This window comes from Amia ocellicauda, chromosome 3 (assembly GCF_036373705.1).
Source record: "Amia ocellicauda isolate fAmiCal2 chromosome 3, fAmiCal2.hap1, whole genome shotgun sequence".
In the NCBI taxonomy this organism is placed as follows: domain Eukaryota; kingdom Metazoa; phylum Chordata; class Actinopteri; order Amiiformes; family Amiidae; genus Amia; species Amia ocellicauda.
The window spans coordinates 1,812,083-1,951,998 of NC_089852.1; the positions used below are offsets into that span (position 1 = coordinate 1,812,083).

Here is a 139,916-nt window from a genome sequence, read left to right on the forward strand (position 1 = left end):
CATATGGTTTTATAGGATTATTTTTCGGAACCCTTCTCTGTTGGTTTCCAATTAGTGTTAATTGAGTAATTGTTATAGTGTAGCTGTTCATTTGTCACCTCTGTCTCTGGTTATTTCACTTTAAGTTAATTAATTAAGTTATTTAAGCTGGATTAATTATCCCCCCATAAATTGTTCTCAGTACTGTGTCTAGTACCATGAAAAGAATAAGGCTTTTTATATCCACACATATATATATATATATATAGAGAGAGAGAGAGATGGATATTTAGATAGAGAGATAGAGAGATGGAGAGAGCGAGAAACTGAATAGAAAGCCTAGTGACACTGGATGCTGTGCAATATTTCAGATTTTTTTTTAAATTATTAATTATTCCTAGCAAAAGTAGTTTTGCATTGATGTGTTTATCTTGTTAGTGAGATAGATAGTAAGTTAGCATTTTATATATTTGACCTTTTTTTGTAATGTTGTGTATATTCAGGGGGATAAAGGAGAATAATAATGACTGAATAATAATAATATTGTTAATAATGATGATGATGATATAATATAACTTAGCAGAAAGAGTCCAGAGGAAGAAAAAACTGATGTGAGTTTTAACTGATCCAGTCCAGTCTGAACAGATGTCAGCCGGGGATGTTCCCTCAGTGTGTAAGAGTGCGTCGCATCTCTCAGGCTGTGGACCGAGTGCCTGTCTGTCCGTGTGACGGGACATGTTACGATTAGTTTTACATACGTTGGAAGCGTGTGACACGGCTGCCGCAGTGATCTGTGCGCTGCAGTCAGCGGCGGGAGGGTCAGCGCCGGACGGCACAGCTGTCACTGGCAGGACAGCAGAGTGACGCCTCAGGACACAGGGATCACTGGAGACAGGTCCTGTAGCTCCGGTCTGAATGTACACTCTTTCTCCTTCTATCTCCCTCTCTCCATCTCCCCCTCTTACTCCCTCTCTTCCCTGTCTCCTTCTCCCCCTTTCCCTTTCTCTCCCTCTCCCCCTCTCCCGTCCCCCCATCCACCTCTCCCCCACCCCTTCACTTCTCTCTCTCCCTCCCATGTACCCCTTTCTTCCTACCCCTGCCCCTATCTTTCCTCATACCTCTATCCCCTGCCCACCCACACCCCCCAGGCATCCCTCCCCCCCCCTCAGAGACCATGCTCTGCAGGCGGCTGACTGTGTTCCTGTCGCTGCTGCTGCTGACCTGGACCTGCGCCCGGGTTCGAGCCGGGGAGCTGGGGGGGCTCAGCGCTCTGCGGGAACAGCTGGGACGGGCTGAGGAGGAGGCGGCAGTGGTGGGAGGTGGCCCACAACCACTCCAGACCCCTGGGGGTGAGGGGTACGGGTTCGGGTACGAGTACGAGTTTGGCTACGAGGAGAGGGAGAGAGAGAAGGAGAGAGAGAAGGACCTGCTGACTTCGTTCAGTGTCCTTCGTTCCCGCGGCCATGCCCCTCCCAGTGCCCCGCTGCCTCCCCAGGTTCCGCGGCCCCCCCGCAAAAGGATGCAGCAGCGCCCCCCCCTGGCCAACGCTGGCCCCAAGAGGAGCCCCCAGGGGTCACGGTTCGCCCTGTCGCTGGACGTGCCCACCAGCATCCTTAGTATCCTGCTGGACCTCGCCAAGGCCAGGGACCTGCGTGCCAAGGCGGCCGCCAATGCTGAGGTCATGGCACGCATCGGGCGCCGGAAATAAGGAGGAGAGGGAGCAGGGAAGGGAGGGAGGGAGAGGGGGACCAAGGGAGTGGTGAGGGGAGAGAAGGATGGAGGGTGTGGATTGAAACGGGAGAGTGGAAAAAGGAGAGGTGAAATAAAGGGAGATGTGGAAACAGGGAGAGGGGGAGAGGGAGAAGAGGAGGGAGGACGAGAGGTGTGAGGGGTGGTTGGGGGAGGAGGAGGAGAAGGACGAAGGAGAGAGGGGAGGTGCGGGAGTTGGAAGGATGGAGAACGAGAGGGGAAGAGGGGGAGAGAGGGAGAGAACGTGTATCAGTTCAGACTGCGGGAACTGTGGGGAGGATGCTGTGTGTGGGGGTGGGGTGGGGTGGGGTGGGGTGGGGTGGGGGGTCAAGGCTGTATACTTTGTAAATAAACCTCTGACTGCGTCGCTCAGCGCACTCTGGACAGAGACTGTACAATAAAACATGAACGCTGCTCTGTGTTTCTGCCTCTTTCTGCCTCTGTCTGTGCCGGGCTCATTAACCAACTAAGCCCTTGTTAAACAATTAGGAGGTCCAGGGCTGACGGACACAGTGCAGGTCCAGGGCTGGGGGGACACAGGGACACAGTCCAGGTCTGGGGGAGTGCAATGTACTGCAATATTCTGTGCTATACTGTATGGTACTGTACTATACTATACCATGTGGTCTAGGGTTGTGTATATGTGTGTCTGCGTGAGAAATGGGAACTGGGCCGATGCTCTTGATACTAAAGGCGTTTGTATCGCAAATGATTTGTCGTGTGACAGTACCCCTCCAGGCGCGACAGTCCTGTATCTGTTTCCCGGTTGGTCTGTTTTCACATCAAAGCAGGCGAGGGTATAAAAATAAGCCGCACACGCAGTCTACGTGTGTGTCGTCCGGCCGCGTATTTTTATCCCTGGCTGCGAGACACGGCAGCAAAAATATGAATGGAGGCCGAGGTGAGTCACGGCACTGCGGGCGGCGGGCGGCGGGCGGCGGGGTGGCAGCTCGTTAGTGCCGCTCCGGTGCGGCGAGCGGCTCCCAATTACCGCCGCGTCCTGCGCGCAGCCCCGCCATCGGGTCCTGCTGTCTGTGTTCATTCAGGTCTCCTTCACCTGAGTAAAGAGAGAGAGGGCGCACCTGCAGAGCTGTCTGTCTGTCTGTCTGTCTGTCTGTCTCTCTCTCACATGTTGTATCTGACTGCGACAGCCGCTGCTCAGCGATGCGCTCCTCTGCCCTTCATCCGGTCTGAGCTCGGGATTAATTCACCGGATCAATTATTGCTTTTAATTAGTACAAGTGCCCATGTCTTACGGGGCTCCGCTCGAATGCTATTTAAAGCTTGCTGTTATACATACATCGAGTCCGTGTCTATATGTGTGTGTCTGTTTAGATCACACACACACAAATAAATACATACATACATACATACAGCCGGCGGCCGGTTAGGGGTAAAATCCAGCACAGGTTGTAATAGCCAGGCCTGTCTGAGGGTCACTGCACAGAGCACAGCACAACGTGTGTGACACACTCACTCACACGACTTCGCAGCTGTGTGCGCAGCCTGTCCAGATGTGCAGCCCGCATCCAGAAAGTCTCATTTAAAAGCAATGCCCAGAGTGGCCACGCGGTGTCAGTGTTGGCGCGATCGTGGTTGTAATTATGCTTCACAGCGCAGTGCAACCAATACAACTCGACAATAAGCAAATGTCCCGGTTAATTGCGCTGACAAGTGCAGCCATGATACAGGTACGTTGTAAAGGGGAGGAGGGGGGGCACAGGAGAAGTCACCGTAAAACAGCGCTCTCCTTGACCTATCCCACCCGTTCGGCTCATATCATGTGACTAGGGTCAGTTAAGGTCAGTTCCCAGACCCCTTCCTTCCCTTACCGACTTCTTACGTCACGACCGATAATTGATAGCAGGTGAGGGACCAAAACACGCCGATCAGCGAGAGAGAGACGCGGAGGCTTATCGATAGTCAATCAATCGGCCATCAGAAGAGACGCTTCTGTGCAGTGAGTAACACTAACGCCACTGAGAGAGAGAGAGAGAGAGAGAGAGAGAGAGAGAGAGAGGATGAATGGATGGATGGATGGATGGGTGGATGGAGATGTATTTAATCATCAACATACTACAGCCGGTTTGTTGCCAATGCGCCTGCGCCGTACACTCTTAGACTTAATGTTAACACATTCTGTGTTTGTTCAAGGACAACACAGTTCATTTTCAAATTACGTCATAACAATGTATTTTACAGAACTGTGTTAAAATGACGTGTTGTGCTTTGAATTGTGTCCTGTCGATTAAACACAGAATGAGTTCAATTTAACACATTAGTTTTAAGAGTGTAGAATAAAACCCGCCTTGACGCAAAATACACGAATATCCGTTGGTGATTTTAGCACCACACGTAGTACAGTGACGTTGCTATGTTAACTCATCATCCAAAATGGACTGCAGTGATTTTACTGCCATTGACCACAATGGTGGGGTGTTGATTAAACGCCAGACTCTCCCGAGCATGTCTCCCAACCTGCGCCCACGGGCTCTGCGGTGACGGGACCGTGCTGGCCCCTGGCCCCTTGGGGACACTTTTCCAGCACATGTGATACTGTTTGGTCCCACATGACATTTTCTGTCCCAGGTTAATATGTTCCGTGTCCTGTGCCTCTGTTCCTTATCGTATTTGCATATTAAAGGGGTTATGATGTAAAAACTGCTTAATTAGTCTTTGGGGAGTGGTATGTCCACGCAGGCTGTGATGATCGCTATAGGACAATAATAATATGAGTAATAGTGCGCACTGCGCAGCGCTCGGTCTGTGTCGCTCCGGCTCCGCTCTTATTTACCCCCATGTTGCTGAATCAGCATCTCTCTATCTTCCATTTGGACTTATTACAGGATTCTTCTGGTTTTGGTTTTCTTTATCTGTTTTAGAGATGCAAAGTGTGTGTGTGTGTGTGTGTCTCTCGGGTCACTGTGGGGCAGGACGCTGCTGTGCCCCCCCTTGGCTGCCCTGCCTGTAGGGGTCACAGACTGCGCTGTGGAAATCTAGGGCCCGCTGAAGAAACAGGCCCATGCAGAGACCTTTACTTGTTATTCTTTCTGTTTGTGTCTGTTGGTGTGGGAGCTGAGCGGGTCGGTCTGTCGGTCTGTCTGTCTGTCTGTGTGGGGGTGACGCCACAGCGCTGAGCCTCCAGACTGGGCTGCTGGCTTACGGCTCGCTCGTGTTGCAGGTGTAGAGTTCAGTCCTGTGGAGGGCTTCTCTCTCTCGCCCCGAGGGTGAGAGCAGGCCCTGGGACAGGATGGGACGATTAAAACTCACTAAATTATCCTTTCATTCAGACTCTCCTTTATTCTTTCATCCCTTTTCTCCTATTCTCTCTTTTAAAAACAATCTCCACCACCTCCGCCCCCCTGACTGTTGAGTGTGTGTTAGACCGCGGCGCTGTGACTGAATCACAGATAAACACACACTCGGCCCCCCTGTGCTCGGCTCGGCTCGGCTCGGGATAGCAGCCCTGTCTGGAGATTGGCCCAGGACTGTGTCTGACTCTGGAGTGGAGATTGTTGGATTGGATTACAGTGGTGTGTCAGAGTGTGTGTGTGTGTGTCAGAGGGCAGGGCTCCAGTGTGTTTCGACACGCCACGCTCACAGCACTGGGGATTGAGGGCAGAGGTCGTGGTGTAGCAGTCAGGTGTCATGTGACTGTGGAGTGACTGCTCTGGCACGGCCGCCGCTGAGCGCAGCTCTTACACAACCTGAGAGAGGGGGGGATGAGGGGAGAGGAGAGATCCTGGCCAAGTAAAGGGAGAGGGAAAGAGCTCATAGTTTCTCTCCCTCCCTCTCATCTATTACTCTATCAGAAGACAAATGTAGAAAGGCAGACATAGAAGAGAGAAGGAATGAGGGATCATAGGAGAGCATGAACATAGAACATTTACTGCATGTATGTGTTTGAGCTCCACTGTGTAGATCTGTTCAGAGTCTGGAGTTTGGGTGTTTTTTTCATATTATAAGAAGAACTCAGTGGTGCAGGATAAATTCATAAGCAAAACATACATTTTTTTACTTAAATGGACCATCTGGAAGACCAGTCTGACTCTTCCACGCTTTCTATTGTCTGTCCCTCGTTAGGAACAAGCGGCTGTGATTTCCCATGAAGGGAGAGTTTTGTCTTGCTCTGTGCTGAAGCCCGTTATTCCAGTGCGCTGCTGCTGTGGAAATCATTGTGGTGGTTAATCATAATGGGAAAGCACATTGGAGGGGTGGGGGTTATCGAAGACTGGATGGAGGGACAGGTAGGCTGGCTGATATCTGTGTGAAAAGAGGGAATGAGAGAGAGAGGCAGGGAGGGAGAGAGAAGGGCGGTTCAGCACACGGGGGTGGGGTCAGACAGTCACTCAATAAAGCCGGACTCTGATCCTGGCGGACAGGACCGAGAGACGCACAGACCAGAGAGCAGCTCCAGTGACGGACCGGCGCCGCGGACGGGTCTCAGCGGGTCACTGTCGGAGGTCAGGTGTGGAGCAGCGCCGGGTCGGTCTGAAACACTGGCAGCGAAACCCGGATCAGAATCGGGTCCGGATCGCTGTCAGGGTGGGATTGGGAAAGAGCCTCGGGGCTACAAGTGGGTTATTATTGAATTTCTCCACTTTTCTGCCGATGTATGGTCTGTGGGTGCGGTGTGCTTCTCCGCCGCCTCTCCGCGCTGCTTTACACTCGCCGGTCAGTTAATCCGGTGATTGATTTTTGATCGAGATACCGAGAGCTCGGCGGTGACGTCAGACGCCCAGGAACAGTCAGCCGCACTGATGTAATCGGGGTGTGGGGGGGTCTGTGTACAAAGGTCAGCTGTCAACACATTGTCTCACGTGTGTGTTTGTGTATAAAGTGTGTGTGTGATATTTTTTATTAAAGGCAACATTTGTTCCCGTTTTGTGCTCTGGGTGAAAGTCGGGTATTAAACTGCGCCGTTCACTGCATTTGAATTAGAATCACTGAGTTTATTTACTTGTTTTATTTTTTATTTGGGTTTCATTTTCCCTGATTCTTTGGAATTTCCGAATTTATTTTAATTCGATTTCAAATGAGAAATTCCGAATTTTGTGGGTTTAGGGAGAATTGTAATCCAAGGTCGCCCTCTAGTGGTAGTTCATTGCTTTGGCACGTATTTTATGTTTTAGAGTTCGACTATTGCAATTTATTTTGGGCTTTTGATCACATAACTTTCATTCCCATTTGTGGAACCGACCGACACTATTCCTTAACCAATGAGTGTCTCCAGCGAGACACTGATTGGATCTCGCCAGCATATGACGTAATTCTGACTCCATTTAAGTAAAGCCATCGTGTTCATCGCCCAAAGCTTCCCGGTTCCCATTTGAACGGCTGCGGTATCGTTCTCACCTCCTGCATCTCCATTGCATCAGTCCCTCCCTCTTATACTCTTGAATTTGACGGCTTTTGCATTTTCTCATAATTATGCAAATCTGTACGTTTTAACGACAGATTATTTAATATTCTTGTTGAAAAAAGTGAAAAAAGAGAGAAACTGCAGGTCTGACACGGCGACTGTGTTCTTGTGTTCCTCACTCACAGGTGTGTCTGGCGGTTCAGCTGACCATGGAGTACGCCATGAAGTCCCTTAGCCGCTTCACCCCCACTACGCTCTCCAAGTAAGACCCCGATTTCCCTGTGGCGTCCCAGGGCCTGGCTCCCGGTATCTCTGCCTGCTACTGTTGTTGTGTTGGGCAGCCTCTCTGTACTGTGTGTGTGGGGAGCTGGAAGTTGACCTTGTTAAATAGCTCCTGTGTTGACCATTGTGGTTGTTCTGTGTCGTGTACTATGACAGCCCTGGAACCTTACCTGCTCTCCTTCCCCCTCCGCATCTGCTTCTTCCTTTCTTCTCTTGTTTATGTTCTGCCTCTCCTGCCCTCCCTCTTGTTTTGTTCTTCCTCATGCTCCTCCTCTCCCTCTTCCCTCTTCCCTCTCCTAGGTGTGTCTCAGCCAGCGCCTCCATGACCCAGCAGCTGCTGACTGGCCCCCCCCCCCGACCCAAGCCCTTCCGGGTCGCCAGCGCTGACCGCAGCGTGAAGAAAGGCATCATGGCAGACGGACTGAGGGACCTGCTGGACAAGGTGAGGACCAGTCCATCTCCTCTGACTCATAAACTCCCTCCATCTTCTCCCACCGTTCTTCCCCCTTTTTGGCCCGTCTGTCCTGACCGCTCGGTGTCCCCAGGTGAGCGAGGCCCTGCACAAGGACGGCACGTCCACACTGGTGCTGGACGAGGATGGCACGGTGGTGGACACGGAGGACTTCTTCCAGACACTGGAGGACAACACTGTCTTCATGGCCCTGGACAAGGGGGAGAAGTGGACGCCTCCCAAGGTGAGGGCTCTCTCTCCATTCAACTCAGAATAGCTTTATTGGCACGACTGCATTAGTGTTGCCAAAGCATTGACATCACAGGTGTGGGTTTAGGCGGGGTGAGAACGTTTAATAGTCCCCCCCAACAATGTGTGTCTGGCTCCATAGACACAGTGGATGCGTTTCCCCCCAATTCTGAAACCAGACCTACGCCACTGATTGATATACACCTGTTTTTGTTCTACCACTCCTTTCCACCCTCTCATTCTCTCACCCTCTATCCTCCTCCCTCCATATTTGTCTCCTCTCCCTCACCTTCTTATACTCCCTTTATCCTACCTATCCTCTCTTTCTCAATGCTGTTTTGAACTAATCCGTATTGACATGACAAAGTTACATCAGTGTTGCCACAGCACTGACTCTTTCTCTCTCTCTCTCTCTCTCTCTCTCTCAGAACGGTCACTACCGGCTGCACCTGAGCGACCGCCCCCTGCGCAGGAAGGACGTGGCGCGGCTGACCTTTGACCTGTACAAGTCGAGCCCGCAGGAGTTCATCGGCTGTCTGAACGTCAAGGCGACACTGTACGGCATGTACTCCATCTCCTACGACCTGCGCTGTTACGGAGCCAAGAAGATGCTGAAGTGAGAGGGGGGGGATCTGATTAGTTAAAGGAGGGCTGGAGAGATTTAAACCCGTTGAATAACCTGCTGTGTGTTTGTCTGCAGGGAGGCGCTGAGGTGGACCCTGTTCACCATGCAGGCCACGGGTCACATCCTGCTGGGCACTTCCTGCTACGTGCAGCAGCTATTGGAAGAGGAGGCGAAGGTGGTGGGCCAAAAGGCGGCCGTGGCCCCGCCCACACAAGTACCAACCATCCAATGGGGGAAGGCGGGTGTGTGACTTCAGGTGAAAGGGACAGGCGACGCAAGGCAAGGGATTGGACTGCAGAGGCTGGGGGGGCACCCTCGATGGATTCTGTTAACATGGCCAACTTTGGAGGCATGATGTCACACTGGACACTGTTCTGGATTCACGCACGCGCTCACGCACACACCTAACGCAATCTGCCGAGACCGAACCTGTGTGTTTTTGTTAATTACTGTTGATTATGTTCAGAGGTGTGTTTTGAGGGGTACAGGGGTTGGGTTGGGGTTTGTTCTACTTGTTTAGCGCTGCAAAGAACTGTCCTGTCAGCCGCGTTCGTTGGCCTGTGTTCAGTCTTCCGACGTTCGTATTGATTTCTGTTACTTCTCATCGGGGTGTTATGCTGCTTGTATCTGTCGGCCTGTTGCTGCCCTCTGTGGGGGGTGTGAGGGAGCGTGGACGAGTCTGGGATCACAGTCCATTCCCCACGTGCTGCGTTGTCTCTAACCGCCACGCTGAACTCGTCTCTCCACATGGCTTCTACACGCCTGGTTTGACGTGTTGCCACATGAGTTTATTTACAATGTCGGGCTGCGCCGCGCGCTCCACCCCGCGCTCTGAGAGACGTGTCTCCGGCTACGGCCTCGCAGCTCTGCTCTGGTTGTGCTGGGGGGTCACTGGGGTAAGGGGGTAGAGGACAGTTTGCAGTTCTGAAGAGAGAGGGGGTGTGAGAGTGGGGTGGCAACTTAGTGTGTCTGTTATTATTATTTATTTAATCTCTGTTCAAACAAGCACAAAACTGAACGCACACAAGCCAAACAACCCCAATCCCACCCCACTTTACAGGGGAGTTATCTGGGATTATGGGGGGAGAGGTGGAGGAGGAGCGGTGTGTGTGGAGGGTGGGGGGGGAAATCTAATTACCCCATCCTTACCCTTCCCCCCACTCTGAGTCTGTGCCCTCTGACCCTGTTACAGCTCTATATCAGGTCTCACAGCCGTGCCGATGTACTTTGCCATGTTTTATCGTATTTAAAGATGTATATTTATATATTTTTTTTGTTACCTGACCTTGTCTTGTTGACCAGTGTTGTGTTGTGTGTGTGCCTGCTCTATGCTCTTAGCCGTGTGGGGATGAATGGTATTTTATGGTACAGTAGCAAACTAACCAAAACGATAAATGAATGAATTGATGCCACAAGAACGTTAATGATGTGACCAGAGTGAGTCGACTGCTTGTGTGTTGAGGGAGATTTAACCCCAGACGAATGTGCGGGCGGGCCCCTCTCTCCCTCTCCAGCGACTGCACTCACGAGACGTTACGGAAGGGCGGAGCGCACGAACTCGAGCTGTGCTTCCTACCTGTTTTTAAAATAAAGTAAAATAAAAAAAAAATATTAAAAGCACTCCTTGACTGATGATAGTTTGGCTGTTGTTGCGCAGCCTGTAGGTCTGCTCGAATCAAACGCTTGTGCGCTGCAGGCTGCTCTTCCTCCGAGTGCCCGTAGGGCTGTGGCGGCACCCAGACTGTCACTCGGACGGGTACAACGTGGCCCTTGAGAGAGACGGGCACTGACATTGAGGGTGTCAGTGACTTCAGTACGTTACTGTGTTCAACAAGCTCTTGATGCCATCTTGTTGACATTGGTCTTAATGAACGTTTTGTTGCGTTTGGCCTGTTTTGACCCCGGAGAGGCCGCAGTAACCCCCACAGTGGGCGGAATAGTTTTTTCGTGAGTAGGTCTTGATCTTACTGTTGCATTATCTATCTGTATTATGTAGGACTGTAAACCCGAAGTCAAATGATGTACTACTGTCGTGTAAAACTTTGTATCGCAATAAAAATACACAAACTCAACCAGACCCGGCACTCCATGTGTTCATTTTTCATCATTCTCTTCTATGATTTGTTATGTTGGAAAGCAATTGGGTCTCACTCCACCAGAGCGCCTGGTTCCCCGAGGCCAGTCAGTCGATCCCCCCGCTTGAGACGGGCGCTGGAGCCAGTTATCTGACGTGCAAGTGGGGTCCCTTCCACCCGCTGTGTTGAGAGCAAGCTTTCTGCGGTGTAGTGCGTCTGTGAGTGTGTCTGAGTATCTATGCAAGAGTGTCTGTGCGGGAGCAGTATGTGTGTGTGTCGGTTTGTTTTTGGCCTGTTTTGTTTCATTGGTATGTGTTGCTGTTTCCTGTGGAAATGATAGCCCTCCACTGGCCTCCCCAGGGGCTGATTAACAAGCTAGAGAGGGAGAAGAGGCAGAGAAGGAGAGAGAGAGTGAGGGGGTAATCTTCATTCTTTAATATCTTTTTGTGAAAGGGGATAAAGACTGGGTGTTAGCAGAACTGATTAGACCGGTGCGACCGGCCCCTAGGCTCGCGGCCCCCTGTCATTGCGCTTGGGGGGGAAATGAGAGGCTTGCGGTTGCGCTGGGGGGGGCTACAGCAGCAGCAGCTGCCTGTCTCCCAGCCCACATCCTGAGTTGAGCAGATCCCTGACGCACGGCCGCTCTGAGCCAAGTCTCTGCCTCAGGTGTGTGTGTGTGTGTGTTTCTGATGCTCATAACCCAGATGGAAGCTGTTAGGCTGCGAAGAAGGGAGGGGAGGCGGGTAGCAGCTTTTGGGATGTTTGTGAATGGCGTGTCTTTGTGTGTCTGTGTGTGTGTGCGCGCGGGTTACACAGCTGACAGGAAAAACTTAATTAGTGGGCAATTGAGAGGGTAGAGCAGAGGAGATGAGAGGCGGGGTGGCGAGGAAGGATTTTTGAAGAGGTCGTCTAATGACAGAGATGCGGCCCAGCTGCCTCCCACCGGCGCCATTTTACTCCCCAGTTCAACTGGAGCCCTGGCCGGTTGGTCGGTTGGTTACTTAGTTTAAAAATATTGAATTACGACTTGTGATCGGACCACATAGGCGCGGCCTGTGCCTGTCACAGTGGGGGTTCCCGAGTTGTGTGCGTACTGCCTACACTGCGCCCCCCTCAGAAGACTCTTTAACGGGACCCTCGTTCCCATGACCATATGGCTGTGTTTGCATGTTTGCGGAGTGTGGGGAGGAAGAGGGTTGCGTGTTGAGGATGCAAGTTTAATTGTGCATGTGTGTTGCGATTGTGGTGGAGGTGTGTGTGTGGGGGGATGTTGCCAGTGTGTTGTTTGTGTGTGTGTGTGTGTGTGTGTGTGTGTGTTTGTGCGTGCGTGCGTGCGTGCCCCAGCGCTCGCTGTAGGTGTGACAGCTCCACAGCGTCCCAGGCTCGCTGACTCATGCCTGCAGAGGAGCTCATCCATAGTCATGGACTGATGAGTCATTCCTTTGAAAGATAGAAGAGTGGAGCTTGTTGGGCTCGGCCCCGGCGATGATGCGGTGGAATTCCCTTATGATGTCACCAGAGGAAGAGAGATGGAGACAGGGAAGGACAGACAGGGACAGAAAGAAGGACAGACAGGGACAGGAAGAGAGAGAGAGAGGGAAGGACAGGCAGGGACAGAGGAAGAGAGAGACAGAAAGAGGGAAGGACAGGCAGGGGCAGGGCAGTTGCTATACTCTTCCCTCATCAATACATGCTCCTCAGTGCTGGACCCGTTTGTAAAAGCTTTGGCAGACCCCGGTGTGACCTTGTCCTCTCAATGACAGGGAAGCTGGCAGCGATGGACCTTTTCTTGCCGAGTCTGCAGGTCTATCGAGTGTGTCTGACCCGCCCCTAACGAGGATGTCCTTAACGAGCTGCCGTGTGTTCGGGGCCTCTGCGCATCTGCCGGCCGACGTGGGACACGGGAGCCGCTGGTTGCGGGGTCGTCGCCGTGGCAGCCTGTCAGCTGGCGTCTGTCTGGAGCCGTGGGGGGGCGGGCGCGCGACCGCTGTCACCTCAGACTCACACGTGTGACGCACAGCACAGCGGGAGAGCGGGAGGGGGACCAGACGATATTAATGAAATAATCACTCAGCGCAGCAATAAGTGCATTACAGTATTGTTTATTTATTTATTATTTACCCCTCCCAGCTCTCAGGATTAACCCAATCTCTGTCTGTCCCGCCCTGGGGCAGCCAGCTGGGGGGGGGCAGAGGCAGAAGAGAGGAAAGGAAAAGATTAAAGAGAGAAGAAACACTTTCCTGAGTCTTATCTCTCCATCGCCCCCCCATCGCAACTCGGCTCTGCCAGGAAGGAGCTGATTCTAGTATTCAGCTGATGCTGCAGATAGTGTCTGTGCCACCGGGGCCGAGCTGCACCCTCTACACACTGCAGGAGGGCACTGTATACTGCACTGTGGTGGGTAGCTTCTGAGTAACCATACTGTTGTGGTGTGTCTCTCCATTGTGCTGCAGATGCGCTGTTGTGTTGTGTGTCTGAGTTGTGTTGCTTCTCTCTGTGTTCAGGGTACTGCACCCTGCAGCACCATACAGACACACCAGTGCAGCTCCAGTTTTGTGTAGCAGTGCGCTGTCGCTAAACACAGTGTGTTGCTCTTGCAGGTGTGTGAGTGTGGCAATGGAGACCCTGTGTGCAGTTTGTGTGTAATTTACAGGTTGTGTCTCTGGGTGCAGTTTGTGTGTAATTTACAGGTTGTATCTCTGTCATTCTGCTAAGACCCATCCCCCCTGCAGAGACAGCAAATTGAGCTGAGCTGAGATGAGCAGAGGGAGGGATGGAGGGAGAGCAAGAGGAGAGAGAGGGGGAGAGACTCTTAAATGTATATATTTCGAGCATGTATCATTTTCTTCATCGCACTTGTTCCTCAACACTGGGCTTGTGGGCAAATGTTTGCCAATATTGGTTTCACCTTGTCATGTCAACAACACGAAAGCTTTTTTGTGAGTGTGAGAGTCTGGGTCTGTGTGTTTCATTAGATATGTTTTTTGTTATTTTAAAGAGAGGGAGACACGCTTGTGTTCCTCTACAAGTGGCAGATTTCCTTTGATGTGACAAAGCTTTCCTCTCACTCCTGCGCACCGAGCGGCCGCACCATTCAGAGTGTTGTCTGTGTGAGAACCGGCCGCTCGTCCCTCAGCGCAGACGCTGTGTTGGGTTGCCTGCTGACACGCAGCCCAGCGTTCACTGAGAGAGGAGAGGATCGCCAGTGGGACTCGAAAAGAGTGATGTTAAATATAGCCTTTCCTCTTTCTCTCCTTCTCACCTCCCCATCCCTCTCCTTTCTTACCTTCTCTCCTTCAGCAGAGGGATAACCAGGTACACCTTCTGAGCTGAGAGAGAGACAGAGTGAGAAGGAGGGAACGAGAGAGAGAGAGAGAGAGATATATAGAAAGAGAGGAAACACTCTTGTTTTGAAAGTCTAAAATGGTCTTGTTGTGTCTCAGAGCAGATGGGTTCTGTTCTGTTGAGACCAAACACCCTGTCTATAGATACGGCGCCCAGTGGGAGAGAGGGGAAGTGTGAGAGTATTGTGTGTGTGTGTGTGTGTGTGTGTGTCAGGATGTGTCGAGGTGTGTGACAGTGTGTGACACTCTGTGCATATCTGTGTCACTCACATACATACAAGTATTTTAGAATTATTGTAATTTATGCTCCCAGGTACAAAATAACTTGTCAGACTGTTTTTAAAACACTATAGATTTAAAATGTAAACAACAGTGTGTGTGTATGGGGGGGGGGAGTGTGTGCAAGAGAGAGAGAGTGCACTTTATTCCCTGACCAAAACCCAAGTCCTTGTTTAATTGAATTTCTAATGAGGGAAATCTCTGAGACGGAGAGGGGGAGGGAGGGGAGGAAGTGAACGGTAGAAAGGAAAGCGATTCGGTCGTGTTGTATTAATACATATGGACTGACTGGGCAAGTAGAGGAATGTGTGTATTGGGGGAGGGAAGGGGCACCTGTTATCTTTCTCTCTCCTCTCCTCCTCCCGCTCTACCCCCCCCTCTCTCATAATCTCTCCTTCCCTCTGCCTCTGCATTTTCTATGCCCTCTTTGATGTCCCTCTCTCCTTCTCCCTCTCCTAATCCATCCCTCCAGCCCCAGTGCTCGGACAGTATTCCTGCAGCGTGTTGTCCTGGGCTCTCCTGTGGCCGTGCTGCGCTCCATTGTTATTCTGGGATTGTCCTGCAGCCGCTCCGGCGATCCTGCCCGGAATGCTAAGTGTGTCGGAATCACCTGGGCAGGGAAACTCGGCCCCCGCCCCCTCTCTCCCTCTCTCTCTCTCCCACTCCCCCACCGTTCTCTCTCTCTCTACCTCCTTCTGTTTTATTCTTCTACATCACTTTTGTCTTTCCTCAGGAGGACCTCTCTTCCCTCCCCCTCTCTCTTTCTCAGTTTCTACTCCCTCCCCTTCTCCATATACCTCCCCTCGCTTCTCTTTCCTTCGCTCTCCTTCTTTCTCTCATTGCCTCCCTTCCTCCCTCTCTCTCTCTGCATGCACAGTCGTCTCTGCCTACCAATCATACTCTGTCACTGCAGTCCTCCCCCTCTCCCTCTCTCTCTCTCTCTGCGTTCCAGAAGATTATCAAGAACAGGCAAGAATATACCAAGCTTCCCTCTCTTTCTCTCTCATTCTCTGTCTCTTTCTCTCAGTTAATCTTTTCCATCTAAATTCAATTCCCTATAATCGTGTCTCACTCCCCTCCCTACCCATCAGTATGGGCCCTGCATCCTGCATCTCTTCTCTGTCTTCTTCTCACCCTCTGTACCTTCACACTCGTTGTAATTTTCCTCAACCTCTCCAATTTAAATAGGAAAATAAATAAGAACCCCCCCCCCACACTCTGGCTGCAGCGTTCACTGAACAGCTGTGAATGGATAATGCATAAACTGGTACAATAACACATGCCATATGAAATTGCATTTACTGACTAACACAACACTGTTCTCTCTCTCTCTCTCTCTCTCTCTCTCTCCCTTCTTCTTTTTAAAAAGCAAAGACATGGTGTGTTTACAGAGCTGTATATCGCTGATACGCATGGGAGCCACAGTGTAGTGTAGTTCAGAATAGGACACAACAACACAGTGTAGTGTAGTTCACAATAATGCTTTCTCAGGCCACAGTCACACCCGCTTTGTGTAACTGTGTGGCACTCCAGCCCCTCCCACCACATTGTAAACATTTGGATTTTCATGTTTTTAGAAGAATTAAACAAACTAAATAACAAAAATATAAACACAACTTGTAAAGCATTGGTTCTGTGTTTCATGAGCTGAAATAAAACCTCCCATTTTCCATTTGCACAAAAAACGTATTTCGCTCATATTTTGTGCACGAATTTGTTGACATCCCTGTTAGCATTTCTCCTTTGCCAAGATAATCCCCGACAGGTGTAGCAGATCAAGAAGCCGATTAAACGGCACGATCGTGACACAGGTGGCCCTTGTGCTGGGACAATAAGAGGCCACTCTAAAATGTGCAGTTTTGTTGCACAACACATGTATGTGTATGATTGGCTGCTGACTGCAGGAATGGCCACAAGAGCTGTTCCAAGATAATTGAATGTTCATTTCTTTAACATAAGCCTTCAAAGAATTTGGCAGGACGTCCAACCCGCCTCACGACCGCAGACCACATGTCACCAGGCCAGCCCAGGGCCTCCAAATCTGGCTTCTTCACCTGCGTGATCATCTGAGAGCAGCCGCCCGGACAGCTGACGACACTGTGGGTTACGCAACCCCAGCATTTCTGCACAAACCGACTTCAGTGGGAAATGCTCACCTCGATGTCCGCCGGCGCTGGAGAAGTTAGCTCCTCACGGATCCATCCCTGCTTTCCTTATATGAACGGAAACTTGATAAAACCTCTGAAATCGTTGCGTTTATATTTTTGTTGAATCTCTGAATCTCTGAATCTCTTCCCAAGTTCATCTCATATTGTGGAGGGACGGCGGTGGGAATTCTCTAACGTCAGGTATTGGCTTCAGCCATTTAGCTAAAGCACACATTCCAATTCAACTCAGCGATCAGACATGGGTCACTGTTTGGCCCGGGCTAAAGTTAGGGTTTGAGCCCACAGTGAAGTGAGGTGTTCATTCATGTGGGGGCTGCGGTGACTGAACCGTGGGCAGGTCTGTAGGGCCGGGCTTGACACAGTGCTGTTGGCTGGGGTCGGGGTTCAGGCAGCTGACAAATCACAATCAAACTGTATAAAAACCTGAAATTTGAATGTTTGAAGTTTGAATTAGGGTTTTAAATGAGTTCCTTCGAACCCAGCTCCCCCTCCCCTCTCAATTACCTAATTAACCTGGTCACTTTATCAGTAAGTCCTAATGAACCCATGCTGAGATGGTCTGCAGCAGCTTGTGGGTTGAGAGGTTCATCTGATTGGAGGCGCCACTAAGCATGGTGAGCCGGCTGTTAGTTCAATTTAGCCAATTATTCACTTAATTGGCCCAATTAGGTGAGGGGGAGTCAGGAGGCACGGAGGGCTACATTACAGACCCTGGGCAGTAAGGGCAGGTTAATTACTCAGCTGAAATGACCACGGGATGAGAAGTCCTGATTGGTCCTGCAGTCTGTCTCTCTCCCAGATCTGCCTCTGAGACTGAGAAGGGTTCGAATGTAGACGGAACGCTGGAGCGGGAAAGAGGAGAGGGATCGGGAGAAGGGAACGGAGGAAAAAAGAAGAATGGAGAGCGAGAGAGGGAGCAAAGGGGAGAGCTGGGGCAGGTTAATTAGCGGATTAAGTAGTAAGCGACGGGGTGAGACTGCGATGTTTTCCGGGAGGTGTAATTTAAACGCAGCTTGTCTGCTCCTGGGGGGAGAAGCTTGTTAGGAGATCAGCATAGAGAGAGGAGCAACAGACAGACACACACACACTCACAGCACGGCAGCACAGTATCATGCAGAGGACACCCCGTCCCCCCATGCCTCTGCCTGCTGAAACGCATAACTGACAACTTTAGGGTCTGGGGGCGGTGCAGAAAGTACAAACATACCTTAATTTCTTCAATGATCTGTTTTATATGGTATCGTGTTTCTGCTGGGGCTCTGCTTGTGCAAACCAGGGTGCAAAGCAGCGGCAGCAGTGAGTGCCGGCCTGGCGTGGGCCCGTGACTTTAGCGGTTGGAGGGACGGTGACTCTGAGTGACTGAGGAGAGGAGCGCAGCTGTGTGGTGTGGCGGGGGGGCGGTGCGGGAAAAGCGGCAGTTTGCGTGTTTGAACGAAGGAGTCGTTTGAAGGTCATTCTGACAGAGGTGCACATCCCCAGAGCCACCCCCCCTCTCTCTCTGTCTCTCCCTCTCTACTCTTTGTCTCTCCCTGTCTCATCTCCTCTGTCTGTCTCTTCCTCTCATCTCTTCTCTCCTCACTGTCTCCCCTCTCCCTCTCTCCCTCTTTCTGTCTCTCCCTCTCTCATCTCCTCTGTGTGTCTTTCCTCTCTGTCTCTGTCACCCTCTCCTCTCTCTGGGGTGGGGGTTGTAGTGTGTGTGTTTGCACTGTGTGAAGTGTGTAGTTTGTGTCAGTGTGAGTGTGTTACTGTGTGTATGTTTTGTCAGTCAGTGCTGTGTGAGTAAGTGTATGCATCATTGCAGTGCAGTCTGTGTGTGTGTATTAGTACTGTGGACAGTGTGTGTGTGTTAGTACTGTTCAGTGTTAGTACTGTGTACAGTGTGCAGTGTGTTAGTACAGTGTACAGTGTGCAGTGTGATAGTGCAGTGTGTTAGTATAGTGTACAGTGTGTTAGTATAGTGTACAGTGTGTTAGTGCATTGTGTTAGTACAGTGTACAGTGTGCAGTGTGTTAGTACAGTGTACAGTGTGCAGTGTGATAGTGCAGTGTGTTAGTATAGTGTACAGTGTTAGTATAGTGTACAGTGTGTTAGTACAGTGTGCAGTGTGTTAGTACAGTGTACAGTGTGCATTGTGTTAGTACAGTGTGTTAGTACAGTGTGCAGTGTGTTAGTACAGTGTGCAGTGTGTGTTTATTATGACAGGGTGATGGATGCATCGAGGGCAGCGCGCAATGGAGGGAAACCAGGGGGTCGATAGAGCCGCGCGCTCACAAACATTAAATACACACATCAACACGGACATCAATAACGCAAGAAACCCCTCTCGTCTCACCCTTGAAGTGACTTGATCGTCCTTGTATCGCACCCCCCTTTCCCCGCCCCGCTCTGCCTGTTTCATGCCTCCTCCCACTCACTCCCTCCCTCCCTCCCTCCCTCCAGCTCTCCATCTCTCTATCTCTCTCTCAGTGCCGTACCGGACGAGTGAGTGAGCCGGTGGCTGTTGTGCTGGTGCTGGTGTCGGGCTGCCTGTTCGCTCGTCTTGGCTGACTGGAGGAGTGGAAGTGCGGTGCGGTGCGGTGCGGTGCGGTGCGTGGAGCGGCGCTGGGGCTGCGGGGAATGCACGCCTGGAGCAGCCAGAGCGCAGACCTGCTACCGGATTCCGTTTTTATCTTTTTTTAATCTTTGCACATATTTTCTTCCCACCTTCGCAAATATCCACACAACTCTCTCTCTCCTTCCCACACACCCCCTGTGCATTGAATTGTGTTTTTTACAGTCTAGTTCTTCTTGGTTGTGTTTTTGCTGTTGGACTATATTATTGATGTATTTTGCGCAAAGAGATCAACTCTCCACACGCACGGGAAGAAGCTGCATCGCGGCGGCGTGGCTTTTGTCCCCGGAGCGGCTCGGTCACCTGCTGCAGCATGTAGAGGGACTGCCCGGGACCGGCGGGGAGGCGAGGTAAAGGGCTCGGGCTGGACCACGAGGGAGGAGAGTGGGCTGCGCTGGGCTGGGGGCTGGGGGCTGGGGGCTGGGGCGGGCAGACTGTGTGTGCATGGCAATAAAAACATGCAAAGTTACAATAATATACATTCAAATGTCCAAGTGCTGCTGAAATAGAATGATTGTTTCGCGTTGACTAGGTGTAACGTTGGGGTTGTGCACGGACAGCACACGTCCTACAGTACGGCGATGTGTATATTGAGTGTGTGTGTGTGTGTGTGTGTGTGTGTGTGTGTGTGTACAGTACACACACACACACACACACACACACACACACCATTACATACCGACAATGTAGTGTTGATAGATAGATGTACATTAAGGCAAGACAGAAAGATCAATAGACAGATGTGTTCTGCACAATTTAGGGGATTTATTGTGTACGTCAAGACCGACAGTGAGTGAGACCCACGGATAGACCGTGTTTCTACACAGACTGCATCTGGATTCGTGGCTCAACACTCCTAAAACAGTCCCACGCAGGGGAGGCGCCAATAATAGACACGTTTTTGCAGACGATGTACACACGGTGTGGTTTGTCGCCTGTCACACCAATGTTATTTACGAGTTGTTGTGAACACATTTATTGCGAGTGGAGGTGGTGTGTGTTTTGAGCTATAAACCCACACACACTGGCTGGGAGGTGCAGTGCGCGGCGGGGCTGCTGCAGTCGCCGTGGACTGTAGTGAAGTGTGGACAGGGTGGACAGTGTGGGTCCGCATTAGTGGCCGGGGCTGCGTGGGGTCACTGCGGTTGACCTGTATGAGTGTGTGCCCATCGATTCTGTGCTGTACGGACCCCCGGACAGAGACGCGGTGGGGCGCAGGGCCGCAGGGGGCAGCGGCGGGGGCTGCGTGAGCTGGCAGGGACTCGGCAGCGCGCAAAGCTCGCCGATATGCGGACCGTTGGACGTTATGCTCCCCTGTAGCGTCGGCGCTGTTTTACGCAGATGCAGAGATGGATCCCACAGGTTCCAAACAACGAACTGCGTGTATTTGTGTTGTGATGTTAGCGCACTGGGTTGTGTTTAGGCTGGGGTGGGGGGTGCAAGGCAAACATATTCTTGTCACGGAATCACCGCCAGCTTTGGTATGCGGTGGTGGTTGTGGTTGTGGTTGTTGCTGGTGCTGCTGCTGTCGCGGCTCAGAAGTTGTGCAGATGTTGCGATGCGCAATTAGCTCTCTCTCCCGTGTATGAGACCCCGTGACCCGGGGCACAGTACAGAACTCTACGGTGCAGTATACGTCAGTACAGTATGCAATACAGTACAGTATTTTACAGTGCATTGCAGTATACTACAGTCCAATACATTATACTACAGTACCGTGCAGTAAACTACAGTTCAATACATTACAGTACACTTCATTACAGTGCAGTCAGGGGTGTGCGATCGTTAGGTGGTTTCTTAGGGTGCCTAAAATGTGGGGGTGCAAAAAATCTGTCACAGGAAGTTAGGAGCAGCCACAGGGTGGGAAAGACTGGACTGGCGCAGAGGCCCCAAGCCTGCTGCTGTTACCTGGGCTCTGCTGTGCCAGGTGTGCAGGGCGGGGGGCGGTGTCCGCTGTCTGTGGCAACAGCAGGAGCCCTGGGAGAGACGCTCGCATGCTGCTTCACCCCCCAGTGCTGCTGCTCTCCCTCTAGCTTTCTTTTTTCTCTCTCTCTCTCTCAAAGGAAGGAGTTTTATTGGCAGGATTAAGTTTCCACAACTCTGCCGCTCAGGTCGAGTGCTGGAAAACAGGGTGATGGGGAGCAAGGCAACATCAACATCATTTCACAGACTTTCACAGGCATATTTACACAAACTATATTTGGATAATAGTCCTGTATGCGCACTGTGTTGTGGGCCAGAATGCTCAGGATCCCTCTCTCTCTCTCTCTCGCTCTCCCTCTGCCTCGTTTCTCTTGGCAGCACAACCCCACCCCCCACCACCCGAGACTCTCCAGCGTTGCCCCACTTTATTTATTTATTTATATTTATTTTTAAGCTCCATTTGTATCAGTGGATTGAGAGCCCTGCCCCTGGGCCCAGCAGAGCACAGCCACAGAAAAACACACACAGTTTACAGTTATATATCAGCTGTCTGTGTATACTTCGGGGTGTGTGTGCGGAGGGTGCTGTGTGCAGTATGTTTGTGTGCAGTGCTGTGTGTGTGAGAGTGTGTGTTTGTGATTGTGACTGCAGTTAGTCAGTGTGTGTGCAGTGAGTGCTGTGTGTGTGTCAGTGTGTGTTAGGGTGTTGTGTGTGAGAGTGCTGTGTGTGTGTGTGAGAGTGTTGTGCGCTAGCCGCCAGTGGATCATGCTAGTGACTAAGTGTGTTGTGTTTAATTGGGCTCTTTACACTCATCTGCGCAGCCCGGCCAGCAGCCAAGAGGATCTCTGTTCGACCAATGAAGTCTCTCCTGCTCCCGGCCTGTGATATTACCAGCCTTTTTTCATTCTCTCCCTCTCTCTTACTTCTCTCATATTATCTCTCTCTCTCCGTTGAGTTGCGCTGTGTTGCCATCGACCCTGGCTGCTGTATAATGATGTAACAAATCGATGCCGAGCCGTTAATAATAATTGCCACAGAAGAATCAACTGGGACAGAGACAGCAGCCCGGGGGGAGGGGGTCACAGCTCAGTGTGCGATTGCACGGGCATATTGCTGCGCTGTGAGTGTGTGTAGCGAGACACTGCGAGCCAGATCACCACTAACAAAAGGAGGGATGGGGGCGGAGGAGTGCACGGATGGAGGGGATGGGTGGAGAGTCCCTGTAAATGGCTTCAGGGGATGAAAGTGTAATTTTCCTCCCTATCTCTCACTCTCCATATTTCCTCCTTCCTTTCTCACACCTTTTTTGTCCTCTCTCTCTCTCTCCCTCCCTCCAGGACCTCTCCTGCTCCCTCTTTGCCGAACCCATCTCTCTTGCTCCCTCCAACTCCTCCTGTCCATCTGCCACAGCTCCCTCTCTCCTTTTCCTCTCACACCTTTCTTAAGGAGATCTGTAGTCTCTCCTTCCCTCCCTCCCTCTTTGCCTTCTCTCTCTCTCTCTCTCTTCCTCCCTGTCCCCTCTCCCCTCTCTCCTCTCACCCACTCCTAGGAAGACCTGCAGTTTCTCACCCCCTCTCCATCCCCCTCTCTCTCCATCCCTCAGTGCCAGAGCTTGGCAGGGCCAGCGGAGCCCTGGCTCAGAGCGCTGTGTGGCAGAGTGCCAGGCTGTCTGTGGGCAGTGGAGCTGGACGACACTGCCTGGTCGTCTCTGATAAATTTCACCGTTGCACCGTGCAGCAGGCAGGAACAGGCAAACCGCAACTGACCAAAGATACACTTCTGCGTGGAGACTTCAGTCATGGCATGCACTGGAGTGATTGACAGACAGACAGACAGATTGATGAGATAGGCAGGGGACTCTCCAATAAACTTAAACAAATCAATTCAGTTTTTATTTTATATTTTATTTGTGTGTATCTGATTGTAACCCAATATGGTTTTCCCTAATACCTGGCTGGTGATTCATTGGCCGGGGGGTGGGCTGGCGGTTTGTCGACCAGGGAATAGCGGACAAACAACAGAATCCATTATAGGCATTATAGGAAGGTATACACAAAATCTTAACAAAAGTTACGTGGGCGTACGTAAAGTTCCCTTCTCATTACGTGGGCAGATGTCTGTGTATGCCCTCGACTACACCACTGCTTATCAATTTATCTATGTCGATGTTTCTGTCTATTTGTTGTTTTGCCCAAAGTACCTGGATAAACAAACACACAACAAACACGCACGCACAATAGCAACACACACAAAAGATACACACGCCGCGACACAACCTCTCCCTCTGAGTCGGAGAGGTCCGCGCAGTGGAGATCCGACAGTGCGATTAATTAAAAGTTTAATTTCTTAGACTAGCTTAAAAAGGATTATTTGGCACAGCTGGAAAACTGCACAGCTGTAGGATTGATACAGTGGAGTCGAGAGGAGAGGAGAGGAGAAACTGAACCATTGCAGTGTATGTTTGTGTTTTTATTTTATTAGTGTAGTTCGTTGCAGTGTGTGTACGTGTGTTTGTATGTGTCTCTCTCCTCCCCCCGCCTCCTGCTCAGCCAGCTTCACTCCATTCATAATGCACCGGGTTACACAGGTGTGCAGTGAACAGGTGTGCGCCAGCCTAATTAATATAGACTGCAGACCTTGTGCTGTCTTCTGTTCTCTCTCAATCTCCCGGAATAGCAGACTGTCTTCAGACTTAAGTCTTCACCAGGTGTCATATTCTCTCCCCCTCTCCCTCTCTCTCTCTCACTCTCTTATTGTTCATTCTGACTATCACCAACACACTCATCTCTCTTTCTCAATTCAGTCCAATTCAAAATGCTTCAATTCAAAGCTTTTTTGTCACCGGTGTTGCCACAGCGTTGACAGACAGGGCCAGTGCTCAGGAACAGGGCGATGGGGACGGGAAATACATCTCCCTCACCCTCTCCCTCCCCTCTCCTCTCCTCTCCGCTCCCTCTCCCTCGGGGTCTGTAGTCATGAATCAGATTGCTGAGTGGTCTGGCCTACATTGGGTTTTCATCAGACCAGACCCCTGGAGAGATCGCTACCTCACCTCACTACCCGGCCTGCCACCTCTCCTCCCAGAGGGATGTGAAGCCTAGATACCTACCCCCCCACTGCCTCGCTGTGCTGTGAGTGAGTGTAGCTCTGGGTTTGTCAGTCTTGGTGCAGGTGGGCCCCAGGCAGGACTAGTCAGTGATGTTACTGCGGTTGGCGTTTTTGTTGGTGATGCTGTTGGGATATTGAGTGACAATATCTTTACTTTTTTGCTGTAGTGTGTTGTGGTGTGCTGTTGTGTGCAATGGTGTGTTATGGTGTGGTGTGCTATGGTGTGTTGTGGTGTACAGTGGTGTGATGTGTTGTGTTGTGTGCTGTGGTGTATAGTAGTATGTTGTGGTGTGTTGTCATGTGCTATGGAGTGCTGTGGTGTACAGTGGTGTGTTGTGGTGTTTTGTTATGTGCTGTGGTGTTAGGGTGTGTTGTGCTGTATAGTAGTGTGTTGAGGTATGTTATCATGTGCTGTGGTGTTTTTTTTAATGGTGTGTTTTTTTGTGTTGTGGTGTGTTGTGCGCTGTGGTGTGTTGTGTACAGTGGTGTGCTGTGGTGTGTTATGTGATGGTGCTGTGGTGTGTTTTTGTGTGGTGTGGTGTATTTTGGTGTGCTGCTGTGTGCTATGGTTTGTTGTGGTGTGCTGTCATGCATTGTTGTGTGTTATGTTGTGTTATGGTGTGCTATGCGCTGTGGTGTAATGTGGTGTATTGTGGTGTGTAGTGGTGTGCTGTGGTGCGTCTCAGTGTTGCAACAGAGATCCAGAGCTCCTGAAACAGGACCATCGTCACAATCTGGGACACAGGGCAGTGAGGGACTGCAGCTTTATATACTGATTCATTTGATCTATGTATCTGTCTGCGTAGTGGAATAACTGCATCTGGCACTTACATATTCTTTATTATTCCTGTGACAGGGAGAGCGGGGCGAAAGACAGGAAGAAAAGAGTGAGTGAGTGAAGGAGAGGAGGAGAGAAACGAGGGATAAGAGTTAGCGCAAGAGTGCACAATTTTATCTCAGCCCTCCCTCCCTCTCTCCCTGTGGTCGTCAGCAGTGATTGAGATAGACATATGGATATTTTCGGGGGTCAGCTGGCATCTTAATGAGTTGCTTCACTTTAATGAGGGAGCTAATTAAGAGGAGAGGGGGAGGAGTGGAGGGGCCACGGCAGCTAGTTGGGACTGAACTGAGAATTGAACTCACACAGGACTGCGCTGCCAGGACAGAGTGTGGAGAAGCACTGGACAGAGGAACAGGAAGTGACCCGTGACCCACAGCAGCGCACAGTCATGCAGGACGGACATTAAAAGACAGTGATCTGAATTCTGGGATAGTTAGCAAACTTGTCAAATTTGCAGATGATACTAAAATAGGCGGCTCAGCAGATACAATCTCGGCAGCACAGGCTATTCAAAGGGATTCAGATAATATTCAGTTGTGGGCGACACCTGGCAGATGAAATTCAATGTGGACAAGTGCAAGGTATTACATGTAGGTAACAGAAATGTCCACTATAAGGACACTATGGGAGGAATAGGACTAGATGAAGTAACGCATGAGAAAGACCTAGGAGTCTATGTGGACTCCTCACTTTCTCCATCCAAGCAATGTGGGGAAGCAATAAAAAAGGCAAACACAATGCTAGGGTATATTGTCAAAAGTGTAGAATTGAGAACAAGGGCAGTGATGTTCAGACTGTACAATGCACTAGTTAGAGCTCATCTGGATACTGTGGACAGTTCTGGGCTCCACACTTCAAGAAAGATATCGCTGCTCTAGAGGCAGTTCAGAGGAGAGCAACCAGACTTATTCCAGGTCTGAAGGGAAAGTCCTACTGAGAGACTGAGGAACTGAACCTTTTCACCCTGGAACAGAGGAGACTACGTGGGGACTTGATCCAAGTCTTCAAAATCATGAAAGGCATCGACCACATCAAACCAGAGGAGCTTTTCCAGATCAGCAGGGACACTCGCACCCGGGGACACAAATGGAAATTGGGCTTCAAGGCATTCAAGACAGAAAACAGGAGACACTTCTTCACACAGAGAGTCACAATCTGAACAAACTCCCCAGCGATGTGGCTGAAGAGACAATTTGGGAACATTCAAAAACAGACTGGATAGGATCCTTGGATCACTTAGTTATTCATGGACACCAAACGAGCACGATGGGGCGAATGGGCTCCTCTCGAGATTAACTTTTTTATGTTCTTAAGTTCTTAAGTCTTCACTCTCTAAGTCTGAAAAGAGCACACCCATTCTCCCTCCCCCATCTCTCTCGCTATCTCCGTCTTGCCTTCCATCTCTCCCTCTCTCATTTTTCCTCCTTTTTCCCCTCTCCCTATCCCCCGTCTCTCACTCCAATTCTCCTTCTTTTTGTTTCATTCGTTCCCCTTAACTCTCCCTACCTAGCCACCTTTATCCCTCTCTCTCTCTCTCTCTCTCTCTCTGCCCCCAGGGGGGTCTCAGTAAGAGGACACTGATCTAACGGAACTTCAAGTAACCGCTTCAAAGCATCCTCACCCAGGGTTCTGGTAACCATGGCGATCAGAACATTGACTCCCTGTCAATCACCTTCTTCAAAAGGTGTCTGTGGTCAACAGCTGCCACAGAGAACCGGAGAGAGAGAGAGAGAGAGACAGACAGACAGACAGATGCAGCCAGTCCCCCCTTTCCAATTGCTCTCCCTCTTACTCTGTAATGTGACAAACACACACTCACACCAACACACACAAGTCTAGGCCTGCCTCCACACACACACACACATGCACATAGCATGAGATGCACAATATGCACATGTTCTGATTGTGTAAAATCTGTAGCTGTGTGCTGTGCAGTAGGGGTTGTATCTAAGTAGTACCTTCTGTCGTCTGTACTCAGGGTGTAGTGTCTGACGAGCTGCTTTGCTCCTGTGTGTAAGTCTGTACTCTGGGTGCAGGTCAGGGAAAGAGTGACAGAGAGAAAAGTAGCCTTGGAAGAAGAGAGGAGAAAAGCTTGGGGAATGGAGAGAGAGAAGGAGGGACAGCCGTGCTGTGGGGGGGTTAGAACACGAATGTTTGTGGTGCGATCCAGAGCAGGGAAGCGATACAATTAAGTAATTAAAGGGTCAATTAAGCATTTTACATTGGCCCAGTGCAGTGGGGGGGGGGTGTGGGGCTGTAGAGTGCAGTGCGTCTCAGTCCTGCCTCCCCCCCCAGCTGAGCGCTCAAACACGCAACCTGCAGCTCTTCAATTGGACCAATTGCTTTGCCTAATTGGACGTTTTAATAGTGCTGAAGAAGTGTCAGTGGCTCCTGGTGAGCTGAGGATTTTCAGCGCTTTGAAATCTGCAGCAGGTTCTCAAATGATGATAAAAACAGTCTGTGTGGGGGGGGGAAGACCAAGATAGAAACAATCAGTGGAATTAATGGATCAATCGGGAGATCTGCCGGAACGCAACCCCTGGGGAGGACGAGCCCTATGAGGAGCCGGAGCGCGGGGTGGCAGCGTGGCGGTGGAGTGGTGCTCTGGGGCAGCACTGGTGTGGTCTGTGCACTGGTGTATGCGTGCGAGTGTGTGTGTGTCAGAGGCTGGTCAGTGTTATTGTTTTGCCAGCCAACACTACACACAGCCCTCCACAGCGGACACACTTCACTGAAGGTCAGACTCCTCTCTCTCTCTCTGACACTCTGTGCTCATTCATATTTAAAATGAAAGAAAAGTGGAAAAGCGCCTCGGAGAGTAAAGGAAAGGAGGAGAGAGAGAGAGGTAAAACTGTCATCAGCAGTGGAAGTGGCATCAGTAGCAGGAACTGCTGCAGTAGTTACAGTAATTGCTCATTCTCAGCACAGTCAAGTCTTCAACAGAGGCCGATCGAGACCAGCTGCACACGTTTCATCCTGATCTCTATGCACGCATGTATGTATTTATTATTGTGTTGTGTCATACTGTGATGTGTGTCGTATGGGACGCAGTGGCACTGCAGTCCTGTGGGGTGGTGTTGTGTTGTGCTGTGCAGTTTTGAGGAGTTCTGTGCTGTGTTGGGCTTCTCTAAAGACAGGGTGGGGTTGAATTGATCTCATTGATCCCCCCCCGACACACACACACACACACACACACACACACACACACACACACACCAGTGTCCCCCCCCCTCAGGCTCTCAGTGTCCTGGCAGCCCAGTGGAGCTGTGCTAAAACAGGAACTATCGACCCCCCCATTGCAGCACAGAGAGCTGTCACCGGCTGAACACACAGCCCTGGGGTTAGAGCTGCGGATGGTATGGAGAGATGGAACGGGAGATATATTTACGTTTATGTTTGTGTATGTAAGTGTATTTATTTGTTTGCACCCCAAAGACATTCTTATGCAAACGCCAGGCAGAGCCACAGACAGCTCTGACCAGAGGAGCAAAAGACAGGTCACAAATGGGAGGCGTCTCTTGGACTGTCCCATTTGGTTGCATTGCTACTGTTGAGCCTGATGTCCAGCTGTGACCCGGGGGACACGAGGGTGTCCGTCTGTCCGTCTCTCTGCCTCAGCAACAGGGCTGTCAAACTTGATCCACACTCCCACAACCCTGTGTTCAAGAGTATCAACTGTGTGTGTGTGTGAGAAAGCACATGAGTGCCACTGTATGTGTTCACCTGGACCTGTGTGAATGCGTGTTTGTGTGTCCATGGGATGGCTTGTGTGTGACACTTGTGCTTGTGTGTGTGTGTGTGTGTGTGTGTGTGTGTGTGTGTGTGTGTGTGTGTGTGTGTGTGTGTGTGTGTGGAAGGACACTGCAGAGGTGTGGAGCAGCTCAGAGTCCTCTCTCTCTCTCCCTGCTCCCTCCCTCCTCTCTGGATGGAGTGATTAATGCGCAGCGCAGGAGGAGAGATGCTGATGAACAGCCGCCTGTCTCTCCCTGGCACTCTGCGCTTTCTCATCTTCCGCATCCCACCATCCTTCCATCCCTCCATCCGTGTCAGGTAGCTTTCAGGCTCTCACTCTCCGTCTGTCTCTCTCTCCCAGTCTTCTTTCTTCTCTTTCTCTCTCTCTTTCTGAATTTTGTTCAGTTTGACTGTTCTGACCCGACCTCTCAGATGATCTAAGTATCGATGCAACATATAGATGTTTCAACACTTACATAAAATCCAGTTCTTCACACAACTAAACCAGGTTAAGATAATTAGATCAGGAACAATAATAACAGGCAACAGTTCATAATCTCTTTAATCATAATACAATGATAATATAACCTGAAAATCTGAATCATAATCTCCCTAAAACAAACGCACACACTTTCACAGTCGCACACACACACACACACACACACACACACACACACACACTGCACACAGGCTGATAGAAAATGTAAAAAATAAATCCTTTTTTAAAATAAATATTTAAAAAGCAGCCGAAAAACTGTGATTGGCTGGGCGCGCAGTGGGAGTGGGAGGGGGGCACGGGGGGCAGAGTTACAGCGCAGAGTGACTGGTGAGTTCGACTGCTGAGGAGTCAGGAGAGAGTTGCATAACATGAGAGAGAGAGAGAGAGAGAGAGAGGAGGAGGGAGAGAGTCGGAGAAGAAGAGATGGAGAGAAGGAGTGGGAGTGGGAGTGGGTGGCTGGGCTATGTGTGTGTCTGTCTGTGTGTGTGCGTCTGAGAGAGAATGTGTTAATGTCTGTGTGTGAGTGTGAGAGAGAGAGTGAGAGACTGTGTGTGATCTGCGCTGTGCTGTTGCTGTGACACTTTTTTCTGCACTTTACTGCACTATAATGTGTTGTAGTGCCCCTCACTGTATTGTGCATGCATGTACAGCACTGTAGCACAATGTACAGGTATTGTCCTGCACTGCACAGCACTGTTATGTGCTGTACCACACTTTACTGCACTGTATATGAACTGTAATGCACTCTGCTCCCGGAGTACCTGTCTGTGTTGACTTTGACTCTGCAGTAGTTTTGCAGCCCAGTCTGCAAACACAAGTAGTCCTGTGAGCACAGGCCCCTGCACAGGTATGGCGCAGTACAACAGAGTACTGTGCAGCATGACACTGTCACTAGAAGGAAAAACTCAGCTGGTGGGGTGCAGTATGTGTCTGGTTGGGTGCAGTGTGTGTCTGTGGGGTGCAGTGTGTGTCTGTGGGGTGCAGTGTGTATCTGTGGGGTGCAGTGTGTCTGTGTGTCTGTGGGGTGCATTGTGTCTGTGGGGTGCATTGTGTCTGTGGGGTGCAGTGTGTCTGTGGGGTGCAGTGTGTCTGGTGGGTGCAGTGTGTATCTGTGGGGTGCAGTGTGTCTGTGTGTCTGTAGGGTGCATTGTGTCTGTGGGGTGCAGTGTGTGTCTGTGGGGTGCAGTGTGTGTCTGTGGGGTGCAGTGTGTCTGTGTGTCTGTAGGGTGCATTGTGTCTGTGGGGTGCAGTGTGTCTGGTGGGTGCAGTGTGTCTGTGTGTCTGTAGGGTGCATTGTGTCTGTGGGGTGCAGTGTGTCTGTGTGTCTGGTGGGTGCAGGTGTGTCTGTGGGGTGCAGGTGTGTCTGTGGGGTGCAGTGTGTATCTGTGGGGTGCAGTGTGTCTGTGTGTCTGTAGGGTGCATTGTGTCTGTGGGGTGCAGTGTGTATCTGTGGGGTGCAGTGTGTCTGTGTGTCTGTGGGGTGCATTGTGTCTGTGGGGTGCAGTGTGTCTGTGTGTCTGGTGGGTGCAGTGTGTGTCTGTGGGGTGCAGTGTGCGTCTGTGGGGTATAGTGTGTCTGTATCTGTGGGTTATAGTGTGTCTGTCTGGTGGGTGCAGATGCCTCACAGTGGCAGCTCAGCTGGGTTTGGTACCACTCTGTCTCCCTGGGGGCAGATCTGAGCCGGGCAGATGGCAGCCGCACCAGCCCCCTGCAGCAGCCTGGTTACCACGCCTCTGGGACACGGGACAGCCGTGCTCCGGTGTTTACTTATGTGTTATTCCTGTTCACAGATGTGCGTCTCACTGGGTTTAAGATTCATTTCCTCTTCTCTTTTTCCCGGCGGTGTGGAACAGCTGCAGTGTTGTGCTGTAACAAGCCTCAGTCACGACTGTGAGAGAGTTTGTTCTCCTGATGTTTCCTGGCTCTTGGTGTTGAGTTGTATGAACTCGGCACAGAGGGAGGGATAGAGAGACACGCTTTGCTCTTGCTCTGCTGGGGGTTTGATGTGAGTGTATTGTGACCCTGGTTACTTCACGCCTGGACTGGGCTCGGGAGAAAACAGTGAGCATTTGAATATCAATTTATTGCACAATCTCATCTGCATATTACTCTGTTGTTATAGCATTGTTATCTTTGTGCTCCGGCTCGTTGGCACAGGGTTCAGGACATGTTGTTGTTTTGAACGGTTTTTGTCTTTGTTTTCCCTGCGGCTTCTCCTGCTAATATTTCTGCCTGTTTGGCTTCTGTCTTTGTCCTTATTTATAATTTCTATCTGTGTGGTTTTCTGTTTTTACTCCACCTGGCGCCCAATTATTGTGGAGACATGACAGTGTCCCTGTGTGTGTGTGTATGTGTATTTTTGTGAGGCGGAGAGAGGCTGTGTGTGTGTTTGTACGAGATAAAGGAGAGAGCATGTTTGTGACCCATTTGTGAGTAATGGGGCCCATCAGCTTAATTAGTTAATTGGCTGGGGGTGTGCTCACCCTGCAGTGTAGCCCTGTACTGGTGCTACAGTATTTATTCCCTGGGTGGTGGGGCAGGCTGCTCTGGGAATGCTGGCTCTTTGGTGCCACATGAGCCCATAATTACTTAATTAAACCCGTAAAATAAAGACAAATATTCTGTTTAATTAAACTCCTGCGCGAGTTCTCGGGTCAGAGGATGTTGCAGATCTGAAGTGATCTATGAGACACTGCAGTTCATTCAGTCTCCCACTGAGTCGGAGCTGGAGACCATTAACCAAAAAAACAATGTCTAATTAGCAAATATTTAGATCAATTAATAAAGACCTCAGCTGAAGGGGGGGTGGGCAGAAGAGTGTCGGGTTGAGATACAAAGTAGCTGACCTCTCTCCCCCTCTCCCTTTCTCTCTCTCTCTTCCCCCCACCCCCACCCCCTGTATTTTTCCTACAGGAGAAATAACTGAGAGACAAAAGGAGACACAGCCAGCCAGCCAGACAGACAGACAGGCAGGCAGACAGACAGACAGACAGACGCGTGACGCATCGCTGACACACAGGAAGAGGGATTTTTGGGGGCGGGGGGGTGTCGGGGTCATCTCCACGGCACCAACAGCGACGGAGGAGGTGTTGGGGGGGGAGCGCAGCGGTGAGAGGGACCGAGAGGTGGGGGGGTGGGGGGGTGCTGGGTGGGAGCGTAGTTACTGTTGCTATGCGTGAGGGGACGGGGGTCAGCCAGCCATGGAGACCGACGGCTACAGCGAGCTCCTGGAGACGACGGACGGCGCCGGGGGCGGGTGGGGTGGGGGCCTGGGCGGTGGCGGGGACGGGTCCGAGCCGGGCTGGTACCTCCCGTACCCGGTCAGCTTCCAGGTGTCGCTCACCAGCTTCCTCATGCTGGAGCTGGTGCTGGGCTTCAGCAGCAACCTCACCGTGCTGGTGCTGTACTGCGCCCAGTCCAACTTGGTGGACTCAGTCAGCAACATGGTGACGGTCAACCTGCATGTGCTGGACATCATCGTGTGCGTGCTGTGTGTCCCGCTCACCATCGTCATCATCCTGCTGCCCCTGGAGCGCGACATCGCCCTGGTGTGCTGCTTCCACGAGGCCTGCGTCACCTTCACCAGCATTGCCACGGCCGTCAACGTCCTGGTCATCAGCATGGACCGCTACGACATCTCGGTGCGGCCAGCCAACCGCGTGCTGACCCCGCGTCGCGCCGGGGCCCTACTGGCCGCTGTGTGGGGCGTGTCCCTGGCCGTCTTCTTCATCCCCTTCCTGGAGGTGGAGCTGTTTGGCGGGGCCGGGGCAGAGGACGCCGAGGACGGGGGGTGGGATGGCGCACTGGCCGAGGACAGGTTGTCCGGCCCCGAGCGGGCGGAGCCAGAGCCAGGAAGCGACGCGGACTCCGCCCCCGCGCCCGCCCCCTCTCCCGGCAGTGTGGCCTGGCGCAACCGGACGCTGCTCTGTGTGGGGGGGCAGGGCTACCACACCGGGCTGGGCATGTACTACCACCTACTCATCCAGGTGCCCATCTTCTTCCTGGCCGTGGTGGTCATGCTAGTCACCTACTCGCGCATCCTGCAGGCGCTCAACATTCGCATCGGCTCGCACTTCAAGAGGAGCCAGCGGCGCCGGGGCTCGGGTTGCGGGGGCAAGAAGCGACGCAAGAAGAAGAAGGGGGCCGGTGGGGGAGGCGTGGTGCTGGGGGGCGGGGGCGGGGGCTCCTCCAGCGACACCAAGCGGCTCTCCCAGCCCCCGCTCATCCCCACGCCATCCCCTACCCCCACCTCGCCACTGCCCCCGCCCCTCCCGGCCAGCGCCACGACCCCGCCGCACCCCGCCCCGCCACCCACGCCCCTGTCGCCCCAGGTCCCGGCGGTGTCGGGGGGGGGCGGGGCGCTGGGGGCCGGGCTGGGCGAGGGCGGGGTGGCGGCAGCGGCGGCGGCGGCCATGGGGGTGCAGGCCTCGGTGTCGGCCATCATCGCCCTGCGCCGGGCCGTGCGGCGGCACCGCGACCGACGGGAGCGCCAGCGCCGGGTCTTCAAGATGTCCCTGGTCATCATCTCCACCTTCCTGGGCTGCTGGGCGCCCATCTCTGTGGTCAATGTGCTCATCCTGTGCCTGGGCCCCAGTGACCAGCTGGTCAAGCTGCGCATCTGCTTCCTGGCCATGGCCTATGGCACGACCATCTTCCACCCGCTGCTCTACGCCTTCACCCGGCAGAAGCTGCGCAAGGTGCTGAAGACCAAGGTGAAGAAGAGGGTGGTGTCCCTGCTGCAGGTGGACCCCGCGCCCAGCGGCACCGTCATCCACAACTCCTGGGTGGAACCGCGCAAGGGCCGCAAGGTCCGTCTGGAGTGCAGCGACGCCACGGACCGCTGCCTGACCGAGGCAGTTCGGGAGTGAGGCGGGGGCAGAGAGAGAGGAGATGAGAGGGAGGGAGCCCTGGTCCTGGAGGGACCACTACAGTCCAGTACAATCCAGTCCTGTCCAGTCTGGTGTCTGCGTCTCTCAGGTTCATGTTATTAATATGTTCAAAATAAATGGTGAGGTTAATATCTACCATCTATTTTCAACATATAGAAGAATATGTGGTTTACAGACTGAAATATATTTCATATATCCCCTGCATTTTATGTATGCAAAAATAGACAGAAATGCTATATATCTCATACATCTACCACACATGGAAAGCATATGTTAGTTCCATAAGGGTCTTTCTTTCTGTCCGTCCGTCTGTCCCCTGTGGTGGCAAACCCGGCCCAGTCAAATTTGTCTCATACTGTTGAAATCAATTTCCATTAAACCAGCCCTCCATCCCTCTCCCTCTCCATTCATCTCTCTCTCTCCCCCTACACCTCTGTCTCCTTTATCTCCTGGATCTGGGAGAGTCTTAAAAGCACACAGCTCCTCTCCTGTCTGGTTCTCTCCGGTTCCCCCTTAAATCCTGCACCATCTTTTCATTAATTAACAAAAACATTTTAGTCATGGTTGAATCACAGCACAGAGTAGAGACACAGTCCAGTCGAGCAGGGTCTCAGCCCTGGTCCTGAAAGATACAGTCCAGTCCAGCAGGGTCTCCAGCACATGATGCATTTAAGGAAACTCAGCATTAACCTCGTTCCAGTTCCCAGAAATGTTGTTTGTGAACGTGTCGCCTTGGACACAGGAGATTAATAATAAAAAACCTCCGCTCTGCTCCCATCCCCACGGTGCGAGGTGCTTGTCAGTGTCAGGACAGGTGTGTTAATTAGCACTCGTTAGCGAGTGGCGCAGTCCCCGTGCAGTGCAGGTGCAGGAGTGCCGGTGGCAGCCTGGCAACACTGTGCCTCAGGACCCAATTAGAGAGAGAGTGGAACAACTCTCTGGGCAGATCTACACACACACACACACACACACACACACACACTCTCTCTCACACTCACACACTGAAGACACAAAGATGACCTGATGGACTCTCAGGGGCCAGGGCTGGGTTCCTCTGCTCTAGGATGTGTGAGAGAGAGAGTGTATGAGTGAGTGTGTGTGTGAGTGTCTGTGAATATCCAGAATGTCACTGCCCTTCCTCAGTGCAGAGAGGAAGAGGAAAAGAAAGAGACAGAAAGGTGGAGGATGAAGCAGGAGGGAGAGGAAGACAAGGACAAGAGGGGATCCTTACTGACTGAACTTTCCATCGCGGTCAGTGTGGCCCCCCGCCACCTCTGAGACTTACAACCAGCTTTTCCCACAGGAAGTAAAAAGACACTAATGGACTTTCAAGTGGACCTGGAGAGACCGGACAAGACGGGCCGGGTCAGGAGGGGACCGAGGGGACCACTCCTCTGCTGGGACAACCAGAGATGGTAGCAATACAATACAGGTGTGCAAATGAAAACAGCAAAAAGAAATATCAACAATAATAAAGAATAAACAATAATAATAATGTGAGAAATATTTCAGGTTCCTTTTATATAGTGTGGTTCATTTCTCTCCCGAGATGAAAGATGTACAAAGACGACATCCCCTCTTTTTATAATTTTAATTGTAGTTATTTATTCTTAATTTATGGTGATGGTGGGTAGGGGTGAGGGGGTCTGTGAGCTGGAGAGGGTCATTGATCGGACTCTCTGAATGCCCTCTGACCTTCACTTTCCCCAGCTGACCCCAAGCCCCACCCCTCCCACCCAGACAGACGCACACTGGGCACCCAACACTTTGCAGGTCGTGTATTTTATCCGCTCCACACAAAAACAAACACATGCACACACACACAAACACCAAGTGGTGCCCAGCCTGGTCCCTGGTGCCTGGGTTGTTCATGTTCCAGCTGCGCTCCCAATTAATTAATTAAAACCCTCACTGAACTCCTGACTTGCTTAAACTGACTCCTATACTTGTTTAACTCACGCAGAGTTGGAGAACTCAGGTGCTTTATATCATTTTATATTTAACTTGCAATCTCCAGCTGTTTAAAATACTTTTCTGAGCCCTGATTGATCGGTTCTGTTAAGTCACTGAGAGCTCGACTGGACGCACGTGGGGATCCGGGTTGGGAGCCCTGGAAACACACATCCAGGGCTGAATCACAGCTCTGAGCTTCCCACAAATCTCCCAGCACAGATCTGTAGATCTGTAGTGTTTATTGATTGTTGGAAGCCACTTCATACTCTTTATACATCACAACGTGAGAGGGAACAACTCGGTCAATTGCAATTTGCGGGGAGGTCAAAGCTTTGATTTTGTGCAGCCCTAAGTCTCCACACACACACACTCTGACACACACACACACACTCTGACACACACTCACAGACACTCACACTTGCACACAGCCACTGTCTACACAGGACCGGCACAACTCTCGTGCCACACACCCCTGGCACTGCCGCTCTCCACACCAGGTGGCTGCCCGGGCAAAACCAGGAGTGTTCTCGCCTCGGACAGAAACATGTTGATTTATTTGATTGATTGATTGATTTCTTCCTTCCTTTCTTTATTGACTTTTTCCTAAGGGGTTGATATCTCCTAGCTGTGAGTAGCGCGAAGCCGTAGAGCCGTGTATAGTGTGTACTGTGCTGCACTACCGTGTCTGTGAAGTGGACATAAGTGTACATACATATTGATTATATATATAAATATATATGTATATATGTGTGTATATGTGCATACATATATATATATATATATACTGTATATATGTATGTATATTTATTAATGTATATGATGTATATTGTGTTATTTATTTTATTGTATTTCTTTATAGAGAAGATCAACTATTGAAGTCTTGATTAAAAATTGAATATTTCACTTGGGCTCTGCTGTACGACTCCTGTCTGTGTGTACTGGGGTGGGGTCACTCGAGGGTTGAATCTTTAGGGGTCAGGGGTCAGAAGAGGTCACTGGGGAACTTTTGGGAGTGGCTGGCCAGTTCTATATAACACACAAACACACACACACACTCTCTATCTCTCTCACACACACACACACTCTCACTCTCACTCTCTCTCTCTCAGACACACACTGCCCAGGGTAACATGAAACAGCCTGGGTGACATGTCAGGGCCCCAAAAAATGTAATAATTTTCCCAGAGCTGGCACTGAGCGGCCAGTTTTCATGGTTCATCACGGTTCGTCACTGCAGAGGCTGTGCAGAGCCGTGCAGTGTGTGTGGCACAGCGGGGCCTGGCCTCCTGACCTCCATACATCTTTTATAATTGCCCTCCAGTACATCCACATTCATCTTCAATCATTTCCACTTACACACACATATATTTATAAATACACAGTGCCTATTGGAAGTCTACAACCCCCTGAACTTTTTTCACATTTTGTTGTCTCAGAGATTATTGCATTTCAATTCTATATTTTTTTCCACTGAGGTCTACACATTGAACTGCACATTGTTGGAAGTGGAAAAATGTCTTTATTGTGAAAAAATATATTACAACTGAAACATCATAATTGTACGTCTCCACCCCGAGTTAATACGTGTTGGAAGCAGCTTCGGCAGCAATAACAGCTGGGAGTGTCAATATCTGACCATTCTCCTTTACAGACATTCTCCTTCACCTGTCCCAACTCCGTCCGGTTCCTCGGGCAGCGTGGATGGACACCGAACTTCAAGTCCTGCCACACATTCTCAATTGGATTGAGGCCGGGGCTCTGACTGGGCCACTCAGGGACCTTTATCTATTGTTCCTCAGCTGGGAGCTGGGTGTGTGCTTCAGTTTCAGCTTTCTTTCACAGGGCAGCAGATTTCCCTAAAGGACTTCTCTGTACTTCGCTCCATTCATCTCTCCTTCTATCCTGAGAAGAGCCCCAGTCCCTGCCGCATCGCTGGGTTTATTCCAAATCTTATGCCAAAATGTTTCATTTTTGTTTAGTCAGACCACAAAACCTTTTGCCACATGGCTACAGAATCTCCTGAGTGTTTCAAGTGGTCTTTCTTTTCGTTTAAACATACACGTTCAGTTTGTCGTCATATTTATGTATATATACAAACAAACTATATTTATAAATACATACATATAAAAACAAATACATAATTTACCTTAAATATACAACATATTTATATAGACAAATATGTAATCACTTCCTTGCATTAAAACATATATTCATATTTAAATATATATACAAATACCTAACAGATATGTACACATGCAAAATTATTATGTGCATAAACACATTTGACTGCACACAATACTACTTATATATTTGTAAATCACCATCCTTTATTGACTCTTTATTGACATTTCTACTTGTTTCGATGGGCAGCATGTTGTTTCCAGACCCCCCATATACATATAAATAATAAGCCTCCGGATTCTGCGCCCCAGACTTCAGCATATATATATATTTATTTTTTGAATATGAAAAAAATATCTTCATATGAATATATACTGTTCATGTCTGTTACATGTATGCATATATACATATTGATGTGTTTGCATGTGTATAGGGATGTATATTAAATATTCTGGACATATACATAATTGTAATACATAAATATGCATACATCCAATCATATAAATATGCATGTATGCATTAGTTATATATATACATATTTGTTTATGTATTTCTATAAATACACGCGTATATATGTGAACAGTTAATGTTAATGCATCAATACATATGTAAATCATATTTATATGCTATGTATCACTGACATTAATATGCATGTGTTTACAGATATGTATGTGTAAAGAATATATTTGTGTGTGTGTACAAGCATACCTACTTACCTCTCTCTCTCTCTCTCACTCATATATATATATATATATATATATATATATATATATATATATATATATATAAACACACACACAGAGACAGAAGGAGCTCATAAATAAGGCAGAGGAGCAGGTGTCACACAGGTATCTTCACAGGCAAGAGGCGCTCCTCTCGTCCGCTCTGTCGGCTCCCGTTTATAAACTGACAATCGACAACATCACAGTGGAGTCAGAACTAACAGAGCCGCGGCGGGGAAGGAGTGGAGGCAGGGGAGAGGGGGTGAGAGAGAGAGGGAAGAAGGGAGAGGGGAAAAGAAGGTGGGGAAGGAGAGATGAGGAGGTAGAGAGAGAGAGAGGGAGGCGGAAATTGGGGAGAGAGGGAGAGAAGCAGGGTGCGTCGGGCTGGTTGGCCAGTCTGTGTCTCTCTGCTGTTCCCACACTAAGACAGAAAATATACATGTACAAATATAGTATACACTGATCAGGCATAACATTATGACCACTGACAGGTGAAGTGAGTAACACTGATAATCTTGTTATCATGGCACCTGTCAGTGGGTGGGATATATTAGGCAGCAAGTGAACATTTTGTCCTCAAAGTTGATGTGTTAGAAGCAGGAAAAATGGGCAGCGTGAGGATCTGAGCGACTTTGACAAGGGCCAAATTGTGATGCTAGACGACTGGGTCAGAGCATTTCCAAAACTGCAGCTCTTGTGGGGTGTTCCCGGTCTGCAGTGGTCAGTACCTATCAAAAGTGTCCAAGGAAGGAAAAGCGGTGAACCGGCGACAGGGTCATGGTTGGCCAAGGCTCACTGATGCACGTGGGGAGCGAAGGCTGGCCCGTGTGGTCCGATCCAACAGACGAGCTACTGTAGCTCAAATTGCTGAAAAAGTGAATGCTGGTTCTGATAGAAAGGAGTCAGAACACACAGTGCATCACAGTTTGTTGCGTATGGGGCTGCGTAGCCGCAGACCAGTCAGGGTGCCCATGCTGACCCCTGTCCACTGCCGAAAGCGCCTACAATGGGTACGTGAGCATCAGAACTGGACCATGGAGCAATGGAAGAAGGTGGCCTGGTCTGATGAATCACGAGTTCAGGGTGTTGACTTGGCCTCCAAATTCCACAGATCTCAATCCAATCGAGCATCTGTGGGATGTGCTGGACAAACAAGTCCGATCCATGGAGGCCCCACCTCACAACTTACAGGACTTAAAGGATCTGCTGCTAACGTCTTGGTGCCAGATACCACAGCACACCTTCAGAGGTCTAGTGGAGTCCATGCCCTCGACGGGTCAGGGCTGTTTTGGGACCTACACAACATTAGGCAGGTGGTCATAATGTTATGGCTGATCAGTGTATGTATGTATGCATTGTGTATTGAAGTTTGTACGTGTGCGTGTGCTTGTGTAGTGTGCAGGTAGTTCAGTGTTAATGAGATGCAGGGGTTGTGAGAGTCAGGTGTGTAGGCTGTACTGCCGGGGGGGGAGCAGGACTGAGAGAGAGAGAAAGATAGAGAGGGAGAGGGGGGAGGGAGAGAGAGAGAAGTAGATAATGTAAAATTCACACACCCACACACATTTACAAATAGAACACACTGAACACAGCAGCAAAAGCACACACACACACACACACACACACACACACACACACACAGCAAGACACCAGTACACACACACAAAATACAACACCATACAATGCAGTGCAGTGGTACATATTGCACAATGTGTGTCTGACAGGAGCTCTGTACATGCAAACAGCACCAAGATAGCGTGAGTGTGCGTGTGTCTTTGTGTGTGTGTGTGTGTGTGCATACCTGTGAGTCTGTGTGTGTTGTGTGTGTGTGTGTGTGTGTGTGTGTGTGTGTGCGTACCTGTGTTGCACCTTCATGTCTCAATCAATCAATCCATCAGTCTTTATTTACTATAGCGCCTTTATGTAACACATCACTGCATAGCGTACAACACTGCGGCTAAAAACAGACCTGAAAGAGCAGTGCCAGGGGAGCAGAAAAACATGAATAAAAGAAATTAAGAAATTAAGGAATGAACACCCCGGCAACAAGGGAGAAAGAGAAAGAGACAAAAACAGAGTAACACTGCAGGATGATATAAAAGCAAGCAGACAACACACATATAAGCTGGTACAAATTCCCACACACAACCACATGCACATACACCAACATGCACACACTCTATTACACACACCTGCACACACGCATGTGCATACAATCTGTAATTTCTTAATTTGAGCGTTTTAATTATTTTAAACAGTAGGGGTTTAAAGTTAAGTATAGCATTGTATAAATAACTTATTAAAGAACCAACTATTTGATTACACAATTTAAAAAGTGAAATCTAATCAGATTGGTACTTCAATTAAGGGTCAATTAAGGAACTGAGAGCTCAGTTGGAAGGGTAGAGGCTCCTCCAGGGCCAGGGCTGAGGACCACTGAGTGAGGATAACATGAGCTACTGTAAACTGAATATGTAGCTAGCTAGACAACATGACATTTAGCCTAAGAGTAGGACTCACTGCACTGCTGATATGATGATATCATCTCGATAGCATTACTAGCGTTATCTGGTATAGGGGACTAGGTGTATAGGTTGCGCTGATGTTACTCTCATCACAGCGCATATGATGGCGCTCACTGTGCCAGGCTCAGCACACGGGTTAAATAATGGAGACCAGCAGCAGCCAATGAGAGTCGAGCAAACTGACGAGAAAAACCAAAACAAAAAAGTATTTGATTATGATTTTAATAAGAATTTAATCAAATTCTTCAAATAACAACAGCGGTTTTGGGGCATCACGATGCAAAGACACAGATTCGCTGAAAGCCGGTCATTCAGGGTGAGCACCGCCGTCTCAGCACCAGTCCAGGTTTTCGCGACACTCAGGACACTTTGCTGGGACGTTACACAATATGGAAAATGGATGTATATTTCCTCTGCGCCATTGTGCTCATCTGGTTAAGATATAAACCTTTTACTGTCGCTGTGAGACACAGTGCCGCCGAGACGCGTGTCAAGCATGTGATTGGACGAATCCGTCTTTCAAGGATGGAATACAGACATTCGATTGGTTCCGTCCATCTTTGAAAGATGGATTGCGGAAAAGCGATTGGCACACATGGAATCACGTGTGTTAAGGTCGTGGAATGCCAGCGGAAATTGCAGTATCGGACAGACAGACACAGAGACAACACCCCTGTGTCCCTTCTCTCAGGCCGGTATGCAGGTTGTGTCAGTTAGCAGCTAAACTTTACAAAACCAAAGTCCTTCAGGTTACTGTGGAGACTCCTGACCCCCCCACCCATCCCCATCAGCCCAGTCCAGCCCAGTCACCCACAGCTTAAACACTGTGGTGGGGGGGCCCCCACAGGTTACAGATTGATTAATGAAGACAAGTCCATTAGAGTAAATTGTTCAATTAAAGGAAAGTGTGCTCCTGGGGAGGGGAGATCTGGATACAAATACAAATGACCTACATATAGCAAAACTGTAGCTGCTTAACGGAGCTGAATTACATACAATGTTACGGATCATTCTAGAACAGGTGAGAGGGACTAGAACATAGAGACAGAGGGAGGGAGGGAGAGAGAGTGGAGGTCAGAGTGAGAAAGAGACAGAAACAGAGAAACGCGGGGGGATATAAAAGCAAGCAGACAATACACGTAAGCTGGGACAAACTCCCATGCACAGCCACATGCACACACTCTATTACACACACACCTGCACGGCACAATGTGCAGATAACCGCATCTCCGTGCTCAGGGCCTACAGTACGCAGCTCTTTCAGAGGAGGAGGATGGTGGGGGGGTTTAGGAAAGTTCTGAGTGCCTAATATATCCCAGCGCACCAGACACGGTGCGACCGCAGGCCCGTAACACAATAACATCCTGGCGAGATCATCCGTCTCCGTTAAGCCGCTCAGTTCGCGCGGGGAAGCAGCAGGTTTGAGGCGCAGAGGAGCGGCGGCTCAGACTCAGACTCGCGTCTTTAAAAAGATCTCGTCAGACGCGTCAGCTGATTGAGAAGCACTGAGTCAGTGATCTGAGGGATATTTTTGTTTGTTTCTTCATTTTTTTTTTCTACCAGGAAGACAAACCCTGGTGCTGCTGCCGGCACGACGAGGTCCCTGGAGCGAGATGACTGTGGCCTCGATGGAGGGAAAGAGCATTTTCAGGTGCTGAGGATTTTGCCAAATAGAGATTATTATTTTTGAATCTTACTTAGATAATGATCTTCCCCCATTGGCAGATTCTTTAAAAGCACTGAATTGCTAATTTTAGGCACATTTTTAACACTGATATTTTTACAGTGTGCATCCCTCCTCCCCCTCTTTCCCTCCCTCCTCCACCCATCCTCCTTTTCCCTCATTCCCCCTCTCTCTCTCTCTCTGTCGATTGATCAGTCATCCCCAGGGGGAGCTGGAGACACTGTGATGTCAGAGGCTCAGTCACCCTAAATTTAGCAGCCTGCCCCAGATTTGCTTTACTGCTTTATTCCTTCTCTCTCTCTCTCTCTCTCTCTCTCTCTCTCTCTCTCTCTCCACCCCTTCCACTCAACCCCTCTCTCCCCCTCCTTAGGCCTCCTCTCTTCATCCTCCTCTCTTCCCTCCCTGCACTCCCTCTCTCTCCATCAATGTTACGCACACTTGCTCTCCCTCTCTTAACCCCTTTCACTCTCTTCCTCTCAGGCAGGCACTCCCTTCTCTCTTCCTCTCATGCACCAATTCTCCTGTCTCTCTCTCTCTCTCTCTCTCTCTCTCTCTCTCTCTCTCTCTCTCTCTCTCCCGCACACTTGCTAGCTCTCCTCGTTCACAGACTGTAGAAAAAATAAAAATAAACTTTCCTCCTTCTTCTCACACACCAGAGAGAGAGAAAATTAAAGGAGGAAGTGAGGGAGAGGGAATCAGAGGGAGAAGAAGTGAGGCAGATGACAAAATGGAAGGGGGAAAGAGGGAGAAAAGGAGAGGATCAAAGGTAGAGGTAGAGAGGATGGGTGGAGGAGAGAGGGAGGGAGGGAACAAGAGGAACAGAGAGACAGTGGAAATCAGAGATATAGTGGGAAAGAGTCCAAAACAGTCAGAGAGAGAAACACACGCACGCACAAACACGCACACAGAGGTAAAGCAAACTGCAGTTCAACACGGTGATGCAGGAAGAGAAGAAAAGAAAAAGGAAAACAGAGGAACACAGAACTCTGAGAGGAGAGACTGGGCTCTGGGGCGGACATTCAAAGACATTCAAAACCTGGAGCGACACGAACAAGCACACTTCCAGATAGACAGATATTATTAGTAGTAGTAACCCTTGTCCAGGGCAACTTATGACCAACTTATAACCCAATATCAGAGCAATACAAAGTGCAATAATAATGCGCAGTTCAGGCATAATACATTTTAAAAATGTAGAGTTTACACAAGTGTATACGAGATATACAGTAAACAATATATAAGGTCTTACATCCTAGATTGTTAAAGATTGTCAAAGTTAAGAGCTGAGGGAGAGGGAGCACGAGGGAAATCAAAATAAACAGTACAAGTGCTAGTAATGCAGAGGCAAGAGTGTGACAAAGCGGTGTATAAGTGCACTCTTACAGGAGAGTAAAGGACTAAATTACAAGTACTGTCTGAAAAGATGTGTCTTGAGTAAGCGCCAGAAGGAGGTCAGAGACTCTGCTGTTTTGACTTCAGTGGGCAGGTCGTTCCTCCACTTAGGGGCCAAGGATGAGAAGGAGCGGCTCTGGAGGAAGGAGAGTGGAGAGGAGGCAGAGTTAGTCTTCTGGCATCAGAACACCACAGTGGTCTGGAAGGGATGTATGGAGAGACGAGGGTCTGAAGGTAGAGGTGGACTCTGGTCAGGACTGCGGTAGGTGAGGGTCAGTGTCTTGAACTGAATGCATGCTGGTATCAGGAGCCAGTGGAAGGAGCGGAGCAGTGGAGTAGCGTGTGGGAATCGGGGCAGAGAGACACCAGACGAGCCGCAGAGTTCTGGATGAGCTAGATAGACACACGCACACGCACACACACTGGGGGGGACGGGACACTCACGGGTTACAGATTGATTAATGAAGACAAGATCATTAGAGTCAATTTTTCAATTAAAGGAAAGTGTGGAAAGGGAAAAGGGGGGGACTGCAGAACAAAACTGAAGCCACTTGATGGATCTGAATTACTTACAATGTTTCCCAAATTATTATTAGTCACGGGACTGGGGGGCCACACCAGGGATCTGGGGTACTGATCATGCTAGAACAGGTAGGAGGGACTACAACATAGAGGGAGAGAGAGGGAGAGAGGGGGAGAGAGAGAGAGAGAGAGAGAGAGATGGAACTAGTGATAGAGAGAGATAAATGGAGATGGAGATAGAGAGAGAAAGAGACAGAGAGAGGGGACAGGGCTGAGCTGGCTCTCTGCCCAGGGCTGAGCTCAGAGATGGACTGAATCCAGCTGGACCAATAAACACAGCGTAATGTCAAAAGCAAACACACACACACACACACACTGGCACACTATCACCACTCCCTCCTCTTTCCTCTTCCCCCCTCTCTCTCTCTCTCTCTCTCTCTTCCACACTCATCCCTCCCGGAACAAAGGGATGCATCTGCAGTGACTGGAGAGAGCAGAAAGTCACCTTGAATGAGAAAGGGCTGAGCGAGAGAGAGAGAGATGGTGGGGGAGAATAACAGAGGGGGACAGGGAGGACAGGAGGGGGAAAGGGAGCAGAGATACTGAGGGGAAGATGACGAGGGGAGACAGGGAGAGAGGGAGAAGGGGAGGAGTGGCGCTGGAGAGGGAGGGGACAGGGCTGGGGGTCTCACTGATGCAGCTTCATCAATGGCAGCTTTTTCATTTTTCTTCTGAACCCGAAGTTGAGGAGATTCAGCAGGTTGTGATCCCACCCAATATCTATCAGACTCACTCAATCCATAACTGGATGACATGATTGACGAGGCTAGACTCTCCTGTGACGTGTGAGGGGCGGAGTCACACACTGACGGGATGGGGGGGATTAGTGGATTGTGACATAATTGTAACAGGTTGTCATAGTGCGGTTTCAGCAGCTTCAGGGACATAGAACAATAATGACAAAACACAAGATACTGATACTCTGCCATCACTGACACACTGACAGAGTGACACATACAAGTGAAAGCCGCCGGTTGTGAGCGCAGCTGCTGACTGAAGACTCGTCTGCTTGCTGTCCCGCCGACGGTCGACCCCCCTCTGCTGCTCCTCAATGTCATTTTAATGACACGGAGAACCGATCTGCACAAGAGCTAGAAGGCAGCTCCCCCTGGTGGCCATTCCTCCCACTGCAGCCTGAGAGCGAAAGAGCACTGACCAGCACTGACACTATAGCACTGCAGTACAGAGCAGTACAGTATAGCGCACTATAGTTACAGTACAGTATAGCGCACTATAGTTACAGTACAGTATAACGCACTATAGTTACAGTACAGTATAACGCACTATAGTTACAGTATAACGCACTATAGTTACAGTACAGTACAGCGCACTATAGTTACAGTACAGTATAACTCACTATAGTTACAATACAGTATAGCGCACTATAGTTACAGTACAGTATAACTCACTATAGTTACAATACAGTATAGCGCACTATAGTTACAGTACAGTACAACGCACTATAGTTACAGTACAGTATAACTCACTATAGTTACAGTACAGTATAGCGCACTATAGTTACAGTACAGTATAACGCACTATAGTTACAGTATAGTTACAGTACAGTATAACGCACTAGTTACAGTACAGTATAACGCACTATAGTTACAGTATAACGCACTATAGTTACAGTATAACGCACTATAGTTACAGTACAGTATAACGCACTATAGTTACAGTATAACGCACTATAGTTACAGTACAGTATAACGCACTATAGTTACAGTATAACGCACTATAGTTACAGTACAGTATAACGCACTATACTTACAGTATAACGCACTATAGTTACAGTACAGTATAACGCACTATAGTTACAGTATAACGCACTATAGTTACAGTACAGTATAACGCACTATAGTTACAGTACAGTATAGCACACTATAGTTACAGTACAGCGCACTATAGTTACAGTACAGTATAACGCACTATAGTTACAGTACAGTATAGCACACTATAGTAACAGTACAGCGCACTATAGTTACAGTACAGTATAACACACTATAGTTACAGTACAGTATAACACACTAGTTACAGTATAACGCACTATAGTTACAGTACAGTATAACGCACTATAGTTACAGTATAACGCACTATAGTTACAGTACAGTATAACGCACTATAGTTACAGTATAACGCACTATAGTTACAGTACAGTATAGCGCACTATAGTTACAGTATAGTTACAGTACAGTATAACGCACTATAGTTACAGTATAACGCACTATAGTTACAGTACAGTATAGCGCACTATAGTTACAGTACAGTATAGCACACTATAGTTACAGTACAGCGCACTATAGTTACAGTACAGTATAACGCACTATAGTTACAGTACAGTATAACGCACTATAGTTACAGTATAACGCACTATAGTTACAGTACAGTATAGCGCACTATAGTTACAGTATAACGCACTATAGTTACAGTATAGCGCACTATAGTTACAGTACAGTATAACGCACTATAGTTACAGTATAACGCACTATAGTTACAGTACAGTATAACGCACTATAGTTACAGTATAGCGCACTATAGTTACAGTATAACGCACTATAGTTACAGTACAGTATAACGCACTATAGGTACAGTATAACGCACTATAGTTACAGTATAACGCACTATAGTTACAGTACAGTATAACGCACTATAGTTACAGTATAACGCACTATAGTTACAGTATAACGCACTATAGTTACAGTACAGTATAACGCACTATAGGTACAGTATAACGCACTATAGTTACAGTACAGTATAACGCACTATAGGTACAGTATAACGCACTATAGTTACAGTATAACGCACTATAGTTACAGTATAACGCACTATAGTTACAGTACAGTATAGCGCACTATAGTTACAGTACAGTATAACGCACTATAGTTACAGTACAGTATAACGCACTATAGTTACAGTATAACGCACTATAGTTACAGTACAGTATAACGCACTATAGTTACAGTACAGTATAACGCACTATAGTTACAGTATAACGCACTATAGTTACAGTACAGTATAGCACACTATAGTTACAGTACAGCGCACTATAGTTACAGTACAGTATAACGCACTATAGTTACAGTATAACGCACTATAGTTACAGTATAGCGCACTATAGTTACAGTACAGTATAACGCACTATAGTTACAGTATAACGCACTATAGTTACAGTATAGCGCACTATAGTTACAGTACAGTATAACGCACTATAGTTACAGTATAACGCACTATAGTTACAGTACAGTATAACGCACTATAGTTACAGTATAGCGCACTATAGTTACAGTACAGTATAGCGCACTGGGCTCTGCGGTCCGGCGCACGGAGCGCTTTATCGCAGCGCCTCCTCCACCACTCGTGTTGCTGATCGCTGATCGCCCTCTGGTGAGCGGAGAACTAGGCTGCGGGACCTGTATTTTATATCGTACCTATATGTTTGACCTGCACTTCTGAACCTGCAGTGTGTATGAGGCCGGAGTAGTGATGTTGTACAGTATTATAGCACTTCCGCTTTGCTCTTGTATCCTGTATGTTCGCGCCTCATTCCCAGCGGCCGAAATAGCTCAGTTGGGAGAGCGTTAGACTGAAGATCTAAAGGTCCCTGGTTCGATCCCGGGTTTCGGCAGAGCGAGGCGGCGTTTCCTTTTACCCCCGTGTGTGTGACGGGTTTCTGCGGCTGCAGGACAGACCGCTGGAGGGAGTTTATTGTATTGTATTGTATTGTATTGTATTGTATTGTATTGTATTGTATTGAATTGTATTGTATTGTATTGTATTGTATTGTATTGTATTGTATTGTATTGTATGGAGCCTCATGCTCGCTGTGTCCTGCGCTGTGATGCTCTGAGGCTCTGATGTCCGCTGTCTGCGCACTGGCCGCGGCCGCAGGACACGAAGGCGTTAATAACGGCTCGGCTGTCCAGCACATCCGCAATGTGTGTGACGTGTTCAGCACCCTGCTGGCACGCCTGTACAGAAAATACATACAAACAATACATACACACCTACACACATAAACACACACGCATTAATGACGTTCAATGACATTTTAAAACCCAACACAATAAAACAGGTTCCGGCCGGGGCAAAAGGAGATCCGTCCCTGGGTGGGCTCGAACCACCAACCTTTCGGTTAACAGCCGAACGCGCTAACCGATTGCGCCACAGAGACTGCGCACAGGAGGGTGAGGGTTAGGCTTAGAGTTAGGGTCGGTATACCGGCTCTCCACCCGCAGCTCCCCGCCTCTCGGCCGCAGCGGATGCGGAGTATCTCACCTCCCGCGTCCCCCGCCGCACGGCCGTCCGTTAAACCGTTCAATCTGTGCGTGAAAACCGAGCTCAATACAGCCACTGACATGCACCACTGAGACTCAGCCGCTGGGGGCGCTGTTGTACTAAGCGGCATTCACCGTAAACACCGTAACCACTGCATAAAAAATGGTCGCCCCGCGATTCATGATTTGAAATGTAAGACTTCAGACATTTAAAACATATTTAAAGACATTAGATCATCCATGCAGCACTTTCATACAGATCATACAGCCGGTACAGCATCTGCATTAGCTTTTAATAAGCTAGAGCAAAAACACAAGCGTACAACTCACTTCCATCTCTGTGGGAGTTTAAAAGAGTGTTATGGATTCATAGATACATGTATACGTTACAGAATCATGTTTCTAAGAGGACACGCAAGACAAAAACACAGCGTTAGGTTAATTACATATGACTGATGGAAAACAGAGTCGTCCCTGGGTGGGCTTGAACCACCAACCTTTCGGTTAACAGCCGAACGCGCTAACCGATTGCGCCACAGAGACCGAGATGCTCCAGGGCCTGGGTCCCCCACACGTGAAGTGACGCTACTGCCTGAATCCCTCTTTTGAAAGAAGGAATAAGGACAAGAGACGGGCAGAGTCCATCTTTCAAAGACGGATCACGGACACGCGATTGGCTTAGAATGATGGACTAGCATGTGGTGAGTGGACATGAAAGATGGACTAGTGCAGGGGTCACCAACACGTTGTTCGCAAACATATTTGGAAAATAAACTGTAAATATTACAGTTCTAGTTTTGTGTAGTTATTTTCAGCTGCAAACAGCCTAATCCGTTCTTGAACTCAGACAGCAAATAGTTACATTTATTTTTTGTAGCGTGAGACATTTTTATCTGCACACTTCCTCTTCATTTTGTTTCCAGTGTCACACTTCAACTAGTGCCAACGCAAGTTTCCCCTCCGTCCTTTAACTGCCGAGAGACAACAAAGCTGTGACTGGGGCCCTGGCCATGGAGAAGTACAGCGATCTCTTGACCAGGCTTGGTCAGGAGTTTGACCACAGATTCCATGATTTAGTGCCACTGGAGCCATGTGTCATGTTCACTACATTCCCCTTCACGGAGGTGGACACTTCAGACATTTCTCAACAAATGGGTGCGCTGCTTAATCTCAAGTCTGTGTCTCTGGAGATGGAAATTGTCTCCAAAATGACATTCAATTGAAGTCATGTCAATTTGCAGCTACATTTTGGAGCCTTGCAGATGCAGGACAACAACATGAGCAGTGCAGCCATGACAGTGGCCTCCGTTTAGCTCAACATACCTTTCGTGACTCGGCTTTCTCCGATATGAACTTCATTAAGTCCTGGTGTCGAACGCTTCTGACTGATGAGAACCTCAACAACTGCATCAGGGTTAACCTTTCGGGATATACCCCAGATCCAGTAAGTGTTCACAACTTTGAAGTAGCTGCCATCAAAGAAAAGGTTGGTGACTCCTGGACTAGCGTGTGTTAATTGGTCATGATATACAGGCGGACGTGAGGTGAGGTCAGGCCGAGTGGCACAACTTGGGTGAGCATGAGGAAATAAAATATGTAATTTTAATGTCTTTACAATTAAATGATACAGTACAAAAATCCTGTGTGTAAGAAATACACACCTAAACACAGACATGTGTAGTACACGGAATCATTCGGCTTCGTACTATACTGTCAGAGACTCAGTATGTAACTGCAGCATGTACTTATTCAGTGTGTAGCAGGGTAGTATGTGGTTTTGAATACACAGTGTCCAGAGCAGGTCGCACACTGACACAAAGCGAGTGCGCACTCAGCACTGTTACATAACCCTGGAGCCCACTGTTCTGTAACACTGACCCCCCCCACACACACATACACAACCTCTCCCGCTCTCTCTGGCTGCCTGGTCTCTGTCACGCAGTTTCCTTGACAATATAGGCACGCCATCTTTCCTGCTGTTCCTTTCTTTCTTAGTTTCTGTCAGTTGCTCATTGTGTCTTTCCTCTTTTCATCCTCCCAGGTTTCTGTTCCTGTTTCTTATTCCTCTTTCTCTCACTCCTGTCAGCACCTCTCCTAAGAACACCTTTCTCTTGCACCGTTGCTTCCCGTTTTCTTTTTCGTTTATAGAGCCATCAACGAGAGCTTGTGTCAGTATGTGTGTGTGTGTCAGTGAGTGTGCCTGTGTGTGTGTGACAGTGTCAGTGAGTGAGTGTGCCTGTGCCTGTGTGTGTGATAGTGTCAGTAAGTGTGCCTGTGTGTGTACGCATGTGTCAATCATTGAGAGAGTCATCACACACCGTTACCTTCACACTCACGGGGTAGCCATTCCCAAGTTCGCCGCCAGATGTCCCCGTTGCCTTATGACTGCCAGACACCTCTCCTTTCCTCTCAGCTATCCTGATTATTGCGTAATCACTTCAATCTGTTAGAGTAATTAGTCACACACAATTTCCACTCCAAACTCCTCAGCTCCACTCCACATGCCACATATATCAGACCAGTCCGGCTTGCCAACCAGGACAAGTACGATGACTGACGAGATCACTGTGAAGGTTTTCTTCTACAATGTTCTCTTTATTTAGCCCATCTGCCTGCTTCTTTCCTAACGATGCCGCTATAATTGCATTTATAATCACCTTCCTCACTGGAAAAGCGCAACAGTGGGCATTGGCACTGTGGTCTCAGCAGGAAGATATCACCCAGGATCAAAAAAGATCGATATCCACACAACTCAGCTACCAACAGAACCCATTTTGCCTCCCACTTGCATTGTGGCTCCCATCAAATGAGACATTATGGAACAAATCCAGCAGCCTCTACAGGAGTCCAGTGCACTCTGTCACTCATTAGGAGGGAGTTCCGGTGGCCGATCCTGATACAAGACGTCAAGCGCTTTGTCATTACCAGCCCGCCCTGCGCCCAGTGCAAGTCCTCTCGACAGCTCCCTGCTGGTCTCCTAGAGCCGCTCCCAATACCACAGCGACCCTGGTCCCACAGCCATTGACTTTATTACGGACCTCCCCAACTCCAAGGGATATACCACCATTCTAGTCGCAGTGGATTGGTTTTCCAAAGCCTGTCGGCCAATTCCACTAAAGCACCTCCTACCGCCCTGGGGACGGCAGAAGCTCTCTTCGCCCATGTCTTTCGGATATATGGGATTCCTGAGGACAGTCTCTGACAGAGGACCTCAGTTCACCTCCCGCGTCTGGTCCGCATTTTTTCAAGCCCTCAACGTCTTGGTCAGTCTCACCTCTGGTTACCATCCTCATTCAAACCGCCAGACAGAGAGTTTAAACCAAGAATTTGGACGGTTTCTGCACTCCTACATTGACCAATCACAGTAGGACTGGAGCCGGTTCCTGCCCTGGGCCGAGTATGCACAGAACTCGTTCATCAGCTCATCCACTGGTCTCACTCCCGTTTCCGTGGTCCGGTGAGTGACCTAATGTCCCAGCCGTCGATGATTGGTTCCGTCGCAGCAACAAGGTTTGGCAAGCGGCTCATGTGCGCCTCCAACAGGCTGTTCGACGCCAGAAGTTGCAGGCTGACCGCAACCGGCGGCCTGCACCCCAATATCAACCCGGTCAAGAAGACTGGCTATCCACCCAGAACATCCGTCTTCGGCTGCCATCCAAGAAACACAGTCACCGTTTTATTGGACCTTTCAAGATCGTCCGCCAGCTCAATCCCGTGTCTTACTGGCTACAATTACCACCACAATTACCTCTGCCCTTGGCTTCTGATCATTACAGTTACACACCCACACCCACACACACTTACAACACACAATCACATACAAATGCGCACACACAAATATTTAAAGACATTAGATCATCCATACAGAACTTTCATACAGATCATACAGCCGGTACAGCATCTGCATTAGCTTTTAATAAGCTAGAGCAAAAACACAAGCGTACAACTCACTTCCATCTCTGTGGGAGTTTAAAAGAGTGTTATGGATTCATAGATACATGTATACGTTACAGAATCATGTTTCTAAGAGGACACGCAAGACAAAAACACAGCGTTAGGTTAATTACATATGACTGATGAAAAACAGAGTCGTCCCTGGGTGGGCTTGAACCACCAACCTTTCGGTTAACAGCCGAACGCGCTAACCGATTGCGCCACAGAGACCGAGATGCTCCAGGGCCTGGGTCCCCCACACGTGAAGTGACGCTACTGCCTGAATCCCTCTTTTGAAAGAAGGAATAAGGACAAGAGACGGGCAGAGTCCATCTTTCAAAGATGGATCACGGACACGCGATTGGCTTAGAATGATGGACTTGGACCTTTAGCTCGTCTAGCGCCCTCTACCCTCGGATCGCCTACGTTTTCTGTTTGCCGGCTCTAGACCTCCGTCTGTCCCTAGTTTACGTTTCCGCTCCGCGCCTGGGTCCTCTGCCCTTGGCATCTGATCATTATAGTTACACACTCACACTTACACACCCACACGCACTTACATACAAACACACGCATGCACGCACACAGCTTCAGTGTGGGCAGGTGAACAGTGAAGCAGCTGGGAAGAGAGTCACTACTGACACACATTTCTGTTCCTGTTTAGGCTAAAAACAGTGCAGGGAATACATCAGTGATGCAGTTTCTTTTTAAAATTAGTATTTTTACCCCTACGAATATCAGTCGAATACTTATATAATGCTGAGGGCAAAACAAAACAACCTCAATAAATAAACACTACATGCAACGGCTCTGCATTCTCCAACCATGTACAAAAAGGAATCTGCTGCCACTGCTGCCAATGTATACAACTGGTGTAATTTTAAACAGCTTCTGTATATAGAAAGGTTCCTGTGAATGTAACAGCTGCCCTATATATATATATATATATATATATATACACACACACACACACACACACACACACACACACACTACATGGACAGAAGTATGTGGACACACGTTATAATTAGTGGATTCGGCTATTTCAGCCACACCTATTGCTGACAGGTGTCTAAAGTCAAGCACACGGCCATGCAATCTCCACAGACAAACACTGGCAGTACAATGGGCCGCACTGAAAAGCTCAGAGACTTCCAACATGGCACCGTCATAGGATGCAACCTTTACAACAAGTCGGTTTCCATGACCGAGCAGCCGCACTCAAGCCTAAGATCACCATGTGCAATGCCAACCGTCGGCTGGAGTGGCGTAAAGCTCGCCGCCATTGGACTCTGGAGCCATGCAAACACGTTCTCTGGAGTGACGAACCACACTTCACCATCCGGCAGTCCGACAGACTGAAGATTGACTGGAAATCAGCAAAAAAAACTGTCTCCAAATGACAAGCGCACTCAGATCACAGTAAAACATCTAAAGAAAATGAGTGAAAAACGCATCTCTCACACAATGTTGGATAAAACTGAAACTATGCATGATATTTATAAAACTATTTCAAATCCTACAGCGTGTTTTGGCTGTGATTCGTATTGCATAAGAAAGTTTACAAACGAGAGGAGGCCATTCGACCCATCGTGCAATACGATTAACGTACGTATCAAATAAGTTACACTTTCGAGGGCATTATACAATACATCTTTTAAACCAATGCAGCTGTGCTGTGCTGCCCTGTGTGAGCGGCAGTGTTGAGCACTGAGCAGCACTGTGAACCCGAGAGAACCTGACGCCTGTAAAATGCAAATATAATACAGATCAGCACTTAACACCATCTGATTATTTGTTCTAATGTATAGAACATGCATATTTTTATATTTTTCCTTTACTCTCCCTTATTCTATTTTATTTGTACAAGGTTTGATTTCAGGTTGTTATTTATGGTGAAAATAAATGTTGAGTTTATTATGTAAAATGTAAAAATCCTGCCTTCAGTGCATATTTGACAATTTCTCTCTGACAGGGAGAGATGCGAGGGATCCGTGATAGAAAACGTCTTATGCATGCTAACAAAAAAATAAACATCAGCAGACATATTGGTAATCGGCAAATTTAGCTTCCCAATTATCGGTATTGGATGCAAAAAACCTGTATCAGTTGGGCTCTAACCTCAACCCCATCCAAGACCTTTGGAGTGAACTGGAACGCCGACTGTGAGCCGGACCTGATCGCCCAACATCAGTGCCCGACCGCACTGACGCTCTTGTGGCTGAATGGAAGCAAATCCCCACAGCGATGATCCAACATCTAGTGAAAGCCTTCCCAGAAGAGTGAGGCTGTTACAGCAGCAAAGTGGGGATCAATGCCATATTAATGCCCATATTTTGGAATGAGACGATCGACGACCAGCTGTCCACATTCTTTTGCCCATGTAGTGTATATGTATATACAGAATAAACTGCTATGTGTATAAACTGGCTGTATAGATACCGCAGTTATTCTCTGGTTTCCATGGCTCTTATCACAACCCGGTCATCTCGTGGAGAACCAGTGAACTGCTTTCATGGGGGGATCAGTGTTTCACCCGTTGTCTTCCCCTTCACTGTCGTGCCACTCATGTAGAAAGCCCTGCACTTTCTGAGTCCCCCAAGATACCTCCAAGTATAAAGATAAAGCTGCCATCTTCAGCAAGTCCCAAGACATATGCTTGCCTCCACATCATCTGTGGAATCGTGCAATCGACCTCTTTACCAGGAACCACGCCCCCCAGAGGAAGCACATATCCGCTCTCTCTCCCTGAGTCACAAGCCATGGAGGATTATGTGAAGGAAGCCTTGGAACTGGGAATTATACATCCTTAGATCTCACCTGCTGCTGCCAGGTTTTTCTTTGTTGAGAAAAGAATGGGGGTCTGAGGCCTTGTATTGATTACAGGGGTCTAAACAATATCATGGTAAAATATAGGTACCGCCCTATGGTTTAGCCAATGCACCAGCTGTTTTCCAAGTCTTTGTTAACGAGGTCCTAAGAGACTCTCTCAACCGCTGCATGATTCTAAACATCGACGACATCCTGATATATTCCCCCACCTTCTCAGAACTTCCCCCAGATCTTCTCAGTTTATTCGTCTAAGCAGAGAAGTGTGATTTCCACCAAGAGCAGGTGCACTTCCTGGGATACATCATCAATGCACAAGGGACGCAGATGGATCAAAACAAGGTGAGGGCAGTCACGGAGTGGCCACAACCACAAACCATCTATGAGCTACAGAGATTTCTTGACTTCTCAAATTTCTATCACCGTTTTATTAAAGGCTTCAGCTCTGTGGCCGCTCCCCTCACCTCCCTCTTGAAAGCCACTTCCTGAAAACTAGCCTGGAATGAGCCTGCCTCTCATTCCTTCCACCAGCTCAAAACATTGTTTACCACGGCTCCTGCCTTGAGACACCCCGATCCTTCACTCCCCTTCGTGGTCGAAGTTGATGCATCCAAGTCAGGAGTTGGAGCCGTGCTCTCCCAACGACACGGCCAGCCTGCAAAACTCTATCCGTGGGCTGTCTTTTCTAAGAAGCTATCTGCGGCCGAGCGAAACTATGACTTTGGCAACTGATGTTGTCTCGTCAGTTCGATGTCCACACGACTCCCAACAGAACCCATTTTGCTTCACACTTGCATTGTGGCTCCCATCAAATGGGACATTATGGAACAAATCCAGCAGCCTCTCACCACAGATCCCACACCACCTAATTGCCCCGCATCTCTCTTATACATCCCGACCTCTGTGTGCCCTCAGTTCCTACAATGGCTTCATTCATGCCCAGCTTCCAGGCATCCAGGAGTCCAGTGCACTCTGTCACTCATTAGGAGGGAGTTCCGGTGGCCGATCCTGATACAAGACGTCAAGCGCTTTGTCATTACCTGCCCGCCCTGCGCCCAGTGCAAGTCCTCTCGACAGCTCCCTGCTGGTCTCCTAGAGCCGCTCCCAATACCACAGCGACCCTGGTCCCACAGCCATTGACTTTATTACGGACCTCCCCAACTCCAAGGGATATACCACCATTCTAGTCGCAGTGGATTGGTTTTCCAAAGCCTGTCGGCCAATTCCACTAAAGCACCTCCTACCGCCCTGGGGACGGCAGAAGCTCTCTTCGCCCATGTCTTTCGGATATATGGGATTCCTGAGGACAGTCTCTGACAGAGGACCTCAGTTCACCTCCCGCGTCTGGTCCGCATTTTTTCAAGCCCTCAACGTCTTGGTCAGTCTCACTTCTGGTTACCATCCTCATTCAAACCGCCAGACAGAGAGTTTAAACCAAGAAATTGGACGGTTTCTGCACTCCTACATTGACCAATCACAGTAGGACTGGAGCCGGTTCCTGCCCTGGGCCGAGTATGCACAGAACTCGTTCATCAGCTCATCCACTGGTCTCACTCCCGTTTCCGTGGTCCGGTGAGTGACCTAATGTCCCAGCCGTCGATGATTGGTTCCGTCGCAGCAACAAGGTTTGGCAAGCGGCTCATGTGCGCCTCCAACAGGCTGTTCGACGCCAGAAGTTGCAGGCTGACCGCAACCGGCGGCCTGCACCCCAATATCAACCCGGTCAAGAAGACTGGCTATCCACCCAGAACATCCGTCTTCGGCTGCCATCCAAGAAACACAGTCACCGTTTTATTGGACCTTTCAAGATCGTCCGCCAGCTCAATCCCGTGTCTTACTGGCTACAATTACCACCACAATTACCTCTGCCCTTGGCTTCTGATCATTACAGTTACACACCCACACCCACACACACACTTACAACACACAATCACATACAAATGCGCACACACAAATATTTAAAGACATTAGATCATCCATGCAGCACTTTCATACAGATCATACAGCCGGTACAGCATCTGCATTAGCTTTTAATAAGCTAGAGCAAAAACACAAGCGTACAACTCACTTCAATCTCTGTGGGAGTTTAAAAGAGTGTTATGGATTCATAGATACATGTATACGTTACAGAATCATGTTTCTAAGAGGACACGCAAGACAAAAACACAGCGTTAGGTTAATTACATATGACTGATGGAAAACAGAGTCGTCCCTGGGTGGGCTTGAACCACCAACCTTTCGGTTAACAGCCGAACGCGCTAACCGATTGCGCCACAGAGACCGAGATGCTCCAGGGCCTGGGTCCCCCACACGTGAAGTGACACTACTGCCTGAATCCCTCTTTTGAAAGAAGGAATAAGGACAAGAGACGGGCCGAGTCCATCTTTCAAAGACGGATCACGGACACGCGATTGGCTTAGAATGATGGACTTGGACCTTTAGCTCGTCTAGCGCCCTCTACCCTCGGATCGCCTACGTTTTCCGTTTGCCGGCTCTAGACCTCCGTCTGTCCCTAGTTTACGTTTCCGCTCCGCGCCTGGGTCCCTTGGCATCTGATCATTATAGTTACACACTCACACTTACACACCCACACGCACTTACATACAAACACACGCATACACGCACACAGCTTCAGTGTGGGCAGGTGAACAGTGAAGCAGCTGGGAAGAGAGTCACTACTGACACACATTTCTGTTCCTGTTTAGGCTAAAAACAGTGCAGGGAATACATCAGTGATGCAGTTTCTTTTTAAAATTAGTATTTTTACCCCTACGAATATCAGTCGAATACTTATATAATGCTGAGGGCAAAACAAAACAACCTCAATAAATAAACACTACATGCAACGGCTCTGCATTCTCCAACCATGTACAAAAAGGAATCTGCTGCCACTGCTGCCAATGTATACAACTGGTGTAATTTTAAACAGCTTCTGTATATAGAAAGGTTCCTGTGAATGTAACAGCTGCCCTATATATATATATATATATATATATATATATATATATATATATATATATATATATATACACACACACACACACACACACACACTACATGGACAGAAGTATGTGGACACACGTTATAATTAGTGGATTCGGCTATTTCAGCCACACCTATTGCTGACAGGTGTCTAAAGTCAAGCATACGGCCATGCAATCTCCACAGACAAACACTGGCAGTACAATGGGCCGCAATGAAAAGCTCAGAGACTTCCAACATGGCACCGTCATAGGATGCAACCTTTACAACAAGTCGGTTTCCATGACCGAGCAGCCGCACTCAAGCCTAAGATCACCATGTGCAATGCCAACCGTCGGCTGGAGTGGCGTAAAGCTCGCCGCCATTGGACTCTGGAGCCATGCAAACACGTTCTCTGGAGTGACGAACCACACTTCACCATCCGGCAGTCCGACAGACTGAAGATTGACTGGAAATCAGCAAACAAAAACTGTCTCCAAATGACAAGCGCACTCAGATCACAGTAAAACATCTAAAGAAAATGAGTGAAAAACGCATCTCTCACACAATGTTGGATAAAACTGAAACTATGCATGATATTTATAAAACTATTTCAAATCCTACAGCGTGTTTTGGCTGTGATTCGTATTGCATAAGAAAGTTTACAAACGAGAGGAGGCCATTCGACCCATCGTGCAATACGATTAACGTACGTATCAAATAAGTTACACTTTCGAGGGCATTATACAATACATTTTTTAAACCAATGCAGCTGTGCTGTGCTGCCCTGTGTGAGCGGCAGTGTTGAGCACTGAGCAGCACTGTGAACCCGAGAGAACCTGACGCCTGTAAAATGCAAATATAATACAGATCAGCACTTAACACCATCTGATTATTTGCTCTAATGTATAGAACATGCATATTTTTATATTTTTCCTTTACTCTCCCTTATTCTATTTTATTTGTACAAGGTTTGATTTCAGGTTGTTATTTATGGTGAAAATAAATGTTGAGTTTATTATGTAAAATGTAAAAATCCTGCCTTCAGTGCATATTTGACAATTTCTCTCTGACAGGGAGAGATGCGAGGGATCCGTGATAGAAAACGTCTTATGCATGCTAACAAAAAAATAAACATCAGCAGACATATTGGTAATTGGCAAATTTAGCTTCCCAATTATCGGTATTGGATGCAAAAAACCTGAATCGGTTGGGCTCTAACCTCAACCCCATCCAAGACCTTTGGAGTGAACTGGAATGAGACGATCGACGACCAGCTGTCCACATTCTTTTGCCCATGTAGTGTATATGTATATACAGAATAAACTGCTATGTGTATAAACCAGGTGTATAGATATTAGGTGTGTGTAAACCTGCTGTATAGATATTAGTGGTGTATGTAAAGGTAGCACTGTGTTCCCACAGGACTGTAATTGAGAAACGCTGCTGTACGGTAATACTGCCCTTACTACAGTACTGTGACGGCGTCTGTCTGTAGATCCTCTGTGATGAGGGATCAGGCCCCTCTGTGTCAGTGAGGGGACTCCTGTGTTTTGTTCTTCATGGTCGTCATCTGAGTTTTTGTTTATTGTTTTTAAGGGATTTATTCCACTCAGTTCTCCAAAAAGTCTGTCTCTCACAGAGTATGCACATACACTCACACACACAGGCACACGCATGCAGTCGCACACACAGTTGCTGCAGCAAAGCTGTCACACTGACTTAGGGGTCACTAGTTAATTGTTTAAATCCCTCATTACTGAATCTAAAATGCAAAGAAAGGATTTAAGTACAAAGTCTCTCTCTCTGTCTTACATAACTGAATTACATACCTGTCAGTTTCACAAAGAAACATGTTATTGCATTTATTTATTTAACAAATACTGACAGTGTGTGTGTGTGTGTGTGTGAATGTCAGTGTGTGTAAATGTCAGTGTGTGTAAATGTCAGTGTGTGTGAGGGTGTGTGTGAATGTCAGTGTGTGTCTGAGAGTGTCAGTGTGAGGATGCTGAGGTTGGCCAGCTCTGATAAGGCACAGTGGAGTTGATCCCGTGACACAATGGCTTTTCAGATTTGCTGACCCACTAGCAAACAAACTCTCTCTCTAAATGTGTTTTGTTGATACATTGTTTAACCCTGTTTTCAGTAACAACAGGGGCCAGTGATTTAAAAGCCTTGTAATTACTGTATATTTGGACTTATGTTGTACGAGATAAGGGTCGTCTGCCAAGAAATAAAAATATTATTATTATTATTATTATTATTATTATTATTATTAATAATAATAATAATAATAATAATAAAAAGCCTCATCAACACGGACATTGTACCAATATTACTAACCTGTCTCGACAGCAGCTCTGTGTGTCCACTGCATGACTTTATGAATACGGGATGGAGTGTGTGCCGTGTCCGGTGTCCCTGGCTGGTACGGGGTGCGAAAAAGAACAGAAAATGTTCCTGTAATGAAACTGTTCTGTTTTTTAAAGACTGTATCTGCCAAAAAAAAAAAACACCTGCAATATCAAATCACAAAAAGAGAAACAAAATCAACAACAAAATTAAAAAACACAATTAGACACACAATCAAAGTGATGCATTACGTCACGCAGGCGGACACTATAACCCCCCCACGACAGGCAGGCCTTGACAAAGCAAGGGTTAAGCCCCTCCCTTCCCTCCAAGCCCATCGACCTTCGACATGCTGCTGTAGTGGAGGATGCTGGGAAGAGAGGAATGGAAAGTCAGCAACAGCCCACACGTGCGCAGAGGCGGGGAGAACACAGACACCTGCGAATGAACACGTAACAGAGACACACACACAGGCATACAGACACACTGATAATAGAAATAATTATTATTATTATTATTTATTTAGAAGCGCCTTCCACGATACCCAAGGACTCTGGGCCCATATTCATCAAAGTGTTGGTTTCAAAAATCCTTGACAAACATCTGTGACAAAAGTTTTACATACATAAATAAATCAATATAATACAGAATAATACAGATACATAATTAGATCATTTACACATTAAAGTGCACATGGCGCTGGGAATTTAGGCCACTGGATCAGTCCAGGGACCGTGAGGGGATCAGCATGTTGAGCCAGACTATTATTATTATTAGGCTATCATTTATTTATTGGCAGACGGGCGACTTACAAAATATAAGAGCATTACATCAGTGCAATACAGTATAAAAATCCAGATCAAAACGTAATACAATTACAAGTTCAAAATTACACAAGAGCATAGGAAAAATATGCAGTCAATATAAAACACAAGTCCCACATCCTAGATTGTAACAATAATAAGTGCAGACAAGGGGAAGGGGGCAACCAGCGTGCTTTATCAAGTGACAGGGGCTTTGGGGAGACGGGACGTAATTACATTACTTTCCCAGAACACATCAAGGCCGAACAAAACAAGTCAACTTTTTTTTATATATATTTTTTCTGTCACGTCATGTTCTTCTTGTACATTTATTTTGTTGGCTATGCTGTGCCATGTTATTTCTATATGACACATGTTTCTTGTGTGTGCCAAATAGGTCTGTTTCATTTTTTTAGTACTTTATTCACCAATAGGTCTATGGTTTCAAAATTGAATATGAATGTGTAAGGCTGTAGTTGGAAGTATGCACACCCTCTATTTGCAACAATGTTAGGAAAATAGTGTTCAACACACTTAAAAGACATGTTACCGTCATGTATAGTTGAACAGAGAACAACTTACACTTCATATAATGGGATTTTTTTTTTGTGAAAGTGTATGCATATGTTAAGACCCCACTGTATACACATGTACACCAGAGTTTCATACAGGAAAACAAATGTTATGCCAATGTTGTTTTCTTCCTGAAATATCGCAACAATTTAAAAGGACAATGGCTGAAATAACATCTACCCCAACTTAAATTAAACATATATATATATATATATATATATATATATATATATATAGCTCGAGCATTCCTTGACACACTCCTGCACCCCAGTTTGAGACCAAGCTACAATTGCTAAGTCCCATTTGTAGATTTTAACTTACTAGCTAATTAGCTAACTTGATCATTGATGGTGCAGAACTAGGTAGCAGTGTTATAGCATAGATTAGGCAAAATTGAAAAAACCTCTTGCAGATCCTATTCAAGATAAAACTCGCTATAGCAAATACAGCCACCATGTTATAATAAAACGCGATTTTGTGGCAGGTAATGTGAACTGGACTGTTCAGTTAAAGAAACGAGAGAGAAAACTGGTTTAGCTTCACATTTAATGTCATCGTCATTAAAACAGTATTTACGCAAAAATCCTACTGTACAGCAATACAAACTAAGCATAACCGAGTCATATTACAATACCTTTCTCTTGTGCTTGTTTTCCTTCAGTTTAATAATTTTGACGCTTTTATGCGCCTGATTGGTGCGCTCTCGGTCTTTCGTCCGCCATTATAATTTTGTTGTGTCGCAGTTGTAAAATACTTTTTCTTTATTTTGTGCTACACCGGAAGCAAACCAAAACCAGATCGATCACAGGTTTCTAGAGCATAGAGCATTCTACGATCAAACATAAAATCCAATCTGAAAACTGATCACTGTGACCATTTATGAAAATTTGTTATAGAAAATAATTGAAAATATATTCAATTTATTAATTATTCGTTTTTGTTAGGGGGCCCCCTAGCGGCAGGGGGACCTATGCGGTCGCTTAAATCGCTTATGCCTAGAAATGGAGCTGCACATACCTGACTCCCACACCCGCATATCTGCACTCCCACATCTCGCACACCCACTCCAGTCCAACAGGTTTTACTGCATCAATACGCCAGTTTATGAAAACTGGGAAACACTTTGTTAACCCAGACCTGATCAGGGAGGATGCATCGCATGTGAGTTTCTGGTTTCTAGGTCCTGTCATTTAGAAATCATTTGGAGCAAAACACACACACACACAGAACCCCCTACATACACCTCAGCACACAGAGATTAACCACTGTAAACCACTGTAACCTGCACTGCGTGTAAATTAGCAGGTTGTGTAATAAGGAGGTCAGTGATGCGGCGGCAGGCATCTCTGTGGCCAGGCTCTGGTCAAAGGTCGTCTTCTGTGAATGCTGCACTGCTGTGAAAAAATAAAAGCAAACCTCATCAAAATAATGAGAAAACAATTTTGAGCAATTCTCACAAACCCGAGAGGAGTCTTCAGTTTTCTCTCCCTCTCGCCCACTCTCTCTGTTGTGCTTGTGTTTCTTTCGAGCGCTCAGCACCGCACTGCAGACCCTGCGGCCCACTCCCCGGTCCAGCCGCTGATTCTTGCCTGCCAAGTAGCAAACTGGTGCCCAGAGTCGTACCCAGATGCCCACACAGAGCTGCCTATTTGTGTGCAGTCTGGCTGGGGCACAGCGTTCCACCCACCTGCCAATCTCTGTGTACAGGCTGCTGGTCTGTTTTCAAGCCTGGACCCCCATCCCCCCAGAACGCGGTGTCCTTGCTGTCTCTCTATCCCACTCTCTTTACTTCACTGTTGTCTTTGTTTTTGGTTGGTTTCTTGGTTTGTTTTGTTGTTGCTCCAGTCATTCCGGAGTTAGTGAATTCCCATCGTAACAAACAATAACTCTCGCTCTCTCTCTCAAATACAAATTCAATTCAGAAAAGCTTCACTAGCACGACTGCTTGACATCTGTGTTGCAATCAACATACTGGTCCAGCGCTCAAGAACAGGCCGGCGGGGCCGATAAAAACAGCATTTCTTCATTCAATCGTTGTCCACAGTGTCGGGGCCCACGGTGCTGTTGGCCTCTCAGTGTGGGGCAGGGTATGAAGAGGTATAGAAATAATGAAGTATATGTGTCACTGATGGATGTGTGTTTGGGGCAGTAGAACAGGAAATGGGCCTTGTCCTCCTCTCTCTCTCTTTGTCTGTCTCTCTTCCTCCCTATTTCTATTTGTTGATTTCTCTCCTTTTCTCTGCATCTATCTCCATCTCTCGCTACATGCCCCCCATCTTTCTGTTTTACTCTCCCCCTCTCTTCTTCCATCTTTATCCCATTGCTTTTTCAATCTCTCCATCATCTCTTATCCTTTCTTTCCTTCTCTCTCTCTCTATACTGTCTCCCTTAATCTTTCTGGCTCACTGTCTCCATTTCTGTTTTTCTTTCCATCTCTCTCCCTCCCCCTGCTTCGGGGGCTAAAAATACAGAGCTGGTTGCCACAGCGACAGACCTATTACAAAACTGGTTTAATTGCCATGGCAACTGGTTACCCCCAGGATGAGCGCGGGGGGGGCGCTCCGTCACACGGCCCCCCAGGCGACACCAGAGGACAGTGAATCAGTGATGAATATTCTGCACCTTTTGATTATTCCCATTCATGTTTATTCTTACTCTCTGTGCCACCCCCTGTGAATCGGTGTTCAATGTGTGATCGATTCGCTTTGCACTTGAACGGGGTGGGGGGGTAATGATTATTTATTAGTGCAGTTTCTGTGTTTTTGTTTTCATGGGGGGTTGTTGGTTGGAGTAGCTTTGCCGAAGGTTGGTGGCACTGTGTGAAACTGTGGTCAGTGTTCGTGGGGGATGGTACTGTGAGAAACTGTGTTCAGTGTGTTAGTGGGGGGAGGTTCTGTGCGATACTGTGTTCAGTGTGCGTTAGTGGGGGGAGGGTCTGTGCGATACTGTGTTCAGTGTGCGTTAGTGGGGGGAGGTTCTGTGTGATACTGTGTTCAGTGTGCGTTAGTGGGGGGAGGTTCTGTGCGATACTGTGTTCAGTGTGTGTTAGTGGGGGGAGGGTCTGTGGGATAGTGTTCAGTGTGTGTTAGTGGGGGGAGGGTCTGTGCGATACTGTGTTCAGTGTGTTAGTGGGGGGAGGTTCTATGCGATACTGTGTTCAGTGTGTGTTAGTGGGGGGAGGTTCTATGCGATACTGTGTTCAGTGTGTGTTAGTGAGGGGAGGGTCTGTGCGATACTGTGTTCAGTGTGTGTTAGTGTTCAGTGTGTGTTAGTGGGGGGAGGGTCTGTGTGATAGTGTTCAGTGTGTGTTAGTGGAGGAGGGTCTGTGTGATAGTGTTCAGTGTGTGTTAGTGGGGGGAGGGTCTGTGTGATAGTGTTCAGTGTGTTAGTGGGGGGAGGGTCTGTGTGATAGTGTTCAGTGTGTTAGTGGGGGGAGGGTCTGTGTGATAGTGTTCAGTGTGTGTTAGTGGGGGGAGGGTCTGTGTGATAGTGTTCAGTGTGTTAGTGGGGGGAGGGTCTGTGTGATAGTGTTCAGTGTGTTAGAGGGGGGAGGGTCTGTGTGATACTGTTCAGTGTGTTAGTGGGGGGAGGTTCTGTGCGATACTGTGTTCAGTGCGTTAGTGGGGGGAGGTTCTGTGCGATACTGTGTTCAGTGTGTGTTAGTGGGGGGAGGGTCTGTGGGATAGTGTTCAGTGTGTGTTAGTGGGGGGAGGGTCTGTGCGATACTGTGTTCAGTGTGTTAGTGGGGGGAGGGTCTGTGCGATACTGTGTTCAGTGTGTTAGTGGGGGGAGGTTCTGTGCGATACTGTGTTCAGTGTGTTAGTGGGGGGAGGGTCTGTGCGATACTGTGTTCAGTGTGTTAGTGGGGGGAGGGTCTGTGCGATACTGTGTTCAGTGTGTGTTAGTGAGGGGAGGGTCTGTGCGATACTGTGTTCAGTGTGTGTTAGTGTTCAGTGTGTGTTAGTGGGGGGAGGGTCTGTGTGATAGTGTTCAGTGTGTGTTAGTGGAGGAGGGTCTGTGTGATAGTGTTCAGTGTGTGTTAGTGGGGGGAGGGTCTGTGTGATAGTGTTCAGTGTGTTAGTGGGGGGAGGGTCTGTGTGATAGTGTTCAGTGTGTTAGTGGGGGGAGGGTCTGTGTGATAGTGTTCAGTGTGTGTTAGTGGGGGGAGGGTCTGTGTGATAGTGTTCAGTGTGTTAGTGGGGGGAGGGTCTGTGTGATAGTGTTCAGTGTGTTAGAGGGGGGAGGGTCTGTGTGATACTGTTCAGTGTGTTAGTGGGGGGAGGTTCTGTGCGATACTGTGTTCAGTGCGTTAGTGGGGGGAGGTTCTGTGCGATACTGTGTTCAGTGTGTGTTAGTGGGGGGAGGGTCTGTGGGATAGTGTTCAGTGTGTGTTAGTGGGGGGAGGGTCTGTGCGATACTGTGTTCAGTGTGTTAGTGGGGGGAGGGTCTGTGCGATACTGTGTTCAGTGTGTTAGTGGGGGGAGGTTCTGTGCGATACTGTGTTCAGTGTGTTAGTGGGGGGAGGGTCTGTGCGATACTGTGTTCAGTGTGTTAGTGGGGGGAGGGTCTGTGCGATACTGTGTTCAGTGTGTTAGTGGGGGGAGGGTCTGTGCGATACTGTGTTCAGTGTGTTAGTGGGGGGAGGTTCTGTGCGATACTGTGTTCAGTGCGTTAGTGGGGGAGGTTCTGTGCGATACTGTGTTCAGTGTGTTAGTGGGGGGAGGGTCTGTGCGATACTGTGTTCAGTGTGTTAGTGGGGGGAGGGTCTGTGCGATACTGTGTTCAGTGTGTTAGTGGGGGGAGGTTCTGTGTGATAGTGTTCAGTGTGTGTTAGTGGGGGGAGGGTCTGTGCAATACTGTGTTCAGTGTGCGTTAGTAGGGGGAGGGTCTGTGTGATAGTGTTCAGTGTGTGTTAGAGGGGGGAGGGTCTGTGTGATAGTGTTCAGTGTGTGTTAGTGGGGGGAGGTTCTGTGTGATACTGTGTTCAGTGTGCGTTAGTGGGGGGAGGTTCTGTGCGATACTGTGTTCAGTGTGTGTTAGTGGGGGGAGGGTCTGTGGGATAGTGTTCAGTGTGTGTTAGTGGGGGGAGGGTCTGTGCGATACTGTGTTCAGTGTGCGTTAGTGGGGGGAGGTTCTATGCGATACTGTGTTCAGTGTGTGTTAGTGAGGGGAGGGTCTGTGCGATACTGTGTTCAGTGTGTGTTAGTGTTCAGTGTGTGTTAGTGGGGGGAGGGTCTGTGTGATAGTGTTCAGTGTGTGTTAGTGGGGGGAGGGTCTGTGTGATAGTGTTCAGTGTGTTAGTGGGGGGAGGGTCTGTGTGATAGGGTTCAGTGTGTGTTAGTGGGGGGAGGGTCTGTGTGATAGTGTTCAGTGTGTGTTAGTGGGGGGAGGGTCTGTGTGATAGTGTTCAGTGTGTTAGTGGGGGGAGGTTCTGTGCGATACTGTGTTCAGTGTGATAGTGGGGGGAGGGTCTGTGCGATACTGTGTTCAGTGTGTTAGTGGGGGGAGGGTCTGTGCGATACTGTGTTCAGTGTGTTAGTGGGGGGAGGGTCTGTGTGATAGTGTTCAGTGTGTGTTAGAGGGGGGAGGGTCTGTGTGATAGTGTTCAGTGTGCGTTAGTGGGGGGAGGGTCTGTGCGATACTGTGTTCAGTGTGCGTTAGTGGGGGGAGGTTCTGTGTGATACTGTGTTCAGTGTGCGTTAGTGGGGGGAGGTTCTGTGCGATACTGTGTTCAGTGTGTGTTAGTGGGGGGAGGGTCTGTGGGATAGTGTTCAGTGTGTGTTAGTGGGGGGAGGGTCTGTGCGATACTGTGTTCAGTGTGCGTTAGTGGGGGGAGGGTCTGTGGGATAGTGTTCAGTGTGTGTTAGAGGGGGGAGGGTCTGTGCGATAGTGTTCAGTGTGTGTTAGTGGGGGGAGGGTCTGTGTGATAGTGTTCAGTGTGTGTTAGTGGGGGGAGGGTCTGTGTGATAGTGTTCAGTGTGTTAGTGGGGGGAGGGTCTGTGTGATAGGGTTCAGTGTGTGTTAGTGGGGGGAGGGTCTGTGTGATAGTGTTCAGTGTGTGTTAGTGGGGGGAGGGTCTGTGTGATAGTGTTCAGTGTGTTAGTGGGGGGAGGTTCTGTGCGATACTGTGTTCAGTGTGATAGTGGGGGGAGGGTCTGTGGGATACTGTGTTCAGTGTGTTAGTGGGGGGAGGGTCTGTGCGATACTGTGTTCAGTGTGTTAGTGGGGGGAGGGTCTGTGCGATACTGTGTTCAGTGTGTTAGTGGGGGGAGGGTCTGTGTGATAGTGTTCAGTGTGTGTTAGAGGGGGGAGGGTCTGTGTGATAGTGTTCAGTGTGCGTTAGTGGGGGGAGGGTCTGTGCGATACTGTGTTCAGTGTGCGTTAGTGGGGGGAGGTTCTGTGTGATACTGTGTTCAGTGTGCGTTAGTGGGGGGAGGTTCTGTGCGATACTGTGTTCAGTGTGTGTTAGTGGGGGGAGGGTCTGTGGGATAGTGTTCAGTGTGTGTTAGTGGGGGGAGGGTCTGTGCGATACTGTGTTCAGTGTGCGTTAGTGGGGGGAGGGTCTGTGGGATAGTGTTCAGTGTGTGTTAGTGGGGGGAGGGTCTGTGCGATACTGTGTTCAGTGTGTGTTAGAGGGGGGAGGGTCTGTGCGATAGTGTTCAGTGTGTGTTAGTGGGGGGAGGGTCTGTGCGATAGTGTTCAGTGTGTGTTAGAGGGGGGAGGGTCTGTGCGATAGTGTTCAGCGCTGCCTGGCTGTGGGCGACTTCTCTTCTCTTCTCTTCCATTTGTGGAACAAAGGTGATTAAAAGTCAGTCTCTTCTTTCTCTCTTATTCACCCGTTTTCACCGGTTTGCTGCCGTGACGCTCCGTCTCGCTCGCTCTCACACCCACATCAAATACACACCGAGCTGAACAGACTGGCAGGCGTGTCCTGTATACAGACGCACGCCGCACCCGTGCTGTAGAGACGGACACACCTGCACTCGCAGCACCACTAACGGTTCACAGCCCCCGTCCATTACAGCCATAAACACCTGCCCCTCCATACTGCCTCTGTTCAACCCCCCAATGCCACCGCCCCCCCACCGCAGCCTGCGACTCCAGTCATAAACCTGCGTTGCTGCTACACCGGCCCCATCACCACCACGGCTGCCCAACCCACCAGCGACATCCGAGAGCAGGGTCTCAGCCGTGGAAAATATGGCAGCATATTGTAGACGGCACTGGACTGGACTGGACTGGAGAATACAGTGCACTTAGTCTTGGGTGGGGGGACGCACAGTGAAGCCCCCACCCTTACCCTCTGAGCACCCGGCCCCTGGACACGCAAACTGCAGACAGCTGCCCACCGTCCTGCGCATTGACACAGCCTAGTCAGGGTCAACCCTACTGGGACCAGTGCCGGTCCCTGCTCCTCCCACTGACCTGCCCCCAGCACGAAGAAGACGACAGCACAGTCACCACACCCAAACAGAAAAAAATTGTCTTTTATTGTCTCAGACATACGACTTTACACACAGGAATATAAGATAGAGAGGTATCTGAAATTGTCAAATATTAACAATTATAAATATTATTATAACATTAATAATAATATGGAATGTAGTTTCTTCTGTTTGTCTTCCATTATCTGTCCTTTTTTTTCATTTTTAGTATTTTTTTTTAAAGAAATATTTCAAATAAATAAATTTCTATATAGTCTCTTTCAATATCTTTTTAAATTCTTATATTTCTCTCTCGTCGCACAGACAGTTGGGCAGGGTCTCCATGTCCGTCCTCACTCCTCCTCCGGTGAGTGTGCTGCCCCCCCACGCAGGGAGGGAGAGAGGAGAGAGACGGTGGGTGGAGAGGGCAGGGCACTAGAGGACTGCAGGCACTGTCCTCCTCTCTGTCCCTCTTTCCTCCCCGTCTCTTCTTCGATGTTCAGGATAAAGTGTCTCTTCCTCCTGCAGACACAGCCCCTCTCCCTCTCCCCGCCCTCTCCTGGGGACGGGGGAGTGAGAGAGGGAGGCTCACAGAGAGAGAGAGCACAGAAGGGAGGGAGTCACACAACACGCATAAGTCCCAGCTGTGTCCCAGTCACAGACGACTGACAGGCAGACTGTCCCGCCCGGCCCAGGGGACTCCCTCGAAGACCCCAGCTGAAGTCTCCGCACGGTCCCATGACCTGCAGAGCTCGCGGAGGCCTGTTTTTTGGGGTGGGGGAGGCTTGGAGGGGCACATTAGGTCTGCCTCTGTGTAGCCTGAGTGTTTAGCTTTCAGTTCAGTTCGTGGGTTTCTCTTGTTTAAAAAACAAAACAAAAACAAACGCAAGGCTTTTGTAAAGAGAGAGAGAGGGAGAGAGAAGGTGGTAAGGATTAAGAGCTGAGCAGTTCAAAAAAAGAAAATAGAGAGAAGGCAAGGCTCTGCTCTCCCTTCTGTCCTCTCGGTCTCTCCTTTACACGCATGCACTCACGCACATACACAACAACAAAAAACGCTACACAGTTGCTCGTGGGCAGAAACCCCACCTCAGACAGGCGTGCCGTGGCCCCTACACACGGCACCACCCTCTCCCTTCACCCTCGTTTATCGATTCAGCCCTCGTCCCCTGGTGTCCCTCCCTCGGGAGTTTCTGGTCCGTCTCCTCAGTCTGATCAGATTCAGTTTCTCTTTCCAAGGACAGAAAGGGGGGATGGTGGGGAGAGGAGAGTGGCGTGTGGGGGCGGCGCCAGGGCGCGGCTGTGTCCCCCCCCTAGTCCCCGCTGTCGTCCTCCAGCTCCTTGACGATGGCGATGAGGTTCTGCAGGCCGAAGATGTAGCCGCTGTCCTGGCCCTCGTGCACCACGCTGGCGTCCCCGTAGTGTCTGCAGGTGGTGTGAGCGAAGTCGATCATGCGCACGTCCACCAGGGGGCAGCCCTCGCCCGCCCCTCCCGTCCCTCCGCGGCCCCCTCCCGCCCCGCTGGCGGCCGAGGCGAACCCGAACGCCCCTGGGCGGCCGCCCTCGTCCCCGCTGTCCTCCCCTTCCTCCTCCTCCTGCCCCTCATCTCCCTCCTCCTCCTCCTCCTCCGACAGCTCGTCCTCCTCGCCCTCCTCTCCGCCGCGGTGTCGGGGTCGGCTGGGTCGGGGGGGCTTCCCGTCATAGATGATGAGCAGAGAGCTGGAGTAGAAGCGGTACGACTCGCGCGCCTCCAGCACGGCCTGCAGCTCCCGCAGCCGCCTCAGCACCGGGGCCAGGAGCTCTCGCCGCAGCCGCCGGCCGTCGTGGAAGAACTGGAACAGCGCCTCCTTGAAGCCCTGCAGTGTCAGCTTGCGCCCGTGGTACTTGTTCATGAACAGCAGCTGCCCCGAGTCCGACTGGTACACCTGGGGGGGAGGGGGAGGGAGGTCAGAACAGGGAAAACAGTAGACCGACACGGAGGCACGCTGACCCACACACAAGTGCACACACGCGTGACCTCACACACGCACGCACAATCATGACCTCACACACGCACGCACACAAACACTCGTGACCTCACACGCACGCACACTCACACAGTTAAGTGCGGTTAACTTGCAAGCTGAGACAGAGAGGAGAGAGCTTAAGGCACACTGATCACCGTAGTGCTGCTGTCCCTCCCTGCCTCTCTGCTCACCTGCATGCCGCACACCCGGACCCCGATGATAGCGGAGGTGCTCTGCTGACATTTGCGTATCTGGTTGGCCTTCTTCTCCTCGGTGGCGTCGTCGCCGTGCTGCCGTGTGCCCATCTTCAGGTCGAGCACACAGGGCATGGCGTAGTGCCACGTCAGGTTCTCCAGCAGAATGAACTCTGGGGGGCGGTGGGGTCAAGGGCACAAACGGCACAACACAACCAGCGCAATACAAACACAGTGCAATGGGCAAAGGCTCATAGTGGTGTGAAGAGTGGGGACTATACTGCCCTGTACCCCCACCCCATGCCCTCCTGTAACCCACTGTGCTCCCCAGTAGCACCCCCATGCCCCCATTGCCCTGTAGGTAAGGATACTGTACTGGTTGCGGTGCTTGGCGTTCTCCTTCATCCTCTGCAGCTGCTGCTGGTGGCACTTGATGCTCCAGGGGTTGTGCTTGAGCTGTGGCGCCACATTGCCCTTCTCCAGCCCGAAGCTCAGCAGCTCCGACTGCGGACGCCACTCCAGGTCCTCCTCACGGTTGTGGCTGCGGGGCGGGGGAGAGAAGTGGTTAGTTTCATTGGCTGGCTCCTGGTGCAGCAAGGAAGCAGAGGCGATGGATATGCATTTGTGTAGGTAGAGGTGTGTGTGTGCGTGCGCGTCTCACTGTTTGTGTCTCTGTGAGTATGTATGTAGGGCACAGGTCCTCTGGGGCGTTGCGGTGACGCAGCACGGCCTGTTCTACTAAGCCCTGGGGAGAGACGGGCAGAACTGGAGCACCCCCCACCCTCCCCCAGCACACCTGACACACAGCTGGACTCCCCAGGCTGCGGTTACATCACCGAGGTCTGTCCTTGGAAATCCGAACCGTCCCGCAAACTCAACCGCAGTGCAGCTGTGCCTCTCTCCCTCTCTCTCTCACCTCTTGTGCTTGTCCTCCTGACGCAGCAGCCGGGCGCGGTCCTTGCTCAGGTTGTCATTGCCCAGCAGCAGCGGCGGTGGCTTCTTATTGCCCCACTTGATCATCTTGTTCTTGGGCTCGCAGTCGGATGACGAGTCGACGTTCCTCTCCAGGTCGGCCGGCTCGCTGTGTAGGGGGTACGCGATGAGACACAGGTTGCCCTCCTCGTCTTCCTCGAAGCTCACCGACACCACGCCTGCAGGAGAGGGGAGATGGGGGCGGGAGGAAGAGGGAAGGAAGGCGCGGTTAGTTTGGAGTCTCTTTTGTTCGATTTGTAAAACATGAACCACACATTTATTCAGGTCTTCCCAGCAAATCAAGAAAAAAATAAAAAAAGCAACAAAAACGCAAGGAAGAAGTAAAGCCAGCAATGATGTCATAGCGTGTCCTTACCCCCTTCCCTGGCTGAGTTTGTCTTACAGGGGCTCAGATTTCTCCAGGCCTTTTTGGTTTGTTTTGTTTTTTTTACACACTACATGAGCTGCCTGCATCGGTCTGGCATCTCTCAACCTGGCAGAGATCAGAGAGGTCTGGACAGACGCAGAAAGAAGACATCCAAAAAAAAACAACCACCAAAAACACACAGACACAGCTCCGGACTCCAAGAGAGGGGGTGGGGGGGGCAGAAAGAGAGAGGGGGTGGGGGGTAGGGGGGTACAATGCCAGGTGATTGTGTGTGCGTGTGTTTAAGGGTGTAAACATCATAACAGCACAAGTCTTTTCCCAGTGAGACACACCAAGACACAATCTCCCCAATCTCCATTCACACTCTTGCTTTCTCACACTCTCTCTCTCCTGCCAGGAAGGAAGACAGGAGGCGTTGAGGTTACAATCCAGGCAGGTCTTTATTGACAGTGAACAGCAGCTCACTACAGCGCTATGAGGGCGGACACTGGTGGGAGGAAGCCCAATCGGTTTCCCAAGATGCATCTGAATAGGTCGATATATCTGTGCATCGAAACCATCTCAATCCTACATCGCCTTCAAGGAAAACCAGGACAGACAGACAGACCAACCATCCGACGAACCACAGCACGCCAAGTCAATAATGCAACACACTGTGTACATTTGATAGAAACCACCGCAGGGCGAGTTCCCTGGTCAAACAAACCCAAGACAGACAGACAGATCTGTCTCCACTGAGCAGCAGGTTTCCCAGTCAGTCAAACACACTCGAGTCCCCAGTGTATTAAAGAGCAAAACAAACAAAAACTACACATTTTAAAGCTGGGGCCTCAGCCCGTCTTCTGGCACCAAGTCCTTGAGTGTCCTTTACAGCGCCCCACTTCCTGACCGCAGTCCTTTCTCTCTCGCTTTCGCTTGCTTGCTTGTCCTCCCGTTAGCTGCCAGCTCCATCCCCGCAAACGGCAAAACACACAATGAGGAAGCGACGTAGCAAGGTCCGCCCGAGGACGTGCGAGAGGAGAGGACAGGAGGACAGGGGGGCTGTGTGTGCGGAGCATGTCCTTCTTCTCGTTAAGTCTCTCAGTCCTCAAGTGGCATTCAAATTTTCCCTCTCGCCCCAGTCTCCTCAGGCACAGGCACAGGGATCAGACAATTCCCAGTGAAGACCAAGTGTCCAGAGCTTGTGTGCTTGTGTGTGTGTGTGTGTGTGTGTGTGTGGGGGGGTCAGGGAATCTGGGCTGGCTTTATAGATGCACTGCTGGGTAGGGAAAACAGGCAGGCAGGCAGGCAGTTCAGAGGGAGCGAGGGGGAGAGAGAAATAGACAGCAAAGGGCAGAAACAAGAAGCAAATTCAGAGGATAAGGGTGGAATATTTTACAGTCGCCGTTGGGGGAAAGAAATAAAACTCCAACATTAAATAAAATGGATAAACACACCCCTGTGAAGGTACTGCATGCAGAATAAATTCAAAAACAAAAACAATATATCCCGAAGAGGTTCTTTTTAAAAGCTGTAAACAGCAGATGTTGTGCAAGTGTGTGTTTGCATAGGGGAATTAATTCGACAGGTACTAGGACCCAGCTGGATGGCTCTGCTTCCGCCAGGCTGCTGGCCCCTCCTCTCTTGGTGATGTCATTGTCAGGCACAGTGCAGCCATTGTTAACCCTTTGCTCGCCAGCACACTGACACACTGATGGAAGCCACAAGATTCCACTTGACCTGTACCCCCCCAACACAGTCCTGGGTCTGCTACAGGTCGGACTCTCTGGCCTACAGAGCTATGAGAGTCTGTGCCGTCCCTAATAAGAGTGTTGCAGTGCCCCATGACAGCCCAGGAGCTGCGGACACACGTCACCCGGCGTCCTCGTTCGCTGCATTCTCTCCAGTCTCTCAAAAAACGAATAATTGCCCCCCCCCAGAAATACCCTTGTGCACATCCTGTTTTGCTTTAGGAATGAGCCCAGAGTCAGAGAGAGAGAGAGAGAGAGAGGGGGAGAAATGGAGGGATGCAGAGGAGCCTAGGCACTCAAAGGCCTGGAGGGATATCGAGAAGGAGGGAGCCCGGACATGTTATGTTCGTGATACGAAGGTGTGCCGTCAAGGTGGCCCGTCTAACCCGTCTAACCAACCCACCACCGCCCTGCCTGGCCCGGCCCACACCGAGCCCGGCCCCCTCACCTACTGTTTCACAATAAACAAAAGAGAAAGACAGGACACAGCACGGAACAACACGGGAGAGAAAATACCTGGAAATCAACCGAAGCATGCGTGTCTGTGCGCATGTTTCACCGTGCGTGCGTGCGTGCGTGCGTGCGTGTGATAGTGTGCGTTTAATTCACCACAAGCCCACTGCACAGAGATTGAGAGAGATGACTCTTTATTGGGGGGGGTTCAGGTTACACGGGCAGCTCAGCCCAGGGGATGCGATACACTCAGCAGGTCAATGATCATACAAGCGACTCATTACATTGCACCCCAGTCACCCCGGCGCCACAGTGACTCGACTCGGGGGGGGAGGGACAGCCCAGTATCTCGCTAGTGTGTTCGTTCTCAGCCCACAAGGCACCAGCCACTAGCGGGATTGTTGTTTTTTTGTCAAAGACACAGTCAAGTCAGCGGCCCTTCACAGCCACAATGCACACTGCAAACACTCCTTCAAGAAGATCAGAAACACAGACGTACGGTATAAACCTAGAAATAATGAATCTCCCTCCCCACCTGGCAGAATCACTTACCTGCCTCTCACACAGTGACAGGTGTGTTGCGGTGGCAGGCCGTGACAGCGGTGGCCAGTTTGCTGAAATGCTAGTCTGCGGTCTTGTGAGGACTGTCACCCCCATCTGTACCCCCCCCCCCCCCCCAACCCCTATCTTACCTCAAGCCGCAATAACATCCTCTGCCTAAAAAGACACACAGCTCAAACATACATGCACACAGTGACCTATGAGGCCGAGCACATACACTCGACAGGCATTGCATGGACTGCACATTGTTCAGAGGGAGATTTAAGGCTGAAGCTGACGCATTGGGGGGGGGGGGCGGCGGTACGCAGGAACAGGAACAAGTACAGGCAGTGGCAGCAGCAAACAACAATGACAATAAAATAATAAAACAGAAATTCTCAAGAAGAGAAACGTGGCGGCTAGAGCAAACAGATCAGACAGATACCTTGTGTGTGTGGGGGGGGTGTTAATAAACGAGATCTGCCTTACCTTTGTACTGTGGAGTGAATTTCTTCATCTCGGCCGGCAGGCTCTTGTAGAACTGGTGCTCGCGGGGGATGAGCGGCTTGCAGATGGTCTGTTCGCTGAAGCGCAGGACGCACGAGTGCCCCCCCACCTGGTGCACGAAGGGCTCAAGCAAGACCCCTTTGTTGGGGTAGCGCTGCTGCTGCTGCTGCTGCTCCACCTGCATGGCTTCCAGAGCCGGACTCATCCTCGCTGGGCATCAGACTGCCCCCCACAGGCCCTCGGACACTGGGCCCCCGGACACTCGGGCACTCGGGGGTCCCGCACAGCGCTGGCGGGCTGGGACTTGGGTCCTGATCCGGGCAGAAGATGGATCAGTTTAGGGTGGGGGGTTTCCTTTTCTGGCTGGCTGGGGGGAGGGGGGTTGGGGGGGATGTGCTGGCTGTGGGTTGGGGCTGCAGTCGCCGCTGTGAAAGCGAAAGAGGAACAGAGGAAATTGATCGCGCGCTCTGCCTCCCACTCTCTCGCTCTCTCTCTCTCTCTCTCTCAGTGTTTAGAGAGGTGTTGGGTTCTGTTTTTCCCTTTCTCTTCCTGTGAGCTGTCCTCTGTTCAGTCGAGGGATTAGAAGGTGTCGCTCTGTTCTGCAGGTGGGGGGGGGGGGTAAAACAAGGGACAAGGACACAAAGGAGAAGAGGAAAAAAAAAAAAACTGCTTGAGTACCCTTCGTTTTTTTTGTGTGGTTATTTCCTTGTTCAATCGGCACGGAGGCACGAGCGACAAACGGGGAGACGGATAAAAACCCCACAGAAAATAAAACAAATATTGTATGTCAATAAATGTAAACGCCGGAGGAGATGAGCAGCGCAGTACAGTCCGATCGGTGAGCAAATCTGGGCACTGGGCAGAAATAAATCGCTCACGTTTAAAGAAATAAAGATCAAACAATAATAAAACGCAGAACGCGAAGCTGCCGTGGATTGCGGTGCCGTCTCTGGCGGCTGCGGATTCGAGCGAGAGTCTCGGTCCGTCTCTCTCTGACGCTGAACTGAGACTCTGCTAACCGAGAGCTAGAAAAATATCACAACAAGCCTGCTGGGTCTGCCTCCCTGCCCGCCGCCCAGCCAATCACAGGGCTGCAGCTGTTGTTGGGTGGAAACTGAACCAGAGAGAAGGGAGCAGGCAAACAAAGAGAGAGGAAGAGAGAGAAGTGGTGGGGGAGGGGTGAGACACACAGAGCCTGAGCAAAAGAAGAATGAAGCACACACACACCAGGGAGAGCAGAGAACATTGCTGTGCTCAGCTGTTTTTGCTTCTTTGCCAAGCTGACAGCGATTCCTTATCTTCTCTCGTCTCTCCACTGGGTCACAGAGCGACAATGCCCTGGCACACACAGCGAGAGAGGGAGAGGATATAGATATAGACCAGAACACAGGGAACTGGAGAGAGAGAGTGAGCAATCAGGAGGGAGAATAAAATGGGGCAGAGGGAGAGACAGAGGGCGCTGTTTGATAGTTGTGTTGTTTTTGAGAAGTCAGAGGGCGAGAGTTAGCTTGTATTTCTCGTTTACATTCAGAGTAACACAGGAGACGGAGACAGGGACGGGGGGACAGGCTCCTTGTGCATCTGACTCTGACCAGCGCAACACCCCCCGACAGGGATCAAACACTCCACTCACTGCTGACAAAACGGCGCTGTTCACCACAGTGCAGAGTCCTGCCCTGAGCTCCAGACACACACACAACAATACTAAACACAAGCATGACACGCACCGCCACTCACACTAAACAAACACAAACGCCACACATACTGGAACAGCCTCACGTCTGACGAGAACAGCACCCGGCACCCCCCCATAGCTCAGACACACACTCCTCACCAGAGAGGAAGAGGAGGGGACATTCTGAAGGGCTTCTTCGGGGGGGTGGGGGGTTATGTTTCACTGAGGAAGTAACTGAATAAGTAAATAAGTGAATAAAATAGAATGACCAGAATACACAGCCCAGCAAAACAGCAAAGCTCCCTCAACTAATCCCCCCTGCTTCCCTGCAGCACCCTGTGGAGCAGACGCCCGGGGCGGGTGAGCTGTGGAGATTGGGGGTGGGGGGGTGGGGGTAATCCCCTGTACCGGCCGTCTCAGGCTGGGTGGCAGTGCAGTGACGTTGCACTTCTCAGCACAGATTACACAGGGCTGTGCTATTCCTGGGCAGGAACACAACGCTCTGTCTGACAGGTCTGAAGTAGGGCCTAATTCCACCATCCCTAATTAGCCCACCTGGGACACAGGGCAGGACCGTAAGTAAAGGACACACTTACAGTACAGTAAATGAGTGTCCCCCCCCCGATGTGCCTTTTAAAACAGACACACAAATAACGTAATCCCCGGCAATACTGGAGTGCACAGCGGAAATCAGGACAGGGAAAGACAGCAAAACAACAAAAGCAAGCCCTGGACAAATATAATTAGAACAATGCAAATCTACTGCCTGCCTGGCATGTACTGACGGCATGGCACGGCACAAGTTCAACAAATTGCTGTCTTGGGCCGTATGGCTGCAGTTTACTGTATTATACAGTTTGTAGAGCTTTAATCTACTGTACAAGAGACACCGTGACATGGAACAGTGCCTATTACACGAGCACATACAAACACACGGGCACAAGCGCATGAGTACGTGTGAGAGAGAGTAAGTGTGTGACGGAGAGGGTTGTGCATTAATGCAGACCCACACAGACGAGCCTTAAGGACCTTAAGGAACAATGATGTCTGTTCACAGCGAGAGGCCTGGTGCCGAGCTGGACGTCACTGCAGGGGCGCGGGGGGCAGTGGGATGGCGTTATTGATGGGGACTGAATCAGCAATAGGCATCAAGAGTCTAAACGGCCTCTGATTGACAGTCCCCTGCTCCATCGTGCCACTTACAGTGCATCCACATGTGTGTGTTAGTCTGCCTGTGTCTGTGTGTACCTGTGAGTGTGTTAGTCAGTGTGTACCTTGCGTCTATGCCTTTGGAGATTGGCACAAGAGTGTTAGCTTGTCCGTGTCTGTTTGAATGTGTGTGTGATAGTGGTACCACATCTACGGAACTGTGCGAGTTTGTATGAGTAACTGTCTAAGACTGTGTGAATGTGTGTGTGAGAGGGGGGGGGCGAGTGTCGCAGAGTCTACATGACTGTTGAGTTGTAAATAGAGACCTGTTATAGAAATGCGACAGGAATCTGACAGGCGATGGGGGGGCTGAGGACAAGGCTCAATACGGAGGTTGAGCTCTTTTCCATGCCTGTTTGGACACCAGGCATGGAAAAGAGCTCAACCTCCGTAGGGCTATTAAATCACCCAGATTAGCAGCCTTAACGAGTCCAAACAGGTCAAAGACAATCGCCGGCGCTAAAAATACAGCCTGGTGCTGCCCATTCTCACAGACCCTAGGGCACTACACACCAGCGCACAACTACACTACCACAAGAACACAGGAGACACGCACACAGAGACGACAGGCTGGCTCCACACCTCTCACCTCCTGTGCTGTATTATTACAGTATGAGGCTCCCTAAGCCCTTTGATGCGGGTGTCTAATATCCAGGACGCTGTGGCGAGACCTCACCCAGAATGGGCCGGGCCCGGCCACAGGCGTCGCCGTGAGTAAGACAGGACAGGCAGGGATGCCTCTGTCCACAAGCCCAGAGAGTCACATGGGACAATAAAATACCACAACAGTAAGAATACCGCGAATGGATCCTGGCAGCAGATCGGCTGTGTAAAGTTAACGAGTCTTCACAGAAAACACAACAGTGTCACAGGCATCACCAGCCAGGGGCAATAAGGGCCTGTATACACCAACCCAAACACCCAAGCGCTTCAAACAGACCCTTGCACACACACCATGTGTGGTGGCGTGTGTGGAGGTACATGCAGGGATGCATGCGCCGAACGCACAACGCCAGGGATTGTGTCGGACTGGGAATTCCCACAATGGACTCTCACACACTGACGCAAAACTTTACAAACACTCAGTCCAAAGAAAATACTCTTTATACATTATATTTTGTATTGTGTTATCCATCTTTACAGATATGAAAAACGAAACGCAGTGATGTGAAGTCCTGCACACAGGCAAACACACTCGTGCAGAGCAACACAGAGCCCCCTCCGAGGACACACCTATATGCACTCGCACACTCTCTCTGCTCCATTGTTTACATGCCCAGTTCAAGGTAGCAGATCAGCCTTCACCTGGAGTGCACCCCCAGCTGCAGGGGTGCACACACACACACACGTTCTCACTTAAAGGGTCACTCTTAAATACAAACACACACACACAGTGTAGCGCTGGCTTGGAAACCCGTTGCTTGAAGAAATTAAACAAAAACTTCAGACTGAAACTTCAGGAACACAGCTGGCGCTGAGCCAAACGATGTTCCCGGAATTCAGCGCCCCTCCACCCCCACACACAGTACAGAAAGAGGAGAAAGACACTTCAGTCCAACTTCTCAGAACAGCTGGTAAACAAGCCTTTGGTAACTGGTGAGGCTGTGAACCGAGGGTCAACCAGGGCAAAACTCAATGGCCATCAAACTATTTGTACAAATCTGAAGCCAATGTTTCCCCAGAAGGAGGAGGAAAAAAAAATTGTTTTTCTCAGAGTTCAAAGAGAGGAGGGGGGATGGGGTGGTGGACTAGCTTTTCCTGTGTGGTGGGGGCTGGCGTTCTCACAGTTGCAGGGATTGGCTTGTGTGTGTTTCTCAGGGTCTAAATATATTATGTAATTTATTGCTCGACTCTGTATTCAGTGAGTGGGGAAGTTGGATGCAGGCAATGCTCGGCGCGCCCATCGTGAGCCAAGAGTGACTGCAGGCCGGGGGGGGCGACTCTCCAGGAGTGTTTATACAAAACCTTGCCATCAGCACAAATGGTTTACAGAATAAGGAACACACACAATAAGTAGGGTAAGGACCCACTGAAATTAATTCCAATTAAACGTGTGACAATTGTGCCAAACAGCTGGAACCCAGGCCCAGTCCAGCAGGCCCCAGAACTGAAGACGCGTAGCTCACAGCAGTGCCCTCAACTCATCCAGTCCTGCAGGCAGGAAGACGGGCACGGGTACGCTGACATGATGCGAGCGAGTGGAGTAAATGCTACGGTGTGTGTGCTTGCTGTTGCAAAGGTGAGTGTGTGGGTGGGGACATCCTCAGGCCACATTGCCATTAAGAGCTGAGAGTCACATCTGCAGAGTGTGTGTGTGTGTGTGTCCAAGTCTCGGTCCGCAAGCCCCAGAGCATCACTATTATTGTTTATTTCTTAGCAGATGCCCTTATCCATCACTACACACTGTGGCTGAGTGCTGGGCGAGCAGAGTGCAGGCCTGGTATTGGGTCGGCCCCCCAGAGAGAGGTGCTGCAAGACACAGGGCATCACAGCCTGGGAGTCTGAGTGCAGAACCACCCCCCAAGATGAGGGAAAAGAGCCCCCGCAATGTGATTGGACGCTGGGGAGGTCATAGCTGAGATGGTGCCTCAGGTGATGGTTACATAAGAGGAGAGAGAGAACTCTGACACTGTGTGTACATCTTACTGCCTGTATGTGTATATCTCTGCGTGTGTGTGTATCACTCTGTGTGCATCTCACAGTTTGTGTGTCTGTGCATCTGTGTGTTGTCAGCGTCTGGCTGTGTTCCCTCTCTCGGCCCCAGCTCTGTGGTTCTGCATCCTATGCAGAGAGGAAGTGACCAGGCCAGGAATAGCAACAATTCAGAGCTCACTGGGGCGGCCAGTGACGGGCCCGCCCAGCACCACTGACCACCTCAGCAGTTTACTGGAGGTGCAACCAGCAGTCAGGGTCCCCTCCCCAAGAGGTAAGATGGTTTTCCTTTAAGGGGGAGGTTGCATTTGCATGAACAGTATAGAGAAATGGAGAAATATTGTGGCAGAGCGTCCCAGGAAGTGTGTGCAGCTCCAGAGAGAAATGGGGGGGGCAACCACGGCGTGGGAGCCAGGAGATAGACAGCTGCTCCCTCCACGGCAACCCTATAAATCGCTCACACTGATTCACTGCAACTCCAACTCCCCTGACCCCCCGCTCTGGGCTTACTCATGGTGCCGGTGCCGAGTGCAGGGATCAGACGGTGCTGCCGCCCCACCCTGCCGGCACTGTAATAACCGGCCAGCACAAAGCTGTAAAGTACGGAGGGCAGAGAGGAGCTCATTGAGGTCAGAGAGGCTCAGCCGCTCGCTGCACACTCAGGGGGAGTCTCTGTCTCTCCTCCCTTAAGCCTATCCTTCTATCCTTCGCTATCCCTACTTTCTTTCTCCCTCCCTCTCCGGCTCAAGCACAGTAGCCAGTTACTCAGCAAGAGCTTAACAGTGGCTCAGACTCAGGCTGGGCTGTGTAGGTGGACAGACTGCCCCGCCGGAGCCGTGCCCCACGTCCTCCGTCAGCACCTGCTCCCAACGCCGCGCCCTGCCTCCCGCTCGGTGTCATTGCAAATGCGGTTCTCATTATGATGTTGGAGGTGTCTTCACTAAAACCACACTCAGACACCCACACGAGGGCTAGGCTACTGCAGGGTCACTGACTGGACTGGGCATTCTCTCTAAATTGGGATTTTGTATTCTTAATGGTTCTCCCTCATTTCACTGAGCTGGAAGGCTGTGTGTGTGTACGTGTGTATTAAACATGCTGGCAGGAGATACTGGGCTGCAAACAGTAGTTCTGTGCCAAAGGCTCTTTGTTCTTGATAACAGAAGTACAGTCCTGATCAGCAGTTTTTGTGTTGGTTTTTTGATCAAGGCAGGGTCTTTACTGTAGAAGACTGAAGTGGAGGATCAGGAACATATCCACAGACAGACAGACAGACCAACCGACCAACTGACCTCACACTCCAAGTCGGACAGACACAGACAACGCCGGTGTCACAGGGCAGAAGATCAGCGCGGGGCATGAAAGGCAACCCAGGCGTTTAAACAATCAGGGGGAATTTGAATTATTCACAACAAGACGGGGGTGTGGAGCTCAGATCCCACTGCACACTCAGGCCAGGGCAGATATCACGTACTGCTCTCACGCACTCATACGCTCTGGCACTTACGCCCACACGCATGAACACACACATACAGGCTCTGGCACACGCGCACACAGAAACACACACACCCTCTCTGTTGAACACAGTAAGAGTGCAGTGTTGTGGGGGCTGTGTTGGGTTTGTGTGTCAGTGTGTAGGAAGTGGAGCAGTGTGTCTCTGGGTGCCAACTGACAAAGACGCCACAGATCCTGCAGTGCGATGCCACTCCTGCCTCCCTCGTTACCTCGCTCTCTCCTCTCTGATACATTCTCCTCACAGCCCCTGCACTGCACGTGTCGCTCCCCACACGTGTCTCCGTAGAAAAATCGAAGATCACCACTTCGGACAAAGCCCCCCAGGCTAGAATGCGCACCCCCCGCCTCCCTCTCCCTCTCCCCATTCCCCCCAACTCCAGCTCAATCTCCCACTCTGTCCGTCTGGACCCCTTTCTCTGACCCATTTCTCTCAGCACAATGTCTCTCTCTCACATGCAATCCCTTTTCTCTCTCCATCTGCACCCCCCTCCACACATTCTCCATCATCCAGCACTTTTTTTCCCTCTGCATCTTGCCCCCGCCCCCCCCAAAAAATGTCTCTCAGCTTTGCATCAAGAGATATAAAATAAATCAAATCAAAAGGAGACACGGCACAGCAGAACACGCCCGCTCTCCTACATCTGTACACCTGTGAGCCGGTCCATCAGCTTGAGTTAAGACGGGGAAAACATCTCTACTCCTGTTAATTAACACGCTCTACTCTTTAACTACCCCCCCAGCTCCGCCCCCAATTCAATTTCAGAAAGGGCTTTATTGGACACACTTTTCTGCAAAAAAACAAAACAATTAAAGGATAGATTCACAACACTAACAGACATCCCTCCCTCTCAATCTGCCACAGAAGTACACTCCGGAATGTCCGAATGGCAACATGGTCTTTCCTCGCGAGCTGGGGACCCTGCAGGGTGGGGGGATTTGACATTGGAGCACAGAGCTGAGCTACCGCTGCACCACAGAATAAAATACACCAGACAGGGTTTTTGCCTAGAAGGTGTGCGTCTCGTATGCTGGGAGCTGTTGAATCCCACTCAGCGTGGGTAGTTAACGAGGGAGTGCGGCCCCGACGGCCACAGAGCAGCCCCGGAGTCACAGAGAGTCACTGGCTGGGTCCGTGTGTCACTGCCAGACTCCAGAGGGACACGTCACCCCCGCTCCCCGTCTCTGTCTCCTCTCTCTTAAACTGTCATAAAGAGCGCCAGACCTCAAAGCCTTGCACCCTGACCGCAGCGGCCAGACATTACCCAACACATTCCACACACCGGGCCCGAGAGCAGAGGGAGAGAGGGCACAAGATAGAAGAGGAGAGAGAGAGAGAGAGAGAGAGAGAGAAAAATGCAGGGAGAAAGTGGGAGGGAGGAGAGGGTGACAGTGCATGCCCCACAGAGCCAACAACACTGAACACACTGAATTAGCAGCAGTCACCAGTTCATCTACACCAAGACTCACTCCCTCCCTCTTTCTCCTACTCAGCAGTTATGTAATCCAGCATTCCACGGCAGAGCAAAGGGTGCGAAACAATGCTGTGAACTGTTCAGGCCGGAGTCACCACACACACACACAGGAGTGGAGTGTGGTGTGCAAACGAGTGTGCAAGTGAACTGTGCATGTGGGAGGGGCTCACCATTAGATGACATCAGCGCTGGCACATGAGCATGATGTCCCAAAATAATCCCACACACCCTGCACTGGTCATGGGTTCAGAATCCTGAGCTCCCACTAACACGACCTCTTGGACCTCCCCACTCTGAGCTGGGGAAGGCTGGGGGGGACCAGTGTGGATTGCACAGTTTGCATTTCACAAGACCGGAGGTTCTCAAACCTTTCCTGGAGTACCACCTACCCTGCTGGTTTTTGTTCCAACCAAGCTCTCAATTACTTAATTGAACCCTTAATTGATCTAATAATTTCCTAAATCACAGCCTTTCAATTATTTTTAACAGTAGGGGTTTAAAGCTAAGTATAAAATTGTAAAAGGAAAATATTAAGGAACCAACTTTTTATCAGTTACTCAATTTAAAGAGAAATGTAATCAAGTAACTTCAATTAAGGGTTCAATTAAGTAATTGAGAGCTCTGTTGAAACAAAACCCAGCAGGGTAGGTGGTACTCCAGGACAGGTTTGAGAACCACTGCACTAGACGGCCTTATGCATGAGCAGTAAGGGGAGGGAGCAGGAGAGGTCTTTACACATATAGGGTCTCACATGCTGCTCAAGGTCAGCTGTTACATGACACCCCATGACAGCACCACAGACAGACCCCCCCCCACCTCCAGCACATTGCCTGCATACTATGGCTGAATGCACTGCATTTACTTCATTCTCTCTCTCTCTCTCTCTGACACATGGACACAGAGACGCACCGAGATGTGTGCAAACACAGAGGGGGGGGGAGAGAGACAGAGACATAGAGACACACACACACGCACTCTTCAGAAAGTAACTGACTCACTCACACACATATGAATGTCAGCAGCCCACGAGCAAAACCAGCTCCTGTGCAACGACCCGAGTGAGCACAGTCCAGCTACACTAAGAGCACAGACAGCAAGGCACGGCCCGCCGGATCTGAGCCGGTCCGATGGCCACAACACTTCACACAGGGAGGAACTAGAAATACTAACCTTCAAAGGTTTGTTGATATATTTTCTTACTAACACTAATTTGTCATGTTGCTGTCGATCGTACAGAGCAGCACAACGGCTGGAGCGACAGGGACGAGGGGAGGGATGGGAGTCGCTCATCTCTACACACAAACAACTCTGGTTTCTTTCATTGTTCCCATGGTTGGACAGCAGCCCGGGTCCTCACTGCGCACACGCGGTGCCATCGGGCTCTGTGCTGCCCCTGTTGCAGTGACTCACAGGGCCAAATTGAAAGGCCGGTAGAAACCAGAAGTTCTCATTTAAACTTTCCAGAATAACAATTAAAAATAAAAATAAAAACAAAAACAGGCCCTTTTCTCAACCTGATGACGGGCTCCCCGGGGCAGCACGAGCGGGACGGGATCTGGGCAGCGCTAAAAACAGCACGGGGGAGTTTTGTGGAGAGAAAAGAAGTGGAGGTAGTGATTACCACCTGATGCCCATTTCTGAATTTAGCTGATGAGAGCGAGTGCAGAGTTTAAATATATACGGGCCTCTCTGTCTCTTGTGCAGACACAAAGGAACCAACCATACCAGGGAGACGGCTCTTTAAAACAGGGGGGAGAGACAGAAATAAAATCATTAAAAAAAAAAAAAAAAAAAAAAAACCTTGAGGAATCTGCTGGCTACTCCACAACAACAAACACCTACCATTGTTCTGGTGAAATCACGCCCAGGCAGAGTGCTGCGCGCTGCAGAAACTCCTCGGCACTAGACTGCCAGCCATAATCCCATCCCGCTGCAGCAATTAGAGGAAAGCCCGGGTGCAAACAAACGACCACTCGCTCGCACCTAACCAACGCCCTGGGCCGAGATCAGCCAAACACACACACGAGGGGTAAGAGAGACAGACAGAGGCCGGTAACACAGGAGACTCACCGAGATGCCAGGCGGACCAGGGCAGCTAGATGTGCAGCCTCAGGCACGCAGCAGGGCCTCCCGTCACTGGAACCAACACAGACACACAAGCTGGTTATTTTCACTTCAATACATCACAAACTTTGCGTCAATGAACAAGGCTGTGAAGAAAGTTTTGTTTTTAAAGCAACAAAATATAAATTGATCAACAACAAGAATGAAAGAAAACAAAATGCAAAGTTGTGGGGTTAGTTTTGCAAGTATCTGCAAAATCACAAATCCACCCCCACAAAAAGAATAGGTAAAGCTTGTAAATGGCTTTTAATTCCTGTGGTGAAGTGGAAACAGTCCAAACCAGCTTTGTGCTTATTTATATACATCACACTCTCACACACAAACCTTCTTACTCTGCAGTTACACACACGCACCTAAACCGCTACATCTCCAACCCTCCCTCTCCCTCCTTTACTCCCTCTCTTTGGTGGGCACCCTAATCTCCTCACTGAGCCGCTGATCCCCCCCCCGTGGTTACAGTAATCCCGGGCAGGTCTGTGGTGACCGCGGCGCTGAGAGGCCGGCAGATAGAGTGTGGCGCCGTTAATAATATCCCTCCTGCTGTAACTCCAGAGCGCTGCAAGATTAATTAAACATGAGTGAACAGGGGGCCAGGGGTGTGCGATTAATACAGCACAGAATACTGTATGTGCTGGGGGGGGGGGGCGGGAGGACACACAGCTACCCTTGCCTAGATATTTCCACTGACTGACTTTTACCACCAATCTCATACTGTGCGTCACTGTGCTGTCTGCTGCACACACAAACGCAAATGTCTGGTGATGGAGGGCCAATTCCCTGAGGTTGCATGGGATGGGGGGGCCGCAGTACAAAATGAACCACCAATTTTATTTCCTCTACATTTCTGTCAGGGAACATTTATTAACTTTAATTGTTGTTTTATTACTTTCCCCCAAATTACATGTGCAATTTGTAACAGAAAATTGTCAAACTGCAAAAATATAAAAAAGCTTCAGAAAAGGGGTGGTTGAAGGTTGGCTTGAGGGCCACACTTTGGAAACCCCTGCACTAAAGGCACGCACACATCACACACACACACACACACACACACTCACACAAGGCGTTTATGAGGCAGGGAACAGGTGTGCTGTTTTGCTCGTTAACAGACACATTGGCACAAGCTCTGTTCAGACCCGCCGTGGGGGGGGTCAGACACTGCTGACCGGACGGCTTTTCTGCCTCCTCAGGGTGAGGCGCGCAGCGCTCTGTTGCCGCCTGTGACACACCTGTTATGGTGCCAACTGCAGAACAGCGAGAGTCAGCAAACCATCAGTGAAGGACAGACGAGCTGTTTCTCACACACAGCACTGCTCTGCTTTATCTGCTAGTAAAGCACTTTGGAACACAGTCTCTGAAAGATTATTATTCCTACTACTAGACAATACAAAACACAAATACACAATACTCAGAACCAGGAAGAGATGTGCACAACAGCAACACACAGAAGCACAAAAAAATACAGCACACACAGATACAGGCATACAAACCAACACACACACACACACACACCATAACCCACAGAGGCCTTCCCCCAGCCAACCAGCAGAGAACCCAGCTATATATATATTATATTGCCCTGTACACAGCTATACCATAATGCATTCACAGCCTTGCTTTGAAATATTGCGATTCTCTAGAGCTGTCCGATTAATCGAGTAATTCGATTACAAATAATCGCGGATTAGAATGTACTGCCTGGAGACTTCTATTAACCCTTGGAGCACTGAGCACCCAGTGCTCTTAAACACATCACATCACTTGGTATAGCGCAGCAAATTACTTAATTTTACAAGAAACGCAAGACATTGACGTTTTTTATTTTTATAATTCGTTTATTTTTTAAATGAATACAGAAATGTGCATTAGCAAAAAAAAACAAGTTATACAGACACCATTTGTATTCTCAAAACAACGTTTTCAAAATTAACCCGGCTTATAAACAATTACAAAAAATCATATACGAATCCACAGAATGGAAAAAACAGACGCCTGAGCAGAAGCTCCGTCAGAACTACACGGCAAAACAACAAAAACACAAATCGGCATCTTCAAATGTACTTACTATTATGTTGTTGTACTATAATCATAATAATAAATGTGCATTAGTTAATTTGAATTGATTGTAAAGGTATGTTTGACACAGCGTTATTTCTGCTTCGGAAATCGGGTTGTGCTTTAGTTGAATACTCTCGGACTACTCTGTGTATTTCTTAATCTTAGCGGTTTTCTTTTGTGTCAAATCCGTTTTCAACACAAATTACAGGATTCTGACATTTAGATTGACCAGCTGAAACAAACTACAAACGTCTTAATCTATACATTCACCCTCTCCCATCTACATCCTTGTCATAAGTTTCACCCTCCCCTCTTCCAAGTCGTTGTCTTAACTGTCTGTAACACTAAACAATGTGCCAATTAATAGTTTACAATACTAAAAAATGTGCTTACTAAAGTTGTCTCAGAAGCAGTAAAATGTTCACAACATCCCTCATTTGACTTCCTTAAAAGCGCTCTCATTTAGTGAGCAATTTCACGACATTTTCCCACAAGGACTTTCTTCCTTTTTTACCAATACAAAAAAAAACAAAGCGGTTTTAAAAGCTTTGTGATTGGTTAACACTCACAACAAACTTCTCTGCTAATAGTTAAGAAACACTTAGGCAAAACAAATGGTGCTTAACACATTGACACTATTTTTATATTGAAAAACAAGATGAATGTTGCAATTAAGCAATTTTAAAAAGCAGGGTTTTGCGAACATTTTAGTCAAAATAAATCGATTAATCATAAACCACTCGATTACCAAAATAGTAATTAGTGACAGCCCTATTCTACTCTTCTTCATTCATAAAACGATTGTTAAGGAATCGATAACATCATTTCAAACACGGTTTAACAAAGATTAATCCCTAGCGGAGAAAGCTGGAGTGACACGAGTGAAGACAGGCGGGTAAGAGCCTCTTTTGACAGCCACACGGTAGAAATCAATGTAGTCATGTATCCGGTACTGTACATTCACAGATACAATGACACCTCGGTGCAGAACCCGGCCGTTTGTTACGCCACAAAGAGATTTAGGAACAAAAACACCAGAGCAGTAATAATAATAATAACAAACATCGCCTGAGCCCCGTCTTACAGCAGTCAGCACAGGGCTCAGAGATGATACTAGCCGGACTGTGTGGGCTGCTCGCTATGAGATCCTGCCGATTCACTGTGATCAGACATCTCCGGGCGGCCAGACACGTCAGGGTGAATCATGGCCAGACTGAGATCAGCACGTTTAATCAATCATAACTATAACAGAAAATGCACCATCACACTGCGTTGTTTTAGACAGGTCTCGCCAAGGCGTTTATTTGCCACCCCACTCGCGTAAGACCAAGAACACAGGAGGGGGAGATGAGAAGTGATCAAGCGATTAATCAAGCGATTAATCGGGATTAATCGAGTTTACAATGACGTCACCAGCACTGCAGACACAGTGACACCAGCCGTTCACTCACAGTAACCCGGGAGGTCAATGTTAATGAGGAAAATAATAAAAACTGGAGAAAAAAAAACAGAAGGGGGAAACGAGGAGGGCAGGCTGGAAGAGAAACGAAAGCGGGAGACGAAAGGAAACCGAAAGGACGAGAAAGGGGGGAAGCCGGAGGAAGAAAACGGGTCGAGTCAGGAGACTGAAATCACATCCCTGGAGAAACATCTCACTTTACAACAGCGCAGTGAGCGGCTCTGCACAGCGGGGGGTGTCGGTTCAGTTCGCTGTGCTGCCGCGGCCTCCCTCTCTCTCCGCCGCGAACAATGCGGGCCGCAGCCGCAGGGCCGGGCCTGTAATTTACCCCAAACACCGGCTCAGCGCCCAGCCCGACCGCACGCCTATCATTAGGACACGGGTTACGCGTCCTGTCCGGCCGAGGAGCGGAACAAAACAGCCGACCCGAGGGCGGAGAGCCCAGCACACCAACACACACACACAGCCCCCAGCCCGCCCCGGCAGGAACACACTCGGCCCCCTCTGGTTACCTGCTCGGTGGACGTGTGTTGGTCTTTATTGTCGTCGCTTTTTCCGGGAAGAACCGTCTCTCTTCGGCGCACTGTCACCACAGGGACCTAAGATGGCGGACGGTGACGGCAACGGCCCTCGCTTTGGAGAATGCGAACCTGCAGGCCCTGCCATTGGCCGCCGCGGCGTGGGAGCCGGCCTGTGATTGGCCGACGGGGAGCCGGGTTTGTGACGAATGAGTTACCGGAGCAGCTGCTGACAGGTGACGAACGGGCTGCAACCCGGAAGTCTGGCGTCTGTCAGCTGCGGACACGACGCAGGACGCACGTATTGATGGTGAACACGAAGCACGATTAACGGTGTGGTAAAGCTCAGTTACTGTACTGACAGCTTGCTGCTAAAAGAATAATACTAATACAACAATAACAAAAGCAAAAGTGCAACTACTACTACTACTACAACCACTACTAATGCAATGATGATACTACTACAAGCCTCCGCCCTCAAAATTAGAGATGAGGAGGGAAAGGTAGGAATTACAGTAGGGTCTTGTAGTGTAAGCCAGGGCAGGACAGGACAGGACAGGGCCTGTGTCTTAATTATTAACCAGCAGCTGATGTTACAACCTCAGCGTTACTTCCATCTCACCTCAGTCTCCACTGTCCCCCAGAACAGTGTCCCCTGCCCACACACAGGGCTGGGAGGTGGAGGGAAGAGAGAGAGAGAGCGTGTCTCCGGGCTGTGGGTCAGTGAGTCACTGTCCACCGGCACACCTGCCAGTCTACCTGTCTGAGCTGAGCTCACCTGTCTGTGTGACGTCCCTGCGACCACATCTCTGCCCCACAGCACCGCCACACAGACAGCTCCCTCTCACACTCACACTCAGTGGTGGGACTGTGTAAACTGTACATATATAGAGGTATGTAGGTCCAGTCCAGTGTCTCTCTCCTGGGCCCGGCTGTCCAGCTCAGCTCTCAGACCCTGCTGACCCCTGAAACGGTCACAATCTGGCTATTCAGAGCTATTCATTTACTTCAAATAGTTGGGGGAAACGCAACGTGTTCCCAGGCCCTGTGCTCGTCAAACCCTCTGTGAGCTGAATGGTTTAAAAAGGCAAATTCACACGATGAGCTCAACTACACTTGGCAGAAACAAAGACCCGTCAGGACAGTGGGGGCTCCGGAGCAGGGAGAGAGCCTCTGCCCTGTGGAGCACCGCTCCCTCACAGCCTCCCGTCCCCTCCTGCCCTGTCACCCTGCACTTTGAGGCTTTGTGGTTCCACTGACTTTTCGTTTTCTAATTGCTACCCTCCTCCTTCTCATCCCTCGTTCACAGCCTGTTATCAGCCCGCACTGCGATCACCCGGCTCTGCGGCTCCCTGACACAGCAGTGCCTGTAATGACACACCCACACACTCAACACACACACCAGCGGACAAGGCCAGGACGCTCCGCCATCGAGAAGCACAGCAGTCAATGCAGCTCTGACACTCCGAGTCACCCATCCGTCTCCCTCCCACACTGATTACCTCTCTCCGTGCTGCCGTTGAGAAATGTACCAGCCAGTGAAGCATTAACCTTGTGTCTCTCGTCCCCCCACTGCCTGTGCTGTCACTTAGCAGGCACTACATCCTTCCCTCTCCGTGCCACCATTGAGCAATGTACCTGTCAACAGAGCTTAAAGCCCCTGACCTCTCTATTGCTCCATCTGTGTCTCGATGTACTGCCAGCAGAGAGCTGTACTAATCACTGGAGCATTCCCCCCGTCTCTTGCTCTCTCTCTGTCCCATTCCGAAATGTACCAGCTGCTAGAGCAATAAAGGCCATTACCCCTCTCAGTTTCTTTCTACCCTTCTCAAATTAAAATTCCCCCTCTCTCTCCATTCAGCCACTACGGCTCTCTATGCCATCCCTGGTCACTCTGCTTTTCTGGTTGCATTTAATATTCAGTTCAGCTGGGCGCATTTGAGGGCAGGTGTGTGTCTCTCGCTACCCCACCAGGCCGTCTCTCCTGTACAGCTATTGCCTGGCAGCGGTTACTAAGAGAGAGGGAGAGATAGATAAACCACCACATAAACAGGAAGTGAAATCCACACAAGCAGCCCAGCTGGAATACATCAATGACTGCATTGTGTGAGAGAGAGAGAGAGAGAGAGAGAGAGAGAGAGAGGTATAGCTGGAGAGAAAGAAAAGACTACACTGCACTTTACTGTTTTACCACATACACCACACTGTGAGAGAGACAGGCACGGAGTATCCCCCTGTGCGTTTGTCAGGGTCTCTTCGGTGCGCTTCTCCCTCACAGTGAACCACGAAATTAATAATATAAAATACAACTCTTACATTCGATACATTTATCAAAAACAACGATTGAAGTAAAAAAATAATAACATAACTGCATCACAGGAACACGTCACAGCTTTAAAGGTCCCTACTTTCAGGATCTCACCTCCTGCCCGAGACCAGCGGTGCCCCAAGTGAAGGGCACGACGGGAAAACACGGGCACTGCTGCCACCTGGTGGGCCATCCAGACACTGCAGCTTCTTGTTGCCAGATTGGGGGATTTTTAAGTGCCCAGGGGGAAATTTGGGGGCAACATTTGTATGAGGGTAAATCTTGGGGGATAATTTATTTTAACCTGGGGGAATTTAGGGATTTGCACAGTTGATTTTCACTAGGACCTCACTTCACAAGCATAGCCCCCTACTCCCCAGATCTCACTTTGTTTCAAATTTTTGGGGTGAAATATGTGATTTGGGGGATTTTTCTGAGCAGTTTGGGGGGAAATTATAGAGAGGCCCGCGCAACACCACATTAATCCTCGTAAAACACTGAAGACACGGCCTGTCGCATGGGTGACATCTATCCTGCACTGTAATAACACCCAGACATTAGAAATGTGGTTCATTTCAGGGGATATTAACACAGTCCACCCCCATCCCACTCACACACCACAAAAAGAACAAGGACGTTTTTAACAAAATGTTTTATTTTTAACATTTTTTTTTTCCCATCTCTTTAGAACAACTCATTCAGGAGTCTTGGAGAAATAAGCAAGAGACTGTTGCAGGTTTTGTTTGTCTTTCTGTATCAGTCCAAAAATAAAACTGAAAAATAATTATAACAATAATATAATAATAATAATACAGGTGTAAAGTATATTATAATCAACCCTAGAACACAAATGAACTGCAGGAATCACCAGCACACTCAACCGGGAACAGCAGGGAATTCATCTCATCGGCAGGTTTCACCCCCCCAGCAAACACTTTTTTTTTTTTTTTTCATTAAATCTAGTTTTTGTTTTTTGTTTTTTTTTGCATTTTTATATCAAAGTTTGTTTCTATTTTCAAACATTGTTTTATTTTCTTTCAAAAAAAAATTAAAACTTTTTTTGTTGTTGCTTTTTGTATTTTTTCTGTTGGTTTCAATACAATATTTCTTCAGAGCAGGACGCTGAACCGCGCCTATGTGTAGGCGGGCCGTCAGCGAGTCTGTCCGTCTCTGGGCTGTGGCTCCCTCAGACCTTGCGCTCTCTCCTGTCTGTCACCCCCCACCCCCCGCCGTACACTGAGACCGTTTAACGTCTGCTAAAGAGAAGGGGTGCGTATATAGTGCATGTTCTCAGCACCCCCAGAAGTGGGACTGTCACCCCTTCTGACCTGACATCTAACCCCTGACCTCTGACTGAGAAGCAGCAGCATCGACTGCCCATCGGTTCCATAACCACAGCGCCACTGCCAGGACAGACTGACTGACTGGACACCCGTCCAGACAGGACAGACAGACACAGACGGACGCTCGCTTCCCCGACCCAGCCTGTCCCAGCGTGTGGCGTCGCCTGGCTGCAGGGTGCACTCAGCGGGAGTGTGGGAATTGGGAGGTGTCGGTCAAGACTGGGAGCTCACGTGTGTGCGTGCATGCGTGCGTATGCATGCGTGTGTGTGTGCGTGCACCGTGAACAGGGGAGTGTATTGAACACGCACGCTTGGGACTGTCCCCCAGTTGATTTTCCATTCAAGCCGAGCCTCTCTCACTGTGTGTGCTTGCAAAAGACTAAATACTGTGTTGTTTTGCACATGGGCATATATACACTTACACACGCTCACACAGGGCCCCCTGACATCATAAAGTGAGCCCCCCCCAACCACTAACAGCGCTGGTGTGCATCTCTGCCACAGTGCCTCTGGGCATCGATAGGAGCCGTCACCGGGCTTCACCACTGTGTTGGGGAGTGCTCCACTTTATGCCCAGTGTTTTACTTGCAGCTGTTCCCCCCCCAACACACACACACACACACACAATCCAGCAGCGTTTATGAATCTTATGAAGTCCAGGGGTCTCCAATACAGTACAGTGGGGTCTCCCCCCTCCTCCCAAATTCATACATACAGAAAACAGAGAGAGAGAGGGAGAGAGAGAGACGGTTTGAAGTACAGAATGGAAAGGATTACAGAAAGAGGTAGAATGTGTGGAGACAAGGAGAGAATAGCTGACAGAGTGAGAACTGAGAGAGAGAGAGAGAGAGAGAGAGAGAGAGAGTGTGTGAGTGTGTGTGTGTGTGTAAGGAAGTCGGAGAGCAAGCATGAATGTGTCTGTCTGTCATCTTATTGGTCTTTTGGCGATTGTGTGTGTGTCCGTTGATGTCAGTCTATCAGGGTGTCTGTGTCCAAGAGTAGACAAGGGTGGAGCTGTGCACAGGGTACCTCGGTGTGCACGTGTGTATCAGTGTCAGAGCATTAACTTGAGTTTGAGTTGGTGCTTCAGTGAGAGCGTGTTTGTTTGCATGTCCGTGTGAGTGCGAGAGTCAGTGTGTGAGTGTGCCATCAGTCTCAGTGTGTGTCCGTCTGTGCGGGTGTCAGTGTGTGAGTCAGTGCGCGAGTCAGGGAGTGCGTGCGTCAGTGAGTGCGTGCGTGCGTGCGTGCGTGAGTGCGTGCGTCAGTGAGTGCGTGTCAGTGAGTGCGTCAGTGTGTGAGCGTGTGTCAGAGTGTGTGAGTGTGTGTGTGAGTGCGTGCGCGTCAGGCAGAGTGTCAAGTAAGGCACAGGGTCAGTCCCTCAGATCCATGCTGGAGCCGAACAGGGCCACCAGCTGCTCCTCATAGTGTGCGATGTTCCTCTGCATGATTTCCTTACAGGAGCCCAGCAACCTCTCGAACGCCTGCACATCCATCACTGAGAGAGAGAGAGACAGTTAGAAACCTGGGAATTTGACAGAGTGATTATGCCAGAGACAGCGAGACAGACAGAGTAAGACACATAGACATGCCAGTGAAGCTCGTTTCAAGAGCCAGTGGGCCAAGTGAAGGCGTCGGCTGTGTGCATCTGGTGCGGTTTTTACAGCTCCAACGGCCGCTTTCTACGACAAACAACTTTTCAAACGACGGACTACAAACAGCGTGTCGGATCCAGTGGCAGCGGGAGACAGAGAAGAGACGCTCGTACCCAAACACTTGACCTCTCCCTCGGCGTAGGCGGAAGCGGCACGAGGCTTGTTGGTGACAAGGGCCAGCTCCCCAAAATACTGCCCCCGGGTGCACCGAGCAATCTCGACCTCTGAGTTGTCCTGTTGCGCCGCCTTTGTCTGAGAGAGAGGGAGGGAGAGGGAGAGTTAATCCACAGAAAGACGGGGCACATCAGTCCAGTCACAGGGAGGCCGAAAGAATGGCACAGAGAGGGGGCGGGACAGTGACAGGGAGGGGGGTGTTGTGCTCACCTTGCTCTTCATCATTATCCTCACCTCCCCCGACTCCACGATGTAGAAACAGTCAGCTTTGTCACCCTGAGAGAGACGGGCAGACAGAGGGTTCACACTCATCTTCACCGTATCGATTTTAACTTCTAAAATGCTTATATATTTGATGTAGTTATAACAGATGTATGCTGTTCCAGTGATTCAGTTCTGTGTCTGGCTGGTCCCGCCCATAAAGCCACCTCTGAATTTGAATTTAAGATAAGACCAGCCATAAAAAACAGACATTAATAATAAAGTAAACACGTCTGCGTCACTGCGGTGGCGTGGGCTCGAATCCCACTGCTGCCACCAGTGTCAAGTTTAATAACTAGGGACAATGCAAAGGTTCCAACAAATTACGTTTCATTCCTTTTCAAAATCGTCAACAGTCAACACTCCCTCTCTACCACATCCGATCTCCTCCTTTGACTGTAACTTTGTTGTTCACTGGTCAAGTATGAAAAACTAGCTGAACATTTAAAAAGGGCGACACACTCCCAACATTAAACCAACAAAACAACATCTGCACGTCCCATAACGATCACACTCTGGTACCTGTGTGATGATGCGCTCCCCGTCGTGGTACATCTTCACTCCTATGACATCGACAATCTTCATCCTCTCAGACAGCTGGAGACACGGGGGGTGGTGTTATTATAGAGGACCAGGCCCCACAGTCCCCCTCAAGGCTCAGTCAACCCACTAGGACACCATCCCCCTCCCCTCCAACACAGACTCCCCCCATGCTCCCTCTCAGTCTCTCACCTCCAGGGACTTGAGCAGAGGCACGGACTCTATGAAGATCTCGTACATCTTCCTCTTCTTGGCGTTGTTCTTCAGTACCAGTCGCCGGAAGGTCACACGGTCCTGAGAGCGCGAGAGAGAGCGAGAGGAAAATCAGAATCAGAATGAAACGAGAAATATAAAAAGCAGGTTAGTGTCTCCATACAATAAACCATAATATAAGTGCAGTTGACTGGTACACGTGCTGGACGCAGTGCTGAGAAAGCGCCACTAGGTGTCAGTGTGACACAGCAGTGCATCAGTGCAGTGTGAACCTCTCGCTGCACCAGTGTATTATGTACGTCCCCTTGTCTCTCAGTGTCTCTCACTGGGTCTCCCTCCGTGTCCCCCTGTTGATGTCAGAGTGCCGGTGTCTCACCAGGCCCCACAGCGCCCCCTCATTGGTGGCGATGATGGTGGCAGCGCGGGGGGTGTTGTACATCAGCGCCAGTTCACCAAAGCTGCCCTTGTTATCGTACTTCCCCACACACAGGGCCTGTCCCCCCCGCTCCACCACGATGTCAAACACCCCCCTGAGAGAGAGAGAGAGAGAAACAGTGTCATATAGCTTTCTGACAGAAAGGGGACGCAGAATTTAATTTAAAATGAGACAGAAGTGGGGGGGGGGGGGGGTCAGAGAGCAAGAGACAGAGAGAGACGCAACTGTCACCCTCTCTGCTGGGGCTGCCCTGGGATGCGTGGGAGGGGGGGCTGTAACAGGCTGCCAGGCAGAGACAATCAACTGTTAATATGTGTACAAGCGTCACGGATAAGGAGAGAGAGAGAGAGAGAAGGGGAGGGGGAGGAGAGAGCCCCTCCCACTCCCATGTCCTTGTTCGGCAGTGTTGCCATGGAGCTGCTGGAATGCTTGAGCAATAAAGCAGAGCGCATCACACTGCAGAGAGAGAGAGAGAGAGAGAGACACACGCAGGGGCGCACGCACACACACCTCTCTATGACATAGAAGTTGTCCCCGTCGTCCCCCTGGTTGATGACATGGTCCTTCGCCTGGACTCGGTGCTCAAACATGGCATCAAGGACCTGGGACATCTGCTCCTGGGAGACAGAGATAGACAGAGTTCAGACAGGATCGCTTGTCCCTCCCTTTCTTTAACACAGGTCTCACTCTGTCTCACTCTCACGGCTGTTTCAGCAGTAGCCATGGTAATGACACACACACACTCTCTCACACTCACAGACACACAGACGTGCACGTGTTGAATGTGTGAGCTATTAAAGTGTTGCGTTATAGGGTATTACAATGTTACACAACATGCTTTTGCGTTTTTTTTACTGCAGTATGTTACCACGCCGTGTTATTAGTGTTATTGTGATATCAGAACGTGTTACTACAGTGTTATTACAGAGCAGTTACCTGGTCCAGAGTTTTGAAAAGCAGGATGTCACGACAGGCCTCCTGCAGGCGGCAGCGCTGCTCATCTGTTTTGGGGTGAACGACCCGCGGCTCCGTGTCGTCCTCCTCCTCGTCAGGGTTAAAGGCCTCAGCACACACTGAGGAAGAGACAGGCCGTTACACAGCTGCTCACAGTGAGAGTGCCTCACACCGGCGAGGGGACACACACACTGCCTCACACTGGCGAGGGGACAGACCGACAGACGGACAAAGAGGAGGAATACGAACACTGTTACACATACACCCATGGGAAAACAATATTATACTCATTGAAGGGGAAGACAATAACTGTTACACACGCACAAACACTGAGGGGAAGGCAAACTATAACAACCACACACACTAAGGGGGAAGAGAAACACTGTTACACACAGTGACGGGGAAGACACTCACCTGACACTCTCCGATTAAATCTGCTGATGGGGGGAGCTGTGGGAGAGAGAGAAGAGGGGGGGGTGTTAAATCAGAGGAACACATCAGCACAGTACTGGGTCTCACACACATACAGTGCCGTGCGGTGAGACACTGTACAGTGCAGTTGTGGTGTCACAGAAGCCCTATGGCCCCCGTGTCCTGAGCCACTGGTCACTCCAGGGTGGGGGGGGGTAACTGCGGTGTGCTCTGCGACCCCTCTCAGCCACTCCAGCGCGGATCAGTTATTAATGCGATTGCGCCGCGTTTGTGTTTTACTTCCCCGACCCGGGAGATTAGTCTGTTTCCGCTTTGTGTTCGTCACTTAGTTTTTAATCCCTCGTTTCCAGTTGCAAAAAAAAAAAAAAAAAAAATGTGAAGTGACTTTCTTTTTTTTTGCTTTTAATATGTAAAATGGTAATCCTCTTAGCAGCAATTAAAACTACAGACTGAGACAGCAACCCCCCACCGCCTCCACCTCTCCACCAATCTACTCATTCTCCACATGGGGACTAATTGACAGAGAGAGGCAGGGAGAGAGAGAGTATAGAGACAGAGGGGGGAGAGCAGATAGGGATAGAGTAGAGAAAGAGGGTGAGTGGAGAGAGGGAGGGAGAGCACATTGCACCATATTTCAGTGTTCAACAATCGTGCACGGTAGCATAGCGTTGTGAGGTATAGCGTAGTATAGTGCAGTGAGGCGTAGTATAGTACAGTATAGTGCACTGTTGGGTACAGTATGCTGTGCACAACAATGCAGTAGACTATAGTGAATGATACAGCAAAGCCCAGCCCAGCCCAGCCCAGCGTGGGGGGAGTGACACGGTGTAGAGGGGGCCCCAGTGGCAGGGCGGTGTGAATGCAAGGGGCAGTCCCGGCAGTAATTGCCCTGTCAGACGGCTGTGTTAGCGGGGCAGTGTGAACCCTGGAGCTGCCACGTGGGGAGGAGGGGTGGAGAGAGTCAGTACACTAGCCCTGGACTCATCTATCATAGGAGCCGGCGCTGTCCCTGACTGAGCTGAGATCAGAGCACTGTGCTCCCCTATACAGCGCTACGGCCGTCTGAACAACATTGCTGATTAATGATGGAGACGGGAGGGAGGTGAGCAGCACCAAGTGGCCTTGGACCACTTCAGCGTCACGCACCCGGCCCCACACACTCTTTCACGGACCCGCACTCTGTCCCGCTCTCTAGCACTAATTATTTAATGAATTCAGCCAAGTTCAATTTACCCGATTGACCGACCAATTGGATTCATTAACCCCATATTGCCCAGCTTGATCTTTTGCTCACTGTCTCTTCCCCCACCACCCTGGGCTGTGTGTAGACATTGTGCTCTGTGTTGCAGACAATGACAGTGAGGACACTGTGCTCTGTGTTGTTCCTCGCTCTGCCCCCCGATCTTAAGCACAGAGCTAAAATCTGAACAATATAAAACTACACTGAGCAAAAGGAGAGGTGCAGAGAGAGAGGGGTCTCTTCCTGAGTGTGTGTCTCTGGCTTACTGTGTCTGTGTCTTTGAGTGTGTGGGTCTTTTGTGTGTGTGTTAGTAATTGTCCATCTGTCTGCGAGTCACTCTTTGTATCTGTGTGGTGTGTGTGAATTTGTGGTGTGTGTGTGTGTATCGGTGCAGTGTGTGTGTCAGATTGTGAGAGTGTGTGTGTGTGTATATCGGTGTGTGTAGTGTGTGTATAGGTGTGTATTGGTGTGTGTGTGTGTGTCTGTCATCAGTATGTGCGAGAGCTTCGTTGTTGCCATGGTGACGGAATGCGAGGAAACCCTCCTCATCCTGCCGTCGCCATGCCAACCCATCGTCACCGACTCCTTAATAAGAGAGCTGATTAGAAGCTCAATGGTGGAGCCCTGCATCTCACTGAGAGAGAGAGAGAGAGAGAGAGAGAGAGAGAGAGAGAGAGAGAGAGAGAGAGAGAGAGAGAGAGAGAGTGTGCAGGAGGAAAAAGCAGGAGTAAGATGGAGGTAAAGGCAATAGTGAGAGAGGGAGAGAGACGCACAGCAGCACACCCCTGTAGCATGCACACAGCGCCCCCCACAGGGACCCCAGCCTCGCAGGGCGCAGCAGCCGCACCGTCCCACAGCACGGCTGGGGGCAGCGCACCGCAGCCACGGGTTCTGCTGCATGAGGGACTCGCTCTACTGGGGAAGAGAGACAGAGAGGGAGGGATGCAGACTACACAAGCAGCCGTCGTGGCCTGCAGCCCCCCTGCCTGCGCAGCTGCTCTGAGCAAAGACACACCTGTTCACTGGCACTGCAGCTATGCTGGTAGAGCCGCTCAGCTCCACTGTGCTCAGGTGAGAGTGGGAGGGGCAGCAGGGGGACGGGGGACCCAAGGGCTGGGAGGAGAGAAGTGTCTATTCTATTTATAAACAATTTATTTTCCCTCTTTCCCCACATTTCTCTGAAGCAGATCAATTTCCTCGATAGCAGATCACATGACCTGGCCCTGGCCAACCACAATGCGGCAGTACTGCTACTACTAGAGCCGCCATTACCAGCACTACTACTGCTTTATTACAATTACTACTTGTACAGCTCCCATGACTGCTGCTGTGACATTACTACTATGGCAGCTCTGAACTGCTCCGAACTCCCCCCTGTTGCTGCTCTGAATTCAGCGGCTGCTACACTGCTACCCACACCGCTATTTATAACAGCACGGCTGCTAATGCTGCTAATACGGCTTTTAATACTTCACAGCAATGAAACTGCTACTGCTGCCGGTGACGAGACGCAGTGTGCAGAGAGTGCAGGAATCCCCCCCGTGGCTCGAGGATCGGACCCGGCTCAGACAGGGCGTGCACGGGTGTGTGTGTGCATGTGCTTGTAAGTCTGTATAGGCGTGTGGGGGAGGGGGGGCAGCTGGAGCCTGTAGGCAACATCAACATGCCACAGACGTCAGGGAACACCGGATTGCCGTACCACGATCCCAGTCAGATAGAGGGAATCGCTGAGGCACGCGTACACAAGTGACGGGTCTCTGAAATACAGCTGGTACAGAGCAGCCTTCGGGGTAGTGGGGGGGGGGGGAGGGAGAGGTCACAAAGTCTGAAGTTGTGAGATTTCTCCTTTTCTTTCTGCCACTCCCTCCCTCTCACTCTCACAAGGCCAATTCACAAGGTCTCTGATAAGATCGAGGCAGAGAGGGGGAGGTCACAGATATAGGAGCAAGAGAGAAAGACGGGAGAAACCGGAGAGACAGGCGGCCACACTTGGACAGAGACGGGCATGGAGGGTTACTCCAATGTTGTGGTTGTATTTATTCTTTTCTCTGTGTGTATAAACGCTTTGGCAACTCTGGAGTAAACTTGTCATGCCAATGAAGCTCTGAATTGATTCTGATTGCTCTTTTGTGAGTGCAGAGAAAGAGCTGCTCCGTTACAGTGCGATAATACCCCCCCGCCCCTCCCATTCATCTCCATGGTAACTAGGCTAATTACCCAGGCTGATAATTAATCGGGGGCAGTGACGTCACTGTATTGATCCCGGCTCGAGCAGCAGCTCGCTGTGCCGCTCGGGCAGATGTGAAGCTGCTGACGCGACAGGAGGCACAGCTGCCCCCCCACTGGAGCGCGAGCCGGGCCGTTCAGTACAGAGTTCTCAGTGTGCGTGCATGTCAGTGTGAGTGTAAGTGTGCGCGTGTGTCAGTGTGCACGTGTGTGTGTGTGTGTGTGTGTGTCTGTCAGTGTGCGTGAGATGCATCGGTGTTCACTGTCGTATATCAGGTTTATTACCTGTCGCAGGCTCTGTTCCCACGGATTCACATTTATAAACACGGTCTCACCCCTTCACACTGTGACACACACAAGCAGACACGTAACGCTAAACAGAGCACACACTGGGTGGGGGGGAGAGAGAAGCGGAGACCTACAGACTGAGCACACCGGCGGCCAGTCAGACGAACACACTGACCACACCGGCGGCCAGTCAGACCAACACACTGACCACACCGGCGGCCAGTCAGACCAACACACTGACCACACCGGCGGCCAGTCAGACCAACACACTGACCACACCGGCGGCCAGTCAGACCAACACACTGGCAGCAAGGCAGACCAACACACTGACCACACCGCAGCCTGTCAAATCAACACACTGACCACACTGCCGGCCAGTCAGATTAACACACTGACCACACTGCCGGCCAGTCAGATTAACACACTGACCACACCGCAGCCCGTCAAATCAACACATTGACCACACTGCCGGCCTGTCAGATTAAGACACCGGTGGCCTGTCAGACTAACACACTGAACACACCGGGATCCTTGACTGCACCCCTGCAACGCACACAACACGGTCAGCATGGTACTGCAGGCCCCTCACGTGGCCTCTGGTTTAGGGGTTTTGACTGGGATCATTGCTGGAAAGCACTTTACTGGCCCTTTTAAAAAAGCACACTTGCAGAGCTACAAACAGCAAGCCCTCAAACAGAACAGTACAGGCGTCTTGACACTGTGTTAAAAACCCTAGAGCCACAAGTCTCCCCTCCTCCCTCTCATATGATCCCTGTTTCTCTCTCATGATCCCTCGGTTTCTCTCAAATTCAAAACAAGCTTTATTGGCATGAGATGTTTACACACAAGTATTTCCAAAGCAATTGGGTAAATTGAAATTAAATACAATAACTTTAAAAAGCTTTACAAATAATACAAATATTATATCAGGTTATTTGTATTTTACATTATTAATGTGCTGTGTTGTTGGTTTGGAGACATGGCTGCAGTTCTCTGGCCATGTGGCAAGCCGTGATGTACTCTCTCTCTCATATGAAAACTATTGGTCTCAGATGATCCCTATGTTTCTCTCTCTCTCATATATGATCACTCAGTCTCTCTTCCCCCTTCCTCTCTAACAGAAGCAGTCCAGTAGACCTCTCACTCCCTTGCATTGTCTCTGTGTCTCTCTCTCTCCCCCTCCCTCCCTCCCCCTCCCTCCTTCTCTCCCGACTGAAGCCCATAAAAGGAAGCAGTGCTCTCCCAGCACAGATCGGCATTAACCCCTTCACAGCTGCGCTGGAGCGTTCTGCCCGACACTCTCACGGACCGAGTGGAGAGAGAGAGAGGGAAAGGACAGGGAATAGGGAGGGGTGAGAAAGAAAGGAATTCCCAGATCCCTGTTCAGTAAGTATCCAGTAGATTCCCACAGTGAAATGGTGACCCAAGCAATTAGAGTCCAATTTAGTATTCCTTCTCTCTCTCTCTCTCTCAGCGTGCCTCAGTGAACAGGCCCAGTGCATTCCCACATTAGCGCAATGACCTGTGTAACTGTCCGTGTACATTGTATTCCCTCTCGCTCAGGGTACCCCCCAGAGTGCGTGACTGATTGTCACAGCTGAGTAACAGGACAGACAGACGGGGCAGACCCGCAGGCCGAGTCCCTGCCCGACTGACCTCCAGTGCTGGCCAGAGGCCGACTTTGCAGCCATGAAGAGGAATAAACAAACCGATCTAAATCGCCCTGCTTCCCATAGTGGAGACCGACATGCCCGCCTTCTCCAATATTCAGGGCTTGCGATTCGGCACAGTACGGGACAATGCAGGAGAGTGTAGTCCAGTACTGAATGGTATAGTCCACAAAGACTGCCACTCTCACACACACACCGACGCACTCACACACACAAGCACTCTTGCTCTCACGCACGCAAACACAAAAGGACGTTCTCGGTCGCTCTCACACGCATGCGTGTGAGAGAGCGAGCACGCGTATGCGTGTGTGCGTGAGTGTGTGTGTGTGTGAGAGAGCGAGAGCGCATGTGTGCACATGAGTGCGTCGGTGTGTGAGTGTGCGGGCTCTGTCCCTCTCACACACACACACAGGTTACTGGATTCCTCTCGGTGCCGAAGGGGGCACTGACAGACCCTGTCTGACTGGCTATCAGCACTCGCCCCATAGATGACATTTACGCAGCCTGACCCAGGAGAGAGGGAGGGAAAGAGACAGATAGGGGGGAAAAAAAAAAAAGAGGAAATAAATTATATAAAGAGGGGAAGTAACAGTGTGAGCAAGAGAAAGAGAAAAAAACAGAAGGGGGAGAAAGAGGGAGGGAGGGAAGGAGGAGGGGTGTTATCGTGGTGATACATCACCCTCTGTACAGCTCTGTTTACAGTGGTCTTCAGACAGACAAGCTTTGGCAAAACTGGTGCAACACTCGTGCCAATAAAACTATTTTTACATTTGGGAGCGAAAGACAGAAGGAGAGAGGGATAAAGAGGAACGGAGGGCGCTTGAGAGAGAGAGTGAAGGAGAATGAGATTCAAATTCTTGGAGGTGTAAATATTTGTCTGGTGTGTCAGTTTTATGCTGTATCTGTTTCTGGCAGCACCGCTCAGACCAACCTGGCAATAAAACTCAACCGCACTGAACTGAGGCTACGAGAGGGAGAGGGGGAGGGGAGAAAGAGAAAAAAGACAGAGGGAAAGAGCGACATGTAAACATTTACAGTTCTAGTTCTCAGTACAGCACACTGACTGCCCTGCCTTCCTCTCTGTCCTACTCTCTCTACTCCCCCCCACCCCCAAACCGCCCATGGATTTAATCACATCGAGCTGGACTTGACTCAAACACATTGAACTAATGGCTGTTTTCATTACTGAGTGCAGACCGCCACCGGGGGGGGGAGAGAGGGAGATCAGGGGAGGAAGACGGACAAGACTGAGATCCTAAGACTTTGTGAGGGAGGGAAGGAGAGAAAGAGAGAAGGAGACAGACAACAAAAGACCGATGCAGGGGAGAGAGGGAGACACATCCACAACAGCAGCAGGGCTTGAGAAAAAGAATGGAGGGAAGGGGGGGTGAGAGGGGACCTAAAAGAGACAGATAGAGAGGGAGGGAGACAGACGTCAATGGGTTATCTAGGCCAGCGATGCGCCTCTGCTATATTTCCCTATTGATCAGCGACCTGCAGACCCAGACCAGTGGCCTATACTGACCCTGAGCCCTTCAGAGGGAGGGAGAGACAAACACACAGAGAGAGGGAGAGGGAGAGGGAGAGAAGTAAGGTTCAGTTTTTACAGCAAGGAAGTAGTTAATGGTGTCAATACAGCTGGTACATTGGGGGAGGGTGGGGGCCAGAGCTAGACACACACAGAGAGAGCGAGAGAGAACCTTTTTCAATTAAAAAAATCATCACTGCTGTCTACTCTGCTTCTCCACACCTGCATAGCAACCGCGGAGCTCCGTCCCCGTCGCTCTCGTGCGGACCCTCTCCCTCGCTCTCTCGCCCTCATCCTCCCTTTCTCAGAAAATAACACCCTGCCTGCCTGCCTCTCTCTCTCCTTCTGTACATCACAATGCACTCTCTCTCTGTTGTATAGAATCACACTGTTCTCTCCATCTTTCCCTCCTTCTGTCAGAGCCACACAGTTCTCTCTCCCTCCTTCTGTCACACACCACCCTGCTGCACACACACACACACTGCAGGCTGTAGTAACTCTACTGCCCACTCGATGTCCAACACCACTCACTTCAAACAGAGCGGCGGTGGCGGGGGGGGGGGGCCTTGGGTTGTTGTTTTTGGTCGTGTTTTTAAACACTCGTTTAGCCTTGGCTAAAATATCATGAAAACGGCCGATCGTAACAACTACAACAGTACCACCGGACCACAAGAGCCGCCCGTCCACCCTGCGGACAAGCGCGAGACAATGGCCGTGCGGACAGAGTGAGGGACCAGCAGGGACAGGGCAGGGCGCGCGGCCACAGCTGGTTCCTGTGCTGGGGGGTGGGGGGGGGGGGATTGTATAGCTACAACACGCAGTGCAGAGATGCTGATGGGGAGAGAGAGAGAGAGAGAGATGCATTTCTTTATTTTGCTGTTATTCAGATAAGTGTTTTGCCAAGAAATGTGCATAGGCAGGACGGTCAGTTACTATTGTTGTGGTGGGGGGTGGACCACAGTGTACGAAAGCAGGGGGCGGAGCATGTGCCCTTGTGTTTTCACGTTTTTTTCCTGTTGTTCAAGGGGGGTAGCTTGTGAACTTGGGGTATAATGGCAGGGGAAACACTGCAGTTTTACTGTTTGTTGTGTAAAACTGTGTTGGCAAAACTGCTACTGTGGGCCAGGGCAAGAAAGCAAATGCTTATCTTTAAATATATATTTTCTTGTTGTTTTCATGTATCACCTGCATTGTACATGCTTTGGCAACACCAAAGACAGAGGTCACCCCAGTATAGCTCAATTTGAATACTGAATATTGAGTGAGGGTGGGGGGGGGGCAGACAGAGAAAATAAGGACAGGGGGATGGACAGAGGGGGGGCTAAGAGAGGAGGTGAGAGAAATCATGGGAGAGAGGAATGAAAGGAGGGAGAGTGTGTGTGAGAGGGGGAACAGCCAACCTCTTCCTCTTTCCGTCTGATAAGAACTGATCCATCCCTGAGAACAGGTCCTGTTTACCATCAACTCACTATAATACTCCCACACACACACTCTCTCTCTCTCTCTCTCTCTAATCATTCAAACACACACTCAATCTAATACTCTCACACACTCACTCACACTAAGTCACTCAGACACACAAGGACAAAAATACAATCGCTCTCTCACAGGGCGAGAGGCACAGAGTTAGAGAGCGAGAGAAACTATCTATCTTTACTTCCCTCCCCACCCTCCTTTCCTCTCTCGCTCCGTGTGTGATCACAGCCTGCCTATATGGCTGTGCTGCACGGTCTGCTAAGAGAGCCTTTCCCATAATGCCCTGCAAAATAAACAAGACCAGGAGAAGGCTGTATGGCACCACACTGGCGGATTGATTAACTGACACAGTGAGTGTGCCAGGCCATCAACCAGTCAACATCTGACGGAGGTGCCCCAGGGCAAGGCCTTTCCAACAGCGAGTTACAGGATTACAGACTGCGGAGCAGATGGGGCCGGCTCTCGGACTCCACTGCCCAGGCCGCCGGGTACCACAGAGCTCGGGCTTGGCTGGGCTGGCCTGTGACCCCTCTCCCACAGCCGGGGGGCGTGTTTTGGGGGTCCTCAGAGTTTTACCGGCTGTGTGCGCCACTTTAAAATCACTTGAAGTGTAAACAAGTCTGAGCAGCATCTCACAGAATAAGGCAACCAGCCTGGTGGCAGCCGACGCAGGGAACGCGTGGGCAGCATCACACTGTGAATCGATGGGTGTGTGTTGCAACCCTGGGGGTAAAACACTGGAGCCCTGGTGGCATTTCCCTGTGACAGAGACACAGTCCACCTGCTGAGGCCTCTCCGGAGTCGCTCCGTGTGACGCGTCACTGCCCGTCTGCGCCCCCCCACACCCCACACCCCACACAAACACACGGGCTTTCACCTAATTAATCCCAACACGTTAATCAAATCAAGCAATCACTTAGACACCTCGCCGCGCCGCGCCGGGTGCAGGGCCAGGCACCCCCGGACTGGCCTGTCACTCTCCGATATCAGTAATCGATCAGGCATTAGGTTTCGACAATGATCACCGCTAGGCCCAACCACAGGCGGCGGTGTGGACCTCACACACCCGGCCGAGTTACTCACGTTCGAAGTCGGAGTCGTCGTCCTCGTCGTCGTCCTCCTCCTCCTCCCCCTCGTCTCCATTGGACTCGGTCTGCATGGGCTCCCCGTCGAACACCACTCCTTTGACGGGGGCCTTCACCGCGCCGCCCGGGCCCGCCTTGGCGCCGTCCTGGCTCCGGCTCTCCCGCAGCCGAGTGAAATACTGCACGGCGAACTCGACCAGGTCGGGCGGCCGCTGGCGGAGCACCTCCACGGTGTAGCCCTGCAGCAGCTCCGTCAGGCCGGCGGGTATTTCGATACTCATGGCTCCTGTCAAGAGTTAGTGTGTCCTTATTTTATTTTTGTATTCCTTCAGGGCAAAAAAAAGTCCTTGTTTTGGTTTAAAAAGTAAAAAAAAAAAAAAAAAAAGTATTATTTATTTAAAAGGAAAAATAAGTGGCCCGCAGAAAGATATCCCCAGATTACACACGAGTCCATAAGGATCCAGAACAGACTACGCTGCTGCAGCCACAGTCTCCACAAGCCGGGGCTTTATTCTCACACTTAATTGGTTAATTGAGCCCCGCACTGTCGCCGGACCCGGGCCGCCGCGCTGACAGCCGCCCCACTACAGATCCACCCGACTCTCCAAAGAGCACCGGGCCAGCGCCAGGGGCTCTGCTACGCGGTATAAACCTACAAGCGCTGCGCTGAGTGTTCACACAGACGGGCTCCTGGCAGCCCTGCCTCCCGTCAGCCCCCGAGTGCGGATTAGGCCGCAACCCAAGCAGAGCGGCTCAAACCCGGCTCACCTCGACAGCACTGGTGCCAATTACGGGCACAAACTGATCCTGATCCGCAGCTCCAACTTCGGAGGAAAACACGTTTCCCCCCTCTAATCTCGGTGGATTAAAAAATAAAAATAACCACCAAACAACAAAAGAAACTTAAGCGAGTGTCTGTCCGGCTCCGACGCCGCGCTGACGGGGGCTGTGATGTGCGGGAGTACCTCGATCTGTCGCCGCTGACTTTCCAGGACAGGCTGGAGCCCCAGAGCTCAGATCCAGGTCCCGCTGCGAGCGCCTCGACTGCGGGCTGTGAATGTCCCTCTCGCTCGCCGTCGGTTCTTTTTCCCGTTCGCTCTCCCTCTCTCCCGCCCGCCCCAGCGCTGTCTCCGCTCCGCCGGTCTTATCCACTCGCTCCGGCCTCGGCGTCTCGTCGCTCTTCCTCTCGCCCCCTTTCGCGCTCTCGCTCTTTCCCGATCCAGGCACGACCACCCGAGCGGCTCGCCGGTAGCATGAAGACTGCCCTGCCGCCGAGGAGCGTGCGGAGGGGGCTGGAGGCGGGGAGGGAGGGCGCGGTGGGAGGGGAGCAGCAGGAAGGGGGCTGGCTGCGGCTGTGCGCCCGGGCAGGCTGCTGCCTATTGGACCTCGGGAGAGGAACGGGCCCGGAGGAAGCACGGGTTGGCGGCTGCAGTTTTACAAGAATGGCGGTCGGAAGAGGCAGAGCTGCAGGAGAAAGCAGGAACAGTCCGATAGAGCAGAGCAATGGCGCGGTCCCTCCCGTGAGCCGCCGCCGCCAGCAGTGTGAGTCCGGTCCCGCGGCCGGTCGCTGTGCTCGATGGCGCTTCTCGCTGCTCGTCGATGCCGAGGACTGTCGCCCGTCCGCCGCTGCAGCCCGGCCCGGATAGGGGGCGGGGTCACGCCGGGCGAACAGGAACGTCGAGAGGGCTGAGCGACGGGGGCGTTGGCCAATCGGGAGTGACTGATTGACGTCAGAGCCCGCGCTTGTCCTAATGTGGGCATGGAGGCGGCGACTCTGAGGGGGCGGGGAAAGGGGAACCAACGTACAGTGAGGAAATGAAAAGGGGCGGGAGCAGCGAAGCCGAGTGGCAGGTGGTGACAGCCAATGGGAGACGAGGAAAGGCTGCACTCGTTTGGCCAATGAAGGGAGCGAAAGGGAACGTGAGGTATCTGGGGGAGTGGTTATCGGTGGGATTGACAGCACGCTTGACCACTCAAAGACCAATCTAATTGATAAGATTGATTGGGAAGGCGGGTTTAGAAGCTGCTGCTGGCCAATGGCAAAGCCCATTGACTAGGTAGCTTCAAGTAAGGTGTGATGACAGCCTATCAGGCAGCGGGCACCTGGCCTATGGGCGGGGATTACAAGCATTTTTTTTTATAATGAAGCGTAACCCCCTGCGTTCAATACAATAGCAGTGGACAGAAGCGACACGATGACCCCACAATTACACACTGCAGCCCCTGCACTGCGCAGAGGATTTATTGGGTTGTTTTGAACTGCAGGGTAATGTTATACAGTGTAATGAACTGCGCCTGCACTTCACTGTACTATAGGTCTCTGTGTATTTTGTCAGTCTATTGGACACGACTTGATCCTACCTGGTAGGAATAAAGTATTAAAATACGCGATGATTGAGTCCTGACAATGTGAAATGCTATTCACTGTGATCGATCGCCGTTCAAAACACTTACATAAAATAGTTATATATATATAATCGATCGATAAGAATGGTTTGATAAACAATCACCATTACATGTAATACAATTGTAAAAGTTTTTCCACTGCAGTGTTTATGTCTTTGTCCCAGACAGTAGCTCCCTCTCTTCTCAGCACCCTCCCTGAGCGCCCACACCGACCGGGCAGTCACTAACGTCTTCGGCATTAACCAAAACGACAAAAATACAAATGGGAAATAACGCAAATGATTGATGTGCTTTTAAATGAATAACTTGAAAACACACTGATAATGGTGATAATGGTTAAAATGCCATGGATGGTTACTGGAACTCCAGGTGATGCACGATCTCTGGCACGTGTACTCTCCCCCGTGACGTCACAGTCCTTCTCCCACAGCGGGGTGTCAGGTGTGTCAGGCAGTCACTGCTGAACAACCCGGCCGTGAAGAGCCGGGACTGGGACGGTCGCCTGAATCTGCCCTCGCCGGGTGCACCGCCCAGCTTCAATCCCGGCTCTTCTCGGTTCGCATCAGTGCGCAAGTCTGGCGCTCCCCCTGGCGGCCGCTCGCCGCACCGCAGGGCCGATCTCGCAAGAAACATACCTGGCGCAGGTCAAACCGCAGCGCTGGAGTGGAGATTTTAATTGAACTTCGTCATCGTTGTCGGTCCCATTGTGCGTGCGTGCGTGCGTGCGTTTTATGGGTAGGGCAGCATATCGGTATAAAACTGTTAGATTATACAAAAAACTATAACTAATATGTCAGTGTGGATAAAGTCCTCTCCTTATTGAATTATTAATACAATCAACCACAGAATTAATGAGTAGATAAATAGTTTGTGGAATGAGCACAGGAGACGGGGGCTGTCAGTGCGGCACAGGAAGTCAGTGCGCAGTGAGGCGAGTCTTGTGACACTCACACCAGGAAGAGAGGAGTTTATATCGAGTCAAAGTGCAGCAGCGAGGGCAATAAACACTCCCACAGGCGCTGAATGCAATGCTCATGTGTATAAATCTGTACAGGCATAAACGGTTCTCTATATGCATGCATACATACATACATACATATAAAGACACATTCAGACTGGTGTAGTATTCCCTGCTTTGCAGCTATTGCTTCACATTAGTCTTGTAAGGCAAAGTGGCTGAGATCACTCCTCAGCCTCAAAAACTAAACAAAATTACAAAAAAAAAGTATCAGATTAAAAACAATTAATCTGGAAAGGCCTGTCTGTCTGTTCATTCACGGCTGTCTGTCTCTGCAGATTGTTCTGTCATCAGTACATCAGTCTGTCTGTAAGTGCGTGTCTGTCTGCTACTCTGTCAGTAGACCTCTGCTCGTCTATCCGTTTGGAAGTTAGTTTGTCTGTCTGTCCATGTTCAGTGGATGTTTCTCTGTAGATCAGTCTCTCCCTCTCTCTGTTCACTTGCAAGCCCGTCTGTCCATCCGTGTGTTGCTGGCTCCTCCGTCCCACAGTGAAGAGCTCCTCACATGTCCGGCGCTAACCAGTTCAGGAACTTCATGGCCATTTCAAACCCCAGAAAACATGCCTGACAGGGAGAGAGTGGGGATCAGGTGCTTGATATATGCTTGGGTGTCACGTGTGCGCGTGCGTGTGCGTATGAGACTCACAGCGTTGGCAGGGAAGGCACGTAGCATGACGGCGGTGAAGCCCTTGTACAGCGAGGCCACACCCTCCTCACGCAGCAGCTCCCTCAGGACGTCACGGAATCCATGAGGATAGCGACCCTCTGGAGCTGAGAGAGAGAAAGACAGAGAGAAAGAGATTGAAGCACTTCTGAGGACTCCTCGGACAAGACTACATATTTCTTGTCTTTCTGAATCTGAGAGAGACTGATCGATGCTGCGGACGGACGGATGGACTCTCACCGGTCTGGTATCGGGACTTGAGGACGTCGGGTGGGATGGCCACGGCCCAGTTGAATATTCCTGCCATCCCCCCCGCAAACAGCACACTGGGCACGCTGAGCTCACTGGGGCTGAAGGGGAGGGAGAGAGAGGGAGCTTTAACACCCTAACTGTACTAAGACAAAGGAAAACAATGAGGAATTAATAATTAAAACTAAAATAAGTGAAATGTGGAGTGAGTGTGAAAAGACATCAGGAATGAAAAGGCACCCAAAAGATCAGAGAGACACGGGCGCCCACACCACACACGCAGGCGCCCACTACACACACACAGTCGGTGATTCAGGCCGCTAACCTCCTGCCCTCTGGGGTCAAGATGTTCTTCAGCCACTCGTAGGTCATGAAGTACATCCCACTGGCAGGAACATCTGAGAGAGAGTGAGAGAGAGGTCAATATGTGCCAGGTTCCCTCTTATTGCCTCTCATCAATGTGTGTGTCAGTATGTCATCAGTGTGTCATTGTGTGTGTGTCAGTACCTCTCATCAGTGTGAGCACCGTGCCCTTGTAGATTCCCTTCAGGCCGCTCTGTCTGTACAGCTGCTTCACACAGTCCATCGGCCCGGCGTACTTCACCTCCCCAGAGGCAGCCTGGATCTGCAGGGCAACGAGGGGTTAACAACACTGAGCTACACCGCACAACATTCCACCACCCAGTACTGCTCCTGAGCCCTCCATGACCCCTGACCTCTGTGTGACCCCACCTGCAGGAGACACTTGATCCGCTCTCCTGGAGCCATGATGGCCGTGGTGAACACGCCCGACAGCATACCTGCAGCGAACAGCTGAGGATACCTGAGAGAGAAAGACAGAGTTATTTTCTTGTTTTTCTATATCACCTGATTTGAACCTGAGTGCTACACTGTCAGGGCACAGTCGGGGGATGTAACGGGGCGTACTCACGTCAGCACGTCATCGTGGCTCCTCTGCTGCAGCTTCTTGCCCAGACCAAACCCGAAGAAACACACTGCGAACATCGGGGTCACCCCAATAATCGGGGCTGCCATGCCCTTATACAGACCCTTCACCCCCTGACACAGAGACAGAGAGAGATCACACGTTATATATAATATTTATACAAACATGTATTGTGGGCGATTTCCCTGGCCACTACGGCTGCTACGCCACACTATATTAATGTGTTTTTACCACACAGCACACACTACTTCTCACAATGTTCTGACCACAGTAACACGTCCAATCAGATTATTACACAAACACACAATTAGCATTTATCAGGGAATACAAATGTATAACAATAACAAGCTTTAGGTGTGTTTATTATTAGAAGTAAATAATAACGTGACAAAAGCACCGCTGACAGGGAGGCGATTGTGTTTGACTGTGGATTTAAAGGAATGGCATCATGCTGTAAACCCTCACTGCTGATTGGCTGTCAGTGTACGGTTCACTTCTGATTGGCTATTGACCATACAGCGACACCATGCCCTGCACCAGGAGGGGATTTCTGTCAAGGGGATTTTTGGTCATTGATCATATCTGTACAAAAAGTTTGGTCTGTGTAGCATAGTGTTCAGAGGAGTGGAAGAAGAAAATTAAATGATTTGCAAGCAAGCAAAACTGCATGGGCTCACACTGCTGACCTGTTGTAAAGCACGTGGAACTAAGTCACCCTGGATACAGTCTGCCAACACATCAATAATCATCATCATACACACCTGCTCTTACACTACAATGACTCACCTACTGACTTTTACAAACTATCACAGATATTAACCTGCATAGTAGCATAAAAATAATACATTCAATCATAACTTCTATATAATAACACTGATCTTAACGTACAACTTCTACTACTACAAACACACACCTCTTTAACAAAGGTTTTCCTGAAGCAGTCGAAGGTGCCGCTGTACAGCAGGGCCTGCCCTGGAGCCGGCTTGGGCTGCGTCTGCAACCGCACCTGAGGGAGAAAGGGGGTGGGGGGGTAGTTTGAGAGCAAAATAAAGACTCACTGACCTGTCTGGTGTTTTCACCACACACACCAGATGCACAGACACACGCACAGTCTGGTGCTGGAGCGCTGATATCAGAGGCTGCATCTACATCCTGGCTGTTTTCGAATCAGAACTGTGCTAAAGGTCAGACTGCATGCACACTGCACTGCCACACACCGGCTGCGTGAAGGCCTCACACACACACACACACACACACTGAGTAAATATGTGTTTAGATGTGCATGTGTCAGAGCAGACTGTGACCTCTGTGCGTCCCCGTGCCGTCAGAGGACAGCGCACCGATGCCCGGTGTGTCGTGTTAGGCTGAGGCCCACTAAATAAGTCTAACATTTTTGACATTAGCCCACTGGCCAATGTTAGCATAATGTCTGCAGTGTAATAGAATTGCCCTTTTATTATTATTATTATTATTATTATTAATAATGGTGATGGGAAGTGTAGTGTAGTAGAAACAGCAACATGCAAAGACATTATTAACACGTGTGAGAGTGAGTGAGTGAGTGAGTGATAGTGTGCTGCTCTAGGTTTGTAGGGGTGTTTGTGCTGTTCACAGTGTGTGCAGTGTGTGTGTGTAGTATGTGTGTCGTGTGTGTGCAGTGTGTGTGTGTGTAGTATGTGTGTCGTGTGTGTGCAGTGTGTGTGTGTGTAGTATGTGTGTCGTGTGTGTGCAGTGTGTGTGTGTAGTATGTGTGTCGTATGTGTGCAGTGTGTGTGTGCAGTGTGTGTGTGCAGTATGTGTGTCGTATGTGTGCAGTGTGTGTGTGTAGTATGTGTGTGTAGTATGTGTGTCGTATGTGTGCAGTGTGTGTACAGTCGCGGGGATATGAAGTTCAGTTCAGACACTGGCCCACTGACGGACACGCTGTACTGCAACACACCCGGGATAAAGAAATGCCACAACTTTACACACAGTTTACATACAGTTTACACAGCAAAGAGAGGGAAACAACACGGCAGGGCAGTGAGAGAGGAAGACGGGCAGCGAAACACGGAGGGACAGCGCGAACAGCGCACAGAAACGCGGATTCACAGCTCGGGCACAGGCGGCCAGTAAGGGCGGCTCGGAAAACAGCGCAGGAACCGCGAAACACGCAGGAATCGTCGAAAACCAACGAGACCCGGCCGGGTCGGTGCCGATACCCACCTTGATGGTGTCCAGGGGGTGACCGGCGAACACCAGGCAGACGCCCCCGAAACCCCCGGCGAAGAAGTTCTTCACCGGGCTTATGGGCTGCTGCTGCTTCGACATGGTGACTCGGACTCGGTGGAAGATGACCGGCGCGGCGCGGTGCTGGCGGTCCGAGAGGCGCGGAGGACTGAGCGGACGACTCCCTGAGTGTCACCCTCACTGGCAGCTGCGCCGACCTTTCACCCACATCGCCGCCGGAGCGGCTTCACTGCGACACCGGCCGCCTCTTCCGCTGCACGACCGCGCCCGGAAGCCCCGTGTGGACAGCCGCTCTGGCTCGGGAAGTGACGCAGCGCCGCAGCCGCTCTGGCTCGGGAAGTGACGCAGCGCCGCAGCCGCTCTGGCTCGGGAAGTGACGCAGCGCCGCAGCCGCTGTATTACGAACACTTAGCTGGTTACTGATGAGCAGCATTTTTTGGTATGTGGGTAAATCAATTACAATTTTTAACGCTGTACGGCTGGCACAGTCATATTGTACATGTAAAGTGTGTAAATATACATTTTAAGAAACATTGTGCATCAATATAGTTGTTATAATGTAGTGCTTTAATAGCAACAACAGGCAGGAACCTTTATTTGTAGGCATTTCACATATATTTGTATTTGTTTATATTCTGTCATGGATCAGTTAATCCTGATTTTGTGTACATTAACCCTGTTAAGAACCAAAGTGTAATTTAATGCTAGGCCAATGCATTTTCTGCAAAGTGTAAACCTAAACCAAAGCCTATTGCAATGAATCCCCCTTTTACAATTCCTGTCATATGCAATACCTCTATAGCACTTCACACTGACCCTCAGGAGAGAGGTGCTCTTCTGGTCCCTGTCAACAGCAGTGTCGGGCTGCAGAGGTGCTGTCCAGTCACTCCGGCAGAGACAACAGAACCTCCCACGTCAGCCTCTGGCTTCACTTCGCCTATAATAACCATTATGACCCATTGCCCCAGTACCTCAAAGATCAAGTTTGCTGGCAGTCCGCAAACACCTCCATTGAGATTGCCTTCCAGGGGTGAGGATCTATAGTGTCAACAACATGACTGGACTGGATTGGACTGGACTGGACTGCTGCAGAGACACTAACTGGACTGGACTGGAGTGTACTGGACTGGACTGCTGCCGTCACAATGCCTATAGTACAGACAGCGCTGGCTCCAGGCTGGGCCCCATGCAGTTCTGTAAATTGGGAATAACTATATTTTTCAATAGTTTGTGCAAATTCAGCAAGTCAAAACAGGAGAGCCCAGTCCTTTCCAGAGCCAATCAGAGCAAAGCAGGCAGGGCTTAGTCTTATCCAGAGCCAATCAGACCACTGAGCAGGGCTTGGTCCCATCCACAGCCAATCAGCGAGCAGCAGCAGGAGGTCACGAGATACACACTGAACTGCAACAGGGTCAGTTTATTATTAAATATTTTATTATTATTCATGTTTTTAAAACTGTGAAATCTATATTATTTCCTATATATATATAATATATATAGTTCAGTTTTAAAAAACCTGAACAAAACACACTCCAGCCAGCAGTCATTTAAAAACGATTATTTTTCTTTCAGTAATTCCATCTCTGTATTAATGTACAACCGTTGAAAATTACAGCATTTTTTTTAATGAGCTAATTCTATTAACAGCCATTTTTCAGAAAACAAACAAACAAAAATATTGATCAAAAGAAAAGTAAAACCAAAAAAAAAGAAATGCAGGGTGACAGAGGGAGGAGAGAGAGAGAGAGGAAGAGAGAGGGGTGATTGAGAAAGCATCAGTGTATTTCTTTGCACTATCAGTGTTTGTTTTGAGTGAATGTGTCGATCAGCCTCTGTCCCCCCCGTGTCTGTCTGTCTGTCTGTCTGTCTGGTGAATACTGCCGGTCGGGGGGTCAGACACTGTCAGTGACCGACTCCGACTGTCCCAGTTAGAGTCTGCGCAACACCCACACTCACACTGCACCCCCCACGCGCTCACACCCGCTCTCTCTCTGAGCTGTAGGTTAGTGTCTGTCCATCCGTGTGTGCGTGTCTGTCTGTGTGTGTGTGTGTGTATGTGTGTGTTGGTGAGCCTGTCTTACTGCATGTCGGGGAGGAGTCGAGGGGATAGAGGAGAGGGTGGGGGGGGGGGGGGTCTGTGCCATTCAGAGACGATGCCTCAACACTCTGGCAGAGAGAGGGGTGGGGGGGACAGAATGACAGATGAGAGAAAGGTAGTGATAACGGAAGCTGGGTGTCTGGGGCAGGGGGGTGCGTGCCTGTGCCCCCGCCCCTCCTCGCCATGTGTGTGTGTGTGGGGGGGGGTGCTCAGGTGTCATGGAAGTCCTTCAGCAGTGTTCGTCTGCGCTGCTCTGCGATGTGCATCTGATTCTCCAGATCCTGACAGAGAGAGGGAGGCATATCAGTCAACGTTCCCTTCAGGGGTGCAAAATGAAAATCCCCAAATCCGTGGAAGAAAAATGTAGGGGGTCGGGGGTGGGGGGGACATATTTACACATTGTAGTTTCTCGCATTAACTATCACTGCGCTAACCGCTAAGAAGTACAGGCTTGTAGTTTGTACCCCTCTCACCCCGCGGTCGTTGGCGCTCAGCTCCCCCTCTACCCCTCCTCTCTCGTAGGTGTCCGCCCTCTCCACCTTCCAGGACAGGTTCTCGATCTCGGCCTCCAGCTGCGCCTGCTGGTACTCAAACTGAGAGCGGGAGGGGGGTGGGGGGGTAGAGCAGGCAGGGGAGGCAAGTTACAGACAGCTTACAAACACACACACACACAACAGAGACGGAAAGAGGAGAAGAAACCAGAGAGACAGAGAGAGGTTCTTACCAGTTTCTTGCGTGGGCCAGACTCCATGTAGTAAGCGTAGGGGTAGGTATACTGAAGGGTGTAGCGGCACTGCAGACAGACAACAAAGGGTTAATATGCAATATGCCAAGGCAGTGCGTCAGTGTGTGCGCGTGTCCGAGTGTGCGCGCCAGTGTCAGTACCTTGGCCAGCAGCTTGGCAGCGTTCTGAAGGTACTGCCAGTCGATCCAGGTGCCCAGGTTGTTCATCACTCGCTCCTGGATCTTCTCCTGGATGCGCTGGTATGTCTGAGCCTCCAGCTGCAGACTCTTATTGTGGTTCTCCCACTGCGGACACACACACCGTCAGAGAGAGACAGACACACACCATCAGAGAGAGACAGCTAGAGAGAGAGACACACATCTTCAGAGAGAGACAACATCAGAGACACCATCAGAGACCGACACACACTGTCAGAGAGAGACAGCCACACACACCGTCAGAGAGAGAGACCGAGAACGACACACAGTGTCTGATGGTGTGCATCTCTGCCTCTCTCTGACAGTGTCTCTCTCTAACGGAGACACACACCATCAGAGAGACATCGTCAGAGAGAGACGGATGGAGACAGAGACAAAAGACTCACCCTCTCGAAGTAGAAGAGGTATTTCTTCAGCGCCTCCCTGGCCTGGGCCTGCTGGCTCTGGTTGACGATGTCAGGGTTCTCCTTGTAGCGGCTGCATTCGTAATACTCACTGCCGTGGGTCTTCCAGTCACCCAGACACATCCAGCAGAAATCTGAGGAGGAGAGAGGGGACAGGAGAGTCACACCTTGTGTTGAACCTCCCTGCATTGGGCTGGATGACAATTCATTGCGTCAACTAGGATTAGAGTATTGTACAGCCTGAAAAAAACTAACATACAAACTAATACATTAAACTGCTGAGACTTACCATGCTTACACTTAGAACATTGCTGGGGAGAGAGAGAGAGAGAGAGAGTGTCAATACAATACCAATACAACAGAGACACACCCTGGTGCGACACACGGGTGCAGCACACGAGGCCTGGTCGAGGCGGCGATCTTACCATGTGGTTACAGCCTCCGTTCTTCTCTATGCAGATATTGCACTTGGGGCACTGAAACAGACGGGCAGAAACGGGGGTGAGGTTATTGGATACCGACCACCACGCCACTGTCCCCCAACCTCTCACCTCTTACCACTCACCTAAACTGCTTCTCCCTCCCTCCAATTCTCTCCCTTTTTTGCCGTTGCCCTCTCCCCCTCCCTCCTCATTCCCGGTCACTCCCTCCATTCTGTCCTCCTACTCCCTCCCTCTTGCTCAGACTCCCATCTTTAATGTGAGCCCTGATGAGGTTGGTTGTCCATCTCAGTTCACATCCCTCCCTCCCTCTCTCTCCATCCCTCCCCCTTTCTCACGTCTTTAGTGTGGGCGCTGATGTAGTTGGCCGTCTCAGAGTCGTCGGCACACTTGGTCAGCCACTTGCGTATCGTGCCGCAGTCTGTGGGGGCGTGGTACATCTGCCGGCACTTGAAACTGAACGAGGGAGGGAAAGGCAGGTACAGAGGAGGGAGGGAGGGAAGGAAAGAAAGGCCAATAGGGAGGGAAGAAAGGGAGGGAGGACAGGGGAAAGAGAGGGAAAGGCAGACAGGGATTGGAGAGAGAGAGGGAAAGAAGGATAGAACAGAAAGGAAGTATGAGTTGAGAGTGTGGACACTGTGTGAGTGTATGTAGCTGTTCTGTACAGAATTATATAATCGTTAAGCCTGTGTGTATGCAATGGTGTGAATATGCTGTATGCAGTGTGCAGGGTGTGAGTAGGCAGTGTGCAGCCTGTGTGCCGTGTCTCTGTACACTCTGTAGTGTGTATGTTCAGTATGAAGAGTGTGCACTGTGTGACTGGCCTGCTTTGTACTGCATGAGTGGCCAGCGTGTAGGCTGTGTGTAGCGTGCGAGTAGCCGGTGAGTAGCTACCAGAAGACCTCGCTGCAGCGGCTGCACTGTACTCTGCGCGCCCGCGGCTCCTGCACCTGGATCACAATCGGACAGTCAGCACCTGGACACAGCTGCAGCTGGAAATGACTCTGAGAGGGAGGGAGGGAGGCAGGCACACAGTCAATGCACACGGACACGAGAGAGAGAGACACAGACACAAAGAAACCGAGACTCACGTGGACAGAGGGACAGACAGAGACAGGAAGAGAGAGAGAGAGACTGACAATGCGGTATAGAGGGACAGACAGAAAAACCCTGGCTGGTGAGACACACCTCCACATAGTCTCTGAAGAGGTAGCGTCTGTATTTGTCTTTCAGCTCCTCGCTGGGCAGCAGCGGAAACACAAAGTCCTCTGGCATCCGCAGTGAGCAGTCCTGCGCCATGCACGAGATACCTGCGGACACACGGACACGGTCAGACACACACACAGTCCTGAGCCATACACGAGGTCCCCAAGAGACAGACACTGCGTCACTCACCGACTCCCACGCCATCCTTCACGAGGACGGTGCAGTGCTGCTCCCAGCATGCCTTGCAGAAGGAGTGCTGGCAGGGCAGAGCAAGCAGGGAGTCCTTCCTGACCAGCTGCAGACACACACCGCACTGCAGAGACTGGGGCGGGACCTGCAGAGACAGACAGCGTTATGCACAATACACGCACACTGCAGACTCCATTACACACTGCAGAGACTGGGGCGGGGAGAGGGAGAGAGGGAGATACTCACAGCTTTACAGGTGCTGGGTTGAACTCTGGCCTCAAACAGGACCTGAGACGAATTCACTTTAAACCTGAAAACAGACGAACACACACAGGTGTCACACACGGGTCAATATAGTATCATTATTAATACACTGTATTTGTTCTGGATGTGTGTGAGTGTGTGAGCACTGCAAACTAAATGGGGGAGGTTACAGAATGGAGGGGTATGGCTTGTTAAATTACCTGGGCTAAGTTAGTTAACACGCTCTGGTCACAGTGTGTCACTCAGTCTGGTGCGTCTCTGGGCTTCTGTGTGTCAGTCTGTCTGTCTGTTCGTAGTCCAGCCTGTGTGTGTGTGTGTGTGTGTGTGTGTGTGTGTGTGTGTGTGTGTGTCAGTCGGTCTCTCCATTCCTACCCTTCCAGTATTTCAGACACCTGCCAGTGGAAATGAACAAGCACCAACTTCGCCACAGCTGGCAGGACCTGGAGAGACAGAGAATAGGGGGCGAGAAAGAGAAAGAGAAAGAGAGCAAATGTAAATAGTAAATAGTGCACAATTTGCACAGTAGTTATCATGTTCATTCTCTTCAAAACAACCAAGTGCAAGTTCACATACACTTAGCCTAGTATTTAAGTTATGGAATCTCCTTCAGCTATAAATAATTTGCATTAGTATCTGCTGGTCTCTGCTATACATATTTATTTTTTAAGGAATTACACATTAATTCCTCTGCAATTATATTACCCATACCCAAGAACTACGAATGGTCTTTGACTTCTCTTTCATGTCATCAATACTCAAATATATACATCAAAAGACTTATTTATATATCAATTAGCTATATTGAGTAATCTAATCATTGTACACCAAAACAATACACGAGTAGGCTAACTTACTATACTTTATAGCATGAACACGTCAGAAACACTAGCCCCATTTCTGAGCACCGCACGACGTTAAGTGCAGCGCTCAAGGGTGTGGTTACACAAACATCCGTTTAACAAGTGTGACTCCACTCTCCATATTGTTTTTATTCCACTGGTAGGCTATACCTACAATATGATACATTATTAGGCTACATATGCCTACAGGTGAAACACATGGCTAGACTGCCAGCTGTGGCAACTGGCTCTCTCCATCACTAGTTATATCCTGAAGTTAGTTCATTAAATCAGATTGCTGATTTTTTATGACAGTAATTAGCAAACTTAGCTGAATTACATTAAATAAATTCAAGCACTTTCACAACTTTGAAAATACCACATTAAAATTCAAGCATTTTCAAGGATTTCAAGCACCTGTATGAACCCTGAGAGAGAGAAATTGGGGAGAGAGGGTGAGGGGAATATAAAGAACGATTTATTATTGATCATTATTTAACATCAACTATTTCTCCAGAGGATGTACCAGATGGGGACCTGCACATGTCAACACAACATATCTGAATGACACGCACTGACCGACCGTCTATCCGACACACACACACACACTATATTACAGCGAGCTGTCAGCCCCACAGTATTTGCGTCAGTGCTGTGGTTCTAAAGGAGAGTGCCCAGTTTTGGAGCTTAAAATAAACAAGCAGGTGGCGGACAGACAAACAGACGGACCTCAGTAAAGGGTACAGTTCAGCCTCTCTCTCTATATCTCTGTCAGCCTGACACAGCGATACCCCGATATACCCAGTCAGTAAAAAAAATTGTCACCCTTCCCTCATCTGCCCTTTCCTCCAGCCTCTTCTTCTCTGATTTCCCTCCCATGGTCTCCTTTCCTCTCCCTCCCTCCATTCCACCTCCCTCCCCTCCAACCTGCCACTGCCCTTCCCCCTCACTCCTCCCTCTCTGACCTTCAAAGCCGCAGCCACTGTGTTGACCTCCTCGGCCAGCACCCTCTGGCTCTCTCGGTAGGTGAGGCAGGTGAACAGGTACTCCTCCGGGTCAAAGGCGTCCGCACCCTGCTGCTCCACATCGCTGGCCACGCCCTCGTAGTAATCGGCGATGTCGCCCGCCTCCTCCTCCTCCTCCTCTTCCTCCCCGCCCTCGTCGTCATCTTCCTCGGAATTGGCGCCGAAGTCTTCCTCGTTGCTGTCAGAGGCCTGGCTGTTCATGTCCACGGACATCCCTTGCTGCTACTTACTGCACACACACAGGGCGGACTACAGCACCCCCCACACACACACACGCGCGCACACGCACGCACACAACCCCGGGGCACGAGGGACTACAGCTCCCAGCAGCCTCGGAGTCTCAGCAGCAGCAGCAGCGGAAGAAGCAGAAGAAGTCCCACCCCCCGTCACTCATTGGGGAGATCTGTGGTGTTTGAGTCACTGGAGAAAGAACTGGGAGGGGGGAGAGAGAATATTCAATATTTTACACACACAACAATATTTCCACTTGATAACTTAGTAGTTTCGCATATGCTGGGGTAGAAGAAATAAAGGTGGAGTTAAATCTATACTTTTATCTTACACACAATCCCTCACACAATCACATACAAGCTCTTCTGCTTCTGTGGTAACTGTGACATTATACCACACTGACACACACACACAGTAGCGAGGGTGAGTCAGCCAGCACACAGGAAGTGGGACACAAATCAGGAAACACACGCCACAGAGGGGGGGTTAGAGGTTAATATCACAAATAAAAACAACAAGGAACAAACCACAAAAAACAAGAACTATACACGTGTCAAAACCAAGTGGCAAGAAAATGATAAATTATAACCACACACACACCATCACACCCATTAGAACAAGCAGGCTGCAGTCGACACAAAGCCCACTGGATCGAAACCCACGACTTTCTGACTGACCACCCCCTTCCAGCTGGAGACGAGGAGGAGGAGGAAGAAGAAGACAACAGGAGCAGTGACAATGTAAACATTACTATCCAACTGGCCGCTGTCCTCTGCCCCGGGTAGGTACGTCCACAGGTGGGCAGCTCCACCAGGACAGTGCTGGGCGGCGTGTGCGCCAGTCACCGTCACTCGCCAAACATGTGGTCAAACATGATCATTACATGCTTCCAATACAGCACTGTCCACAGACTGAGCCCTTCTTGCCGCAATATTTTTATTAATACATTACTACTACATTTCTTAGCAGACACCCTTGTCCATGGCGACTTACAATTGTTACAATATATCACTTTATTCTTATATACAGCTCCCATCTTTTACTGGAACATTCTGGATAATGTGCCTTGCTCAAGGGTACAACAACAGTGTCCCCCACCTGGGACTGAACCCATGACCCCCCACCCCAGAAACTGAGCACTGACCACTACTGCACACTGCTGCGATCCTCCATCCCTTACCGCTACTCTGAGTTAACATCTCTTTTTATAAGGATTAAAAAGAAACCTGCAAACCATTGATGTGTGTGTTTTGTATTGTGCTATCGTTATTATTTTCTACCACTGGGTCCTTGTTTTAAATCTTTTAGTACAAGAAGGCTGTTCAACTTCAAGTAGCAGATGTCATGAGGTTTGTTTTGCTATGGGCTGGTCTTTTGATGTGCAAAAACACTTTGATGCATCTGCTCAATGCAATAATACACAATATCTATCAGGCTACTGGATTTTCTAACAACATGAGGTCATCTTAATTTAATTCTGGGGGGTGGGGGGGGGTCTACTTCAGAGGAGAAACACGCTTTTTAAAACTGTCTTCTGCGCACGTTTATATGCACGGTACTTTCATTACAAACGCACAAAGTACTTGCGAGATATTTTCAATACTACTACTATGCCATCCTCCCTGCCCCCCTGTCAGAGCCAGTTAATGTCTGGACCACCCTGTCCTGAAACAAAGAGCAGCGCAAACGAGGAGATCTTGACACCTAATCCAATTAGAGAGGCGCACTGCACAGCCACCCAGCTTCTCTCTCGCCCTGGAGGATCTGGGATCGATAGGACAAACACACGGGCACGTTTTCAGAAACACAGATTTGGATCAAAGCCTTGTAGACTTTAATCGAGCGGGTTCTTATTGAACCGTTTTCTTCCCGTTCAGTTGCTTTGAAGGGAACCGGTCGTTACTAATGGGAGCGGACCGCAGGGAGACACACAGACGGGCGACCAAAACAAAGCCCCGCACACCGCAAAAATACGCGACGAGCCGACACGACAGCAGACGCGCTACCCGTGAGCCGACGGGGCTCCTCGGACAAACACGGTGCCGCCGCAGTTCGTGTTTCAGCCCATTGTGACACTATTGTCGAGCGCTTTGCTGCTGCTGTTATCGGACCGAGGGCCGTCCTGGCTCCGGCAGTCCGTCAGCGGGAACAGGCTGTGCTGTGGCCGTGTCTCGCATTCCGGCCACGGCTATTTATAGAGCTGATGCCCGGCGACAGGTCGGCAGGGGGAGAGGTGGACAGAGAGCGAGGGAGGGCTGATGGAGAAGATGTAGCGAGAGGACCGGGGGCCACACAGCGCTTTGTTCAAATTTCAAACACATTTTCAAAATATATTTAAACGTCAACCATTTGACAGTATCTTTAATACATTAAAATGTATAACACGACCCCCCAGCCCCAACACACACCCATCGTCTGTAACCCCACCCCAAGATCATCCCCCGCCGAGTATTGTCTGCACCCCCCCTCCTCCATCCGCTAATCCGAGCCCCTTCACACCGTCTCCCCCCGCAAAACACGGGCGCTTCCCCGCAATCGAGCCCGGGGTTTGACATGTAAACAAGGCCGCACGGAGCTCATCGCCATCCTCCTCGGCTTCCCCCCCGCGTCTCACATCCCACCCCGGGGAGGCCTGGCGCCCCCGCCCGCAGGCTCCGGCTCACTCACCGCTGGGGGGCCGTTTCTGACCGCCTGGTCGTACGCACTCCGGCCCGCGTCCAGAGTCTGCGGTTCGGATCGGTTCTGCTACCCGACCTGCAGCAAAAGGGAACACAGGAAACACAAGGGAAGTCGTCCGCTTGCGTCACTTCCTGCTCAAGATGGAAGGGGAGGGGCAGTCCCTGGCGGTGGGCGGGGCCTGGTATATTTAATCCCTTGGAAGAATTATATTTATGTGGTGTAATCATAGGATTGTATGCATGTATGTAAGTGAAGTCAGAATTACAGCTAGGGTGACCCCCGAGTTAGGGTCAGGGCATCAGGTGCACACAGCAGATGGAAGGATATGTGTTGGAGGTTTGGGGCTGGAGTTAAGGTTAGGAAGAGGGTCATAGAGAGGTGCAGTCAGGGTTGGCATTCGCTTGAGACATGGTTGTTTTAGGAGAGCTGCAGCCCACAGCGTCCAGCTCCAGCCAGCTGTTGAAAGCAGCTGACCCAGAAGGGCAGCATGTTTAAGAGTGTGACGCTAAGCGGCTTTATGCATTTAAGCCAGTCTCTACCTGGGCTGAGGGAGACGGTGTCTATATTTAATACATTAGGCATCTCATAGCTAAGAGGTTTAGCACAGCTGACCCCTGGGCAGTGCCGAGAGAGGGAGAGGGGGGGCCCTGCCTGTGTGTCCTCAGGACCCCCGGGTCAGCCTCACTGTCCCTGTCAAACTCACCCTGTCGCCCTCTAATGCTGCTCCTCTCGCCCTCGGGTTCACTCTTATTGTCTCACTCTCGCTCACTCTCATTGAGATTCCACTTTTTTCTGGAGATTCCAGTTTTGTATATATATGTATATAAAGTTGAATTAATCATGTGTGCAGTATACAGTGTTTATTTGTGTTTGTGCTGCTTGCAGTGTGTGTGTATTTGTGCTGTTCAGAGTGTGTGTGTGTGTGTGTTTATGCAGCTTGCAGGGTGTGTGTGCGTGTCTGTGTTTATACAGCTTGCGGTATGTATTTTTTGTGCTGTTCACAGTGTGTGTGTATTTGTACTGTTCAGAGTGTGTGTGTGTGTGTGTCCCCGTGTTTATGCAGCTTGCAGTATGTGTTTGTGCTGTTCACAGTGTGTGTGTGTGTTTATGCAGCTTGCAGTGTCTGTGTTTATGCTCTTCACAGTGTTTGTGTGTTTATGCAGCTTGCAGTGTGTGTGTGTGAGTGTATGAATCCTGCCCCAATTCTGAGCGCCCTTCCTCTAATCTGGTGCGGGGCTGACACAGCTCCTCACAGTTAATCGCCAGGGCGGGCTGCACCGGTGTGCAGACTGACCGCCGCTACACACACAGGGACTGCAGGGTCAGGGCTGGAAGTTAATCTCCCTCTCCCTTCCTCCCCCTCTCTCTTTCATTCTATTATTCTCTCTCAGTCTGTTATTCTCAAACACAAACACAATTCACTCACATACAGACACCACACAATCACACACATGCAAGAAAACACACAATTACACACACAGACACAAAAGCGCAAGACAATGAAAGGAGATCAGTGAGTCAGATCGCCTCTCCAAACCCACTTTATTGGGAGTCTAGTCCTACAGTACACACTGAGACTACCGAGGGCAGGGCTAGCACACATCCCGAAAACACAGCCTGAAGCTCACTGGTCAGCTGACACCAGGGCAAAGTCACACATCAGCCAATGAGCTGGCAAGCAGGGAATGCTAAGGAGTTACTTGTCGGTTTTTGTCTGTGTGTCTGTCCTTGTGTCACTCTATCAGTCAAATGCTCGTTTGTTTCATCAATCAGTCACTCAGTTGTTTCCGTGGATTTGTCTCTGGGTCTTCAGTCTATTATTCAGTGCGTCTGTGTGTATCTCTCTCGGTCTGTGTCAGTCAGTCAAAAGTCCGTCTGTGTCTCTGTGTGTCAGTGCGTCAGTCCTCGCAGACAACACAGTGCTCTCTGTGCAGGTTGCTGAAGTTGAACTCTGACCCCATCATGCGCAGGTACATGTCCTTGATGTCATCACACTCTGCCTCGAAGTGCGTGGCGGCGTCATAGGAGCGAGAGATGAAGACCTACAGAGAGTAGGAGAGGGAAGGAGGGAAAGAGAGAAAGCAAGAGGGGGAGGGTAAGGAAAGAGATGGAGAAAGAGGATGTGGAAGAATTAGTTAACCTTTCCCCTAATTGTCAAGCTCCTCCCGTAGTTACAGCCCCTCCCCAGGTTACCTGACTCTGCCTCCCGTCGTCTTTCGGGATGAGCAGGTTGGTAATGGAGACAAACCTGTGGACCGATCACAAAAGATTATCAGGTGTGCAGCAACAGCAATGGTCCAGCCCAGTGTCCAACCCTATTGTCCAGCCCAGTGTCCACCCTGGCGCCACTTACTTCTGCAGGATGGGCTCCAGCAGATCCAGCCCCGGCTGCACCTCCTTCTCGGGGGTGCTGGTCTCCACGGTGGTGCTCACCATGGCAATGTACTTCCCCTCTGCTGCCACATTGTGGGCATAGGACACCATACACACATAGATATCTGAGAGAGACAGCAGGGGGGAGAGAGACAAGGAGCGGAACAGAGAGAGAGACCATAGGTTAAGAGAGATCTCATTGGGAGAAGTTAAAATTCACATCTCTCAGTGTTGACTTCCTGTCGAGATGGACAACCTGACTTCCTGTGCAGCTGGGCCTGGGGGATGATGATCTGGCAGGAGCTGGCGTCTTGCGTGTTTCTGATTGGATGGTTGAGGATGCAGATGACCCTGATGACCCGGCCCACCTTCCTCACTTTGTTGGGGACATAGCTGGGGTCACAGATCAGCTGCTTACAGCGCACAAACTGCAGGGATCGACAGAGGGAGAGAGTGACCTGGGGCTGACCACACAGGCAGGGTCGTGACAGTCAGCTGCCCAGTCTCTCTCACCCCTTCCCCCTTTCCCATCCTCCCTCCCTTGCTTCCTATCTAACCCTCTGTCCCACCCACCACCTTCATCTCCCTCCCTCCCTCCCTGCCATCTCTCTTCCTCTCACCTGTCCGTGTGACCTGACTCCCACCACTTTCCCGTTCTCCATCACTATCTCATCCACTGGCCGGTTCAGCATGTAGGTCCCTCCATATACAGCACTGAGCCTGGAGGTAGAGAGAAAAGAGAGACAGAATAAGAGAGAAGAGAAAGGGAGTGAGATAGAGAGGGAGAGGAGGAGAAGTAGGAAGAAGTGGAGGTCAGTGGTCAGTATAGCCTATTCTCTCAGGTAGAGAGATGTAGAGAGTGGAGGCGGGGGCAGGTTAGGGTTTGCAGGAGTTGTGTTAGTCTGAGGGTGTCAGTGGGTGTGGGGGTGCCTGCCCTACCTGGCAAATCCCTGGGGCAGCTCCCCCAAGCCATAGATGGGGTACAGGTACGGGCTGTGGCTGTATCTCTCCAGGGACTCACAGTACAGCTTCATCCGGGAGATGGTCTCAATGTAGGGCCTGTCCAGGTAACTGCAGACCCACAGTGAGACAGAGAGTGAGACAGAGACACAGAGTTTGAGACAGAGTGAGACAGAGACACACAGTAAGATAGTGAGACAGAGACACAGCGAGACAGACATTTGGAAACAGAGTGAGACAGTGCTGTGTTGTGTCACCGTGCTGTCAGAGACACCGCAGCACCCCCCCACCTTCCCAGTGGCGGCGGGTGGTACTGACTCATCGTTGTGGTGCAGCGCGAGGGCGTGGCCAGTGAACTCAATGACGTCGGGCCCCAGGTCGAACTTGCGAAAGAGGTCCCGCGCAGAGGCGTGGGGGGTCAGGTCCTGGTGGGTACGCAGGTCGCCCTCCTCAAACTGCTGGACGAACTGAAGCAGCTTGCGGAAACGGCGCTTGTCAAACATACCCATCAGGTCTGGACATGGGGACGGGGACAGGGACACAGAGAGACAGACACGGACAGGCACAGGGAAAGGGATACACAGAACAGTTAGTGTGTCAGTCAGTCAGTGTGAGTGTGTGTGAGAGAGTGAGAGTGAGAGGGTGAGCTATACCTGACCCCAGAGCCTCGGCCTCAGTAGCCGGCACCTTGTGGACCCGGCCGGCCCGGCTGACGAAGCTGCCCTGCACCACCTTGAAGTCCAGGTACCGCGTCACCTGTGTGTACAGCAGCATCTTCACCAGCTGGCCTGCAACACACACACTGCCCAATTACTACACAACTACTCCACTCACAGCTACACTACCACACAACTGCACAGCTCAAACACGCATTTCAAAAATAATAACGACAACGACAGGCTGCCACAAACTACACAACAAAAACAACAATACTTAAACTCACAGCTAAAACTACACAACACAGCGCTGCACACAGGGTCATGTGACCGTGAGGCTCGTACCATTGGCCATGAGAAATTTGGGGATGAGGTCAACATTCCACTCCCTCCCCCGACCCAGAGACTTGGGGGGGCCAGAGAAGTTAAACCTGCTGTACAACTGAGAGAGAGAGAGAGAGAGAGAGAGAGAGAGAGAGAGAGAGAGAGAGAGAGAGAGAGAGAGAGAGACTTCTCTAGCCCATTGACATAAATCATAACATGGTGTTATTGTTAATTGTTATGAACTGTTATGAACTAACACTATATACTGAATATATATATACACACACACAGACACTATATACTGTATATATATATGTACACACACTCTTTTGTGGGAGGAAGTGAGAGGGGGGGAGATAGAGAAGAGTTCGTATCACAAGATGGAGGACTGACACAGAGGCAGTGGGGGGTGAGGGGGACAGAGACAGAGGGATGGAGAGATGGGGGCAGGATGGAGGGAGAGGCTGACCTGCTCCAAGGGAGAGATGGAGGCACTCTCTCCTCCGTAGTAAGGGTTCCTGTCGATGTGCAGAACCTTCCTCCCATTGACTGACATGATACCCGACAGAACACACTCCTGTCAGAGAGAGACGGAGAGAGAGAGGGTGAGAGTATTTGTATTTAATGTCAGCTAAGCCTTAATTATATCCTGCTGTCTGTGGTTCCCAGTGACCAGTTCACACCCATCCATTGTGGATGAGTGGTGTAGAATGAGTCAGACCACTGCCAAGATAAAGTACACAAAGGTGGGGGTTTATTGAGGTGCCAACAGATTAACTCTGTTGAAGGAGACAAAAAAGCAACACAAATAAAAACAAAGACAAAATAACGTATTTCTACAAAAACGTAAACCATAAACTCCCAATCAAATGAGCAGGAATTTCAATTCACAGGAATCACTGGCAGAATTGACCACGATTGCAGTGCCATCACATGAAGGCTCATCCACATTCTACCCACTTCATCACAGCCCCCTTGAGCCAGTTCTCTCTCTCCCTCTCACCTTGAGTCCTGTCCCCAGCACGATGACCTCGTACTCTTCCTCCATCTTGTCTCACTTACAGCTCTCGCCCAACACAGTCAGCTTCTGGTTCTGGTTCCAAACGAGTTAAGTTTGGGCTGCAGGTCTCTGTGCCTCTGTGTCCCTGTGTCCCTGTGTCCCTGTGCACGGTTGTCTGTCCTACAGTGCAAGGTTGCAGTTCCACAGTCTCACAGGCAGAGTGGTGGCTGCGTCCTGTAGTGCTGTGCAGTGCAGAGCCTTAGTGCAGTGGAGTGCAGTAATGGTGTGCAGTGCAGTAATTGCTGTGTGGTGCAGTGCTGTAGTACAGAGCAGTGGGGTGCAGTGCAGTAATCAGCGCGTCAGTGTGCAGGTAATCGTTTGAGTCCAGATTTCCCCAGGCAGCAGCTGGCTAATCCCGCTCTTAGCGTATGAATACGTGTATGAAGATACTGCTGTAGAGGGTCAGGGGGCCACGTGTTCCGCCCAGGTGCTACGTGCAGCATTTGGGGGGGGGGGCACTGTGCACTATTAGTCTGATTGGGAACCGACTCCACTTGCGCAGGGATACACTGCATTCCATGGGAGTGCTAGGGCACCCTGCTCTATTAAGTCCCTATGATGCATTTAAGTCTATTTGATTGGCTGCCCCCCCGCCTTGGTCTTTTGTAATAAATGCTCCGAGAGGTGATTTATGAACCTCAGGCACCACATGCATACAGTAAAGGGTCAGACAGCAAACCTGAGCGCAGAGTAAGAAGAGCTCCCTGCAATGCATGTGGACCTCAAAAGCACAAGGTTTTGGGTTCAAATCTAAGTGAGGGAAGACATGGAAGTGGAATAAGAGAATGATAGGTTGTTATGTTATGAGTTTTTCACTGTAAATTCAAGAAACATAAATGTGTTCATTGTAAGGTTTAATTTTCTACTTTTTATTGAACTGATCAAGCTCCGATAACTACATGCCTGCAGCAGGACCCTATGGCTATTATTTCCAGGAGGTGCTGGGTACACTATGGTACACCTCCATTTCTTTTAAATATAGGTTTATTTATAATTTTTTTCCATTTGTTTGACAAGTGGTACACTGTTGGGTAGAGATACAGCAGTAACGTTAGGTAAAACAGTAAAGGGTCCGTACAGTACGTGTAAATACATGCATGTGTATCTGCCCACCTATACATGCATTCCATCATACATATCACTGCTCTTCTACATAAGTAAATTGTGAAAGTATCATCACATTGAACTCCAATAAAGTTTTGAAGTATCCCCGAAGGTGGCGATAATTTGTGACGGCTCCGAGTCCGTTGTGGGGTGCCAGGAGAGATAACCCTACCAAATCAGCGTAATATAGTGTGAATGTATGATAAATAAAACAAGTCATTCAAGGCTGATTTTGATTTCAATGAAAAAGACAGAGAGAAGTGTAAAGTTCTTCGTGATGGGTTAGTGAACCCGGGTGCGGAGCGACAAGGCAGGTCAGGCTTGTAGGAGGTCACGGGCTGGTGAACAGTACAGTGTAGGCAAAGACAGGAATCATGGTCGTGAAACAGGCGTGGGGTCGTGGGATCAGGCAAACCACACTAACTAGGTAATCCAAAGAATCCAAATCTGGCGATGGTCAGAGAGAGGATAAGAATGGTCAAAACACAGCGCTCACCGCTCAGCAATGCAAACTCCTAGAGAAGGCAAGACTCCACAGAGAACAAAGCGAGACAAAGGGGTATATATACAGGAAGCAGGTGAAGCAAGGAAATTGACAGGTGTGCTAATGGATTATGGAACAAGGGGCAATAATTTAATAATGAGGTGAAGAGGAATGAAAAAGATGGGAGATAACACTGAGGAAAACTGAGGCCTCTGGTGGTGAAATGCAGACATGACAGGAACCCCCCTCATGCTGTATACATGACAAAAGACTGACAGCAGCTGAATAAGGAATGACCGTATAAAGTGATATTGATAAGCAATGCAGATGAGTAAGGAGACCGGTTGTAAGAAGAATTAAGAGAAATACAAATATGCTACAGCAATCAAGTTAGTCAGCTGCAGAACAAAAGGCTGTGTAGCAGAGTAAAGAAATCAGTTGTTGTCAATAGAGCAATGAGAAAATATAAAGATTTAAGACAGCACAGGACAGTACGATTATAGAGAGGAGACAATGTATGTTTACTATTCAGAAGAAAATCAAGGAGGAGTCAAGGTATCAAGTGGAGTAACAAACACGTAGAGAAACAAGCAACAGGGGTACAGAACTTAAAAGTAAATTTGCTGTTTTTTCTTGTAGTTCTGATTGATTTGTAGTAGTGTAGTAGTAGTATAGTATGTATATATATATATATATATATATATATATATATATATATATATATATATATATGTATATGTATATAATGTTAAAATAACTTATTTAATTGGAATAAATTAAAAACAATTAGTTGACAGATACTGTGTGTACTGCTATTCATAGTCTGTTATGAAAAGTACAAAAAAAAATTACAAACATCAGTGTGATACCTGTGCCTGTTTTGTGGCACAGAGGTGTTACTCCTTGGATTGCAGCCTCTCTTTGTTTGTTCTTGATGTTTGGTTATTTTCAAAAGTGATGTGCTGTTGTGGAGCTTTGCCATTTATTCTTGCTGGCTGACATTATTTCCTTTCAGACCTTATATACAAAATAAATGCCAACCTAAAGTATGAAGAATAATATATTTCTAAAAAGTTGTCTCTTATGATTATAATAAAATCAATGTGTTAATCAATGTAAGTTCCTTGTTTCTGTCATGTGATGTCCTGTTCCTGCCATGTGTCCACGTGTCTAGTTCTCATTGGTTTGTGTTCATTAGTCCTGTTATGAGTTCTGTTATCTCCTTGGTTCATTTGGTTATTAGCTTGTTATTAGCTCAGTCTTGTTATTGGTTCATGTTTTATTGTCTTGTTTGTTTGTTCCCCTAGTCTGTGTATTTATAGCCCTCTTGTTCGCCAGTCCTTGGTTAGGTATTGTTCGTCGGTTGTGAGTTTTTGCACTTGGGTTCTCGTTTGTCTTCGTCCTGTCCCTGCTTGCTCTGCCAGCCGCACCGTTACACTTACATATATAAAGTATAGCCTATCTCTTTAAAATGACCTCAAAAGTGTAATTTACTATGTAAGTTTAAAGTATTGCAATACAAATCATAGCCAAAACACTTATGACGTAGGATTTTAAATTTCATAAATATCACATATAGTTTTATCCAACATTGTGTGAGAGGTCTCTTTTCTTCAGCGTTTTTCTTTTTCACTGTGATCTCCAGTCAACGGCTGATATTTAGTCAACGTCATCAGCAAACATTTTGTGAATTTTGAAAAGCGATTTTTATTTTCATTTTAGTAAAAATGTGCTTCTATGCCACGGTATACGGTAATCTGCATAACGAGAATAAACACTAACCGGAGCATACTCAAATGCAGCGTCGCTTCAAAAAATACTTTGTTGGTTTATTGGGTTTTAGTAAAACATGTATTGTAATGTATTGGCTTATAAGCCCTATGTTTTTCAATTGTATGAGTTATGAGCAACATTGCATTAGCTAACTTTAGTATTTCAAACGTGAATGGGGTTTAATTTAAATGTAACGTTAGCTAGAAACAGTATTTTCTCGTTTTCTCACGGAACACCACTGTTCCGCGGACACCGGTTGAGAAACGCTGCTGTAGACGACTGGCTTCCGTGGATGAGCCCCGCTGTTTCAAGGGTTGTATCTACCTTCCGACGGCGTTAGTTGATCTCCCCTTTTCAGTTTAAAAGTCCGGTAGGTATCCCATTTCCGAAGTAAAGTAAGTATTCCAACGAAGAAACACAAACCAAACCAAAGAACTAGGATGTTTATGCATGAAAAATCAAAGATGAAGAAACAGAGAATGAAAGTCCTTTCCCCCCTCTCTCGTTCCCCTACGGGACCAGGGACTGGACGAGCAGCTGAGTCGAGCGGTCGGTGAGGAAGGGACGGATCCGCAGTATGCTGCTCAGGAAGAACCTGCGGGTGCGCGTCAGCGTGGTGATGTGCCAGTTGAATTGTAATGAACTAACTACGTGTGGGTTCACGGTGGTGGATAGGCGCTGTATCCTGTGCTTGTGTGTAGTGATGTCTAGTGTACCAAGGGATTTTCACATAAATCCTGCCGAGATACCATAGCAGTTAAGAGGAGCTACATTTTAATTAATGCCATTTCTCTGATGTGAACGGTAACCTTGCCAGCATCAAGATATATATTATTATAGACATTATTCCAGCTATTGGATTTGTTTTTATGCAAAAGAAGTCCCTCTTAGACATGTTTCCCAAATTTTGTCAACTTAATGTTAAAGTTTATTTATAAAACTCTATTAGGCTTCACTCCCCCCTTTTTGATTAATCTAATCCAACCTTCATCCTGTACATGCCAAACTTCATCCAGTCTGCCAGACAAAGTGCATACGTCCCTGGGCCGCTCCTCTTTCCAGTATGCTGCAGCCCGTGACTGGAACGCGCTGCAGAAAGGTCTTAAGATGAAGAGCTTTATATCTATTCCCTCATTCAAGGGCTTAATTACGGTCACTCTTGCTGACACATGCAGTTGTTACATGTAGCATGCCACCACTGTCGACCATACCTTCTTTGTTGATACTGTGTTGTGTTGCTGCCTTGTTATTATTGCCATTCTATGTTTCTGCTGTATTGTGCTGTTGCCTTGTTGTTCTGCTGCCATGTTTAATTTGCTTTATATATATATATATATATATATATACTTTTTTTTTTTTAATATATACACTCACCTAAAGGATTATTAGGAACACCTGTTCAATTTCTCATTAATGCAATTAACTAACCAACCAATCACATGGCAGTTGCGTCAATGCATTTAGGGGTGTGGTCCTGGTCAAGACAATCTCCTGAACTCCAAACTGAAATTCTGAATGGGAAAGAAAGGTGATTTAAGCAATTTTGAGCGTGGCATGGTTGTTGGTGCCAGACGGGCCGGTCTGAGTATTTCACAATCTGCTCAGTTACTGGGATTTTCACGCACAACCATTTCTAGGGTTTCCAAAGAATGGTGTGAAAAGGGAAAAACATCCAGTATGCGGCAGTCCTGTGGGCGAAAATGCCTTGTTGATGCTAGAGGTCAGAGGAGAATGGGCCGACTGATTCAAGCTGATAGAAGAGCAACTTTGACTGAAATAACCACTCGTTACAACCGAGGTATGCAGCAAAGCATCTGTGAAGCCACAACACGTACAACCTTGAGGCGGATGGGCTACAACAGCAGAAGACCCCACCGGGTACCAATCATCTCCACTACAAATAGGAAAAAGAGGCTACAATTTGCACAAGCTCACCAAAATTGGACAGTTGAAGACTGGAAAAATGTTGCCTGGTCTGATGAGTCTCGATTTCTGTTGAGACATTCAGATGGTAGAGTCAGAATTTGGCGTAAACAGAATGAGAACATGGATCCATCATGCCTTGTTACCACTGTGCAGGCTGGTGGTGGTGGTGTAATGGTGTGGGGGATGTTTTCTTGGCACACTTTAGGCCCCTTAGTGCCAATTGGGCATCGTTTAAATGCCACAGCCTACCTGAGCATTGTTTCTGACCATGTCCATCCCTTTATGACCACCATGTACCCATCCTCTGATGGCTACTTCCAGCAGGATAATGCACCATGTCACAAAGGTCGAATCATTTCAAATTGGTTTCTTGAACATGACAATGAGTTCACTGTACTAAACTGGCCCCCACAATCACCAGATCTCACCAGATCTCAACCCAATAGAGCATCTTTGGGATGTGGTGGAACGGGAGCTTCGTGCCCTGGATGTGCATCCCACAAATCTCCATCAACTGCAAGATGCTATCCTATCAATATGGGACAACATTTCTAAAGAATGCTTTCAGCACCTTATTGAATCAATGCCACGTAGAATGAAGGCAGTTCTGAAGGCGAAAGGGGGTAAAACACAGTATTAGTATGGTGTTCCTAATAATCCTTTAGGTGAGTGTATATTTTTTATAATGTCCCCGTCCCATCAGGAGGCCTTTTTTCTACTGCCATGCCGTTATTGTAAATAAGAATTTGTTTTTAATTAACCTGCCTGGAGAAATAAAGGTTATAATAGCAGTACGCAGTCCGCTCCTTTTGTCTATTATCACATTCATATTTCGTTGAGCTAATTGGACGTATTGTCTTAGGTTGCCATATTTTGTTGTGCTTCTATCAGCTAAATTAAATTGCTTTTAAATCCAACCTCCCGTTTCTCTGATCAGGTGATTCTTCAGATGTCCTTGTGGTAGATGATCGTTTCCGCCGCAGCAACAAAGTGTGGCAGGTGGCCCAAGTTCTTTCAGCAGAGCAACCTGACTTCAATTGCCTTGGCAGTACTGGATATCTCCCTCCTGAAGCCAGTGGTGTCCGCTCCCCCGCGACTTGCCGTTCTGCTTTCCGGTCTGCTCCTCCTCCCTTGGACCTGGACGGTGGTCCGACATTCTGCGTTCAGTCCCTCCGCCGTTACTGCGACAGGGGTGGTCGACTGCAATACCTGGTGGACTGGGAGGGCTATGGGTGGGACGAATGCTCCTGGGTGCTGGCTTTGGATGCGTTGGATCCTTCCCTTATTGCAGACTTCCACATGGATCATAAAACGGACCATGGGGGAGGGATACTGTCATGTACTCATACTTCCCAAGTTCCCCACCAGAGGCCATCATTCCCCGCATTCTAGCTGTCACTGATATTCCATTCCCAAGCACCATGTGCATGTAGTTTAATGAAGTCTTGTATTCTCTTTGAGCTGCTTTACTGAGCGTTACAACCCTGTGCTAGTTTATTTGTGTTTCAACTCTTGCCTCCCCGTTTCCTCCCCGGATCAGTACTAGGGCCTGTGCTTTTTCTAATCTATAGTAATGATCTGGACTCTGGGATAGTTGGCAAACTTGTCAAATTTGCAGATGATACTAAAATAGGTGGCTCAGCAGATACAATCTCGGCAGCACAGGATATTCAGAGGGACTTAGATAATATTCAGCTGTGGGCGACACCTGGCAGATGAAATTCAATGTGGACAAGTGCAAGGTAATACACGCAGGTAACAAAAATGTCCACTATAATTACACTATGGGAGGAACAGAACTAGATGAAGTCAAACACAATGTTAGGGTATATTGTCAAAAGTGTAGA

General features: G+C 49.7%; 8 protein-coding genes and 5 non-coding genes across 23 annotated transcripts; 4 read left to right on the forward strand and 9 right to left on the reverse strand.

Annotated features, from left to right (window-relative positions):
* The first annotated feature begins 1,135 nt into the window (after positions 1–1,135).
* ucn3l (urocortin 3, like) lies at positions 1,136–1,687 on the forward strand. Its single transcript, XM_066700198.1, has one exon. The coding sequence runs from the start codon at positions 1,154–1,156 to the stop codon at positions 1,685–1,687; it is 534 nt and encodes a 177-aa protein (XP_066556295.1). The 5' UTR covers positions 1,136–1,153.
* A 1,918-nt stretch (positions 1,688–3,605) lies between these two features.
* Positions 3,606–10,774, forward strand: cidec (cell death inducing DFFA like effector c). Of its 5 annotated transcripts, none has more exons than XM_066697647.1 (6): positions 3,606–3,688; positions 7,276–7,352; positions 7,673–7,814; positions 7,918–8,067; positions 8,501–8,688; positions 8,773–10,774. In XM_066697647.1, the coding sequence occupies exons 2-6, from the start codon at positions 7,300–7,302 to the stop codon at positions 8,945–8,947; spliced, it is 708 nt and encodes a 235-aa protein (XP_066553744.1). In that variant the 5' UTR covers positions 3,606–3,688; positions 7,276–7,299; the 3' UTR covers positions 8,948–10,774. The 5 variants fall into 5 exon arrangements, with proteins under 5 accessions (XP_066553744.1, XP_066553740.1, XP_066553743.1 ...); XM_066697643.1 differs by lacking the exon at positions 3,606–3,688 and adding an exon at positions 5,559–5,623; XM_066697646.1 differs by lacking the exon at positions 3,606–3,688 and adding an exon at positions 6,096–6,191.
* A 21,703-nt stretch (positions 10,775–32,477) lies between these two features.
* On the forward strand, positions 32,478–36,952 carry LOC136731024 (G-protein coupled receptor 22-like). Its single transcript, XM_066697648.1, has one exon. It carries the CDS (start codon positions 32,478–32,480, stop codon positions 34,143–34,145), a length of 1,668 nt encoding a protein of 555 aa, XP_066553745.1. The 3' UTR covers positions 34,146–36,952.
* Positions 36,953–48,694: 11,742 nt separating this feature from the next.
* On the forward strand, positions 48,695–48,767 carry trnaf-gaa (transfer RNA phenylalanine (anticodon GAA)). Its single transcript has one exon. It is a non-coding gene; the product is annotated as a tRNA-Phe (tRNA).
* A 472-nt stretch (positions 48,768–49,239) lies between these two features.
* On the reverse strand, positions 49,240–49,313 carry trnan-guu (transfer RNA asparagine (anticodon GUU)). Its single transcript has one exon. It is a non-coding gene; the product is annotated as a tRNA-Asn (tRNA).
* A 572-nt stretch (positions 49,314–49,885) lies between these two features.
* On the reverse strand, positions 49,886–49,959 carry trnan-guu (transfer RNA asparagine (anticodon GUU)). The gene has a single exon. It is a non-coding gene; the product is annotated as a tRNA-Asn (tRNA).
* A 3,547-nt stretch (positions 49,960–53,506) lies between these two features.
* On the reverse strand, positions 53,507–53,580 carry trnan-guu (transfer RNA asparagine (anticodon GUU)). Its single transcript has one exon. It is a non-coding gene; the product is annotated as a tRNA-Asn (tRNA).
* Positions 53,581–58,382: 4,802 nt separating this feature from the next.
* On the reverse strand, positions 58,383–58,456 carry trnan-guu (transfer RNA asparagine (anticodon GUU)). The gene has a single exon. It is a non-coding gene; the product is annotated as a tRNA-Asn (tRNA).
* An 11,877-nt stretch (positions 58,457–70,333) lies between these two features.
* Positions 70,334–91,855, reverse strand: LOC136731040 (inositol hexakisphosphate kinase 2). 4 transcript variants are annotated; one of them, XM_066697653.1, is made up of 7 exons: positions 91,749–91,855; positions 87,669–87,734; positions 77,058–77,500; positions 73,402–73,636; positions 72,857–73,026; positions 72,483–72,658; positions 70,334–72,210 (listed from the first exon to the last, which is right to left on the reverse strand). In XM_066697653.1, the coding sequence occupies exons 3-7, from the start codon at positions 77,278–77,280 to the stop codon at positions 71,599–71,601; spliced, it is 1,416 nt and encodes a 471-aa protein (XP_066553750.1). In that variant the 5' UTR covers positions 77,281–77,500; positions 87,669–87,734; positions 91,749–91,855; the 3' UTR covers positions 70,334–71,598. The 4 variants fall into 4 exon arrangements, with proteins under 4 accessions (XP_066553750.1, XP_066553748.1, XP_066553746.1 ...); XM_066697651.1 differs by having other exon boundaries at positions 77,058–77,669; XM_066697649.1 differs by having other exon boundaries at positions 77,058–77,674.
* Positions 91,856–94,699: 2,844 nt separating this feature from the next.
* prkar2aa (protein kinase, cAMP-dependent, regulatory, type II, alpha A) lies at positions 94,700–111,219 on the reverse strand. 2 transcript variants are annotated; one of them, XM_066697658.1, is made up of 11 exons: positions 110,546–111,219; positions 109,579–109,866; positions 100,050–100,085; positions 99,618–99,754; positions 99,192–99,298; positions 98,622–98,775; positions 98,225–98,326; positions 98,015–98,089; positions 97,442–97,507; positions 97,171–97,309; positions 94,700–96,900 (listed from the first exon to the last, which is right to left on the reverse strand). In XM_066697658.1, exons 2-11 carry the CDS (start codon positions 109,859–109,861, stop codon positions 96,776–96,778), a joined length of 1,224 nt encoding a protein of 407 aa, XP_066553755.1. In that variant the 5' UTR covers positions 109,862–109,866; positions 110,546–111,219; the 3' UTR covers positions 94,700–96,775. The 2 variants fall into 2 exon arrangements, with proteins under 2 accessions (XP_066553755.1, XP_066553754.1); XM_066697657.1 differs by having other exon boundaries at positions 109,579–111,219.
* Positions 111,220–112,938: 1,719 nt separating this feature from the next.
* slc25a20 (solute carrier family 25 member 20) lies at positions 112,939–117,332 on the reverse strand. The gene is made up of 9 exons (XM_066697659.1): positions 117,069–117,332; positions 115,777–115,869; positions 114,849–114,976; positions 114,650–114,740; positions 114,425–114,542; positions 114,243–114,315; positions 113,909–114,018; positions 113,651–113,775; positions 112,939–113,568 (listed from the first exon to the last, which is right to left on the reverse strand). Exons 1-9 carry the CDS (start codon positions 117,171–117,173, stop codon positions 113,506–113,508), a joined length of 906 nt encoding a protein of 301 aa, XP_066553756.1. The 5' UTR covers positions 117,174–117,332; the 3' UTR covers positions 112,939–113,505.
* A 1,303-nt stretch (positions 117,333–118,635) lies between these two features.
* On the reverse strand, positions 118,636–127,551 carry arih2 (ariadne homolog 2 (Drosophila)). 3 transcript variants are annotated; one of them, XM_066697656.1, is made up of 15 exons: positions 127,398–127,551; positions 124,440–124,931; positions 123,008–123,075; positions 122,618–122,681; positions 122,372–122,516; positions 122,165–122,286; positions 121,871–121,980; positions 121,315–121,432; positions 120,962–121,012; positions 120,826–120,847; positions 120,519–120,670; positions 120,076–120,219; positions 119,915–119,983; positions 119,664–119,783; positions 118,636–119,471 (listed from the first exon to the last, which is right to left on the reverse strand). In XM_066697656.1, exons 2-15 carry the CDS (start codon positions 124,710–124,712, stop codon positions 119,400–119,402), a joined length of 1,530 nt encoding a protein of 509 aa, XP_066553753.1. In that variant the 5' UTR covers positions 124,713–124,931; positions 127,398–127,551; the 3' UTR covers positions 118,636–119,399. The 3 variants fall into 3 exon arrangements, with proteins under 3 accessions (XP_066553753.1, XP_066553751.1, XP_066553752.1); XM_066697654.1 differs by having other exon boundaries at positions 119,655–119,783; XM_066697655.1 differs by lacking the exon at positions 127,398–127,551 and adding an exon at positions 125,331–125,812 and having other exon boundaries at positions 119,655–119,783.
* A 1,348-nt stretch (positions 127,552–128,899) lies between these two features.
* LOC136731164 (rab GDP dissociation inhibitor alpha-like) lies at positions 128,900–133,121 on the reverse strand. The gene is made up of 11 exons (XM_066697661.1): positions 132,726–133,121; positions 132,192–132,299; positions 131,744–131,840; positions 131,396–131,530; positions 131,061–131,256; positions 130,722–130,853; positions 130,403–130,502; positions 130,039–130,210; positions 129,763–129,907; positions 129,603–129,657; positions 128,900–129,451 (listed from the first exon to the last, which is right to left on the reverse strand). Exons 1-11 carry the CDS (start codon positions 132,768–132,770, stop codon positions 129,308–129,310), a joined length of 1,329 nt encoding a protein of 442 aa, XP_066553758.1. The 5' UTR covers positions 132,771–133,121; the 3' UTR covers positions 128,900–129,307.
* Positions 133,122–139,916: the final 6,795 nt, after the last annotated feature.

What these genes read in the sequence shown, in the direction of transcription:
- ucn3l (XM_066700198.1), top strand. Translation starts at nt 1,154, where the DNA reads ATGCTCTGCAGGCGGCTGACTGTGTTCCTGTCGCTGCTGCTGCTGACC.
- cidec (XM_066697643.1), top strand. Translation starts at nt 5,600, where the DNA reads ATGAACATAGAACATTTACTGCAT. An exon ending in ACATAGAACATTTACTGCAT is followed by an intron (nt 5,624 to 7,275) that starts GTATGTGTTTGA and finishes CCTCACTCACAG; the next exon opens with GTGTGTCTGGCGGTTCAGCT. An exon ending in ACCCCCACTACGCTCTCCAA is followed by an intron (nt 7,353 to 7,672) that starts GTAAGACCCCGA and finishes TCCCTCTCCTAG; the next exon opens with GTGTGTCTCAGCCAGCGCCT.
- LOC136731024 (XM_066697648.1), top strand. Translation starts at nt 32,478, where the DNA reads ATGGAGACCGACGGCTACAGCGAGCTCCTGGAGACGACGGACGGCGCC.
- LOC136731040 (XM_066697653.1), bottom strand. Translation starts at nt 77,280, where the DNA reads ATGAGTCCGGCTCTGGAAGCCATGCAGGTGGAGCAGCAGCAGCAGCAG. An exon ending in CAAGCACCGCAACCAGTACA is followed by an intron (nt 72,659 to 72,856) that starts GTATCCTTACCT and finishes ACCGCCCCCCAG; the next exon opens with AGTTCATTCTGCTGGAGAAC. An exon ending in TCCGGGTGTGCGGCATGCAG is followed by an intron (nt 72,211 to 72,482) that starts GTGAGCAGAGAG and finishes CCTCCCCCCCAG; the next exon opens with GTGTACCAGTCGGACTCGGG.
- prkar2aa (XM_066697658.1), bottom strand. Translation starts at nt 109,861, where the DNA reads ATGAGTATCGAAATACCCGCCGGCCTGACGGAGCTGCTGCAGGGCTAC. An exon ending in TTTTCAAAACTCTGGACCAG is followed by an intron (nt 99,299 to 99,617) that starts GTAACTGCTCTG and finishes TCTGTCTCCCAG; the next exon opens with GAGCAGATGTCCCAGGTCCT. An exon ending in GGGAGCGCATCATCACACAG is followed by an intron (nt 97,508 to 98,014) that starts GTACCAGAGTGT and finishes CGTCTCTCTCAG; the next exon opens with GGTGACAAAGCTGACTGTTT.
- slc25a20 (XM_066697659.1), bottom strand. Translation starts at nt 117,173, where the DNA reads ATGTCGAAGCAGCAGCAGCCCATAAGCCCGGTGAAGAACTTCTTCGCC. An exon ending in GGATCAAGTGTCTCCTGCAG is followed by an intron (nt 114,543 to 114,649) that starts GTGGGGTCACAC and finishes GTTGCCCTGCAG; the next exon opens with ATCCAGGCTGCCTCTGGGGA. An exon ending in GGTGCTCACACTGATGAGAG is followed by an intron (nt 114,316 to 114,424) that starts GTACTGACACAC and finishes ACTCTCTCTCAG; the next exon opens with ATGTTCCTGCCAGTGGGATG.
- arih2 (XM_066697654.1), bottom strand. Translation starts at nt 124,712, where the DNA reads ATGTCCGTGGACATGAACAGCCAGGCCTCTGACAGCAACGAGGAAGAC. An exon ending in ACGGAGGCTGTAACCACATG is followed by an intron (nt 120,848 to 120,961) that starts GTAAGATCGCCG and finishes CTCTCTCCCCAG; the next exon opens with CAATGTTCTAAGTGTAAGCA. An exon ending in CTGGCCCACGCAAGAAACTG is followed by an intron (nt 119,784 to 119,914) that starts GTAAGAACCTCT and finishes TCCCGCTCTCAG; the next exon opens with TTTGAGTACCAGCAGGCGCA.
- LOC136731164 (XM_066697661.1), bottom strand. Translation starts at nt 132,770, where the DNA reads ATGGAGGAAGAGTACGAGGTCATCGTGCTGGGGACAGGACTCAAG. An exon ending in GGCCGAGGCTCTGGGGTCAG is followed by an intron (nt 131,257 to 131,395) that starts GTATAGCTCACC and finishes CCCCATGTCCAG; the next exon opens with ACCTGATGGGTATGTTTGAC. An exon ending in GCGCTGCACCACAACGATGA is followed by an intron (nt 130,854 to 131,060) that starts GTCAGTACCACC and finishes GTGGGTCTGCAG; the next exon opens with TTACCTGGACAGGCCCTACA.